This window comes from Juglans regia, chromosome 7 (assembly GCF_001411555.2).
Source record: "Juglans regia cultivar Chandler chromosome 7, Walnut 2.0, whole genome shotgun sequence".
In the NCBI taxonomy this organism is placed as follows: Eukaryota; Viridiplantae; Streptophyta; class Magnoliopsida; order Fagales; family Juglandaceae; genus Juglans; species Juglans regia.
The window spans coordinates 14,315,600-14,459,778 of NC_049907.1; the positions used below are offsets into that span (position 1 = coordinate 14,315,600).

At 37.0% G+C, this 144,179-nt stretch overlaps 4 protein-coding genes across 7 annotated transcripts in view; 3 read left to right on the plus strand and 1 right to left on the minus strand.

The window, feature by feature from the left end:
• The first annotated feature begins 19,854 nt into the window (after positions 1-19,854).
• LOC108990782 (KH domain-containing protein HEN4) lies at positions 19,855-31,679 on the plus strand. 4 transcript variants are annotated; one of them, XM_018964863.2, is made up of 8 exons: positions 19,855-20,598; positions 26,285-26,719; positions 27,466-27,717; positions 30,147-30,321; positions 30,421-30,536; positions 30,646-30,719; positions 31,074-31,188; positions 31,291-31,615. In XM_018964863.2, the coding sequence occupies exons 1-8, from the start codon at positions 19,915-19,917 to the stop codon at positions 31,432-31,434; spliced, it is 1,995 nt and encodes a 664-aa protein (XP_018820408.1). In that variant the 5' UTR covers positions 19,855-19,914; the 3' UTR covers positions 31,435-31,615. The 4 variants fall into 4 exon arrangements, with proteins under 4 accessions (XP_018820408.1, XP_018820406.1, XP_018820407.1 ...); XM_018964861.2 differs by having other exon boundaries at positions 19,856-20,598; positions 30,147-30,536; positions 31,291-31,613; XM_018964862.2 differs by having other exon boundaries at positions 19,857-20,598; positions 30,147-30,536; positions 31,077-31,188; positions 31,291-31,679.
• Positions 31,680-52,581: 20,902 nt separating this feature from the next.
• LOC108990779 (mannosyl-oligosaccharide 1,2-alpha-mannosidase MNS1) lies at positions 52,582-85,413 on the plus strand. Its single transcript, XM_018964858.2, has 14 exons — positions 52,582-52,936; positions 67,888-67,935; positions 68,317-68,484; positions 74,274-74,386; positions 74,471-74,536; positions 74,664-74,835; positions 75,280-75,369; positions 75,757-75,881; positions 76,019-76,084; positions 76,667-76,775; positions 76,878-76,976; positions 81,646-81,726; positions 81,806-81,976; positions 84,841-85,413. The coding sequence occupies exons 1-14, from the start codon at positions 52,778-52,780 to the stop codon at positions 85,078-85,080; spliced, it is 1,707 nt and encodes a 568-aa protein (XP_018820403.1). The 5' UTR covers positions 52,582-52,777; the 3' UTR covers positions 85,081-85,413.
• Positions 85,414-99,482: 14,069 nt separating this feature from the next.
• On the plus strand, positions 99,483-112,227 carry LOC109019892 (kelch repeat-containing protein At3g27220-like). Its single transcript, XM_019002269.2, has 7 exons — positions 99,483-99,834; positions 100,038-100,226; positions 103,744-103,973; positions 106,161-106,331; positions 108,338-108,443; positions 109,608-109,814; positions 111,827-112,227. The coding sequence occupies exons 1-7, from the start codon at positions 99,607-99,609 to the stop codon at positions 111,995-111,997; spliced, it is 1,302 nt and encodes a 433-aa protein (XP_018857814.2). The 5' UTR covers positions 99,483-99,606; the 3' UTR covers positions 111,998-112,227.
• Positions 112,228-129,094: 16,867 nt separating this feature from the next.
• Positions 129,095-144,179, minus strand: part of LOC108983665 (F-box/kelch-repeat protein At1g51550) — a 17,778-nt gene continuing 2,693 nt past the window's right edge. Inside the window, exon 2 of the mRNA XM_018955377.2 lies at positions 129,095-130,360. Coding sequence (XP_018810922.1) covers positions 129,390-130,360 — 971 coding nt within the window. The 3' untranslated portion in view covers positions 129,095-129,389. The remainder of the gene's footprint in view (positions 130,361-144,179) is intronic.

Genomic DNA, 144,179 nt, shown 5'->3' on the forward strand with positions numbered 1-144,179 from the left:
ATGTTGAGAGCATGTGTGTTGGACTTTAAAGGTTCATAGGATAGCCACGTCTGCCCATCAAATTTGCCTATAACAATAGTTACCAAATGACTATTCAGATGGCCCTCTCTGAGGTGTTATACGGAAGGAAATGTAGATTGTCATTGTGTTGGGATGAAGTGGGGTAGGATAAAGTGATTAGGCCAGATATCATATAAGAGATGAGAGAACAAGTTAGGCTCATACGGAAAAGGATGGCCACACTCAAAGTAGTCAGGAGAGCTATGCAGATGTAAGGAGAATGGAATTAACCTTTGAGAAATATGACTGGTGTATCTCGAGGTATCACCCATGAAATGATTAAAGAGATTTTGGCTGAGAGGAAAATTAAGACAAAAATATATTGGACCATACCAAGTATTGGAGAAGGTAGGCCCAGTAGCGTATAGAGTGGCACTACCAAAGGAGTATGAAGGAATTCACAACATGTTTAACGTTTCCTCGTTAATGAAGAGTTTCAAGAACCAGCAACTTCGAATGATTACCCCAAATCGAGTTCCACTACAACCGAATCTCACCTATGAAGAGAGACCAATACGAATCGTAGATTGGAAGGAGTAGAGATTATGATCTAAAATCATACCATTGGTAAAGGTGCAACGGGTAGATGCGGGGAATGAGGAGTTTACTTGGAAAAGTGACCGAGTCATGCAAGAGCAGTTCCCATATTTATTCAAGCCACAATAAGTGAGTTATAATGCACCTAGCAAGCGTAGTTAGGACAAATCTAAGGTTGGAGTGCAACAATAAATGATCCTTCAACTGTCTTTTAGATTACAACACTTAGAACTCTCAAACTACAACCATGGTATGAGAGAAGAAGACAACATGAAGGGCAGCTATACTACCTGAAATAATTCGTTGATTCATGGAAGAACGACACGAAGCGACTAGGTTAGAAGTAAAACACTGACAAGCAGATAAGGAATGCTATCGAGATGAAGAAAGTTCTCAGAGGGCTAGAGCCCCAGTAACGAAGATGTTGGGTCACAACGTCTCAACCATAGCATCACATGGGAAGAAACGAATGGCCTCAGAGTGTGATGAGTAAGAAAAGGACCAGGATGGGATACACCAAAGTCTTATGTTGTCGAATCTAGCAAAGGAGCTAGAATACGAGAGAGCGGTGTCGACGAGTGCACCAAAAGCAGCCAACGGAGGAGGTAAGATGAGGAAGTTCTTATCCCAATAGTGGATATTGAAGGTTCATTGACGGATCAAGGCAAGGGAAGGCATGTGCTTCCAGAGGTGTAAAAAAAAAACTTAATAAGACCCCACCTCGTGAACATCCCTTGGAATGTCATATCAAGTGATGGTCCTCACCAAATTTCAAGGACAAAATTCCTATTAAGGATGGGAGAATGTGAGGACCGTGACAATGTAAGAGGACTGACCACCTTTTGAGGGCAAATGGAAGGTGAAATAGAGGGCATTTCCTTAGTAAGTGGAGGGCAAAGATGATTTCCCTTCATTTGTTTGGTGAAAAATGAGGAGACAAGGTCTATAAAGTGCAGCTAGTCCAAAGAAAGGATGAGCAGCACCACGTAGAAAGCTTGGAAGACACATCTCAACATAGGGTGTAACAAATGACTTTTCACCCTATGTCAAGCAAGCAAGCATGAAGGCAATAAAAGTTGGTGCAGAAGGCGAGAAGGAGAAGTTAAAGAGGCTTGTAGTTCTAGCGAAGGGTGAGGTATGAGCCTAAGGTGAGAAATGGTCAAGGACAAGACCCATGTGAATGTACGAGTTTGCCAGGATAACATGAGAATACTTATAAGGCATAAGTATTGTACGTAGAAACCCACTCCACCTAAGAGGTCACATTAGGAGTGAGTCTACAGGAAGGATTATGGTCTTGCAGGCTATATCGTCTAAATTCAGAGGTATGGTTCAACGCCACGTGAGAGGCCTATACTTGGGGAAGAAATGCAAATTGGATGTAAGGCAAGACGCAGGAACAGACATACCTTGTCCTGTCAATCTGCAGAGGTACGGTCAAGACTAAAGGGCTCATATTTATAAGGACCTTAGAATGATACTTGACGATCCTGCCCTATAAATGACTTAAGGAAAAAGTCAAAATCTCACTTTTGAGATCGGAGAATTCAAAAAAAGCAAGCGACTTCAAGAGAGTGATGGGTAAAGCATCGTTAGTGCCACCATAGTATTTTATATAACGTGAGGTAGGTTAGTGTGAGGATCGCACCAGCGAAAGAGGATAGACAACCTTCCATAGTCAAAGGGAAGGCAAAAAAGAAAGCCTTTCCTTGGCAAGTGGAAGGCAAATATGATACTCCCCTATTAGTTTGGTGAAAAATGAGGAGAAGTGGACGATTGACACCACATAGAAATCTTGGCAGACATATCTCAGCACAGGGTGTAACAAAAGGCTTTTTATCCTATGCTGAGTGAACAAATGCAAAGACGATAAAGGCTGGTGCAGAAAGTGAAAAGGAGGAGCTAAAGAGGCTAGTAGCTTGGACAGAGGGTGAGTTATGAACCTAAGAGGAGCAACGATTAAGGACAAGACTAATGTGGATGTACAAGCTTTCCAAGAAAAAACATAAATGCTCAGAGGGGAGCATCGTCATACGTAGAAACCCTTACTACATCTGAGAGGTCACATCTGGAAAGCCCATACTTGGAAAAGGATTGCGGATTGGATGCAAGACAAGCCGCAGAAATGTGCATACCTTGTTTTGTCAATCTAGCTCTGTCATCCTGCAGTGGGATATGAGAGGCTAAAGGGCTTCTATTCGGGCACATAAGAAGTCAAAAGTGCATCAGAAGGACACGTACGATGATATTGCCCTCAAAATGACTTAAGATAAAAGCCAAAATCTTACTTTTAAGATCATAAAGTGTTGGATTTTCTTTGGAGCCACTTATTCTGATGCAGTCTTAATGACCATTCACTTACACATGCACTTTATTGTGAACATTGCATGCCTGATCTCGATCTAAATCTTGGGTGTTGCCGATCGGCTTGCACCCACAGCACCATGAATCCTCTCTAAGTCCTTTACTGAGGAATTGGGTGCCACAACTCAGTATCAGAGCGCCTGTTTATACGATACAATAAGCAACAGGTCCACTATGGTGATAGAGTTGCCTTTCTATTTAAATAAGATACTTAGGAGTATAAGTTTGCAAAACGAATTATGCCATTAGTCTCGAATGAATATTTAGGATTTTACGGTATAATAAAAAAATTTGAAATTTCCAGATGAATAATGAATGAGAGTTCCTCTATATTTAATTAAGACACTTAGGATTTGAACTTTGCGAAATGAGTTGCACCACTAAACTTGTAGGAATATTTAAGATTTTATGGTATAATAAAAAGTTTCAAAATTTTTCGGGTGAAAAGTAACACCCATGAGACTGCCATGTGGCAATCGATTTAACCAGTTGTCAAATCGCCAAGTATAATGTCCAAATATACTTATAATCCCTATGATTAATTTTTGATTGGACACATGACACAATCCTAGCCACTCATGTGAAGTGTTCGAATACTTGTCACATGAAAGACAAAAGTGAAGGAGATGAAGGGCAAATCAAGCCATCTGATCATGCCATATATGCCAAACACTATTACATCCAACCAAAATACTATTTGGTCAACCAAAAGAGTGTTTCAACTCTAATGAAACTCTAAATTTTATAGAGTCAATTGAAACCCTAAATCCAATGTGATGACCGAAACCTTAAACTCGAGTTCCAAACCCTAAACTGGCTGATTTTGATTAAGTGTTTAATCACTTGGTTAAATCACTTCCACATGCTATTAACCACTCAAGTACACACTCATACACTCTCATATACTCTCTTACATCTTGATAATTACATTGGATCAAGAAAAGTTTGAGCTCGACTTAACCCTAGCTGAAACCCTAAATGAAACCCCATTGAAACCCCAAAATGAGCCCACTTGGTTAAGCCCATCTCTTGCCCACCAAAATTACCACCTAGCTCAAACTTCTTGAGCAAGCTTCTTCCTCCTCCTAAGGCCAAGTTATGATTGACATGCCACCCAATGGCTAGCCTCAAATAGTGACTTGATGGCAATCAAAGAAAGGCTACAACACTAGCCCATCCACTCAGCCAGACTGCAGCTGGCTAGCGAGTGTGTAGCCCATTTTTCTACCACTTTTCAACTGCCACTCTCATGTCAATCTCTCTCCTATATTACACAACCCTTGCATTTCACTCCACCCATAGACACTTTTCCCTCACTTCTCTAGAGCCAACTGAGAGAGAGTTGAGAGGCAGTTTCTCGATAGCTTCATGTTTGCACCATTCTAGCTATTTGTGAGTATTTTCTAAGGTTCAATCTTCTTGTATTTTATTCTATTTTGAGTCTAGTTTATGTGAGTATATATTGGAAAGTGTTTCATGGAATCTTGATAGGTGAAAGTTAAGTATGATGATGCAAAAGTGGCAGTGGTGACAGTCTTGATGTTTGTGTGAAAATTTAAAATTTTTGTGAAAGGTTTGGTGAAATAATGGGTAGATCTTGCTATGGTGAAGTTTTAACATGTTTATATACAAGTTAGGTATGTATTCAAAGCATGTTTGTATTTTTTTGAAAGCGTTTTGCATGATTTCAAATCGATAGAAATTGTATGGCTCAAAACAGTTTCTGTTTTGGAATAGTTTGTGATTTTGGTTCTAGGAACTAGATTTAATGGATTTGGCGTTCATATATGTTGTTCTTAAGGCTTTAATATATGTGTTAACGTTTTATTCTTGAAGAGTTATTGTTTAGATATTTGAAGAAATGTTGTTATACATGCAAGAGTTTGCTTAAAACTCAATCCAAAGGCTCTTGGTTATGCTATATATTTTTTATGAAAATTTTGCCATGTCATGCAAGATTAATGCTTAGATAACTTTAAAGTGAGGTATATGGTTTTATTATTTGAAGATGTATTGCATGAAAATCAAGGATTTAGTGATTTTGTTTCAAGTCCAAAGCATGATATACTCGAGTTTAGTGTTTAAGTGCAAGCCAATTGTTTTATGAAGAGTTTTGTGATTTTTGGTTGGCTAGTCAAGCATGATAGCGCCTAGGTTTGAATGATGAACATGTTAGGAGAGTATTTATGGATTTTTGGAGTTCTTGAAGTTGATTTGAAAAGTGTTAGATCAAGAACACCAAGGGTTATTATTGTTTTACCTAAACTTGGTATTTTGTCATTTTTCTTGATGTAGTGAGTTTGAGTTTTCATAAAATGTGTAAATCGGTATCTTAGCATAATTTTAGAATTAAGGATGTGATTTTTTAGAGTTGATAAATTCGATTTATGCATGTTAGTATGTTAGAAGTTCAAGTTGCATCAAAAATCAAGTTTTTGGCCTATAAGTGAATCGGCCCAAGCATGTTTCTCATAGTTGTATTTTGTTTTAAATCTTTTTGAGTTGATATTTGGATTTTAGATAGATTTTGTTAATTTTTGAAATTTTTATGCAAAATCCTTATTTTAGGGGTAAAATTATAATTTTCCACAAGTAGATGGTAACTTTACAGTTTTAGCCATAAGTTAGAAAGTTTTATGTTTATAAGAAATTAATTAGATATCCTAAACTTAGCAAATATCTCATTTTAGTTCATGCACTTTTACACTGGCTTTTACTTTACGCATTAACGTTGTAAATTAGCTACTAAGTTACTCTCGGTATTATTAAGTATGTGTGGTTGAAAGAAATCATTTTCATGTTTATTATACTTATTATAAATTGTTATAATATATAATGGCATGTCATTTATTACAGTACATGTTTAGCTACTACATATCATTAAATGCCATGTCATCTATTACACGTTTATATTGTTACATGTCATGCCATGTCACATGCATTGATTATGTCACGAAATATTTTCAAGTCATTTAGAGTCTTTTATTTTTATCATGACTCCAAATTCTAGTATGGGGAGTATCCTAGTATATCTCTTTTGTCTACGTTGGACTGTTTAAACTAGATGTGAGATCTCTTGAGTTGACAAAATATCGTTAACAGGCTTCGAATGAGACATTAATAACTGGTTGCTGGAGTGAAGTCAAGTACCCAAAGTCGATAGTGCCAACTACACGTTTAACAATTTTTTTATCAATTTAATTATTATGATATATTCATAGCTGGCGTAGATGCCTGTGATATGATGCGGTATCGGCAGGAGCACACGATTATAAGGAAGTCGAGGAGCATCTACAATTTCACGTTAATCAATCATGAATATGTTATCATGGTTCTATGTTCATGTCAAGTCATGATCATATTTATCAAGTCAGAATCATGTCATGCTATTTGCCAAGTCATGTCACGCACAAGTCCATGTCATGATGCATACATGTCACTTTACTGTCATGCATGCATATGTATGCTATTGGTAGCTTAGTAGCTCACTTGTTGAGATTTGTAAAAGTCTCACTTGATAGTCCTAACTACCATTCCCCTCGGAATGATAGACGATATGTATGGACTTGAAGAATCCGCACCCAACCAACTTGACGAGGTTAAATAGATGACCGAGAGACGATGATGAGCTAATTGTGTCGATGCTCCATTTCTTGGATGTGATTGTAGATATTATAGCCGAGTTGTACAAGCAGCTTAGCGATTTAATTCAATAGTTTGTTATCATGTCTGTATTTATGGAGTGCTTTCTCCATACTTGTTTTGATACAGATTGGCTGGAACTATGTTATGACTTATGGGATATGTAAATTATGAAGTATGATTATGTTTTCAGATATAGTGAATTCTGGTACATTGTGTATTACTAAAAAATAAATGTTATCCGTTATGAATATTGCATATTGTTATATGCATACTAAGTGTACTGTATCTTTAAATATCATGAACAGAGGTATGTGACATTGTGTTGTATGTCCTGATACTTCAAGTTCCGTCGAATCCCAAACGGAATCTGAAGGCTTCACAGAGAACATCGAAGAACCCCTGCCTCGTAAGTATCCTTTATTATGTCATATAGAAGAGTGAGGACCAAATTCATCATAAGGAGAGGGGGACGTGAGGATCGCGCCAGCAAAAGAGGACAAACCACTTTCCGAGGGCAAATGGAAGGCGAAGAATAGAGCATTTTCTTGACAAGTGAGAGGTAAAGATGATCTTCCCTCATTGGTTTGGGGAAGACCAATGAGAAGTGGTCTTCAGAGTGCAGCTAGTCTAACAAAAGGGTGAGTAGCACTATATAGAAAGCCTAGCAGACACATCTCAGCATAGGGCGTAACGAAGAACTTTTCATCCTATATCGAGCAAGCAAATATGAAGGCAAGAAAGACTGGTGCAGAAGGCAAGAAAGATGAGCTAAAGAGGTTGGTAGCTTGGACGGAGAGCGAGGTATGAGCCTAAGGTGAACAACAATCAAAGACAAGACACATGCAGATGTACGAGCTTTCTAGGATAATACAAAAATGCTCATATGGTAGCATTCATGTGCGTACCCACACTCCATCTAAATGGTCACATATGGAGTGGATCTTAGGAAAAAGGGTTATGGCTCTACAATCCATATCCCTTGAACACATAGGCATGGTATAGCTCCATGTGGAAGGCCCATATTTGGGAAAGGCTACAAATTGGATGTAAGGCAAGCTACAAAAATGTGTATGCCTTGTCTTTTTGGTCTATCTATGTCATCCTGCAAAGGGATGGTTGAGGCTAAAGGGCTCCTATTTGGGTACATAAGAAGTTAGAAGTGCGTTAGAAGGACATCTGACGATACCGCCCTCTAAATGGCTTAAGGTAAAAGCCAAAATCTCACTTTTGAGTTCATAAAGTGTTAAATTTTCTTTGGAGCCACTTATTCTGCTATGGTTTTAACGACCATTCACTAACACAAGTACTTCCGTATGAACATTACACGTATGATCTCGATCTAAATCTTGAGTGTTGCTAATTGGCTGTCACCCTTGGCACCACAAATATTTGTTAGGTTCTTTATCGAGGAATAAGGTGCCACAACTTGGTATTAGAGCGCGTATAGGCAGTCAGGACATTACGCCAAGGATTTCCCTTAAGCAATCCCAGTGCAGCGTCTTGGTTCTGGTGTAGGAAGGGGAGACCAAAGGCAAGCAATAAAAGCAAGAGTGTACGTCCTTACTCCGGGAGAAGTTGATGAGGACGCCCTAAAAACCAAGGAAGCAGGTGTCATGACAGGTATGAAACCCGACTTTAGTTAGTTAGTTAATGATTGTTCGGTCATTCCAGGATGAGTTAGAGTATCATAATACTGCGTGAGTGCCCTATTTGACTCGGGTGCATCCCAGTCATTTGTATCCATTATGTTTGCTAAGATGAGCGGTCTTCAGGCAGAATCGATGCAGTAGAAGGCTTCGGTAGCGTTACCTAACGCAAAAAAGATATTTTACACCAAAATGATTGCAGAGTGTCCTAAGGTGGGGAAGATGTGAGGATCACACTAGCGAAAGAAGACAAACCACATTTTAAGGGCAAAGGGAATGCGAAGATGAGAGCATTTTCTTGTAAGTAGAAGGTAAATATGGCATTCCCTCATTGTTTTTGTGAAAAATGAGTAGAAGTGGTTTGCAGAGTACAACTAGTCCAACAAAAAGGTGAGCAATACTACACAGAAAGTCTGGCAGGCACATCTAGTAGAGGGTGTAACGAAATACTTTTCATGTTGTACCGGGTGAGCAAACATGTAGGCAAGAAAGGCTAGTACAGAAGGCGAGAAAGAGGAGCTGAAGAGGATGGTAGCTCAAATGGCGGGTGAGCAACGATCCCATGCGGATGTACGAGCTTTTCAAGATAACATGGAAATGCTCAGAGAGTAGCATTGTCATATGCAGAAGCCCACACTCTATCTGAAAGGTCACATCTGGAATAGGTCTGCATGGAAAGGCTATGACTCTAGAGGCCATATATTTTGAACCCAGAGGTATGGTTTAACTTCACGTGTAAGGCGCATGCTTGGAAAGGGACTACAGATTGGACGCAAGTCAAGCCGTAGAAACGTGCATGCCTTGTCTTGTCGGTCTATCTCTATCATCTTGTAGAGGGATGACTGAAGCTAAAAAACTCTTATTCGAGCACATAAGAAGTCAAAAGGACATCGGACGACACCGCCCTATAAATGACTTAAGGTAAAATCCAAAATTTCACTTTTTGAGATCGTAAAGTATTTGATTTTCTTTAGAGCTAGAACCTTTAAAGAAAGCAAGTGACTTCCATATAGCGATGGAGAGAAGAGGAAGAGTAGTGCCAACGGTCTTGTAGTATTTTTCAAGTAGTTTAGCTTCTAAGAAAATATTGAAAAATGTGGGGTAAATATTATGGGTATATCATTGGATTTGCATCGCATATTCTGTAACCTTTCCCATTTCTAATCATGATTGAATAATATTTTCTTTCATTAGGTTGACATATTTGATTTGTGATTTTAAGATCTTGACGTTTGAATGGCTTAGATTTGTGATGTAGTGGTTTCGAGTGTGGGTGTGTTTGAGTCTTACCATGTGTCAATCATCATGAACAGGTAGACGTTTTCCCAAACCATTCCTATGATACATTGCCACTAATTTTATATAGAAAAGAGAATGCCTCGTGATGAATAGAGTGGAATGTGTTTTAATTGACCTCACTTGATAGACGGGAAGGAGAATACCTCGTGTGTATCATGTGTGGTGTCTTCGAGTTGGTTGGCTAGGCTGATGTGTTCCTCGTGCAACATGTATATATCTGTGTGAGATTGGATAATTTGTAACATCTTTACGTGAGATTGGTTGATTTGAAATATCTTTGTGCAAGATTGGTTCATTTGAAATATCTCTGTACGAGATTGAATTATTTGAGAATGTATGTGTAAGAGTGGATGATTTGAAACATCTCTATGTGAAATTGGATGATTTGAAATATCTTTGTGTGAGATTTTATGTGATGAGATTCTATATGATGCAATATGACGAGCTTTATGTACACTTGAGTTTTGCACAAAGGATAATTTCTCGCCATACTTATATACCTATGTTTTACCATAACTATAAATGCTTATGTTTTGCTTAGAAGGTGATTCCTCGTCGTGCATAATACATGTGTTAGCAGTTTCTTTTATATGAAATTGCACATTACTTCATCAGATACAGTATCTCTTATTAGCAGTCTTGTCATAAATATTCTACCTAATTATAGTTTCATTTGCTGGAATCGTAGACTTTGATGCAAATGTAGGCCTAGGAGAGGTACCCGAAGAAGAAGGATTAAGTCTGCCTAAGCAATAGATACGAATGGAGGTGTAAGTTGAAACCGAAAAATCGAAAAATCGGTCTGGACCGGTTTTACCGGTTTTGAACCTGTCTGGTCCGAGACCAGTTCTTAGAATGTGAAAACCGGTCGATTCCAGTCCGATTCCGGTTTTAGGATTTTTCGGACAGGACCGGACCGGTTGATAAAAAATATATATATATAAATAATATTTATATTATTGTATATATAAGTTTTATACAAAATATTATATATATTAATATATATAAGTTTTATATATTATGTATAATTATAATTTTTTATGTGAAAGTTTTATATATAATTATATATATTTATATATGAAATAATTTCTTATTATAATTTATAAATTATTACATAAAATGTTAATACTAAATCACTAAAAGTTTATAACTAATACTAATATTAAATATATAGTTTATAACTAATACTAATATATAACTTATAATAAAAGTATAAAACAATATTTTTAAATTAGTTTTTTTTTTTTATAAACAAATTTATAATGACAAATTGTGAAATTTACATTTTAAAAAAATCGAAAAATCGGACTGAACCGGACCGGAAACCGGTAAAATCGGAAGTACCGGTTTAGGAGGGTAACTGGTGCGTAATCGGTTTTGAAAAATACAAAACCGGTACATACCGGTTCGGTCCTAGATTTTGTCCAAAACTGGACCGGACCGGACCGATTACATCCCTAGATACGAAGGCATGTCTCCGTTATTAGTAACTATATTGTTTCTTTGGAGTTGAATTACTTAGTCCGGCGACCACTCATGTTCGGTTCGCCATATTTTGATGTAGGGAACAAACAAATAGTTATGTATATTATTTTGGGAAATGAAATGACATATGGATTCTTCGGTATTTATTGAAACCTTTAACTTACACGTGCACTTCATTGTGAACATTGCACGCCTGATCTAAATCTATACCAGGGGTATTGCCGATCGGCTGGCACCCTTGGTACCACGGATCATCGCCAGCTCTTTTACCGAGGAATGAGGTGCCCAATTAGCTTCTAAGACGGATCTAGGAATGTGGGGTGAATGTTGTGGTAATGTTAAGGTTTAACTTTACATATTATGTAACGTTTTATTTTCTTCTCATGAAAATAATATACATCTTCTTCATTATGTTTTTGGATTATCTTTACTCTATGATTTGAGACAATGAGTTTGACTACTTGAATTGGTGGTGATAGTGATTTTTGGGTACGTGAGTCTTATCGTATGCCATCATCATGGGTGGGTTGAGGAGTCTCCGCACCATTTCTATGACATATTGCCACGAGTTTCATACGGGAGGTAAGGGTCCATGTGATGATCGAGATGTTTCTAGTCTTCAACATACAAAAAACCCCATACCTCCAAGACATCAAATTAGGAGTTTTGCTCAAGCTTTAAGGGGTTAGTTTGGTATGTTTCTATACCTCTAGATTTATATATATATATATATATATATATATATATTAATTTGTAGTTTTATCATGGACTATAGATGAATATAGATGTGATTAAATGTTGAAAATTTTGATATTTTGTTAGTGAGTTTCAGTTTTGATATATAAAATTAGGGTTAAATTATTTTTTTTATTAGTGTTTATATGTTGATGTTAGGATGATATTTGAAGTGTTTCGAGTTGAATTGACGAAGAATTGAAGTTGACGTTTTGAAGAGAGTTTAGGGTTTTAGTTAGGGCTTGATTTTGTGGTTTTGAGTTTTTAGTTATTAAATCAACTCATTAAGTGGCTAATAAAATAGGACTCAAGGTTATTTGTGTAGATTAATTTAATTTGGGGTTCAAATGCAATTATAGAAAATCTAGAGTTTAGTTTAGGGTTTTGAAAGAAAATTTATAAAACTTTAAAAAGGTGATTGATATATTAATTTTGATCTAAAATGAATTGTGACTTGTGAGGATTTTAGGAAAAATTAAAATATAAGAAAATCTAAGTGAGATAATAAAATTTATTATTTAGGGTAAAGTAAATTTTTATAGTATATTTAGGTGTTAAATTGGGTTTTTAATGAAAATGTGTTTAGGAATGAGTGAAATTATTAAACAAGTTATTTGGGTGAAAAATGGCAAAATTAGAGGTTAAAATTAGTAAGTTTTAACAAAGTTTAGGAACTAAATTGAAATTAATAAAAACAATAGGGGAAGGTGTGATCAAGATAAGAAAAACACTTGCATGGTGTGAAGGTGCCATAGCATGTGGCTTAAAGTAAAAGTACAAAAAGGGAAGTGGAAATGAAAGAGATAATGTTTATGATAGTAAAGTATTGTGATAAAAGGAAAATGTTATACTTTGAAAGAAAATGTGTGACACCCCCAGACCCTTACTTAAGATTTGGTGGAGAAGGCCGTGATGTTGGGATACACATCATATGGTGACACCCATATCGTTTCTATGAAGTATTATGTGATTGTATGCTCAGCATACGTGAAAAAGAAATAACCGCATTAGAAAGATTTAGGATACATGTTATATATAGAAATATTAGTACCAGAGAAATACATTAATTCACCAAAATATCCATAAGTCACATCATTACCCCACTTAGGAAATTACAAACCATAATATGTTCCACACCCAACTTAAAATAAATATCACAAAACTACATATCAATCAATATCTCGAATGGGGATGACCCCCATACTACTCATTGGACTGCATTGGTTTATCTTGCTTGTAACCATCCTCATTTCCTACAATTGCATCAAAGCCTATTGTTTTGAGAAGCAGAATCATAGTAGGACTACCATGATGAGATTTCGAGGAAATTTCAGTAAGTTGTAGATTGTGACAAAACTCAGAATACAGGTAAATGACAATGAATATGAAAACATAAACTTAAAAGTAATTAAGAGGAAATTCATATGTAGAGGTGCTACCCGCACCCCGCCCCCCACCTCGCACCATGCGAGGGGGAGGGTTTCCAGCCCCGCCCCCACTCCCTGCCCCACTATGGAAGGGTTGGGTTGAAATCGCACCCCGCTCAACGCAATGACCCATTGGGTCTATAAATTTTTTTTGGGTCTAAAGTTTTTTTTAGACCCAAATTATAATATAATTTAAATTATAAATTAAAATTTATACATTAAAAAAGAATAAAAATTCATTATAGTTTTATTTTGGATTGCTTTGGCCTCCTAGGCCAACCTTGATATAGGAGGAGGCCAATGTAATACAATAGTCATACTTAAGTAATGTGGGATTTATACAGGTTGGCCTTTTGTATGACTGTTGTATGACTATTGCTTAAGTATGACTATTGTATTACCTTATCCTCCTATATAAAGATTGACCTAGGAGGCCAAAACAATTCATTAACTTGAATTCAACTTTAAGTTTTTAACAAATTGTAAATATCTATATACAATATATTTATATAAATATTAAAAATATTAGTTTTTATATTAAACAAGGGAGGGGTGAGGAGCAGGGGGTGGGATGGGGCGTGGCCCCGCTGGGGTCAGCCCGCCCCCCGCCCTCGTTAGGGATCTCCCATGTAGGGATCTCCCCCGTTGCCCACCCCTAATATGTACCAAGGTGAAAGCCTCCAAGTAATTAAAGTATAAATATTTCATATAAAAGATATCGAGCATCTAATGCCCGAATCATCACATAAGAATTTAATCTAAGGATAACAGGCCCTTACAACAACATGAACGCCCTCTTATCAAACCATCTCCCGATTATTAACAAGTACACCACGGTCTTCTCTTAGAATGACCATACACATACCTTGGCTCCCTTCGCCACTCCGCAAGTAATGACTACATGTATGACTTCTTAAGAGTGACGCCTGGCTTCGCACCCCATCCTTGCCCATGGTGATCTAAGGACTGCTTCAGTTCTAGGGAAGGAATCCCTTCATGTGGATAAATGCTAGTGGGAAGAAGGTAGTTAGGCGAGCAATGTTCAACCAAAAATGATGTAAGGTGAGTAGCACGTCGTGGTGAGCAAGACTAATACGAGAAGCACAAAGAGAACTAGGTGAGTGCCACCTTGGGCAAGCAACGAACAAGGCTATTAAAGAGATATATGGTCTACACTAGGTGAGCAAAGGACGTGCTAACGATACGTAAGGCGAGCATTTAGAAATGGACAACATAGTACAGAGTTGTGGATGCTCCAAGCTCAGATGGTAGTATGTGATATACCGAGTCTCATATTGCAATGATGAAATCTCAACAAAAGCACACATGAGAAAAGAGGATTATAGACCTGCAGGCCATACGTCTGACTATGGACGTAAGGCCTAGCGCCACGTGGGTGATTGTTTTAAGAAGGGAGATTGTGCACCTATTTTCGAGGCAAACTGCAAGGGCATGTGTATTTTGTCCCATCAATCCACTCGGTCTCTAGCATTATTCAGTCCAGCATACACTTGGACGACCTAGATTTACAACCACTCTTTTAGCTAATCAGAGGTCCGGTATGTAACACCGCATGTATATAATAAATTTCGACAACAATCAATACCATACCATTGATTTTCCTCAAGCCCAAGTAATACCCCATGCCCCTTAGGGCTCCTAATTATCCATAATTAAGCTTCTAACTTGAATTAAGAACATTCATTAACTTACACATGATTAGTGAGCTTTAAACCATGTTTTGAGCTTAATTTTCTTCTTAATCTTTTTAGCCATTTTGATATGAAATTTACTTGTTTTATTATTCAGTTGCATCATTATTAGCTCATATTAGAATCCTAGATAAATCTCCACACATGTCATTAATGTAATGACATGTCAAAACCCTAAACCCACACTAATCGGCACACATATATACTCTGGTGTGCCTTGGACTAAATAGCCCCTAGTTCAAGCTTTTTGTGCCTTTTTCTCAAGGTCATTATTTTCTTTTAATACCTCAAAATACCCATTTCAATGCAAACTTAGTGGTGGACAAAATTGGTTCCAAGAACCAAACCAAAAACAGAAAAACCAACTACACCTAGACACTAGTTGGATGGAAACCGAATGCTTTACAATTTGGTTTGATTTTTTGCTCTCAATGACCCACACCCTCACGCCACCTCTATCACCATCCAATCCCCAAGAGACTCTCAGATTCATTATGGAAAAATAACACAAAACCGAGGGCATCAAACCACCACCACCAACACTAGGCAACACCCTTATATTCACCTCTTCCCTTTGAGCTGCTACTTCATCATCACTAGGCAGCCAATCCACCACCTTCCATCACTTGGAAAATCCTTCCAAGAGTGACTCATGACCTGCATAAATCAGCCATGAAGAGAGGACAAGAGGGTGAGTCAAGAAATGATCAAAACTGTCTAGAATTTTAGCCTTGAACTCGACGGCTACTATGTTTGATGTCATAAACTATTTTCATTTTTTTCCTTCTAATGATGCGCCATGGTAGCACCTGCACCCGCTCCTTGCATGGCAGCACCTGAAAGTGAAGAAAATCATTTGATTTGAGGCACTATCACCAGCACAAGGTGATGCAACCAAGCTGGAATTCAAACCTCCTTCTCCACCGCCCACTTCTTCCAATCACCATGGACCAAGGCCAACGTCCCTTCCCCCATAGCCTCTTATAAATACCTCCATCAACCCCAAATTTCCTTCATGCCACTTCTCCAAGCCTCCTCTTGAGCATTGAGAGCCTTCTTCCTTTAGTAAGTCTAGAGTGAATCCGAAATGTGTGTTCTTGGGAATTCTTGTGTTGGGAGCTTTAGAGGGCCACGAAAATTGTACGTTTTCTAGCCCTAGATCTTTGTTTTCATGTTATGTTTTGCTTTTAATTGTTGAAGCGATTTTTGGTTGAGTTTAGAAAATGTTACCATGCTTAAATCAAAACTAAGTCTATTAAAGTTGGATTAAGTGTTTAAATTGTTTTAAGTGAGAATTTTAACTATGACATGTCTTAACATATTTTGATATGATTTATTAATATCTTAGAATGATCATTGAAGGTTTGATTTTGAGATTAGAAGCATGTCATGATAAGTTTTAATTCTATTTTGAATTGATCATCAAAGCATGCATAGGTTTTGATTAAGTTTGTAATTAAGGCATGAAGTCTTGATTTTATTACCTTGACTGGAATAAAATGCATTTAGAAAAAACCTTGTGATTGAGATAAGAATGAAAATACATGATTTGGATGAATTTTGAAGCATGCCTTTGTGATTTAGGCTAGAAGCATCATGCTTGATTAATTGATGATTAATGAAGATTAACGCTTTTATCCATGACTAAGTATTGGGATGAACCTGTTCACCTAAGATTAAGCTTTTAACATGTCATTAAGGATTATAATAATTATTTTCAGTTAAAGAAATTGAATATGCATACATCCATAAGGGTCAATAATTGAAAGTACGCTTAGGTATCAATTAGAGTGCATGCCAAGGGTTGAGTGCATTTGGACTAGTTTCACTTTTATTTTTGGGATTCTAAGAGCATAGATGATTTTAGTGCATATAATATATGAGGTTTGTGAATTTTGGTAGAATAGAATTCGTTTGCAAATAGTGAAAAATTAGGGCTTTAGTGACAATTTTGAAAAGTTTAGGGGTATTTTTGTAAATATCCATTTTTGAAACCATTTGATTATGAGCATCTTCCTTAAGTAGTTAATACCCTAACTCAGCATAACTTTGATTACAGCTGCTACGATTAACGCACATAGAAAATTTGTAAGTTGACATCTAACTTACACATTGATAAGTTATTTATGATTTATTGATAAATGTCACATTCATGTTATAATTGTCATTTTGAGCATGAAACATCATGTTATATGATACATTGAATACATGACCACTCACCTACATGACATATGAAATTTTCACCATTTTAGCATATTGCATATAAATGTCATTTTCACATGCCCATAGGCTAGAAAGCAGAATTATCCTAGTGGAACTTTTCTGTCTACTCCAGAGTGAGTAAAAATGGAGTGATAACCCCTGAGTTGATGAAAAATAATCAACGGGTTTCGAATGAGTTCTTTTTAAAGAACTTCAGAGTGAAGTCAAATGTTATGACACCTAACACTGATGGATGTATATGTTATGATGTTATGCTGATGTCATGTTATGTTACCAATGCATTGAGAAAGAGTTTGCAGACAATGTAGTTTCAACATGAGTTATACTACGGTCACCAGCAGGTACTCACAATACATATGGGGAACTGTAACTTTACCATACCTTATGATGTTAACGATATGATTAAATTTGACTTGCTATAAATGATGAAACGTTATGATGAAATGTTATATTTTTGGTAGTTAAAGTGAAAAATTGTTCTCTGTAAGAAAATGTGTCTCAGTTTTTCTGAAAATGTCGAAGAATTTTGATGGGAGACATATACTGATTTTTCTGCATTGCACGCATTTCATATTTATCATTCATCATGCATAATTTATCTTTGTGTATATTGGTTGTCTAACTTACTGAGATTTTAAGTAAATATCACCCCTTGTGAACCCACTATCATTCAATTCTAAATGATAGAAGTTGTGTCAAGACTCGACGAGGATGGACTAGATGGATTAATGGATCCAATTAACTAAAGAAGAGTTGGATCCGACAAAAGATTAGACCTCATCTTGATGTTTATAGCCCTAACCCTTCGTGCATTAGAACGCATGAAATAGTTGATTTAGCCATGAAGACTTATTATTAAGAATAATTGTACTAAGATTACACTACCTTATGATTTGAACTTATGATGGTTATGAATGAAATTGAGATGTTTTAGTTTATTCTGGCATAAGTACTTCTTAGTCACCTATTTTTCGCTATGATTATTACATACTGTTAGATGCATTTATAGGATGCATTGCATATTAACTGTCATGAACGAGAGTATGTAATTTTGTATTACATGTCTCGATTCTCTAAGTCTCCATTCCATCCTAAGCAGAGGTTGGAGGCGTCACAATGATAGCCCTGTCCATAAATAGTCTAGTTTAGAGTTTGATTTTTAGGAATTATGGATAAAGCCGAATCTGTGTTTGAAGGTTGATGAGGTAGAGTTGGGGGGCAATCATGATGAGAATGATTTGGTTATGAAGGAACTCCCTAATCTTTGATCAGAAGTTTAAGGACTTGAGGAGAGTGTTTGTAGCTACAAAACAAGGAATGGATGACTTCATTGCAGCACAATACCTACAACAAAAAAAAGCCCTTCAAGAAATACTGATAGATGCTTGATTAAATGGAAAGCAAGCTGGGATGCTGCACTAGATGTGTAGGCTAAGAAAGTGGGGATATGTGTTGCAATCATAGATCCGGGAGGGGACATTTTAGACTACTTATGTTCAAACATTGATTTTATTATGAAGCCTGTTATAGCTGAGGCTCTTGCTTTGACAAGAGCAATGGTTCTATGCCTAGAATTGGGACTGTCAAGTGTGATCCTCGAGGGTGATTCTAATATGGTAGTCAAGGTTACTAATAACAAAGAGGAGATTTGGGTAGATTATGGGAACCTGGTTGAGGATACAAGAAAATTGCTATTTGGTAATTCAAATTACATTGTAAATTCTACTTACAAAGAAGCTAACAACATAGCTTATATACTTGCTAAATTAGATCTTATTTTTTCTAAAGAAAAATTGTGGATAAAGGATGGACCTATACAAATATTGAGTTCTGTTTTGAGTGAAAAATATTGTAATGGCTGAGGCCTTATTTAGTTACACAGATGAGATGAGATGAGATGAAATGAGATGATATAAGAAATTTGTGAATAATAGTGAGATAATTGTGAATAGTAATAAAATGGTTTGGGTTAAGATTTTAATAGAATTTTGGGAAATGAGAGAGAAAAAGTTGAATAAAAAAATTATAAAGTTAAAAGAGGGCTAGAATGGAATTTTTGTTTTGAAATTTGAAAATGTTGAATTATTTTTGTGTTTTGTTTAGAAGTTTAGAAAAATTGTAATGATTAGATAATGATTAAATGAAAAAGCTGAAAATTTAAAAATTTAAAATTGAAAAATATGTATATTTGATGATGTTTGGATATTGAAATAAAATAAGATAGAATAGGATGAAATGATTTTAAAAATTTATGAAATCAAACCAGACCTGAATTTGTTGATATTCAATAAAGATACTATTATTTGCTTAAAAAAGAATAAGAATAAAAATAGGAAGGAGAGCTGAATATCACACTTGTGACTTTATAGTAATTTTCCTAAATTAAAAATTGAAATCTAGGTATTAAATAGTGCTTGTAATGATTAGATAATGATTAAATAAAAAAATTTAAAATTTAAAAATTTGAAATCGAAAAATATTTGTATTTGATGATTTTTAGATATTGAAATAAAGTGAGATAGAATAAAATGAAATAATTTTAAAAATTTATAAAATCAAACAATTTGTTGATATTCAATAAAGAACTATTCTTTCCTTAAAAAAGATTTAAAAAAAAAAAAAATAGGAAGGGGAGCTGAATCTCACACTCGTGACTTTACAGTAATTTTCCCAAATTAAAAATCGAAATCTAGGTATTGAATAGTGCTTGACCCTTTTCGGAAAAAGACACATGTATATTGACTCCTCCACGCCTATTTTCTAGTGCAGGGTAGTCTGTACATGGAGGCTCTCTGGAATGACACATACGTTCCTCTTAACAGCAGTTGTCACTCACTCGCTCAAATGGACGATTCCTCCGTCATTCCCAAGAGTTCGTCGGACCCCACCACCAGCCTCACCATGGAGCCCGCCGCCAAGCGCCGCCACCTAACAAGTGAAACCAGTCTCTTCCGCGTCCTCTGCCCTACCACCAAAGCCGCATCTCTCACCGGTCTCATCCGCCACCTCCAAACCCTCACTGGCACCAAGATCCACATCAACTCATTTTCCAGCTCTTCCGTCGAAGACGAGTGCGTCATCCACATCATCTCCAACTCCAACAACCACAAAGATAGGGTTGGCACCGCCACTTGCGAGGAGGAGGAGGAGAACAAGGAGGATGAGGAGGACAACGAGGGTTGCTCGCCAGCTCAGCAGGCGCTGCTGAGAATTTTCGACAGGATGGTGAGGGTGTCTGGTGATGAAAAGGAGAAATTGAAGGAGAGTGATCGGGAGTGGGATGGGTTGAATAGTGGTGACGTATTTAGTTGTAGGTTGCTGGCGGCGAGTAGTCAGGTAGGTTGCGTGCTAGGTAGGGGAGGCAAGATTGTGGAGAAGATACGACACGAGAGTGGGGCCCAAGTTAGGGTTTTATCCAAGGATCATCTTCCGCCCTGTGCGTCCGCGGGTGACGAGTTGATTCTGGTAACGTCAATGTTAATTGCTTAACTCTTGCGCCTGCTACTGTGGTTTATTTTTGAGTAATGCAATTTGCATCTGCCTATCATTTTAAATACTGGAAAGGTTTTCTTTGCAATGCTAGTTTTTTACTACAATATAACTAGACTAGCCTCAGCGTTAGCACGACTTCTAGTATTAACAATATAAGATTGGTTGTCCGTGTATATGTATGTACTCTACAATCGCAGTTACTGCATCTTGAATACTTTATTGAAGCCAATGCTCTTTGTAGTGAATGGCATTTCGTCCCCCTTATAAAAAAGGCTGGAGGTCGAGGGCACCAGTTCAATGACCAGCGCATCAGTTGCAATTATGATCAACAAGAAGATTTTAACCAAAAATATGCAATTGAACATTGGTCTTCATGTGAGGGACTAATCAATTATTATTATGTTTTACTTATAAAAAAATGTGAGGGATTTGAAGTGCAACTTATGGCTTTGCTCATGACTGCTGAAGCAGGCCATTCATGGGATATTAGGGTTCTGATTTGAAGGATATTGACAAGGGTGTTTGAATTAATTTTTTGTTTTTGTGATACTATAATGTAGATATTATTTGCTTGCAGGAGACTTGGCTGGTTTGGTTACGCAAAACCAACCTATCTCATCTCATATATAATCATTACAACTTTTTCAAACCGCCACACAAAATATAATAAATAATTCAACTTTTTCAAATCCAAAAATAAAAATAATATTATAACAATATTTTATTCAACTTTCAACAAAACATCTCATCTTATCTCATTTAAACTGCGTAACCAAACGAGGCCTAAGTTGGATGTTGTTTCTAAAAGATGTTTTCAAAGGTTATGTGGCTGTCAACAATTTGATTGGTGTAACTTAGCCTTTAGAGGGGCTTCTGGTAGAATGTTTCATATGTGGATCTTATGGTGGTGTATAAAGTGGAGTATGTGGGGGAATATACAATGGCTTATTCTTTTATGAATGGTGAAGATGGTTTTTATTGGTGTTTGCTAGAGTTCACAGGTGGTCTAATTGTAATCACAAAAGAATATTACTATGGGAGGAGTTGGTTGGTTTGGGTAGTTGGTGGAATGTACTGTGAGTAACTTATGTGTTTCCCCAGTGAGAGATTGGGTGATGCTCACCTGTGTCTTGTCCTAGAGACTTTCTTTGATTTTATTTTTGAGCAAGGGCTTTTGGGTATTCCCTTAGTTGGTGGAGCTCTTACATGGTCTAGCAATTGGGACTGGGGATCTTGGTCGAGAATCAATAGATTTCTAGTTTCCCTAGATTGGGAGGCTCATTATCCAAATTTGAGTAAACAAAGGTTTGTCCAACATTGCTAGGATTATTTCTCCCTTCTTTTGGGTTTCGGCGACATTCATGATGGTGGAAGATATTTCAAGTTTGAGAATGTGGCTAGGAATGGAAGGTTTAATTGACAATATTAGAAATTGGTTGTGATGCCCCCCGACCCCGCTTGGGATTGGACGGAGATTGAAGCATTGAGACATGTAACTCAAGGTCACACACCCCTCATTCATGACAGTTAACATGCAATGCACCTAGTATGTTTCTAGTAGTATGTAATAATCGCAGCGGAAGAAATTCATTTCTAAATAAAGTTTGAGCAATTTAATATGGTACCAAATAAAACATCTATATCTCCCAAAATACTTGTTCAAAGATCTCCCAAATACAAAATGAGGGTTTTAAACCACAACCCTTGTGATTTCAAAATCCAAGTATAAAAAAAAAAAAAAAAAAAAATCATATTATTCCTTAACATAAATTGAAAAATGTCCTATTTTCCTTTGTCCTTTTTCAGAATCTTCTGCAAGTCCTCAAAAGCATTAGTACTAATGAAATTCTTAGCAGACTTGAGCCGCTCCACTAGCTTTGGTTCTGCAGAAAGCTTAGGGCTCTGTGGGGCTTCCTTAGTTTTCAAGAGTTCCTCTCGCTTGCGCTTACCCATTGCTTTCTACCAAGCCTGTCACAACTTCTACTATTCTGGGGAGGAATGGTAGTGAAAACTACCATGGTGAGATTTCAAGAAATCTCACCAAGTTAAACATGCATAAGGTAAGCCATGAGTATACATGTACTTTGAACAAAACGTATTTTCGTCCCATATGCAAACTTTTTCGAAAATCATTGACCTTGTAACCATGTATCAATGTAACAAAGTAACCATGTAACAAAATATCATCTTTTCGTTTCTTATAACCACTTAACAAACTTATTCCATATAACAATATGGGTGGACACCTCACGACTACCTGTAGGAATCTTGGGCTTCCTGCTAGTTTCCGCATCAAATTGCCAGCCCTCTTGATTGGGTATGAGTACGTCTGAGTCCATATGATACGGTAGTTCGCAATTTGCCTTCACTTTACTTTACAATGTGTTGCACCCACTAGCATCAGGTGCGGCTGCTTCCCTCCGAAATTCTTTAAAAAGAATCCATTCAAAGTTCGTTGACTGTACTTTGTCAATTCAGGGGTTACCACTCCAATTTAAGCACTCCAGAGTGGACAGAGAAGTTCCACTAAGATATTCTCTCATTTTAGCATTGGGGTTGTGACAAAATCATTTCTTTTAATTCACAACCCGAAAACATGTGACGTGACCATGCAACTTTCATGCAACAATGCCATGTACTTATGTCATATACAAAGAGTGCATCACATGCATGGCTTGAAAGAATTAGAACATAAAACATATACTTGTGTACAACATGTGAGAGTTCAACAAAGCATATACCATTTTTCAAAACTCCAAACATGTCATTTGAACCAACCATTTAACAAGCAACATTTGAACATGGCATGCACGTATAGGATATGAATAAATCATGGCATGTAACAAGTAGCAATTCAATAATCCGATTTGAGTAACTAAAATGTAGAGTTTACACGTAAACATAAATACATAATCCAAGAGTGAGTAAGAGGCTAACTTACAAATTTTCCAAAGATTTTCTAATAAGCAAGAACTACTTATAAAAAAAAAAGTGTATTCAAACTATTAGATTCTGGATAACAAACATCAATCCAAAAATGTGTGTCGTAGATTAGGGTTTATGCTCTTAACCCTAATTGGCTATATGCTCTTCTTGTGACTTGTATAACTCATATAAACATGGTTTGAGGAACACAAGTTTGTGTGTAAGACAAGTGTGGTTTCACTTGACAAACCCCTAATGGCCGAAAATGAATGCCACTCTAGATTAAGCTTTTTACAACAATGACTAAGTAGAACTTTACACGAAACCCTAGTAAGGGCGAAACATCTCTTGCCCCTACAAAGACCACTTCCTTTTTTCCATTTTGCCATTGATGATTTGGGTCCCTTTAGAGAAAACCCCAGACAACCTATACTTAAGGAACTTAAGGAAAAACAATGCATGGTTGCCAAATGGCATGAAGTGGGCATGTGGTTCTTGCCATACCTAAAATCCTTCTTGTTCTCTTTCATCAAAGATTCTTCTAGAAGCTATCATGAGTGGTGTGTAGCTCTTCCCCAAACCGATCCCCCTCTTCATCTTCTTCATCATTACTCATTCTAGAAACTTTTAACCCTATGCATCTGTGATAAGTGGCCATGTGAAAGTTGGCTTCCATGGGGTTGGGCGTGTACTCTAGTAAACCGAAACCTAAGTCTTTTCTTCTTCATGTATCTTCTTCTGGAAGTCTTCTTGCATGTTTGCCAAGTGGCACTTCCTCCTTGTGAACCGAATCTCCCATCCTTACAGATCAAATGATTACATCTTAGGGAAACTCAAGGGTCTTCTAACGAAAGGGCGCCTCTCACTCATTCCCAAACCCTAGTTTGGGCTTCCAAAACCCTATGGGGCCGAAAATTAGCTAGGTGTTGGACCTATCCTTGGCCTTGAGCGCCTATTGCACCAACACAAAACATAGTCTAAGTCAATTCTCACACTCTAAGCCTTCTCAAACCATTGGGCTTAAGTCCATCTAGATTAAAGTAGAAAATGAAAGTAAGGACCTAGCTTCGACCAGGTTGTCACATGTTGTCATATTTCCAATTGCAAGGACCCGCAAGTTACATATTGGCCCGAACTTAAGGCCATAAAAGGAGATCTAACACAATGGAACAAACCAATTTGCAGGAATGTTGAATAGGTAGTCTTTAATGGATGAGTTTCAAGCTATTAATAGATTCCAAATATGTATATTTGTAGGTTCGTTGGTGTTCTAACAATGTCCAAGAGTTTCATGGGGGTGGATTATTAAAGAATATAAAGGTTGGAGGAAGTATTCTATTATATTAGATTTCAGGTGGGAGAGGAATCCATGATTAGATTTGGGTATGGTGGTGTGATAATATGGCCCTCAAGGAAGTTTTTCAGATGTCAGTGTTTCTTGTGCCATGCTTTAGTGGCAGACAATTTGAATGTTGTTAGTGTTTTTGCTAATTACCTTTATTGGAGTGGCTCAAGATTAGGAGGTGGGTGCTTTTATTTAATTTTTTAACGATTTGTATTCCACTAGATTTAGACGAGGGACAAAGAGATTGTTTGAACCCTGTCCAAAATACGGATGTTCAGTGCTCGTTTCCTGTATAATATCTTTGTTCTTCATGATAATAATTCATTTCCTTGGAAGAGTATTTGACGGAAAAGGTACCCTTGAGAGTTGCACCCTTTTATTGGATAGCCGTCTAATGATGATCCTCATTGTAGATAATTTAAGGAGGAGGCACATTGTTGTGTTTGATTCGTGTTGCATGTGTGAGAGGAGTGGGAGTATGTGGATCATCTTTTGCTTCATTGTGAGATTGCGAGTGCACTATGGAGTGACTTCTTCAATTGGGTTGGATTGCCTTGGGTCATGCCCAAAAGAATTGTGGCTCTTTTTTATTTGTGGAGAGGATTAGGTGGCAGCCTGCAAAATCAAAGTATTGTGGAAGATGGTTTCTACTTGCCTGAGTTAGTGGATTTGGAATGGAAGGAAGGATAGAATCTTTCAGAACTGCAGGTGGACTCGGGAGGAGCACAAATTGATTTTTATTATTTTTTTTTTTAATTTTTACATTGGGCTGCTTTCATTGGTTTTAATGGACTAAATTTGCGTGATTGTCTTGTATTGTTTTTCCTCACAGATAGGTTATACTTCCCTAGCATGTGGGTTGCGCCATTTGCACTTTTTAATAAATATTTCATACTTATATATAAAAAAGAATATGCAAGGTAACGAATTAAATCCTTCAGTGTGGATTGCTATAGTTAATTTATTGTTTTTGAGATTTGCTTACCAAGTGCTATTAATACAAGTGTGGGCAAGACCTTATTATTTTCTTATATATGTAACTTATTCCCTTCCCAGCTTTTTGTCACTTTCAAAGAAAGAAAGGAAACAGATATAATTTCCATTTTTCAATCCGAGTGTACTGAACAAGGTGCCCTTTTTAATTTAGAAAGCTACCAATAGAGTTTGTAGCCTTGCCTTCATACACCATCGAACCTTTATCACTGATGTTGATATACTTATGTGCTTCTTTAAAATGCAATATATCTTGCAATAATACTCAAGTTGTTTTTCTTTTAACTGTGTTAATCTTTTGTGTTCTCTTTACTTCTTAAAAAAAAATCTTTTGTGTTCTCTCATTTTTTTTGTGTGTATGTTGCACTTCCAATGTTTTATTATGATGATATGCAGATATCAGGAAACTTCTCAGCTGTAAAGAAAGCACTCCTGTCTGTTTCTAGCTGTCTTCAGGATAACCCTAGGGTTGACACAACCAACTCTGGTTCTACTAAACCTTCACTGGGTGTGCTATACGGAACTTCCCTGCTACCACATGTTGACCCTTTTCCTCAGCGGGGTTTTTCATCTAGCCTTCGTGCTGGAGATTATCATTTGAGGGGTTATTATTCATTTTCGGGACCTGAAAATACTGGTGCTGGTAACAGAATGTTTCTTGAAGAAGAGGTGATATTTAAATTGTTATGCCAACTTGAGAAAGTTGGTAGTCTAATTGGGAAAGGTGGCTGTATAATAAGGGCTTTGCAAAGTGAAACTGGTGCATCTATCAAGATCGCTGATGCTGCTTGTGATTCGGATGAACGGGTTGTTGTGATATCAGCACGAGAGGCATGAGAACTCAAACGTCTTTGAATTGTAATTCTTTTACTATTTTTTGGAGAGATATATAGTTTTTTTGAATATGATGTGGGAGTTCTCTGGTTTAGATTACTCATGCAATAAATGTGGGTTTATCACATCTTCTTTATAATGTCATATGTTCCGTGAATCAGGATATACGAACAGTAGACCCTTTCTAGCAAAGCACACTTGTACAAAGTTAGATCAGGGTCATTGACCATTAAATCTATTTCTCAATAAAAGTTCTTTAAAAACATTATGGAATTTGGAGAAACAGTTATCTATTCATAGTGGTAGTGGTACCTATTAGGTGCAATAATGCTTTTTGGGGCAGATATAAGAAGCCTAAGGAGAGATATATGCCCTTTTCATTGTGGCCGGTTGTGGAACTATTTAAGTGGTATGGATGTATAATCAATTTGACCACCTAGATCCCGTGAATAAAGTTCAAATGATAACAACTACTATCTTAACTAGTTGGCTTTAATGACCCACTAACTTCTTTTCTGGATCTCAAATGGGAGTAAAATTTAGATCCACACAACCGTGTTAGCAGAAGCCAATGGTCCTTGGACCGAGTGGCATCTTTGCTTGTTGTATTTACAAAACTAAGAAAGATAATGACCTGGAATATTCATCATTGACATTTGGAGTGATGATGTAGAATTTTCTTTATAGAATTTTATAGGGATTGAATTCTTTTGTTTTCTCAAATGATATTTTTTTACTTGCAGAATTCTGAGCAGAAACATTCTCCAGCACAGGAAGCTGTTATTCAAGTGCATTGTAGAATTGCACAAATTGGATTTGAACCTGGTGCTGCTGTTGTTGCTAGGCTTCTTGTACATTCGCAGCAGATAGGTTGTTTACTGGGGAAAGGAGGTTTCATTATCAATGAAATGAGAAGAGCTACTGGTGCTAGTATACGTATTTTTCCAAAGGAACAGGTTCCAAAGTGTGGTTATCCAAATGATGAAGTTGTACAGGTAATATATTCTTTCCAGCATGAGTGTACTACTGCACATGCAAGCTATTCGTTCTTTCATTCATTGAGTCATAAATGTCATGCTTATTCATCCTGAAATATCTGCTTTAGGATCTCTCTTGAACAAGATGGGAGCATTGGAACCAAAATTAACGATTCGTGACATTTTTCACATACTTTGTTACTGGTGACTAGTTGCAAACAAAAAAAAAAAATTGTGTGGCGTGTATACCTTTTATTATAAAACATATGAGGTGCAATATGTTCCCTTTCTAAAGACTCAATAAGCTGGCAAATGATGGATAGGCATATTATGATTTTCTCAATGCTCTTCACATGTACTTTGATAAAGAGCCCAAAGCTTATAAAAAGAATGGCCCAAAGCTAGTAGCTGCTTGATTTTTGAGCCGGTTGTTTGGTTGACTTTTAGGTGAGTTAAAAATCATCCAGCCTGTATTTAAACATTGCCTGCCTGTTCTTGTTATAGATGATAGCAAAATTTAAGTCTACTAATTTGATACTGATTGGAAATTTGGTTCGGCGTGAAGAAAAAACTTTGGTTTGGTGCAGTTTAAGCTGTTTATACCATCTCACATTTGTTTTTAATTGGTAAACAAATTTTTATTGATAAAAAGAGTAGGCATAAACCCAAGTATACGGGACATATACAAGAGCAATGCATAGGCGTGCTACTTTAGACATACAAGGAATTCATGAAATGTCATGCCATGGAAATCAATTACAATCGCCCAATGAAGTAAAGTATTGAAAAAAAAAAAATTCTAAGCTCATCCATCGATCGCTCTTGGTCTTCAAAGCTTCTTGCATTCCGCTCCCTCCAAATGCACCAACATAAACATATTGGTATCATCTTTCATATGGATGCAATTTGAGAGTTGCCTCAAATACCTCTCCAAGAAACTAGAAGGTCACATACCCTTTTTGGCATCACCCAAGCTAACCCCAATCGAGGAAAGACTTCATTTCACAAGGTCATGACAATCTCACAATGTAGTAATAGGTGGTTAACGGACTCTCTGCTCTTCTTGCACATATAGCAGCAGTCCATAACTATAATATGACGTTTCCTCAAGTTGTCCATAGTGAGTATCTTTCCCGAAGAAGCCGTCCATACAAAAAATGTTGCCTTTAGAGGTGCATTTGTCTTCCAGATACTCTTCCATGGGAACGGATCTGTGTTGTGCATGGTCATGGTTTGGTAGAAAGAGCGGGCCGTGAATATTCCCTTCTTAGAGGGGCACCAATAGATCTTGTCTTCATCTCCCCCCGACAAACGAGTGGAGTACACAAGGTCAAAGAACGCTGAAAAGTCATCCATTTTCCAGTCTAGTGCATCTCTAAGGAAAGTAATATTCCATTGGGGAAGGCCATTGGAGATGATAAATAAATCCGCAATCGATGCTTCTTTCCTTCTTGCTAAGCCATAAACTTGTGGAAAAACTTTCTTGAGTGCCCGATTGCCGCACCATACATCATGCTAAAATTTTCCTTCAATCCGTTTCCAACATTGAAGCGAGTATGTGTTGCATATGTCCCACCCTCTTCTTATATGTTTCCATAGCCCCACTCCATGAGGCCCACTCACCTCATTAGAACACCATCCTCCCCATGATTTCCCTTGCTTCAAAGCAATGACGGTTTGCCACAAGGCCTCCCGTTCATGGTGATATCTCCATAACCATTTGCCAAGAAAGCTTTGTTAAAAGATTTCAAATTCCGAATTCCTAAACCTCCTCCTTTGATGGGAGAGCAAATTGTGGCCCATTTCACCAAGTGGAATTTAAACTCATCATTTATCCCTCCCCATCTCACTTTTTATTGCAACCAGTTGTGTTTTATGCTTGGTAAACAATCAATTTGCCACTGTCTGTTCCTTTGGCTCTTATGATGCTTTGTTTTTTGTGTATGTATTCTCTGTGTAACTTTGTGATGGACCAATTTCTTGCTAACCTCTGTTTTCTTTTTGCACATTCGGTGCAATATTTCCCAAAGTTTCGCAGATAAAAAAGAAACATTTTTGTCTGGATATCCATTGCAAAATCCTTATCAAACTTGTCCTCACACAATCTCTTCTTTATTATCATGCCAAAAGACACTAGTAAATATGGAAGTGATAATTTCTCATATTGCTGCGAGTGCCATATTCTTTGAATAAATCTTCAGCCAGGTATCACACTTCTTTAAGTTATGCCAGATGAGATGATTGGAAGCCATGTGCATCCTTTAATCTCATAAATAATGTCAAGAATCATTATGGTTCATGTGTGTGAGTTTTAGCCTTAAACAGAATGAAACAATTGGGGTGGAAAAACTTATGTCTTCCTATTTACCATATTTATTATTTAAACTTCGAATTGAATGTCAGCTTCTATCTCTCTAAGACAAAATAGGCTCCATGCTTTTTGGCAGGTTATTGGAAGCTTTCAATCTGTACAAGATGCTTTGTTTCACATAACAAGCAGGCTTCGTGAAACCATATTACCAATGAATCCGCTTTCTCCAAATTTTGGTGCCCCGCCTTACTTGCCTCGTTTTCCAGAGATGCCTCCTTTTTTCAGGCCAAGACATAACCCAGCTTCCCCACGTAACTATCCTTCTCCAGTGGGACATTCTCATGGACATGACCGTTCTGCCTTTCCTTCCCAGCCCCCTGATTACCCATCTTCATTTTCACATGGTACAGATCGCAGTGGTCCGTCTAACATGGACCGAGTTCCCTATCCTTGTGGGAGTGAGAGACCAGGACATTGTTCTACTCTTGACAGACCATCTTCTTCTCCAAGAACCTGGAATCCTCAGGTTGGTCGTCGCTTGTTCTTTCAAAAGTTTAATGCTTCAACCTTATGGCTGATCTGAGGTAATTTATTCTTCCTCATTTTTTGTTTTTCTATCACTTTGTCCCTTTCAGACCGTTAGCAGTGGGAATCATAGAGGAACTTCTGATGTTTTTGGCTTGGCTTCAAAAAATGGGCCACTTAGAAGGTACCTCATACACATCTTCTGCCGTTTTACTTTCCCACCTCTACTTTCACGACTAAATGCCTAGGTTCATCAATTGGAGTCAACCTGCCATGGCATGATCTAACGCTGATAAGATTGCTATTCTGTTCCACCTTTCTTTGCATTCTTTTTCATATGGGGAAGTAATTACGATTGAATAAGGTTAACAAGCACTCTTGATTTGTGGGAAACTGGAGCACATAATTTTATGCAGTTTAATTTTATAAGAAGTTTCATGTAGGTTGAGATAACATAAAAACAGAAGGTACAGAGAAGAGATTTCATTATTCGAGTTGAAAATGTACAGTAATTTTTGTTTGAAAACAATATTTTAAGCAGCGGAAGTCAAGCTCCTATTGCAACCAGCACAAATATTGAGATCACAATTCCTGAAACATGTTTGGGCCATGTTCGTGGAGAGAACAACAGTCACCTGACCCAGATCCAGCAGGTGGGTCGTTAAGAGCTCTGCATTTAGTTTAATTTTAATGTTTCTGACTATAGTTCTAGTTAGATTTTGATACGCTTATTGACACTAGCAATTTCATCTCAGTCCTCAGGTGCAAAGGTATTGATTAATGACCTAAAACCTGGGGCTACAGAAGGTGTAGTTCTAGTATCTGGGACACCAAAACAAACGCATGCTGCTCAGAGCCTTATCCAAGCTTTCATTTTTTGTGGACAGACACCACCATGACGACACCTGCTGATAACTGGCAGTTCTTGGAAGTCTGTACATGCTCTTCCTCCTCTTTTCTTCCCTGCAATAACTGTAAATATTATATTCAATAAGTCGTAAACATGATGCTCAGGTATAACTAAAATTATTAAAAAAAATTATATTAAATTAACTTATCATACATTGAATTATTTATAAATTGAATAGAACTTTTAAAAGAGCATTGATGTTAGCACTCTAATCTTCAAAAAATTGGTTGACCTTGATCTTCTCTTCTCTTATCTTACTTTTTTTTTTTCCCTATGTTTAGTAATGAGAAAAATCACAAATTGGTTAAGTGAATAAATGAGTGCCAAAAGTAACCTTGATATTTTGTGTGTCATATAACATTAAGAATGCATTGGTTACAAATTTAGAAGGGAGTTGAGAAAGCAAAAAGACACGTTAGGAAAGTTAAAAGGCTACCAATTTTAAGCTTATTAATGTACCTCGTGATAGTTGATATGGGCCCTACCACCTATATCAATTTTTTATTTTATCTCATCATTATAATTTTTTAAAATTCTCATATAAAATAAAATAAATAATTTAACTTTTTTAAATCTTAAAATAAAAATAATATTAAAAAAATATATTTTAATAATATTTTATTTAACTTTTAACTTTTATTTTAATTCATTCCATTTTATTTGTGATAACAAACGAGTTTTCAATGCATGTTGTTCCTCACAGAGTATGACATTAGCAGGTGTAACGATAATATGTAGATGAGTTTTTTATCGGTATTATTTATTTTCAGTAAATTTTTTTGACTGAATGACTATTATTTATGGATTCATTTGAAGCACATAAAGGAAGAGTATTAGCACATAATAACATAGTTTGGTATTTATCACGTTATTTATGAAGTAAAGCTCCATGCTTTGAAAATATATTGTATGGGTTTTGTTGAATCCTTTTATTTTGTAAATAAAATCAAGATCTTTTGTTAACGATGATCTGATCAAGACGGGCAAAATAAATTGTAGTGTTACTTGCCGTTGGTTTTTTTGGATGCGTAGATACTTTTTCTGGGGGGCTAGATGTTGAGCAAAAACAAAACATACAGGTTCTTACAATGAACCAAAGCTTTATGAAGGCAAAATGTGAATTGGGGGTTGTTGCCAAAAAACAAACACAAATTTTTCGGGAGAACCAAAATTTTATCAAGGCAATTCGTAGTGAGGGACTAACTAGATATCAAACTGTATCCGTTGTAGGCGAGAGGAAATGACTAATTTGGGATTTTGGAGCTTAACTTTGCTTTAATTGGTTGAACTTGAGGTGGCAAAGCTCAAAGTCAATAGAATATGACACTAAAGATGGACATGAGCAAAGCATAAGATAGATTAAAGTGAGAGTTTTTTGAAAAGGTCATGGTAAGGATGGGCTTTAACAAGATTTATCAATGGTAAATCCACTTTTTTTTATCAATGGTAATCCACAACCAATCTTTTCACCAACAAGAGGAATTAGACAAGCGGATCCTTTATCACCCTATCTATTGATTCTATGTTCAGAGGCTCTTAGTCAAATGCTCAACAAAGCTAAGAAGGAAAAGATGATAATAGGTCTTCCACTAGCCAGAGGTAAATTGCATATAAGTCATCTGTTCTTTGCAGATGACTGTATACTTTTTTGCCAAGCTATTGACTTACAATGGACTAGGATGATAGAACTTGACTTTGAAATGGCATCAGGACAGTGGTTGAATAAAGAGAAATCTACCTATTCTTCAGTAAAAACACACAAATTGCCACAAGAGAAAGAATAACTAGAAATGCAAACATCAGAGTTACTACCTCATATGAAAATTATCTTGGATTTCCTTCTTTAATAGGTAGATCAAGAATAGAAGAATTCAAAGGAATCCTTGACAAGGTCAGTAGCAAGATGAACAATTGAAAGGTAAAATTTCTATCACAGGCAGGAAGAGAAGTTTTATTAAAACCAGTTATATAGGCTATTCTCACCTACTCGATGGGTGTCTTTAAAATGCCAAAACGTTTGTTGATGCAATTAAACAAAATGATGAGAGGCTACTGGTGGGGGCAAGCAAATCAAGAAAGAAAGATCAATTGGTTGAGTTGGTCTCGAATGGGGCAGTCCAAGAGCAAAAGAGGGTTAGGATTCAGAGAATTTGATTTTAACAATGCTTTGCTTGCAAAGTAAGGATAGAGGCTAATAACCAATCCTAACTCTCTAGCAGATTTCTAGTAGCAACAGTTTTGCAGATAAAGTATTTCCCAAAATCAGATTTCTTAAATGCCAAGTTGGGAAACAACCCCTCGTACATATGGAGAAGCATCTTATCAGCAAGACCACTACTCCAAGAAGGACTTATCTGGCATATAGGCAATGGAAAGACAGTTAACATATAGTCAGACCCGTGGCTACATCAACCTGTGTTGTACAAGCCTCAAAGTGGAGACAAATTATTTGGAATTGATGCTAAAGTGGAAAGACTCTTAATAGCTGATACAAAAAGGTGGAATATTTCTTTAATCCAATCAATATTCAATAAGGAGGAAGCTAATCTCATTGTTCAAATCCCTATTAGCCAATGCAACCAACCAGACAAGATAATTTGGAGAGGCAAAGCAGACGATAATTTTATAGTTAGAAGTGCCTACCATATACAAATGGAGAGTATGAAAAGAACAATGGGCCAACAATCTAACATTACTAATCTTTCAGAAGAATGGACTAGAATTTGGAAGATTGACATCCCTCCAGCAGCAAAAAAATTCCTATGGAGAGCTTGTAAGAACATACTGCCCACTAAACAAAATCTATGTAAGAGGAAAGTATTGGATGATCCTACCTGCCCTATGTTTTTAATGGAACCAGAAAGCATATAACATATACTGTGGGAGTGTGTCTCAACAAATGATGTTCTCAGCTTATGCACCAGGAAAATACATAAAAGCAAGAGCTCAGTCAAGAGTATCATAGAACTTATGCAACATAGGTTCAAGAAATTAATAAGGATGAAATGCTGAAGCTAACTTTAATATTCTGGACCTTATGGTGGAGAATAAATCAACTTGTTTTCAAGAACATTTACATCGATCCAAATTCTGTAATCAAAAGAGCAAGACATTTGTAAGAAGAGATCTCGCCAAAACAAACAAGAGAAGCTACTCAAATTTCACCTGTTAACCAAAAAAGAATAATGTGGGAATGTCCACCTCAAGGTTTCTATAGAATCAATTGGGATGTGTCAGTTGATAAGAATGGTTGTAAAATTGGAATTGGTGTTACTGTCAGAGATGAACATGACAGTTTTTTGGCTACCTTGAAAGAGACACAAGATTCAATTCCAAAACCTTTGCTAGCAGAGGCCATAGCAGCACGTTGAGCAGCAAAATTTGGTTTGGAACTTGGTATGTACATAGTAATTTTGGAAGAAGACTCCCAAACAGTTGTCAAAGAGGTGCAGTAGATGAAACAATAACAGGGCTACTATGTCGTGATAATTTCAGATCTAAAAGAAACATTCGCTCAATATGATGAGTGGAAACTCTATCATATAAATCTTGTGGGTAATTCAGTTGCTCATGAACTAGGAAAGGCTGCATTATATGTAACTGATTACATAGTTAAGTTGGAGGAAAATCCAAACTGTTTTCAATCCTTGTATTGATCATGTTATCAATGAATGAGGTTATTTAAAAAACAAAGAAAGGCCAAAATGGCCGATCACAAAGATCTTCCTCTTGGAAGCCCAGAGAAATTAAAAACAAAATAAACTGCATTTTTGAGTTTCATTTAGATTAATTATTTCATGCACTTCCAGTCAACTTCTAGCCATTTATTTCTTCTTTATTAGCTGTCCCATACACTTCAAAACTTTTTGGTTTCAAGGTTATTAAAAGTTATTAAAACTATTGGATAGCTGTGAGGATCACACTAGCATAAGACGACATGAGGCCATCTTCCGAGGGCAAAGGAAAGATGAAGAAGAGAGTCTTTCCTTGACAAGCGGTAAAGATTATTTTTCCTCATTGGTTTGGTGAAATGAGGAGGCAAGGTTTGCAACATTTAGCTAGCACAAAGAAAGGACGAGTGGCACCACGTAGAAAGCCTAATAGACACATTTCAGTTCAAAGAAAGGACGAGTGATAAATGACTTTTCACCCTGTGCTGAACGAGCAAGCACAAAGATGAGAAAAATCGGTATATAAGGCGAGAAAGAGGAATTGGAGAGACTGGTAGGTCAGGCAAATGGTGAGTTACGAGTCTAAGGTAAGCAATGGTTAAAGACAAGACCCATGCAGATGTACAAGTTTTATGGGATAACATGAAAATGCTTAGAAGGCAGCAATATCGTACATAGAAGCCCACACTCTGCCTGAGAGGTCACATTAAGAGTGAGTCTGTAGAAAGGATTACGGTCTTGCAGACCATATCGTCTGGTCCTAGAGGTATGATCTGGCACCATGTGGGAGACCCGTACTTGGGGAAGAACTGCGAATTGGACGCGAGGCAAGTTACATGAACGGGTCCCTTTAGAATGTCTCAGTCATCATGCAGAGGGACGATTGAAACTAAAGGACTCATATTCAAGTACATTAGAAGTCAGAAGAATGTCAAAAGGATACCTGACGATCCTAGCCTACAAATGACTTAAGGGTGCTAGTGGACTGGGCTGTGAGCCCAGCAGGCACAGGCCTGCTCTACAGCTAGGCGCCCAAGAGGGTGCGGCCCACTGACTGTCCAAGATCAATGGCATAAGTTTTTTTTTACAAAAATACTTAGGTGGTGTATCGAACCCAAGACCTCACACACAAGAGTTATAAGCTCAACCATTGGGTTAGAACTTATTGTTAGTGTGTTTGTTATTTTTATTTATTAAATCAACATGTCATTGTGGTACATGAATATTTTTTCCTAAAATATATTTTTTGCATATGCTTATTAAATATATGCATGCCATGATATTATGAGATAATTCTTGTCACATTTGTTAGGCATATTATTTTATGTTATAAATTGCCCATATTATTATTCTTTGTGAATAATCAATAATTGTTTGGGCAAAATGTGATGAATTTTTTGTACATGTATTATGTTCACGTGTCAAAGTTTGAGTTTATTTTATCACTTGTATTGTTAGACTATTTTTAAGAATTAGACTTCAGCTTTTTTTAGAATGTGATAAACTAGAGGATTAAGTAGTCCGAGTTTGATTAGTCCATGCTTATGATTGGTTCATATTGATTTCTTTAATCTGGGAAGAAATTATTTTTACATGTGATTGACTCGGTAGATTACTTATCCTAGTGGGAGTATGGTTGAAATTGATTTGGAATTAATCTCCTATACGATATAAATTTGCGCAAAAATTAAGTTAGAAATTAATAATTAGGCATTGAGGCGCAAGAGATGATTAGGAAGCTTGGTGAATTTTTGATCTTGCGACTTGTATTAATTATTTTTGTTCTGGCTTAGATTAACGCAGCAAATTTCTTAGATGTGTGTGTAATTAGATGCACTTAGTTTAATAACTTTGAGATAACCGATAAGAAAGCCTAGAGATTATTTATGCGACTTAATCGTCATATTAATCTCCTCCATGAGCAATAGTTGGAAACGAATAAAGACTATTATGTCTATCAGATAGTCTTAAACTATCTGAAAGGTCTAGAGTAAAATTGGAAGTGCGCGTGGGATGCATGCACTCCAATTTTTATAGAAACTGATGGGATCAACTGTCAAATAAGAGCTAAACCACTATTTTACTTTTGAGAATCTTGTGGGTAATAACAAAAGTTGCGCATTGTTTTTGTAGCGCAAAGATTAAATTGCGGCTATATTTGAGGTTGAGTATTATAATCTTGAAATAACTTAAATTAACTTACAAATAAGCACATACTCTTTCTACTTGCTAGTATGTCTGAAAAGTAAAAACATTAAAATTTGAGTGTGCAAGAGTGTTGAGGACATTCTTGATTGACACATTCATTTTTTAAAAGTTTTATCAGTACACCTTTATGTGGTAGTAGCATTGATGATCTTGCTCAAGTTTTATTTGCCTCCTTTAGTGAGAAAAAATAGGTTCTTACAAATATTTAAACTTTGGAGCACCCATTGAGAATAATACCAAGCACCTTAGAGGTTTGCATGGTAACTGTGGCAAAAGTCTGAATAATTAGGTAAGACTTAATTAAGCATAAAAATCTTGTTCGTGGTTGCACTGATGCAATATAGGTTTTAGGCTAAGATAATTTCTCTCAAATTTTTTTCTTTTTCTCTCCTAGAGTGGATTGGAGAAAACGAGAAATATCTAGTAAGTGAGAAATCTGGATATATCGCTAATTAGTAGCTAAAACGTCGCATATTGCATTTGTTGCACAAAAGGATGTTTTTATTAGCACTTTTAATGCACTATTAAAGAAATCTATACCTAATTTGATTTAAGACTCATTAAAAATAATGGTGTTAGTGAGAATTCTTAGAGATTTAAGAGTTTGATGGTCACTCATTAACTCGTGATATTATTTTTCGAGTGGAGAGATGATATGCTAAAAATGTGTCGTGGAGGCATAGGATGTTGGGTGTGAAGCTTGAGAAATTTAAGTTTTTCTCGCTAATGAGATCCCTCTCCTTTATTTAGAAGAATTAAAGAGAAAAGACAATATAGACATGTTCTATGTGAAAACTCCTATACATACACACTAAGGATATGAAATAATAAAAATATTGTTCATCATATAAATGCGATTCAAAATTTTTTTAGGAAAATATTTATGGCACAAAGCAATTGTTACATCATACTTGAGTTGATGTAATATGGGGTTATGGCCTTAATTATGATTTGTCGCCCTTAGATCGAGTACATTCGTCTCTGAGAAAGGTTGAGTGATTATTTTGTGCAAACGTGAATTCTATTAAAAGTCGAGAAGATCTAAGCTTGATCATTTTTTTGTTGAGTCAAGAAAATTACTCGTATTTTCAGCGAGGGTGAGAAATTGTAGATTTTTGTAACTCTTATTTTTTGGAAAGAACATTTCAATACGTTTCATTCCTCATGACCTTAACTTTAATATTTTAAAATTTGTTTTATAAAAGATCACCGAAAATAGTGGGAGTAATTCAACAACTAGTGTGAGTATACTTTTGAGTGATGGTGTACTACTAGTGATAGTGACTCCAAAAATTCATAGAATATAAGGATCCTCATAAATAACGCGGTAACTTTATGTCAATATTCTCTTGTCGTTTAGAGACTATAAGAGAATATTTATAATATGGCTCCGCTAAAGGTATTAAATTCATATAGTAGGAATCTCAATATAAAATTTTAGATTTGCTTCACTTATATGATCCAACTAGGAGTTGTTGATTTAATTGACAGAGGCAAAATGGAGTTGATAAATGTATAGATCAATCTCTTAGTATTAATTGAGTTGCATTTAAATAACCATTGATCGCATATTTATTAGAACTTTTATTGAGGGAGTTAAATAACTGATTCTCATAGGAGAATTTGATGATTAGTTTTTGTGATGTTTAGGCATGAAGTGCTTTGAGTGCATGATTGTTGCTAGTACTATTTTGGTACAAAAAGTGAAAGAATGTTGCGGATGTTATTTACATGCGGCCTAAACAAACCATCTATTAAAAGATGCCCAATATACCTAGTCATTTTTTTTTATTAACGACCTATTGAATAGAATGTGTTCTTTGAACAATGTTAACAATCTTAGAAGAGTGTCATCTTAAGAGATATTGTGAACTAATTATCTTAGATAATTAATTGTTGCCTAATAAGAGGAGTGGTGCGCGGAGCTTGAAATTAAAGTGAAGTACTTCTCGCCCGAACATCCTCAGGCCAACGGACAGGCCGAGGCAACCAACAAAACTCTCTTTTCTACCCTCAAGAAGAAAATTGGGGCACACAAAGGAGCCTGAGCCAAAGAGCTCCCAAGTGTGCTTTGGGCGTATCGGACCACCGTCCAGACCCCTATCGAGGAGACACCCTTCAACCTTACCTATGGCAGCGAAGTAGTAATTCTCGTAGAAGTTGAACTCCCTACTTTCCGTGTCCTTCCGCGTCCAGCATTTCAACACAGGCTCTAATGACGGAAGATTAGCCGAGAACTTAGACATCCTGAAAGAAAGGAGAGAAGAAGCAGCGGTCCGGACGACGAATAACAAGCGAAAAGTGGAGTAATACTTCAACAGATGGGTCAACCCGCACTCTTTCAAGGTGGGCGACCTGGCACTACGGCAAACTGGAGTACCTACTCCAAAAGAGGGAAAGCTGGGACCATGTTGGGAAGGCCCATACGTGGTAATGGTGAGCAACCGACCTGGTTCCTATCACTTTAAAGACAACCAGGGGCATGAGCTACCCCACCCATGGAACGCCAAACACTTAAAATAAGTTTTATGTAGAAATACGTTGTGATGCTTTGTACGAACAACCATGAATGAATGAGAATGCTCGGATGTTCATCTCAAACCTCATGTTGCTTCTCATTTGAATAGTATATATGTAAACAAAAATGACTCGTTACGGGGTAAGGGCCTAAGTCTCCAAACTGGGTCCCGATGCCCCGTCCAATAAAGACGAGTCCACGCACTTGCAAGAAGACGAACTCTTTGACTCACTGTGGGATAAGGTCCCAAGTCTTCGAACTGAGTCCCTACCCAGTCTAATAAAGACGAGTCCACGCACTCGCAAGAAGATGAGCCCCTTGATTCTCTGTTGGGTAAGGGCCCATGTCTCCGAGCTGGGTTCCGACCCCCAGTCCAATAAAGACGAGTCCACGTACTCGTAAGAAGCTGAGCCCCTTGACTCACTGCGGGGTAGAGGCCCAAGTCTCTGAACTGGGTCTCAACCCCCCGTCCAATAAAGACGAGTCCACGCACTCACAAGAAGACAAGCCCCTTGACTCTCTACGGGGTAAGGTCCCAAATCTCGGAACTGGGTCCCGACCCCCCGTCCAAGAAAGACAAGTCCACGCACTTGCAAGAAGACGAGCCCTTTGACTCGCTGTGGGGTAAGGTCTCGTGCCTCGAGATGTGGCCCTGATCCCCCACCAGAAATGCATAAAAAGAAAGAGATGAAAGAAAGAAAAAGGAAGACAAAGAAACGCAACGGGAACCATAAACAAGCTTTCATTCAATTCATTGAAGCATACAAATTACAAGGTGCTGTGCACAAAAAGAAAAGGGTGGATAGGGGTCCCAAGCCTATCATTGGGACGAAGGAGTCGGAGGGGCGCTTGGAGGGAAGGGAGGATACCTAGGCTTTCCAAAATTTTTGACGAAAGCCTGCTCCTTAGGACCGGGAGGTAGGGACGCTAAAGACAAGGTATGCAAGCCCAGCTCGGAATGTAGCAACAGGTGTTATTGCATCCTATTGAGGCCATCACTATAGCTGTATGACCAAGCCGCATCCAGAATGGCATTGGCATTCGCGATCCGGGATCGGATCTCCTTGAAAAACTTGGCAATGTCACCCAAGTGAGACTTCAAGTTGGCGATCTCCATGTTGCGGGACATGAGGTTGAGGTTCTTTTGGATCCCCGAGTGCGCGAGCTCACCAATACGTACCTTCACCAACCGTAGTTGTTCCCTTATGCTTTGAGCCTCGTGAGAGTGCCTGAAGTTCCCAAATAACAGTCTCGAGCGTTGCCCAACTGCTAAGACCCAACCCTGGTGGGATTCTTCCATCTCCCTTCGGATGGACTCCGTCTCCTCCTGAGACTTGAGACTTCCGCAATTCCTCCCGGACCGACTCCAACTGCTCACGAGCGGCACTCAACTCTACTTCCCTAGCGATCAAGCTCTGCTCGGAAGCAATGTGAGCCTCTTCGAGCCGCTTCCTTTCCGACGTTAAACGGAAAAGGTCCTGGTCAACATTGCACCAAACGCATTTGAGCTTCTTCTTCTTCTCTTTTTGCCTCGCGGCAACTGTTTCCGAATCCTGGTTTATCTCCTTCACGAGCACCACCTCCTTGATCAGCTCCTTCCGCTTAGTCTTCAGGTCCTTTATCCTCTGAGTTGCCTACTTTAACTTAAAGTACCCAAAGCGCCCTAAGGAACCGAGCTCCCGGTTGGTCTCCTCCAACTCTCCCAATTCGTCCCCTATCATAGTGGCTAATTGGTCTGCTGCCTATAAAACCAAAAGGTGTAAAAAAAAAGGGAGGGGGGGGGGTTTGTCAATGATGATGTGAGTAATGAACAAGAAAGAAACAAGGCTAGAAAAGATGAGCATACCTAGGCAAACAGGGGTCTCAACATCCGGCCTATGCACTTGGAAGCATTGGCCTGAGCTTTGTCCAGAGCTGAGGTTAGGGGCTGTGTATGCTCCGCCCCGAAAGAGGATGAGGGATCTGCAACCACCAGCTGCCAAGAAAAGTTGGGGAGGGATCCCCAGGTCTGGTCACATGGCCCGGGCGCAACGGGAGTTAAAGCCGCGAAATCGTTGTCGTCACTCAGGTCAATAACAGGGGGAGGATCATCAGCCCTGCCCCAAGCTGCATCTCTTCACCTCTTGCACTCCTTTCTTCTTCATCTTGAAAGGTGTATCCACTCAGCCCCCCTTTGAGCTCACAACCCCGTAAAGGTTGGGCTCTGCCTCCAGCGGCCCGGGTTCTAAAGTCAAGTAGCCCTCATCGCCCATTGTATCCTCGTGAGCATTTCTCTGAGTAGAGGCTTTGGAAGGGCTCGGCACAGGGGTCGTCTCGCTATCCCCAAAACTGGAGGCTTGGGAAGAGCTCTAATCTTCCTCTTCAGACCCGGAGCCCGGGGACATCTCGCCTACCTCACCCTCAGTTTCTCTTTGAGTTAGGTCTCGAGAAGATGGCTGCTCAGCATCCCGAAGCCTACCTGGCAAACCTCCCGATGGAAACTTGGCGCAGTCTCCTCTTGAAGAGTATTCTCAAAGGAGGTGAAGGTTGTGAACAAGCTAGGCTCATGAGAATAAGGGTGCACTGAAGAGGCGAAAAACGTCGCCTGAAGATCGCAAGCTTCCAATTCTTCTGCAAAAGGAAGCAACGGTCGGGTCTTGGAAGGATTCGGCAGGTCAAGAATTGGTTGAAGCAAAAGGGCCGACAGCAGGTCTAGAACCACTAGGGAATGATGTTGTTGTCCCCCATGACGAGGGAACTGGAATCTCCGCACGAACGAGCTCTTGGCCGTGAGGTGATCGAGGGCGGCTTCCGGACTACCCGACCCGACCACAAGAAGGGATAAGCCCTCGGCGTCACCCCTCAGCGGGGGTGAATCATGGCTCACCCTCGGTTGCTTGGCCTGATTGCTAGAAGGACGCGCGAGGCATTTTCTGCGAGAGGGGCGGGTCTCGGAGGGAGGGACGCTACCCAGGAAATTTCTTCCGATGGCATACAAACGGTTGGGTGAAGTCAAGTAGTCACAAATATTTTCATCGGAAAGGATATTTCTTCCAATGGCGTACAAACGGTTTAGTGAAGTCAAATAGTCACGAATATTTTCATCGGAAAGGATCACGTCAGTCTTTGACTCTTCTCGATGGGCTATGTAACACCCCGCTTAATTAATCCTTGATTAACCCTTAAGTACTCTAGATTAGGCTTTTAATTATAGGTTAATCACTTTCATTAAGGTTGATAGTGGGATTAACATTAATGTTGATACTTAGTGTTAATGAGCTAATGATTAGAGAGGCAACCCCATTAGTAATTTTCGTGAGGCTTTTTCGGACCCCAAGTATATTCATGGGCGTAGCCCAAGAAAACCTTGAACCAATCTCTTAGGAAATCAATGCTAGTTTTGGCCAAAGTATAGGAAGGTATAAGGCCTTTGGTATAAATTGGACCCTTGGCCCTTTTCAAGCCCTTATGACCCAAAGCCATGTTTAACTCATTTCACCATTCAAAGATCAAATGTCCAGTATACCATACCATTGGTTTTCTTAAGCCCAAATCACACTCAAAGTACTCAAATTGAGTTTTGAAAATTGGCTAAGGCCATTAACCATCAGACTTGAGGTTGATGCACTTTAAGCCATGCTTTGAAGCTTAATCATGCTTAATCTTTTCTTAAACTTTTTAATTCAAATTTTCTTGACTTAATACTCCCTTAAACCATGATTAAACCATGTTAATACCCTAGCTAATCCATCACACATGTCATTAAGAAAAATGACATAAGAAGACCAAATCATGCTTCAATCGGTTTTGTGCATTACCCTTTGTAAATCTTGGACTGTTTTGCCCTTGGGCCCAACATTTTTGTGGTTTGTCCTCAAGGGTAATATGGTCCTTAAAAACCTCATGAGACCCTCCCAAACTCATTTTGAGTTTTGGACGAAATTGGTTACATTAATCAACTCAAATAACCGAACCGGGTGCACCTAGGTCTAGTTTGTGTAGGAACCATTTGGATTGAATTTGAACTAGCCTCTTGCCATGGTTTGCACCACCACCCCACGCCACCTCCTTTCCACCCAATACCAAGAAGTCCCATGACCATTATGAAGGATTTTGACTCATTTTGGCTGTCCAAAAAATCCAAAACCAAATTGATTTTCTGCCACCACAAAACCACCTCCATCCACCTATTTTCAAGGGTGGTTTGAGAGATCTTTTTCCACCCAAATAATGCCCCACGACCTGGAGTCATCTACAGGACCCTTGCAGCTACTATAGAGAGGAAATGATGGTGGTTTAGGACACTATTTCATTATGCACAAGTCACCTAAGCTCATGCAAGTAAATCTGGAAAATTTTCTAGATTTGAGCACCTCCCACTTCACCTAATCACCAAGCACCTAAGCCAACATCCCTCACCCATTGGCCACCTATAAATACTTCACTCCCCTTCTTATTTCACTCACACCACAACTCCAAGCATCCTCTTGAGCCTTGAGAGTATTTCCCCCTCTTAGAGATTAAAAGAGTGCAAACCGAGTGAATTTTGGTGAGTTCTTGAGTGTTCTTGTGTAAGACAGTCTAGATAGCTTGGAAGACTACAAAATTTTATAAGTTTTCTTCCTTTGATCTTACCTAGCATGTCAAGCTTTGTTTCCAAGTGTTGGTGCGAAATTTGGTTGAGTTTTGAGAAGGTTATGATGCTTAATGCAAAACTGGGTCAATTAAAAAAAGGTTTGAATGATTGAATGTTTTTAATTGAAAATTTAGCTATGACATGTCCTAAGCATGATTTGATATGATCTAACATTGTCCTAACATGATTATGGAATGTTAAATTTGTGATTAGAAGCATGCCATGATAGATTTTAAATTTATCTTGTTTTGATTATCAAGCATGAATCGGTTTTAAGCATATTGATAATTAAAGATTTCTTAGTTTTGATTAAGTGTTGGGATGAACTTGATTACTCAAGGATTATACTTCATAATGTCCCTAAAGATGTTAGTGATTATTAATGATTAAAGAAAATCTCATATGCATGCATTCATAGGGATCAATTGTTGAAAATACACATAGGCATCAACTAGGATGTTAAATCTATCTTGTTTTGATTATCAAGCATGAATCGGTTTTAAGCATATTGATAATTAAAGATTTCTTAGTTTTGATTAAGTATTGGGATGAACTTGATCACTCAATGATTATACTTCATAATGTCCCTAAAGATGTTAGTGATTATTAATGATTAAAAAAAATCTCATATGCATGCATTCATAGAGATCAATAGTTGAAAATACACATAAGCATCAACTAGGATGCATACCACGGGTTGGGACTAATTGAACAAGTTCTACTTTGAATTTTGAAAATCCAAGGGCATAGATGGTTTTATAATTTCAAAAATATGAAATCCATGAAATTTAATTAAATTTGGAGTTCGTTTTTATTAGTGAAAATTTAGGGTCTAAATGGTAATTTTTGAAAGTCTAAGGGAATTTTGTAAATACCCAAATTTTGAAGTCTTTGATTTTGAACCTATCCATAAGAGTATTAATCATAACTTAGTATACACACAATTTACGAAACTATGACACTGATTTCAAATTTTTCCAGGAGTTTGTAAGTTAACCTCTAACTTACACCTTAATAAATTTCTTATGAATTAATGATAAATGTTCATTTATTCTTCAATTATCATTTTGGGCATAATTTATCATGTTGTATGACACATTGAGTGCATACTTATATAAAATATGACATTTTCACCATTTTTGCATATTAGATTTATAAAAGTCATTTTTTTATATGAAATTTACTACATTTGCACATGTCATGAGAAATATATTTTTTTAAAGTATAGCATGAAAATCATTTTGTCTCGACCCCAAAGGTTAGGATGGGGAAATATCCTGGTAGAACTCCTCTGTTTACTCTAGAGTGTTTAATAATGGAGTGGTAACCTCTGGGTTGACGAAGAACAGTCAACAGGCTTCGGATGAGTTATTTTAAAAGAACGCCAGAACGTTTTCAATATGTTATGACACATAACGCTGGTGGGTGTACACATTATACTTTTTATGATGTTATGTTATTTATCAATGCATTGAGAATGAGTCCATAGACAACGTAGTCTCAACATAAGTTATACTATGGTTACCGGCAGGTACTCACAGTGCATATGGGGAACTATGATATTGCCACACATTATGTTATTAATTAAGATAATGATGTAAGTCTATGATGATAAAAGTTTATGATGAAATTTTTATGAAAAAACTATGTCTTTTAGAAAATAATGATGAAATTACTTACTGAGTAAAAATCCGTGTCTCCATATTTTTAAGAGATGTTGAGGAATCTGGGTGGGAGACATGCATACTGATTTTTTGCATCTCATGCATTGCATATTTATCATTTTTCATGATTGATTTATCTTTGTGTCAGTTAGTTTTTTAACTTACTGAGATTTCGAGTAAATCTCACCCTTTTATGGGACCACTATCATTACACTCAAAATGATAGAAGTTGTGTCAGGGATCGACCAAGACGAGATTGATGGAGAACTGGATTTACATGATTGAGGAGGAGCCGGATCTGGAGAGGAAGTTGGACTTAATTTTGATGTTCATAACCCAAGTCCTTTATGCTTTAGATCGCATAAAGAGAATGATATGACTTTGAATATAAGTCTATGCTATTTTAATATTTTGAACATGATGATTATCTAATGAAGTTAAGATGTTTTAGTTATTCTGGCATATTTTTCACCTTAACATTTTATTTCCTTTGCAATTATTGCATACTACTAGCTGTATACTATGATGCATTCCATATTAACTGTCATGAACCGGGGTATGTAACCTTGTATTGCATGTCCCAATGCTCTAAGACTTCGTTCCATCCCAAGTGAGGATTGGGGGCATCACAAGCTCACACCTAGGCCGTGACCAACTCATTTCGAGCCTTTTCTCTCCAGTTGAGGGTAAGCTCTAGACTCTTAGTTGACGGAGGATACCCCTAACACGCCTGAATGAGGAACTCTTTGTGGGCCGCTTCCCCTTCGAAATATTCCAATTCCTTGCCAGACACGAAGAAGAACTTGCGGGACCATTCATTTATGCTCGAGTGTCACTGCTCGAGCGAAGCTATCTTCGGGCATGGAAACTGACAATGTTACCCGATTGGTAGACAAGCTGATAGGCATAAAAGAACTCCCCGTGGTGTCAGGTCTAGGCACTCTCTAGGGGTCTTGCTTAGTACCGTCCGATAGATGATACAACTGGAGATCAGGAGGTGCCACGCGTTAGGATGAAGTTGCGATGGGGCCAATCCAAGATAATTCAAAACTTCCCGAATTGGGTGGCAGAACGAGAGGCGAAGACCATTGGAAACATTAATTGGAAGAGAGCCACCCTCGTTGCGGTGCCGTCAGGGTTCACCACATACTCGCTTTGAGGCACCTTTAGAACCATTGAAAGGGGAATCCTGTACTTGGAGTGAAATGCCCTAAGGTCAATGCCGGTGACAGAGGAAACCCAGCGTTTCCCCTCGAAGTGCGGAGGAGCAACATCGACGGGAGCCATCATAACAATAGTAAGAAGCTTGAAAGTGGCGAATGAAGAAAGGGGAAGAAAGGAGAGCACGACGGTTGAAGGAGGAACTATCAAACAGGAGAAATGGAGAAAAAAAGAGTGGCTAAGAAACGGAAAAAAGAGAGTAGTCCAAGAGAAAATGGAGAAGGAAGAAACAATTGAGACAGTAAGGAGCTGTCGGGGAAGAAGAAACGAAGGAGGAAGAAGAGAAGAAGGGGGGAAGTGCCTTAAATAGGGGGGAGCTATAAGAGGAAGGCTCAGGGAGCGAAGCGACGCTGAGGGGAGTGACGATAGTAAGCACCATGAGGCACCAACAGCCGAAACGACGGCATGCGTAGCAATCGTCGAGACAGAAGAGTGGGTGGCACGTACCAATAAGATACCAGAGCATAGAGAGGAACATCTAACATGTCCCATTGATCTTCGAGAAACGGGACAACTGCAGGAAACGAGGAGATGAATTTATTAAGCAAGCGAGAGGTCTCGGGAAGTCTAATCTGCAGGAACTAAATCGGCAGAAACTGAAGGGAAGGCCTTGAGAAACCTGAAGCAACGGGGACCGAACAGGTAGAGCTGTAATGGAGGAGTTTTGAATTCCCACCTCGTGACCGTGATAGGAATTCGTGGGATACTGTGAGGGAAGACCCATCCCGGAAGGACCCTAGCCCAGGAAGGCCAAACCATGGAAGTTGGGCCGAAAGAAGGAAGCTAGAGGTCCCGGGCCCTGAAATCGAATACCGAGTGCGCGGCCCACCTAGAGAAGTCCGAGTCCAAAGAGGCCAAGATGTGGAACTTCAAGCCTAATAGAGGAAGTTGAAGACTCGGGGCGAGAGGATCGACCAAAGGCGTTGAGAAGAACGTCCCGAGGCGAGGCAAATTGCCAAACCCTATTACAAAGCACAAGGCAGGATGCCCAATTGCATGCGGACGACAACTCGTGCCCTGTCAATAGACCCAAGGCATGCCACAATCAATGCGTGTGTCAGAGGATCCGACACCCAATGGCACGCCCACGTACGAAGGACAAATGCCCACAATCTGACACATTGGCATGGCAGGGAGGTGGCGGCATGATAGACCTATCACGGCTGACACGTCACTATCTCCCGCTAGGTCATGGACTAAACACTGGGGTGACAAGAAAATGAGTGGTGGCAGGTCTGACGCCTGACACACCACGATCTCTCTCAACGGCGGAACCCTTCCACAGCACACACAATCAGATAACTCTTACTCTTATTCTGCATTTTCTGTGCTTTTAGCTTTCTCCATAGAACTTCCCACTAACTTAGGCATCATAATGATCCTGGAAGTCATCGGAGCCTCTTTTCCCTCTTAGTTGTAGGCGACGTGGAGTTTGGCCCTTGCGGAATTGCTCGGGCTGCGAAACACGACATCAATAATTATGTTTTAATTTACAAATGAAAATATTATCTTTACATTTGAAAAAAAAAATTATTATTTCTCTTTCACATTATTTGAAAAAACAAATAACAATTATTTTCGTATTATTTTGTATAATAATTCATAAAAATAAATAATAGTCATTAGACTAATATAATCTCCTTTGAAAAAATGCAATTATTGTTTTTGAGTTCTAGTTTATACATCACTTTATGGTTACCTTTTTAATATCACATCCGTTGTTTTATATTCTATGCAATGAATTTGTTAAATTATTATTTAAAAAATCATATTATTTTTATCATTTAAAAAAAATATATTGGTAAGATATATTTTTATTTTCTAGATTGACATTGCAATTCAAAATTAAAAAAATCCCCTATTATATTTATACTTAAAAACAAAAATATTAGCATTAAATTTAAAGAATAATATTGTTATTACTACATGACATCGTTTAAAAAAAGAACTATTATCTTTATATTATTTCTTATAACAATAATTAATCAAGGTAAATACTAAATAATACTTTTAAACTAATATTTTTTCATTTGATTATTATTTTTCAGATTTCAAATTAATAATATATTTTTACATTTTATTATTCCAATAACAATTATTTTGATTGAGTTTTATGAACAATGAAAAAATAATATTGTTTATTTGATTTTATTTCTCCTATATATGAAAACTAATATTATTATTTTGTACATAAATAATTGTTCTTATAAAAAATGGAGCAATGTATCCCTCATTATGGTTCAAACATTGAGAAGTGTTAGGTCTATATAAAAATATTACATAAGAAAATTTATTTATACACTTATATGACTTAATATAATAAGCCATATATCTACTTTATAATAAAAAAACATTACAATTCAATGGATCATATTAAACTACATAAATGTATAAATTTTCTTGCTAAAGATTTCTGTATAGATCAAGCGTTCTCTATAATGAGTTTTAAACATTTGCTTTGCTTTATATGTGTTCTATGATTTTACCTATCTTGTTTTGTCCCTTTTTTTTTTTAAGTATAATTGAATTGTTTTGTCCAATTATGACTATCTTTTTACTATATAAAAAAGCAACAATACTTAAGATTTAAGCCTTACAAGTAGGCTTTATTTAGTGTGTATATATATAATTATATATCTTTATATATATAAAGTGGCTATCAAACAAAAAATTTTATTTTAACAATTTTTATTATTTTTCCATTAAAAGTTAACACCGTTTGTCCTACTAAAAATGCCTGAAGCCAATAATATTATATTAATGATGACTACAAGCTTGTTTTGTTTTGATACCCGGCCCCATGCATTAATTGAGATTTTAGGGATCAGTACGTAGTCATGTAAATATTATTTCCAATCTATTATTATTATTATTATATGCCCAACAAGCCCTTAATATCAATTTTTAATATTGATCTGCATAAACATTAACAGTTTTATATACTTAATTAATAATGATCAAATTATGAAGAAAATAATAATAATAAAAGAACTATATATCATGTATATATTGTCAATATTTATACGTTTAAGAACTATATATCATGTATATATTGTCAATATTTATACGTTGTATGTGCAATATTTGATTTGTTTATTATTTTGCTTAAATTTAGATTTTTTTTAATATTGATTTTTTTGTCTTTCTTTAATCTTGTATTTTCTTTTTTAGAGAAAGAAGCTATTGACTTTTTCATTTTTTTTTTATTTAAATCATTATGTCAAATACACTCTAGAGCTAATGCATCCGGGGCCGTTCCTTAATATATATAATAATATATATACATATATAGTTTTAGCACATAGACTATGCAATATGGGTTTATGAGAGTTAAGATGAGATTAAATGAAATTTAAAAGTTAAACAAAATATTGTGAAAATATTATTTTTATTTTAAATTTGAAAAAATTGAATTGTTTATTATATTTTGTATGAAAATTTGAAAAATTATAATAATTATATAAAATGAGATTAGATGATGAGTTTTTCGAGTGAGATGAGATGAGATGAGATTTGTTTAGATGAGTTGAATAAAATATTATTTTTAATATTATTATTGTTTTATAATTTAAAAAAGTTGAATTATTTTTTATATTTTATGTGAAAATTTAGAAAAATTATAATAATTATATGAGATGAGATTAGATGAGGAGTTTTTCGAGTGAGATGAGATGATATGAGATTTGTTTAGATGAGTTGAATAAAATATTATTTTTAATATTATTATTGTTTTAGAATTTTAAAAAGTTGAATTATTTTTTATATTTTATGTGGAAAATTTAGAAAAATTATAATGATAATATGAGATGAGACGAGATCGTTGATCTATCCAAACAAACCTTTGGGACCTTAGATGAGACACAATATTCTTATCTTATCTTATTTCATCTTATACCATCTTATTTTTAAACATAATTTAAATATAGAATTTTTAAACTAATCATTATAATGTTTTCAAACTAATTATTATAATTTATTTTTAAACTTTTAAATAAAAAATAAAAAATAATTCTAACTTTTTTAAATTTTCAAATAAAAATAATATTTTAAAATTATATTCTTATAATATTTTTTATTTATTTTCTTTTTTATATTTTTTAAAATTCAAAAAATAATCGATTCAAATTATTGACAGAAATTATTTTATCACTATTCTTCAAATTTCATTTCATCTGACTCCTAAATCAGCGTGAGTTGAACCTCCTCTCTTGTGGTTGGATTAGATGGCAGTCCTGCATACGTGCCCAATCATCATCCTACACCAAATCGTACTTCATTCATACTTTGACCAGCGCTTACGATTCTTTTGTTTTTACAGAGAAGATAATATGGGATAAATTAAGATTAAAATTAAAAAATTAAAAAAAATATTATTAGAATATATTTTTTAATATTATTTTTTATTTTAAAATTTAAAAATTTAAAAAATTAAATTATTTATTTTATTTTATATTAAAAATTAAAAAAATTATAATAATATATTTTTAAAAAAGAAACGATGCGTCAGAAACCATAGTTTACTTTCTCAAAAGAAAAATCAGAGTCTACTGTGTGTATATACCTTAAAATCCCCAACTTTCCTTTCTTCTTTTTCTTTTTTTTGACGCGCTCTCTCAACCAACCTATTCAGTCTCTTCTCCGGTCAATCCTTACGTTAGATCTAGGGGTGTCAAATCGTGTTAACGGGTCGTGTTCGTGTCGTGTCAAGACATGTATATTATACTATATAAGTCAACCCTAACCCGACCCGTTAAGCTTATCGTGTCAAAATCTCAAACCCTAACACTACCCAATAACATAACGGGTCGTGTCGTGTCAACCCGTTTTGACCTATTTATGTAAATGGATTGAAACAAACCCAAAATTAACCTCCTTAATCTAGTTAAGTTTAGCATATAATTTTATATAAATGTTAAAATCACAATATCTATACAAAATATAAAACTAACTACAAGTCCAAAATTACAATCTAAACAATAAAAATATCTAAATTAAAATCTCAACAATTTTATTTTTTAGGTATAAGGGTATAATTGTAATTTTAACTTTCTTAACGGGTCATAACAGGTTATAACGGGTTATAACGGGTTGACCCGTTATCAACCCGTTAAGCTATCGTGTCTTAACGGGTCAACCCGTTTTGACCCGAACCCGTTAAGAGTAAACCCTAACCCGCTTTTATCGTGTCGTGTTCGTGTTGGGTTAATGGGTCGTGTGACATATTGACACCCCTAGTTAGATCAAATGATACTTACGTTTACAATTATATTTTCTCTCTCTGCGAGATCTTAGATCGGCCGATTCGTATAATACAAATCCATGGATTAGAATACGTATTCTTTGTTCCTGACTTCGATGTTTTGGTTCTGCATCTGAAAATTAAAGAGATCCAAAATCAGAAACAAAAAGAACGGAAAAGGAAAGCAAAAAGATAAATGGCAAGGAGTAGCAGATCGTCGTCTTCGAGCAGATGGAGGCATTGTCACCCTTCTTATTACCTTAAGAGACCTCAGCGCTTGGCTCTTCTCTTCATCGCATTCGTTTGCGGAACTCTTGTGGTTTGGGATCGTCAGACCTTGCTCAGGGAACACGAGGTAATTAGAAGGAAGAATGAAAAATATACCCGTATAATTTTGTATTCTTGCTGAATTAATAGGTATATTCTCCAGTTGCTTGCCGGTGGAATTCGAGGAAACGAAAAATGAATCTGGGGGTTTATATTTTCTAGGACCCGAGAGTACAGCTAGTATTTGGCTCAATTTAAGTGTTTTCTCCTTTCTCTCTTGGAAATGAAACAAACACGAAATGTAAGATTCAAACTTTATTATCTAGTCATTTAGTTTTGCTTGCTTGTGAATTGGGTTCTGGTCCTTCTGGATGTGGATATGGTTTGTTCCTGAGAAGTTAAAATGTTTTTCTTTCGGAAATTCTTTTTTTTTCGGAAGGTACTTATTTTTTAGAGGGTTTTTTTTTTCTCTTTAGATAGTTTTACAATTGAAGACGCCATAACAGAGGATTTTTAGGGTTAAGATTATGTGAAAATTTTGTTTCAGACCAGAGGTCTCCTGTTTCACTACGTCTGGAAACCCAGTCTATGGAGGCATTGGCATGGTGCACCGCCAATGAGCCATTCTTGGCGTTACCATCCGCCCCTCACCTCTAGTACGATAAATCCTCAACAGTCATGGCCGAGTGAGAAAACATTTTCATTCTAAGCTTACATTCAACCCTTCACCATCTTTCCTTTCCTTACAAATAATAATTCTATACATATATATCATGGCATAGCGAAAGCGCACCTACAATTCCATTTACACATGCTTCTATAATAAAGGGTGCGTTAAACATGGGCTACCAAGGAACATGCTCTACATGATGTAATCATTAGTAAAACATGTACATATAATATAGCTTGGAAAAGAAAACATTACAAAACTAATGAAAATTGTGTGGCCATAGTTACATAACATAACGATAAGGGCATATGATCATAACTACTTACCTCTTAGCCTTATGAAATAATTAGCATATCAACAAACACCTACTTAATCATACATTAGACCATATCAATCTCTACTTAAACTTTCATCTTTTAACCTAAGGAATACCTATAGAAAAAATCTTTTAAACTAAGGAATATATTTTGTTAATGCATGTTTGTAGGGTATCCCTAGTGCTGTTTTTCCTTAATAAAAGTGTCTAACAATCCTTGTAAACTCAATCTATCGATGGGGACTTTGTGTATAGTGGGGTATCTTTTTTTATGATATTATCTGGATTTTTTTTGTTTGCATACATCATCATTAAAAATGTATGCTTCACTTCAATCAGAAGTGCCATTGTGCTTTGTGTATAGGCTTTAGACAACGTTTGTGCTTAAGTGCGCCTAGTGCCTTTACCAACACCGATTGGGAATTGGTGGATCATCTTTTACTCCACCGTGAGGCAGCTAGCACGTTATGGAAAATTGTTTTTACTCTTTTTTGGTTAATATGGGTGATGACTGGAAAGGTTGCTAGACTTTTATAAGTGTTGGAAATGTTTGCTAGTCAAAACACCATTATGAACTCCACTGCGAGGTAGCTAGCACGTTATGCCAAGTTGTTTATAGTCTTTTGGGCTAATATGCGTGATGCTTGGAAAGGATGGTAGATTTTTTTCAGTGTTGGAAATGGCGGTTTGATAGTCATCACAGTGAACTTCCTATTTTACCTTTAACAAAGTTGGGTGTGACAAGAAGAGATCAAGAAAACCCTGGAACTTACAGACCACTAGAGAGACATGGGTGAAATATTAGAGAAGTAGTCTAGTGCATAGCCTTAAGGTGTAACCCTCCATGTCTTATAGAATCCTAGAAAAACTAGGGATCCTTGTCGTATAATAATTCCTCTTGACCAATCAGATCTGCCACCCCTAATTTATAACATTCTGATCTCTAAGTTTTTGGTTATTTGCATATTAGACATTGGACTTTCATTATTTGTAACTAGTCCCTATACTTTTTGATATTTACATTTGATCCCAATTCATATACCTCATTTTCTTCTTATTTCTTATCCATTTCTAGGTTTATTTTTATTTAACACAGAAAGAAAGCATAAAAATACAAGAGGGCCGAAACCCTTAAACATCTCCTAATTCTCATTTTAGTTCAGTTCTTTTTCCTCTAATTCTTAATTTCATTCCATCATAATCTTAACCATAATTCTACACTTGCAACCCCTTTCTAATACTTCTAATTCCTTTCATTAATTCACTCCAATTAACACTTCATTATGACTAATTAGTTAAACATCTCAACAATAACACAATTTGATTCTCATCAGTGTTCATAACCTTAATAGCTGAATCTATGTTAGCTTCCATTACTAGTTCTTTGTTTGATCTATTAAATTAAACACTTAACACCTTTTAATCATGTCCCTAAGGCTTGAACCGAAGTCCCTTTTCCTCGATTACAACATTTGATCACAACAACTTAAGCCAATGTTGAAGATTGATTAATCTAATTTCAAATAAAATAAAATCCAATCGCTACTTTGTATAATCATCAATATCATCATATCATGCACTCGAAATTGAACTTAATTACATCTCTTCTCCATCAAATTGCCACACATAATACAAATTACATAAATTGTATCATAAACACTTCAAACATGCTTAACCCGAGACTAGTCTTGCATTGTCCTAGAATATATGCGTCATGTTCATCAATTAATTCAAACATCCAACTATTGAAGCATTAAACCAACATAAGAAGGTTTGGAGGTTTCAAAGTTAGAACACTTCTCTTTGATGGGGCTTAACACTAATCACTTGGATTATGACTAGTATAGGGCCTTTTATGTTGGATTATTGAAGAAGGTTTGAGAAGCTCCTAGGTGAAAGATTTCGACCAGCAAGAGTGTCTAAGGGCTGGAACTTATCAGCTCACATTAATAAGAGGGTTCTAAGGTGGAGGCGGAAAGGGTAGCATGTGGTGGAAGGGTTCAACATGAGGTGCCTTGCTGGTTCTTGACTTGTGTGTGACCTAGCTTGAGCTTGGTGGGGTCTTGGCTGAAGGGTGCCCTTGGAAGACCATGGGGAAGGTTGTATGTCATGCTTTCTCTTGGTTGACACTTGTGAGTGCACATTGGTCAAGTGACATGCCATTTGGTGCCATGCCATCAATTTTTTTTAATGAATTCTAAATATTTTAACTAAGACTACTTCACTTTCCTTTTTGTCCAATTTGATTCCTATGTCTCAAAAACTTTTTGAAAGTTTTTTGTCATGTGACTTTTCCTATGGTTTGAAATTAGCTTATGTGATTTTGTTTCCGTTTTCTCTCGGTCATCACACCTAGTGCTCTTAAAACATAAAAGAAACCAAGTGAGTCCAAGACTCAATAACTAACATATCATACGATTAACATAATTTAATGAAGGTTTTACTTTTGGAACACATGCACCCAAATGTACGTTACGTAAAGAACAATGAACATATCATCAAATAACAATGAACATATCATCAAATACATGGCATATTTGAATAATTAATAACAACCAATGTATCAAATATCCAACACATAGTAAAAAATGATTAATAACCCGTAGGGGTTGGCTCAAGTGGGTAAAGGCCTTGGGTTTGGGGGTATGCTCTCCTCAGGTCTAAGGTTCAAATCCCCTTGTGTGCAAACAATCTCTAGGGGTCATCGGATTGTGGGACTTTCCCCTTGAATTACCCGAGGTGCATTTGCTGGAAACTCCTTGCCAAGGGCCTGTGCACTCCCGAGATTAGTTGGGACACTGTTCCTGGACATCCGGTGCCAAAAAAAAAAATGATTAACTACACAACATATATGCAATACCCCATCCCTCAAGGGTTATAAAAGCTAGAGGAACTTAATGCTACTAACCTTATCATTTCAAATTAGTGCCAAGTATAAAAAGATCCTATTATACATATATGCAATACCCCATCCCTCAAGGGTTATAAAAGCTAGAGGAACTTAATGCTACTAACCTTATCATTTCAAATTAGCGCCAGGTATAAAAAGATCCCATTATAAAAGTCATAAAATCAGAGTACATCATTAAAATAAAAACATCTAAAAATAGTTCTTAGTAGCACTTATTTCTTTTTTGATCGGTGTTAGTAGCACTTATTAAAAGGGTAAAAGTCGTGTTACAAGCACACCATATTGGAAATAAAGCAAATAAAAATCTCAACTCATCAGGCCTTATGGCTCGTTCGGATACTAAGAATATCTGTAAATAGTAGTGAAATAATTTGTGAATAATAGTGAATAGTTTGTGAATAGTAGTGAATAGTTTGAGAATGTCTGAGAATAGTTGTGTTCCCAAACAGACCCTTATTGTCATCTCCCCTAGGCAGTATCCTGTCCTGCAACATCCTCATAGTAATCCCCACCTGGGTTAGGCATACATAAAAAAAAAAGGGTTGAATACTCAGTAAGGACTACATCATACAGTAAACATAATATCAATCTAGATTTAGTCAAGCATTAATAGTCTAAATTATCATCATCATCAAATCATACATAACATTAAACCTCGAAGAAAAGAATACATTCCTTAATTCCATATCCTTAATACTTATATAAAAAAAATCTATATCCTTAATAGTCGTTACACACTATTAACTCCCGTGTGTTAGAGTTAGGGCTTGCTTGGAAATAGATCTCATCCTAGAATTCTCATATCATATCATCTCATCCCATCTCATTCTCAAACATAATTCAAATACAAAATTTTCAAACTAATCATTACAACTTTTTCAAACTAATCATTACAACTTTCCCAAAATTTCAAAAAAAAAAAAAAAAAAAAAATCAACATTTTCAACTTCCCAAACAAAAATAATATTATAAAACTATATTTTAACAATATTTTAACTTTATAATATTTTTTATTCAAAATTTTCTCTCATTTCTCAAAATCCAAAAAATAGTCAACTCAAACTATCTTACTATTATTTACAAAATTCTCATCTCATCTCACTCCTCTAACAAGTCATTAGCGGCCCTTGTGGTCTTGGCTCTATTCGGGGCTAGTGGGTTAAAACTTAGCCCTCCTCATGAATGAGCATCACTAGGTGCACCGCTAGTGTAGCATTCTGGCATTGCAATCCACCCCTTACTCCTCATGGTACTGCTTCACTGTCATGGCCAGATCATTTTATCTCAACAATCACATGCAGTCATTCCTTTCATTTCTTTTCTTTTCCTTTGGCCTTAACTTACCTTATCGTTAACTCATTTAAAATATATAGTCCTACTATGTACTAATTAGTCACATAATCAATCATGCAATTTCACAATCACATACATCACGTTAATAGTATTAAAGGTTGATGAATAGGAGTTGCCAATAAGGTGCATAGATATACATATGCTTTTGTTATGATGTACCTTACTATACAATTATAAAAATGATGACCTTTCTTAGTTTAAGTAAAATGACACAAAAGCATTATCATAATCACTTACATCAATCCTTGTGCAAAATAAGTTAAAAGCATGAGTCACAAAGTGTCAAATGGAACCTTGAAAAACTCGTATGGTTGGATGGGCATCCCTTCATACTAAACAAACATGAAATATGCATCATGCAACTAGGCGTAAAGAGGCTAACCATGTGTCTAAAACCCTTTCAATTTCCCCTAGCTAGAGGCACAACCTTTAAACCTAATTCCTTATGATCACACTCTTCTTTTTGTTCAAGCATGAAATCATATCACATGGCCTCAAAGACATCATCAATCAATCTTGTTTGACTTAGAATCATCTACATAAAATAATAAACCTTAGTACACCAGATTTTAACTCTTCCAATCCTAATACACGAAACTTAAAGTGGGTCCAACCCTTAGACACAACACCTCCATAATGCTCATTTACAACTCATTGAATTCATGCATAACCTAATTAAAGCTCTTAACCTTCAATCCGAAACCCTACTCACACTTACACCTAAATTAACCGACACTAAGGATTATAATCATATTACCACCATGCTTTTGAACCATCAAATGGCCTACACATAAGGGTTGCACGCACTTCACCATCAATTCCCTCATGCACATATCAGTTTGCCCTAAGCAATGCATAACCTATTCTACTCAAATTACTCGTTGACCCATTGTCTAGACATGATCTGAGGTAATTTTAATGACAAGAAGTGATGCAAGAGAAGTTCTCATCGAGAGTGTAGGGGTGTTGTTAGGGACCCTGGTCAAGTCCCTAAACACTATGTCCTCCTTGCCTAGGATTTCCTTGTGATAACCGAGAGTCCGTTCCTCTCTTGCTTGGTTCAAGAACAAAGGTTGCCAAAGTGGCAATTTTGGTAGGGTGAGATTAGGTGTTTGGGCTTGGCTTGGCGTGTGAGAATGCAATGGGTGATGGAGGCACACTGCAATAGAGGAATGTAGGGTTGGATGGTGGAAGATGGAATTAGGGTTGCCGAACTCTCTTGGGAAAATTAGGGTTGGCGCCAATGTGCATGGAGGCTAGGGTTTCGGATGGCTAAGGCAACTAGGGTTGCCGAAAATGGTGTGGTGAAGGGATTATGGAAAGATTCGTAAGGGATAGAAATCTTGGAGGATTTGGTGGAGCTAGTTGGGATAGTTAAAGTTGACTTGAGTGATTTATGGGAGTTGAATTAGGGTGGACAAGATCCCTAAAAGTAAAGTGTTTCCTTTTGGAGGATGGAGGGTTTTGGCTAGGGCAACTTGTGATGGAAGAAGGGCAATTAGGGGATGCCAAATATGGGAGTAAGGATATGGCTAGGGTTTTGTGGGAGTGGCGGCAAGACTATTTATGGAAGTTGGATTAGGGCAAACACTTTAGTTGGGCGGCACCAAGTGTTGCATGGATCAAATGAGGCAATTGATGGTTTCGGCAATGAACAATGGATGAACACAATGTATTCTCAAGAACAACTCAAGAATAATTCAAGAACACTTCATGCAAATATTAAGATCAATGTAGAGAAAATAGAGAACAAGACAAAGAGCCCATATTCACACTTATTCACGAATTGCAAAGTGTGATTCTCTCCTTAGGGATTCACGAATTGCACCCCAAAGAGCCCAAGTGCTAAGCACCGAAAGAGTTGATCTCAAGAACAAAGTTGTCCCAAAAGGAATTTGTCAAAAGATGTAAAAGAAAAGACTAAGGGTCCTATTTATAAGAGTTGCAACTTGGAAACCCCCAATAGGTCCTTTGCAAATAAATAATAATTAAATAAAATAAAAAGAAATAAGATAATGCCATGGACCTATCTTGGTCGTGACATGCATGGCCCATGGTGGGCTAGAATGGTGCATGGTGGTCTTCGGGTTAGACTATGGCTATGTGGCACAACATGGCTTGTTGATAGTCATGGCATAGTGCCATGCACTGGCTTGCTGATAAGGCCTGGTGCCATGCAAGGCCTAATGATGATGAACCATGTGTGCGTGCTGCATGGCCTAGGTTGGTGGCCTGGGCGCTGGATTGCAAGGCATGGGCTGGAGCCATGCGTTGGATGGCATGCCTGGTGGGCATGCCACTGGCCTGCTCCGCAAGGCACGGGCTAGAGCCATGCGTTGGATGACATGTCGTGAGGCATGCTACTAGCCTCGCTGGTGTGCGGCGTGGGGGGCATGCGCAGGAGGGTGCGCGCGCAGGGGCTTGCGCGCAGGCTCATGCTCATGGGGCTGCGCAATGCTGCGCGCATGAGCGTGCGCGGGGGCTTGGGCGTGTGCGGGGTCATGCGCAGGGGTAGGGCACGTGGTCACTAACCTCGCTGGCCTGCATGTTGGGCGCCCCGTGCGTGTCAACGCGCGGGCCAAGGCATGCGTGTAGGCTAGCCGTGGTGTTGTCCTCGCCTTCCAAGGGCCATGTCGAGGCTTGTCCTGAGGCCACTTTCCTAGGGGTTTTAACAGGTGTGCTACACCAAAGGTTGCAATCGAGTGGTATAAGTAATTTTTGGTTGGCAATAATGCAACTTGAGGTGTGGCAGCTCCAACCAGTTCTTGGTGGGTTTTTTTTTGGGGAATGGGCAGTGTACAATGTGGCAGACTGTGATGGCTGGACATGTGGAAGTGCACGACAGGGAGGCAGGCAGGCTATGGCAGAAACCCTAGGGTTGCTCAAAAGTGTATGTGCATGCATGCCTCTTCCGTGCGGTTCATATGTACATATATATAGGTGGTGGTCTGTTCAGGTCCTAGGGTTATGGTTCATGTGTCTTTCTCATACGGATGGGTCATGGTTTGGACTTACTTCCATGGGTCTTGGTCCTAGTTCCGCAAACATACATGACTAGGCTTGACCCATGGGTCCTAGGTTACTATCCTAGCACAATTTCATCCTCAATTAATCCTAAACCCTTTTAGGGCTTAGTCCTCAAACTTTTCATTTTAACCTCAATAAAATAGTTTTCTCTCCAAGGAGAGTATTCACTTGCTTTCTCTCTTTTAAAAGTTTTCTCTCTGTACACTTTCTTACTGATGATGAGTCTCGGTGTTTAATAACGTGATCATCATGGTTTTCACAAGACAAATTCTTATAGAAACTAAGGTATTCGAATTGTCAAGGAAGGTAGACGATTAATTAGCTTAATAGAGAGAAGTTGGAAGGTTACAAAAGTATTGATCTTGGAGATGTCCACAATGAATTGGTTCATTAGAGCCGTTGAGGAATGCTTGACTGGAGATAAGGAGTTTTTTGCAACCTCACGAGATGGTAATACATTGTGCAGAGATGTTCCAATGCTCAAGGTTGATATATGGCATTGGTGGAATATGGCCGTGGTGGTAGAAGAAACTTTGTTTTCATACCTGAGGAAATGGAGGGGAAAGGGTGGAAAAAATGGCGATGGCACTGAGGGAAGCTTACAGTAGTTGGGAAAATGGGAGAAGGTTGGTTTGTTAAGGTCTTAAAATCTAACCTAGAAAGCGCTGATGAATATTTTGCCTAAGTCCTATGCAGAGATGGTCAGGTCATCAGGGCTTGTTGTTGGCAACGATGATAAGGAGGTATATGCTTAGGGAAATGCAACAGCTTTGGTATCAAGGGTGAGGGGCAATTTTGGGTTTTCAAAGGTAAAGGAGGTAGCCGTTGTGGAGGAAGAACTAAGACGTGTGCCGTTGGTGCTCTAAGGAAGTGAGAGGGAGGTATGGTGTGGGTTTATGGAAGTACATAAGGAAGGGATGTTCAGGTTTTGTAAATCAAATACGCTTTGTAGCTGGTAAGGGCACCTATTTCAGATTTTGGCGGGACATGTGGTGTGGAGATTATGCATTGGAAAGGGTTTTTCCGGCCTTATATCGTATTGCAGTTAACGGGGAAGCTTCAGTGGCGGATGTGCGTGTATACTCTCATGGTGTGCAGCAATGGAATGTTCTTTTTATTAGGGATTTCTATGATTGAGAACTACCTATAGTTTCAGAATTTTTCAGCTTATTATACTCAATGGAGTTTCCCACATAGCGAGATAGTATGAAGTGGCGGCTTAATAACCACAAGATATGCACAGTGAAGGCGTATTACAGCATCTTAACAACACAACTTGGTAGTATTCAGTTTCCTTGGAAGAGTATCTGGAGGTCCTGTGTGCCTTCGAAAGTAGTTTTTTTTGTATGGAGTGCTGCTCTTGGGAAGATATTGACCACAGAAAATTTGAGAAAGAGAGGTTGTGTAGTGTTGGAATGGTGTTACATGCGCAAAAAGAATAAAGAATCTGTGGACCATCTATTATTACACTGTGAGTTAACAAGGGTGTTGTGGGATGAACTATTTCTAAGAGTTGATGTTGCTTGGGTTATGCCTATGAGGGTTGTGGATTTATTGGGTTGTTGGCCAAACATGCATGCAAGGCAGTCATCAAGTGGTAGCAGTATGGAAGATGATTCCGTTGTGTATTATGTGGTGTATTTGGACGGAAAGGAATGCACGTTGCTTTGAAGATAAGGAACGCTCAATGACCGAGTTGAAGAATTTTTTTTTCCATACTCTAATGTGCTGGTTTTCCACTTTTGTATTACATGGGGATAATGTGCAGGAATTCTTTTCTCTATTTTACCGTCTTTAGAATGTAGTTAGGAGTTCTTATGTATACTTCCTGTGTACAAGGAATATGGCCTCGTTTGTATTTACAGCCCATCTCAACTCATTTTATTACTATTCACTACTATTCAGCAACTTTAACTCACAAATCTCATTACTATTCACAACTCATCTCAACTCATCTTCGAATCCAAACGACACCTATGTCTATTTCGTTCATATATATAATATTTTTCTTTTACTGATAAAAAAAAAAGAAATGCAACAGCTTTGGTACCAAGGGTGAGAGGCAATTTTGGGTTTTCAAAGGTAAAGGAGGTAGCCGTTGTGGAGGAAGGACTAAGACGTGTGCCGTCTGTTCAAGCCTGCAGAACTAACATCGAAATGGGAAGACTCCTTGACCGAGAGAGGACACTCGATGAGGTCTGACGAGCTTTCTTCTTTTAAGCAAAAGCTGGTACAGTTGAGAAATTCGGTCAATATTATGATCCAAAGGGTGGATAAAGCCATGGGCTTGGGCTTGGGTTTAAGCCCCTCACCTTTAGGCTTGGACAAAAGTGGGCCGCACCATAGGCGCTAGACTTGGGCCGAGAAAGGTAAAGCCCTAGCCCAGCCTAAGCACTGGCAGGCTAAACAACCCATGCTTCACGTAATGGACTCGATGTCTGATATTGGCAAAGATATGCCATCTTCTTCCAACCATCGGCCGACAACCACACAGAACCCATTGCTGGGGGGCAAGCGGCCTTGTGGGTGGAACCCTAGGTGATGGGTTGCTGGTGTTGAGGCTGCTGATGGAGTTAGAAACTGAGAATAGTTCTTTGGCAATTGAGGAGGGGAAAAAGGAGTCGGTGATCACACAGACTCTGTCGCTGGGAATAGGCGATCTGGTGGGTGTGCTTTTGGTCGACGACTTGTTAGGGTTGACGCCGTCGATGGAGGTAGAAGCCGAGAATGATTGTTGGGCAATGGAACAGAGCTTGAAGGAGCCGACAAACACACATAACTCATTGCTGAGAGGAAATGACCTGGTGGGTGGGCCTCTAGTTGTTGGTTTGCAAGCGACGATGTGCCGATGGAGGTAGAAGCTAAGAATGCTCATTGTGGCTATGAGAGGGGGTCTCGGGCTGAGAAAGACTGGCGACATTGTTTGTCATAACGGGAAGTCCTATTGTTGATCTATCTACATTGGAACCTCGCCAAGTCAAAATTAGTTCCTAGTGTTTTTGAGCTATGCCAATATTCTAGGGTGCAAAGTCTCCACTTTTCCAGTGAAGTATCTCGGTCTTCCCTTGGGTGATTCTTTTAAGTTGCATTCTATTTGGGATGGGGTGTTAGAAAATATGGGGCGGAAATTGGCAAGTTGGAAGAGGATTTAGTTTTCCAAAGGTGGTAAGAGTTACGTTGATAAAAAGTACTCTATCCAACTTGCGTACTTACTTTTTATCTCTATTTCCAATACCATGCAAGGTGGCCTACCAACTAGAGAAGTTGCAACCAGATTTCCTATTCTTTTTTTTTTTTTTTGGGGGGGGGGATAGATGAAGAATTCAAGTTTTACTTGGTGAATTGGGCTATGGTTTGTACCCCAAAGCGCGAAGGTGGGCTGGGAATTCGGAACTTGCTGGTTTTCAATAAAGTTTTATTAGGTAAATGGTTATGGAGATACCACAATGAAAGGGGAGTGTTATCATAGATTTAAAATATGGTGGATTGTGGGAAGGATGGTGCTTGAATGAGGTAAGTGGACCACATGGGGTGGGGCTTTGGAAAAACATAAGAAGAGGTTGGACCAACTTTCATCGATATACACACTTTGCAGTTGGGGATGGTTCCAAAACAAAATTCTGGAATGACCTTTGGTGTGGAGACCGAATTCTTAAGGAAGCCTACCCAACTTTATACGGCATTGCACGATGACAGGAGGTTGCTATTGATACGATGATGTGGTCATTGTCCAAGAAGGGACGATTTATTGTACAATCGTACTATAAGTCTCTAATGAAACATTCTACAATAGGGTTCCCATGGAAGAACATTTGGAAGACTGAGGCCCCTCTAAAAGCTTCTTTTTTGTATGAAGAACTTCACTAGGGAAGATTCTCAACTTAGATAATCTAAGGAAACGCCAGCTCATTGTGTTGGATTGGTGTTATATGTGCAAGAAAAGTGGGGAGTCTGTGGATCACCTATTATTGCATTGTGACGTGGCTATGAGTTTGTGGAATGATATCTTTGCTAGAGCGGGGCTCCTTTGGGTGATGCCAAGAAGAGTTGTTGAAGTTTTGCTTTCGGGGTAATTCTCAAATTGCAACTATGTGGAAGATGATTTCAATCTGTCTATGGTGGTGCATATGGATCGAGAGGAATGGTCGTAACTTTGAGGATCGTGAACGGACAATGGATGAGCTTAGAACTTTTTTTCCAAACTATATTCCATTGGTTGATTGTAATAGACTTTAACAGCATGAACGTACATGATTTCCTTGTATCTTTAAACACCCATGCATAGGTGTTGCTCTTGTATATAGACCATGTACTTGGCTTCACCTTTTTTTTTTAATAAAATTCGTATTTACTGATAAAAAAAACTTTTGAAGCCTAATAAATATCCATACCCGAGCCAAACTTCCTAAAATTAAAGAAAAATTATATTTATTAGCCGAGATGGATAACACATCTAGTAAAGTGCTTATATGACATAATTTAATTTGGAATACAACTCAAAATTAAAACCCCTCACATGACATGATTGTTAATGGCTAACCAATTACCTAGCATAAAATAATAACCTAAGGTCACACATGAAATAATAGCAATCATAATAATAATAAATAATCATATTAATAATAGTTCCTCAATTATATCGGGGGTTACAATATTCACGATAACTATGAATGAATAAACAAACAACATTTTCATTGCATAAGTCATTAAATTTGTCTTTCTCGTGCTTTATGGCCAACAAACATTAACTCTCATCTATAAGGTTGTGCACTGGTCCCATGACATGTGGCCAAAGGGGTGAACTACTTTCACACTCTTCAAAACTATAGTCATTTCTTTCTTGCCAAATACTCCACAAGCAAGAGGGGATAATCCAATCAATCCCAAAAAGGCTGAAAGCCATAATGTCTTTCCCAACATGCCAGAAGATCCACAACTCAAGCATGCATTACCCAATCAAACCCAAATAGGCCAAAAGCCATATTCCCTTTGGCGCTAACGACCTTGCAATGCAACAAAAGGGTGATCCACAAAGTCCTCGTTTTTCTTACACATACAACACCGGTTAATCACAGTGATACCCCGCATCCTCTATTACCTTGGGTAAGAATCTTCCTTAAAGTCATTGTCCAAGTGAAGTTTACTTGGAGAATCTAAAAGTGGATGTCAACCAATTCATAAAATTGGATATAAAACTGACACTTTTGTCATTTTTGGTAAGTGACAAAGGTACCCAATGGATTTTGATTTCACGAATTTACCCTCTACCCTATTCTTTATATGTGGAGGAAGTAGCCTTTAGATTACAAATCATTGATAAGATCAGGAAGTGCATTCAGTTTGATGTTTTAGATCGAGACCTTGTTGTAGGATCATTAGAAATTCAATGCACTCGACTACGTGCCTTCTGTTTTCTGTTCTTCTATTCAAGATTTCCTAGCACTTTTCCCTTTTCCTTGTTAGTTGAATCTCTTATATACTTGAATACTGGGGTAACACTTGTTTTTGCCTTAAGAAAATATTCATCTTTCTAATAAAAAAACAAGTTTATCAAGGACAGTCAATCTAAAACATTAAAGGTGTTTTAAATAACAAGAGGCAGGGCCAAATCTGGGGGTCGAGAGGGATTCCAGTTCATTTAAGTTCACATTTGGGACATAACACTCTTTTTCAATACTCTTTCTTTATACAACTTCTATAGATTTTAATGGGCTAAAGTTTTCATGATTTTCATTCCCTATCAAAGCAAGAAGTTTTTCATGATTTTCGTGTATGTTTTTCACTTTCTAGATAGATGTTTTTCTTGTATACATTCTGGGTACTTGGATTACCCCTTTTGCATTTTAGATAAATTTTTTATTACTTTTGAAAGAAATACCCATGGAATTTAAGGATGTTTAGGTATGAAAAAGCATGAATGTGGAAGGAACATCACTCTCTGACCCTCAAAGCTTAACTTGTTCATTAAGTTTTGATAGCTTACATGAAGGCCTTTATATAGGTTATTGCAAATCCTATACCAAGAAAGAAGAATTACTAAACCAAATGGAAACTACTAGAGTAACATTTAAAAAAAAAGTCTAAAACTTTAAGGACTCTATTTAACTAAAACTGGCTATGCATGGTCACGAGTGGAAAGATGGTACTGGGCAGATTTACTTATAAAAAAAAAGATGGTACTGGGCAGATAGCTTTGATTCCAAATTGACATATGGGTGCACCTGCAGATGGAATGATTATTCATCTCACATACTGGGTTGTGGTTCAGGCAAAAGACTTAGAGATATCATTGTCAGTGGGGGTTATCCGACTTGCATTTTGGTAGTCAATTAAAATTGCTGCAATGCTGGAGTCATATTAAAGAGAGAAGAAAAGTAAAAGATCGCACTGAGGGCTAGAAACTAACCTTAAACATCATACTTAAGGTCAGAATTGCATCATAAAGTTTCCAAAGAAAGCTATTTGCTGCTGAATAATTTCGTAAATCTTATCTTTCCTAACATATTGCAAGTTTACCTTGATGTACATCGGTTCTCGGTGCTCATGGTTCTATATAAATGTTAAACTTCATAAATTGAAAAGTTTTGTTAAACAGTTAAAGTTTCGAATAATGCTTTCACACTATGTGGATTATGTAAACATGTATGTTTTCTTCAATGCGAGTTTCGTATAAGAAGTTTAATTATAGTGCAGATTTTTAGTGGAGAAAAATTTCTTTTCTTGCCTGTTTGTAACAAACTTCAAACTTTTGCTGATTCTCAGGTGGAAGTTTCCAAGTTATATGAAGAAGTAACCCGTTTGCAGAACTTGGTAAGAGATCTATAATGCTTATCCTATTGTATTGTATATATATTTTTTTTCATCTATATCATCATTTTCTTTTTCTTTCTGAAAGGGGATTTTTTTTTTTTTTTGGTGAGGTTGAATTGGGATGCTCTCTCATCAATCCTATCATAGTAATACCCAAGGTTTAGGTTGATAGCTTGAACTGAACTATCTTTTTTTTCTTTTTTTTTTCCCTTCAATTTGTCTATTGTTCTGTCCATGGTTTTCTAATTTTAAATTTGGTTACATACTTGTGGCTAAATGCAGTGCAGAAAAGTAAAATAGTGTGTGGTATCTCTTAGTCCATGGCAATTTATATCGCTTTTAAGGTGCTAGAAATATGTGGACTAATTAGTTTATTTTCAGTTGGACGAGTCAAAGAATACGGGTGACGATGCAACTAGTGAGCTCTCCAAGAATGGTGTTGTTCCAGATGATCCAATTGACATCCAACGAAGAGAGAAAGTAAAAGAAGCAATGCTTCATGCATGGAGTTCATACGAGAAATACGCTTGGGGTCAAGATGAACTTCAGGTACTCTAATGCTTTTTTAGTATTCTATCTATTCGGTCCATAAATGTTTTCATTTAGTTTTAGATTTTACATTCAATGACGTTCTTGCAGCGTAACTTGGGTCTTGAGACTCTTGTGCTGCTTATGTATCTTATGCTTGTTTTAGATTTCCTAGCAAAGCCTTTACTTATCTTTAGTTGCTTCAAAATTGTCGGTTGGCAATATAGTTGAGAGACTTGTTGAAATTGTACTTTGAATAACATTTGTAATAAAATAAAAATTTACATGATACCTATTGGCGCGTAGTACAATTCCGCATCTAAATAATACACAGCAACTGAAATTCGTTGAAGTATTAGTCAACTATTTATAAAGAAATTGAGCATAATTAAAGAAAATTGTGCTAAATTCAATCCATAGGGCTCAGGTATGACATTTTTGGGTCGTAGCTCAGTTGTTGATCATAGATTGTTAAGGGAGGAGTCTGCAAGATTGTTGAGTTCGTGGGATGAGCCTTGTTGTACTTGGGGTGGGGGGGGGATTACAATTTCCTAGAGACTGATCGGAAAAGACAAGTTTTTCTGGCAGAGCATACTAAATAGCTTGCCATTTGCTCCTCAGTTTTTGATCAGTAAATAAAATTTTATTGATCCTCACTACAATCCCGTGTGCAATAAAGATTTGGGTTGTGCTCTACTAGAGAAACTAAGTGCAAGGGAGCCCTAAGCCCTAAGCCCATGAGCCCCATGAGCCCTAAGTGCGTGGTGACGCATACTACCAATGGCTCCGTTGGCTGTGCTGTCGACATAGAAAGAGTCACCGACAGCGACTCTGCTGGGAGTACTCTGGCATCAAGATCTGTTTGTCCCGTGAGCCCTAAGCCCTAAGTGCACTGTGTCGCAGCCCAAACACCTGACGACCCAAGTGGTAGTGTCGTCGACACAGTAAGAGTTGACGTCGTCCGATGACTCTTTTGGGAGTACTCTGGCATCGAGATCTTCTCCGGTGACAGGATCTATCTCTCGTCGGGCCTTTCGTGGAGGTAAATCACAGATCTGGGAGTTCAGATTTGCAGTATCTCTCTCGTTGCCGGGAGTTCAGATCTGCAATGCTCTATCTCTCTGCTCGTCGAGGCAACAAAGAGGAATGGAGCTTGGGAGCCTCTGCATTTGAAACTGAAGGTCTGATTGAGATGGGTTAGATTGTGCGCTTTTTGGTGGAATCGAAGGCTTTTGAGCTTTCACTAGAAACATGGGGGTCCTTAATAAATATTGTGGAGAAGAGCAAAAGGGTTTGGAGGTATGTAGTTATGGGTCGTGGTAGTATAGGGTGGCTGGTGGCTATGGTGGAAGCAGTGTTACAGGCAAGAGAAACTTGGAATTCACAAAACACTTGAAGGTAACAAAGCCTTCATGGCTCAACGAGGCTCCAATGTACGTGGTAGATGCCTGACTGTTACCGAATATGGTGGAGGAAGGCGGAGTGATCTAGTCATTCCGGAAGGGTATGGAAGGATAGGTTGGAGAAATGTTTTGTCAAGTTATGTAGAGCTGCTGCTGCGTTTTTATCCATTCTTGATGATGGGTCACGGCGGGAAAGCCAGGAGAAGATATCTGGTCATCAGAACATTAATTTGGAGGTGAAAGAAACAGACCCAAGCACAACTGCAATGGCGAGACGATCATATGCAGCAACTCTGAAGATGGGTCATACTTTGGCTTCTCAATTTGATTCTAGGGGCAAGAAGGGGAACTATGAAAGCGGCCTAGAGACTATACAGACCACGCAAGGTCAGAACCAACAGAAGTAGTTTGACTATGGCAATATGGTTGAAAGAGAGATGCTCAGTACATTAAAGGAGATGAAAAACGAACTTGTCGAATTGGAGGCAGCGGTTGCTTTTTTATCTACAAAAATAGACTTGCTTTCAGCTAATGGTAACAAGGTTGTAAGGCCCAATAAGAGAGAATCCACGATAGGCTCGAATTCGTTAAAATCAGATAAAAGAAAATAGAAAGTCAGGTTTGGTCCAATCCCTATAACCAGATCCAGAAGAGTGTAGAGGGTCAAAAGGAAAATAGGGTCATTTGAAGTGGGTTCTATGTCGGGTATCGGCATAGCGATAGCCGAAATGGAATGCCCTCCACCATGTGTCAGCGTTCTCCTTGAAGAAACAATGTCACCCTCACCAAAGCTAAGTGTAACGCTGAGGCTTGAGAGAGATGTAGAGTCTGTCGAAGTGGCACAGAATGGATGGTCAGGGGATGACGCATCTCCAGTTCTCGCCTAAGAAACGATAACACCCACATTGGAGGTGGAAATTTGTGGGTTTGCCGCCAACCCATAAGCTCCAATGGTGACCATGGCCTCACCACTCATCACACAGAGAACCAATTTGTTGGTATCTTTTTAGGCATCTTGTGACAATAACAAGGGTGCTGTTGAGGAGGAAATTTTGGGCTTGTCGTTGGTGCCTTGCGAGGAGGAATGTTTAGGGCCTGGTGTACAGTTGGGAGTCAAGTCTAGGGACGATGTTGTCCCCTTGATATCACTTCCTCTGTTAGCTGGTTCATCATCGGATTGGGTTCTGCAAAAGGTTAACAAAAGATAGTAGTGTGGGGATTACATGTGGAGGATTTGACGACCAATTCACAACACTACTCACTACTATTGAGGCGAGTCACTTGAAACGAAATCAAGATTTAAGAAGAGCAGAGAGTTAAAGCGTTTTACTCGAGCAATCAACTATGATACTAAAGCAGGTAGTTTAAGTCAAGGGAGGACTAGAGGGAGGGCATGAAGCCTTCCTCCGTTCTTGTAGGAAAGGGGTGCAATATTAGTTTCGAGTTTAGTATGTAGAATGTAGCTTCTAAGGGAGTTTTGGGTGATGTCTTAGTTTTGTGGAAACAGGGGGTTGGGGTAGTTAGGCTTGGGTTGGTTTGGTAGATGAGATGAGATCATTTCATCTCATATAATCATTACAATTTTCTCAAACTCTCATACAAAATATAATAAACAATTCAATTTTTTTCAAATTTCAAAACAAAAATTATATTAAAAAATTTTATTCTAACAAAATTTTATTTAACTTTCAACTTTTATCTTATCTCATCTGTGTAACCAAACGAGATTTTACAGTTGCTTTGCTGTGGGAGGAGCGTTTTGTCCCAATTGGGCTTGGTGTATATTGGATGGACTTACTGGTCATTAGGGGTCCTCTTTATGGGCTAGGTGTTCTCTCTTGTAAACACCCAGTGTACTTGGTTACACCTATTGATATTAATAAATTTTTACTTATAAAAACAAAAAAAAAGATTATGCAAAAGTAGTGGTGTAAAAGAAAACTGGAAACGGGTTGAACCGATTGAAACGGTGGGTTCGGTTTGGTACCGGTTTTCATATTTTGAAAACTAGTTTGAACGAATTCGGACTGGACAAATATATATTTTTAATTTTTTATATTATATATAAAATATTTTTATATATTATATATATTATATGCTAAGGTCCTAATTAATATAATATAAAATTTTAATCTTATTATTCATGTTTATTAATCTTATAAAATTTTAATATAACATTTGATAGGTTTGGTGTATTTTGGGTAAGTTTTCATGGGCTTTTGGGTCATTATGGGCTTTCTTTTTGGGCTAAGTGTTTTTCTTGTATACGTCCAGTGTACTTGGTTACTTCTATTGATGTATATATATAATATTATTATTTATAAAAAAAAAAAAAACATTTGATATAACATTTTTAATCTTATAACATAAAATTAATATAACATGAAATTTTAATCATTTATATTTGCATTCCTTCATAGTATTGGATGCATAAATAGGGCTACCAAAGAACAAGTTGTACGCTATCATTTTTTTGCTCGGTAAGTTGTACGCTATCATAATACTACACAAATAACATCTCAGGTTTTAGCAAAAGCGTTACTTATCAAAAAAGGTTTTAGCTAAAACATTACAGGAGGACTTCATTAGGCTTAATGACAGGGAATTCATGAGTTTTAGAAAGAAGCTCTCACCCAAAATCAGGTTAGAACTTGGGCAGTGAATAGAAACTTTTGATCTTGGTTTTTTATGCTATTGATGCTGGTAGGGAGTGGATAGCAGTACTTAGTACGAGTGGCAGTAATTGTCACTTGAATGGTGTGGAAGAAAACTGGACAATTTGATGTTGTTCTTACCTAAAGTGGCAGCAACAAGGAGAGACATAGGGAAGGTTGCATCTTCATCTCCCTCAATCTGGACAACGAATAACAAAGGGGTTTAAAGTGAGAAACCCGAAAGACTAGGGGAAGGACTGGATTTTCTGAGGCTGGTACTTACCTTGAGTTGCAGCAAGGCTTGGGGAATTTCTCCATCACTTCCTTCAATTGTTTGGTGAAGAACAATTCAAGGGGCTATAGAGTGGGTGACACAGCAGGGTATGGGTGTAGTATTCCTGGCAGTGTGGGTGGAAAATTCTGGGTTTTTCCTTAATGCAGGGGTGATATCGGGGGTTGTAGTGCTGATAACTTTTTCTGGCAGCCTTTTTGAGAGAGGAGAGCGGCAGATAGGGCTTCTTTTCTTTGTTTTTAAATTTTAATTTTATGAAAGAATTCCTCTTCAGTTCTAGGAAATTCCATGGGTATTCTTGAGGTAAGGCTGAGAGAGGTGGCGATATAGATAGGGGGATTTGCTGTCTTAATTTCCTTTGCATGCCCAAACAGAATCGGGTTCCAAATATGCTGGGGTGTCATTTGGGTTCCTTTAGCTGGGGAGCACTTTCCTAGAGTTTTCTAGGTAGTTTTTTGTCGTCCTAAAATGAGTTAAAGAATTCCTAATAATAGTGTAGGGATTCTGGTAGACTGCCAAAATGGTGTAATCACATGGTTTTGACCTCTAGAGGTGGCTGTCACAGCCAATTTCCTGGAATTTTCCAGTGCCCTTCCTGCCCTTAAACTTGAGAAACTTTCCTGATATAGTCTATGGATTCTGTGGGCTTTTTCATAAATTTTCATCTTTGTTGTCCATTTTCTCTTCTGTACCTCCTGGGAACTAGTGAGGCTGAAAATCAATTTAACTTCTTTGTTTTTCTAGAATAAATCATCTCAGACAAACAAACAACTCATATCAACTATAACACATAACAATAGGTCTTAAATAAATCTATAGACACAAACATGATGAATATTTTGTGTAGTATGTGAATGATATAATGATATTGTATATAATTTACTTGTCATCATGCCATATGTATATGCTACAGGAGTTTATTTTCCTTTCTACTTTTAAAATAAGCATATTTCTCAATTTGTTGTTTTGATTAAACAATTATATTTGAACATTTACAAATCACGTGATGATGTTGTTGAAAATATTTGAGCTCAGAGAAGTTTTTGGTTTAGCATCTTAAGCGTATTAGGGTGGAAAAGAAATGCCAACAGTCAGAGGGAGGCAGAAAGGATGTATTTATGAAACATGATCACGGTCAAAGTGCTAGGTGCATTTTCACTTGATTCTTAGCATAATATAGGTGGCAAGTAGACAGATAAGTCAAAATAAGATTCAAAATCAAACACAGCCTGGCATCCAACTGAAATCAGCATCTTATGTGAGTCTATTATTTGGTTCTTATCTAATCAGTCAGTCGTCATAGCATTCCTAATACACCATTTTTACTTGAAATTCTATATTGAGGGCATTTGTAAATCTATTCCTCAACAATCTAATGGAGCATCAAGGTCTTTCTTGGATGTTATTATACTTGTTGCACACAAAATTAAAAAGTAATACCCATTCTCATTTTGTTACCAGCCACAATCAATGAATGGTGTGAATAGCTTCGGTGGTCTTGGAGCAACTCTAGTAGACTCACTTGATACATTATATATCATGGGTCTTGATGAGCAGTTCCAGAAAGCTAGAGAGTAAGTTTAACTTTTAATTTTGCTTTCATTCTTGTGGGCCTTAATTTACATTCTTAGTTTAACATTCCCCATTTCTCTTGGCAGGTGGGTTGCGAATTCATTGGATTTTAACAAGAATCATGAGGCCAGCGTTTTTGAGACAACCATCAGGTTGTGATATATGTAGTATGATTTAAGTCGTCATTTTCCCTGTTAACAAGAACTCTTATGGGCTATGACTTAGGTGAGAGCCAGCTTACTGCATCTGCTGAATCATGTCTTTTTCCTGAAATTCCAGAGTTGTAGGTGGACTTCTTAGTGCATATGATCTTTCAAGCGACCAAGTTTTCCTCAATAAGGCTAGAGACATTGCAGATAGATTGCTTCCTGCTTGGGATACACCTTCTGGGATCCCTTATAACATAATTAACTTGGCACATGGAACAGTGCACAACCCTGGATGGACTGGAGTAAGTTATTAATTTTCTCTACTCAATAGTTCATTGTCACCATATACTCGGGGTAAGGGGGTATCATGATTTGGTGCTTGAATATGGCTGTGAGGCCATATTATTCTAAGCTAATTCTGTTTCAAAATCTCACTTTGTGGTCCCTTGTGAACCTATCTATTTACATTGGATCAAGATGTTGTAGTTAGCGATAGGAAATGCTTTGAGTCTATTGCTTTTTCCCTGTATTTAAGTATTATTTTATTTTATTTTTTCACTGCCAATATACACCATTATGATGGCCTTAGACTCCTTTTACAAGTTACAGTTATCTTCAATGGTGTTTCTAGGGTATGCTTCTGTCTTTTTGTAGATCACACTGACATATTTTGTCAAATGTTCAATTGTATCAAAAATACATTCAATAGTATGCATTAATTGGATTCATATTTTTCTTGTTCCTAGGGTGAAAGCATCCTGGCAGATTCTGGCACAGAGCAGCTGGAATTTATTGCTCTATCTCAGAGGACAGGAGACCTTAAGTATCAGCAGAAGGTATTTGATTATGATTGTATGTACAATATTCTTGGGAGTGAGCTACAGGCATACGATGGAACATGGTGTTTATTGTTTCATCGGACTTTTGCTTAAGCAGTTAAGGGTGAGGTAGGGGCTCGTCCCCATCTTACTAAACTGAAGATATTGTTCTTTGTTCAGTTTATATTCGAATTGCATGTTCTTAAGTAATGCTGGATGAAATATACCAACCATTGACCCCCTTTATCTGCATAGAGTTTGACTTTTGTGACTAGGAATATTCAATCATGGTACTATTCTAGGGGTTGCACACTCCCAAAATGATTTTCACATATTGTTGAAGGACCATTTTTAGATGTTGCTGTGCTGGCCTTGAACTGAATGGCTTGCATATTCTTCTTGCAGGTGGAGAATGTTATAACACAGCTTAATAAAACTTTTCCTGCTGATGGTTTACTTCCTATCTATATTAATCCTCACAGCGGAACTGCATCATACTCACCTATAACCTTTGGAGCCATGGGTGACAGGTATTCACAATATTTATGAAGTTCTATTGTGTTTAATTCTGATGGTTTCATTTTTTTACGTAGTCTAGGTCCCCTAAACTATAACCTGAGATTTATTACTTAATTGGGTTTATGTTTAACAAAAAATTTGCTTGCAGCTTTTATGAATACTTACTCAAAGTCTGGATACAGGGGAATAGAACTTCAGCTGTCAAGCTTTATAGGTAGGAAGCCTCTGCCAGTTTAATCTATATCTATATTAGGCTGCATTTTAATCATGCCCCCACTAATTACCTTCCTTTCGTTGTTGATTCAAAGGCTGCGAAAATTCTATTTCCTTGTAAAGATTTCCCATGCAACCAAAATACTAATACTAGTGGAGAGAAACAGTCAATTTTTAATTGGATTCAGGGAAAATTAACCTTGGTTTGCCTATCTGGCATTCCTTTATTTTATATGGTTTGTAACTTCTATGTCCCTGTATTTGTTTTTCTTGTTTAGACTAAACTGGATATCCATTTTAAAATACTGGTATATACTTATAAAAAAAAAAAAAGAGTAATGCTAGATACAAGCCCCAAATAGACAAGCTCCATACAAGCTTTTTGTAAAAAAATGGGTCCCACTAATAACGAATAGTTTTTTTTTTTTCACTTTTTAAGGTGGGGTTCACTTTTTTACAAGGGCTTGCATAGGGCTGGTCTATTTGGTGCTTGTACAAATCATTTCTCTAAAAAAAATGCTTGAGTATTTTTTTTTCTTTAAATTTCATCCTTATATCAATACTTGTGGACTCTTGGAAACAGAGAAATGTGGGAGAAATCAATGAAAGGACTGTTAAGCTTAGTTAGGAGAACTACACCATCATCTTTTGCATATATTTGTGAGAAGCATGGCGATTCTTTGTCAGACAAGGTAAATTATCAGGAACAGTATGAGTGTCATCACTTTAATAAATTATTATCTGATGTTTAAGCGTTTTAAGTGCTTTTTTTTCTTTATATAATTTATATGCAGATGGATGAATTAGCCTGCTTTGCTCCAGGAATGCTGGCTTTAGGATCATCTGGTTATGGTCCTGATGACTCTAAAAAAATTCTATCACTTGCAGAAGAGGTATCTTAATTCATCGTTACATTTTTCTCATTGTGACTTGTGATTGATTATGGCTTGTATTTGCCAAAACTGAACATCAATTAGGGCATGGTTTATTACTTTTGGGATGAACCATTGCCAAAACTGAACATCAATTAGGGCATGGTCTATAGGAAATGAATTAGAATGACTAAAAAATAAGATACTTTTTTTTTTTTTGTGTTGCAGTTTTATATCCTTAGGTGCAGCTAATAAAACCGTGCCATACCCACAATTGCTTGGGCTAAGGAGTACTTATATGTTCTCCTTTACTCTTGAGTCTCAGTGCATCGGTGATTTTGTCAGTCTCTTTCCTGAAACTTTCCTACCATTGACCTCTGTTCTCTCTTCTCAGCTCTATCCACCATTTATTCTCTCTTTACCTCCCAATTGTCACTGAAATGGTTGGAGTCTGTTACGAAGGTATTTCAATCACCATCCCCAACACACAGCCAAGCTGATTGTTAGCCAGTGTACAGCAATCACATTTGTCCAATCTAACTACTACCCTCCATTTGCTAACTCCATGTCCAGTTAACACACATATGACTAGGTGTGTAATCGGTCTGGTTCGGTTGGTCCAAATGGCTATTTTTGGACTGGACCGAAACTTTTGGTCCACCCCGAGACTGACCGGTGGGTACCTCTAGACCGGACCAGACCGTTATATATCGGTCCAGTTGGTCCATTCATGTTGGGCTTGTGCAAAATGGGCTGTTTTTTGTTAAACGCCAAACTTAACAAAATCAGATAAAAAACAAATTAGGTTGTGTTTATTTTGGCCCAACTACAATACGAGCCCAAAAAAATTCCTGTTTTGAAATGGTATATAATATATCAACTATTTAACTTTATTTGCCCATTTTGTTTCTTGAAAATATCCCAGAGCAAAATTAGGAAAAAATAGCAATTAACATATTAGGGACTTATTCTTAAGAAATGTTTTAAAAAGACATTTAAACCATATTTTGTTTAATTAAAAAAATGTGCAACATCACCATTTATCCATCCATGAAGGTTAGCAATCATCATAATAAAATTAAAAACAAAGAAATTTAAGAAAAAATGCAATATCCAAACAAAGATATAGAGTATGTATCATTAATTAATAGTTAATAGTAGATTTAACATTTTATATGGTCAATGGTCATAGGTTAGATGAAAATTACATAATTAAGTTATACAACTATTATATAAAATACTATATAAAAATTATATATTTAGTTCAGTCCGTCCGGCTGGGTTTGGGGAAAAAATCCTACCCCGCGAAAACCAAAAATCTGGAATTATTGGCACCAAGACCTACCGGCAAGGTTATTGATCTAGTCTGAACCGGTCGAAACCATCTAGTCTGGTCCAGTTTTTCAGTCCAGATCTATCACCTTGCAACCCTGTGTGACCTAACATAAATGTTCTTGTTATAAATGCTTGCTGGACTTGTAGCTAACAGTAAATGGTATTACTGCCTTGACCACCACCCAGGCCACACAAGACATATCAGAAAGACACGTGCATAACAAGGGGCTTCCAATGAAGGGTGCACATACATACTATTTTTCATAAAGACATGTCATATGCCGTACTACATGCTCCCCTCAAGTCTAAGATTCAAATCTCCTTGGGTGCAAACAATCTCTAGGGACCATCGGACTGGAGGATTTTCTCCTTAAATTTCCTGAGGTGCACTTGCGGGAAACTCTTTGGTGAGGGCCTATGCACCCCCAGGATTAGTTGGGATGTTGTTCCTGGACACTTGGTGCCAATAAAAAAAAAAATTATCGTACTAATTACATAAAAGTGTGCATGCTACTTACCTCGTAGCGTTAATCCAATATTTATGGGGCACAACCGATTACCTATAAAATAAGCGTATCGTCGCATAAATTACTATTAAAATATGTGTAGTCTAATTAAAAATTCGATATACCTAATAACCTCTATTTCCGTAAAAGTAACATCCTCATAACCCTAAAATATTACGATGCTCGAATATCTAATTTCTCTCGATCTTATTGTCAAGCATATCATCATAAAATAATAAACCCTAAAACATCATTCTGCAATATCTACATTAAAACCTACTTATAAAAAAAAAAAATATCTACATTAAAACCTAGTGTTTGTAACCCAACTTCGATTTCCTGACATCCCATCATACAATTACCCCCAAAATAGTCTATCCTTCCATGGCCCCGAAATAACGTTAACCCGCAACGTTTATAATTCCATGTTTAACCTATGACCCCTTTATTCTTGCACCACCCATACATACCATAATTGAAGCACATGTTCCTTACTAAGATTATTAATTGAAGTCCAATTTATTAAACTTATTACGACTTAGGTGTAGCATGATCCCATAATCTACATGTTGCTCGTAAGCACCCACTTCACAAAGCCTTTTTGCGCTCTAGCCCATGACACACTAAACATGAGCTTAACGAAGATACATGAGAGAGAGAGAGAGAGAGAGAGAGAGAGAGAGAGAGAGATCACACGGCCAGAGAGAGTTTACATAGAGAGTGACTGAGATAGGGAGAGAGCTTACACAGGTGGAGAGAGAGAAGGTTCATGGCTGGGCGTTGTCCTGGGTGGTGCAGGGAACTCACAGCTTTGGAGCAGGGACGGTGTTAAATGTGAAACCGAAGGCTGAACAAGGTAGGTGGCTTCCTTCCATGTAGACCTGTGTACGCCACGTGCGGCTGAGGGAGCTATTATCGTGAGGCTTGGGCAGAGTTGTGTGGCTTAACCGACACCCTTTGTGGAGGCTAGACGACTGAGCAAGATGGTTTTAACTAGTGCAGCGTCCATGCAGTTGCAATGATGTCCGATGTCCCTTGGCAGTGGTTGGACATGTGGTTTTTTGGCTTCCCAATTTTACTCTGTTTTGGGTGTTTAAAACAGAGGAGGATCGTATTTGAGCTGGGGCCATGTGTTGCGGTTTCCGTTTCACATTGGGTGAAGGTGGTGCCTTGGTAAGGTGGCTGGTGCAGGAGATGGTGGTTGTTCCTTGGCCATGGCTTCACAATTGCGTAGAGGTGTGCGGCAACAGTTTAGCATCATATATTGGTTTCGGCATATGCGGCTGGAGTTAAACGGACGGTCGCTGAGGTAAGTGGTGCTTCCGTGTGATATCACATATGATAAGGATAAGAGTAGGTGGTATATGGGATTCCACATTGTTTGGAAAGGAGAAGTTCTTGCTCTTTATAAGGTTCTAATGAGACTCCAATTGTATCATTGACTAGTCCTTTTGGAATATAGGTCATATGGTTTGAGCCTTTCATTGGGGCGTTACAAATGATATCAGAGCCTATCCCAACCAGAAATGTGGGACTTGAGCCGTGCTACCTACAACAAGAATGCTCGACTAGGATGTCGGGAATTTAAAGTGGGTAGATTGTGATATCACATATGATAAGGATAAGGGTAAGTGGTGTATGAGATCGCACATTGCTTGGAAATGAGAAGTTCTTGCTCTTTGTAAGGTTCCAATGAGGGCTCCAATTGTATCATTGACTAGTCCTTTTGGAGTATAGGCCATATGGTTTGAGCCTTCCATTGGGGCGTTACATTCCATGTATGCCTTCATGCCAAGTGCTTCTTCGGCTAGGCCTCACGGCAATGCATATTTCAGACTCTCTACGCCACGCATGATGGTCTGTTTCTTGGCTTGGGCTTTGGGCGTCAGTTGGTGGTTGTAGGGGGGTGGTTTAGGGCGGTTCACAGGGAAGGAGTTGCAAAAGGGCTTGGTGGAGGAACATGGGACTGCTTCACCGTGAGGTCTTTCATGGCGGAACGTGGGTGGTGCAAATGTGGCGCTACACGGATCCTCCTTCAACCGGTCTTGGTGGCAGCGGCAAGTGGATGTTGTTGCTGCAATGGGTTGCTTCACAGTTTGGAGGTGGAGCTGGGAAGTGCTGAAGGGGATGAGATGAAGGGAACTTGGAGCTGCGGCACCCTAGTTTCATAATGAGTTTTTTTATAAGTGATTTGTTTTTCAGTAGTTATAGAACAATGAAAGATATGATTCTATTTTACACTCAACTCAAGCTCTTGGCCCAGGGATAGAATTTCATTAAACAATTATGTGCTATCAGTTTTCATTCCATAAGCTTTTATGCTACTTTTGACTCCTCCCCCCCCCAAACAAAAAAAAGATCGCATCTTTCAGCTGATCTGTTTATATGAAAAACAGGACTCTACTCAATATTAATGCAAAGCCCCATTTATTGTTCTTTATCTTATGCACAATATATCTATCTTTATGAAGTATTGATCAATTTTGCAAACACTTCACATATCTAAAGCTCTCTATAATTGTGTGTGTTTGTGTGTGAGAGAGAGAGAGAGAGAGAGGATGCCTTGGTGGAACTAAGGTTGATGGACCCATATGTAGAAAACTTGTTAGCCATTTTTGCTTTCTATTACCTTTGCATTCTTTAATCAGTGACCAACAATCTAAAGCTCTCTGCTTTTGGAGATTTGATGACTGTAGATTGGCTCGTGTAGATTTAAAGGGTCAAAAGATCAGTTTTTTGGGGAGGGGGAGGGAGGAGAGGTGGTTGTATGTCCTTGCACTCGGTCATTTCTCGTACAGCTATAACTCTTTAGGCGATTGAACTGGATTCTGTTATGTCTTCTTTTGCAGTTGGCTTGGACTTGCTACAATTTCTATCAGTCAACACCAACCAAATTGGCGGGAGAGAATTATTTCTTTCATCCGGGGGGGGTGAGTTACCTTAATCATTTGACATACATTATTCCAATTTTCTAATTTCCTGCAATATTTCCATAAATGTCTCTTTTAGGACATGAGCGTGGGTACATCATGGAACATTTTGAGACCTGAGACAATCGAATCACTCTTTTACCTCTGGCGTTTGACTGGGAACAAGACATACCAAGAGTGGGGTTGGAATATATTTCTAGCATTTGAGAAGAATTCCCGTGTAGAGTCTGGATATGTTGGACTAAAAGATGTAAGAACTCCTAAAATCCATATCTAAACATATGCATCTGTGCTCAGGTTTTCATATGCATGTATTTCAGATTCTCTCTCTTGAAAGCTCAGAAGTATTATATTGGATGTGCTTTTGTTATAAATGTGGATCTTAGTTAACTAAGGATTGCTTGGACTAGTGCATAAAGCATCTTTACTGTGCTTCTGTATGTTTAAAAAAATATGGTGCTATCCCCTTCTTTAATTGTGATTTTGCTTACCAGCCCACATGAAAGTGAAAAACAATTGAAAATAGATCCAGTGCTTGCAGTCCATGATAGCGGATTAACATTGATATAGACTAGGTTGAATCGTTTAATCATATTGTGTGATGCAAAAGTTGATCTGTGAGTTGGGCAACTTAAACCATTTAGTTTATTCCTATGTTGATTTTCATTCCTGACTATTTGGGACTAATGGAGATTACTCAAAGTTTAGTGGATCACATTGGCTAACTCTTATACCACAGTTGAGTGATGCAAGGGCATGGGAATAGCTGACCTTCGTTCTCACCTTTGTTTGTGTATTCTATCAGAAATAAAAAAGAAATGATCTTAGGTCTAAAACAAAACCATGAATTCTCTATTCCCTCTAATCTTTATGCTTAGGTTCTTCATTTCTCTGTGGAATTCCTCATTGGATCAGCTCCGATAATCTGCTGGAAATTCTTTACAACATCCAATATGTTGATTGACTGCATCAGAGTTGGTAACAAACTAAATTTTATTGTGATTCCGTCGTTGTTTGTTTTAGATGAGGATGTGGGGAAAGAGGAAAACAGGCCCAACTACTTTTTGTGTGATGTTCCAGATCTCCAGTAACAGCATTATGGGCAGCCTGAGAGGAGTTACCCTAAACCCTCCCTCTCTTTTCTTTTGGCATTTTCAATCTAGTGAAAATAATTTTTATAAATTTGATGTGGAAAAGAATAAATTAAGAATTTTGGATCATACAAAGGAAAAGACATAAGAAAGTGAGAAAGAAGAGAAGGACAAGAGAAACATACAATGCTTTAATAAGTTGATCAATCTTTCCCCAACTTTTAACATGAGCAAAGAGGGTCAGTGCTCCTCTACCTTTACAAAACCCATGAGAATAAGTCAAGAAGAGAACCCATATGCAGTCTCTGTTTCTCTTTTGAGCCAAACAATCTGCGGCATCTTTTATCTCTGGTCTTGGATCACCTACTAACTACTGTGCTGCGACAAGGATTGGAACCTGCTCCGCGTTTGGACCTGGAACCATACGAATGGAGGGGAGGGGTATAGGTGTCGATCATGTGGTTGGGGTGCATTCGGGGTATTCATATAGAGCTACTGCCTATGCAACTGAGTCACCCGAGGATGATAAGTTATGGATCTACTGTGTATGGGAAGGCAGCCACATCCCCTTTTGTGTGCCAGAATGTCACCTTGAGGATGATAAGAAGACTGGTCTTCAAGATGTAACTCCATTCCATGGATGATTGTTTCTTCTTGATTGGAGGAGATATTAGTGAGAGCTCTTGATTCAAGTATGAGTCCCTGTGATTAGTTGGGCCTTTGTTCTTGGACTCCCTGTGTCAATCAAAACGAAAAAAAAAAAAAAGTATGAGCGATGTGAAGGCTGAGGTTACTGAATTTTTCAGTGATATGCTTGCTGAAGGTAACTTTTCAGTTTTGTAAAACAACAAACTTGCCTTCCAAGAACTTTACAATGATCAGAGCTTTCTAAATATAACTTTATAGACATAAAGTTTAATAGTTTACAAAAGATATTGGGGGTATTGCATTCCCCATTTCATAATAACAAAAGATGACACAGGGCATATGAACAGCTTCATTAGGGAAAATCCTCACCATAGATAATCTAAGGAAATGCCGTATTCTAATAATGGATTGGTGATGTATATGCAAATCGAGCAGGGAGACAGTAGATCATTTACTCCATGGTAAGGTTGCCTTGACCCTATGGAATGACTTGTTTGCCTGAGTGATTTACTTGCAAATTGAAGAAGCTAGCGTGGTAATCCACAAGTTGCAGCAATTTGGAGGATGGTTCCCATTTGTCTTTGGTGGTGTCTTTGGAGGAAGAGGAATGATAAGTGTTTTGAAGATCGAGAACAGTCAGTGGCCGAGCTTAGAAGTTTTTTTTAACAATTTACTATATTGTTCGGTTGCAATAGATTTCAATGGGCTGAATACCCATGAATTCCTTGCATCTCTTAGTAATCATGCTTGGTTGTTGCTTTTGTATATGTCCGTGTATGTCCGTGTACTTGGACTATGCCTTTTACCATTGGTAAAATTCTTATTTACTGAGAAAAAAAATCATACTGGCCAAATGGCATGGTGCCTTTCTTTTCTTTGTACTCCATTTTCTGGTCACAGTTCGCTGCCATTTTTTATTTCTCATACTCAACATTGCCTAAATAAAGTTTACTGCAATGATGTTATAAAAGATGAACAATTTTGAAAGAGTTATGGTTGTTGGATCACTTTTTGTTATAGGAATCCTACCCACTTTCACTCCTTTTTTAACAGGTTGTTTGGTAATAGTTTTATCGGTTTTAAAGTTTTAGTTTGTAAACTTCTTAGTAGAATTAGTTCTTAATTTTTTTCATTTCGTTCAAAATTAGTTGATACATGTTTCCCATAAATGACTAAAATGCGACAATTGTATGGTTTACATAAAATGCATATAAATTAGATCCAACTCAATTTGAGCTAGCTTTTATCTGGGATTGGTTCAGAACTAATTTTTATGCATAGACATTACACATTAAACTGGTACCATGAGAAGTTGATCTCTTTTACTTCATAACTGTGTTTCTGTTCATTTTCTGGCTGCTGATTGCGTTCTCAGGTTAATACTGGTGTCAAGGACAATATGATGCAAAGCTTCTTTCTCGCAGAGACTCTCAAATATCTCTATCTTCTTTTCTCACCCCCATCAGTCATCTCATTAGATGAATGGGTTTTCAACACAGAAGCTCACCCTCTGAAAATCGTGACCCGAAATGAAGGGCAAAGTTTTGTAAAATCAGATGAGAAACATAAACCGATTGTTAGATTACGTGGCAGGAAAGAAGGTCGATCGGGCTGATTGGTAGGATTCACAACTCAAGGGTTCATGGTGTATTTCCTGAAATCAGATGTCAGATGTTTCTATTAGTAAATAAGGCAGCTCTGACTTCGGTAAGATTTACAGGTGCCCTTTTACAATGGAGTTGTAACATAGGAAATAGATCGTTGTCTACACTTAGTTTTATATATATATATATATATATATTTGTTACCTAAGGGGTTTTGTTTTTGCCCATAAAGCCTTTTTGATGGATAACCATTTGTAATTTTGAGAAGATCATTTTGTAACATCGCCTGATGGGCGAGATTAATTTAAGAATGATGAAGCTAAGAGTTCTTATCTTTTTCTCCAGATTCCTTGTTTTGTTACACAAGCCATAATATTCAGTTCTTTGAAAGTTATTTTTGGTTCCCTTTATAGGGCTTCTAGTTTTTTGTTTCAAGTAGATTGTTTAGATAAGCTTCTATATATTCTATGTTCTTATTTTTTTTATTTTTTTTATTTAGATAAGTTTTTATAGCCAGACCGGAACATGACCTGTGCACTTGGACGAAAAAACATTTTTAGCTCACTGACAAAGCTGTTGGGAAATAATCTTTTATCCTCGATATGAATTATTTTTATTTATCTCATAACGACTCCTTTAATCCATAACCCGCACAATGTGCGGGCATATTTTTTCTTAGTATTAAATTATTAAATCTAATCAAATGAAAAATAATGGTCTCAAATATGTGAATATTTATACCTTGAAGATCAAATGCAATTTTTTTTTTTTTTTTCAAATGTGAAGTTTGAAGAGCATAAAACTCTAAGGGTCCGTTTGGATACTTAGAATATCTTGGTATATATGTGAAATAGTTTGAGTTTAAATGTTTTATTGGATTTTGAAAAAGTGGAGAAAAAGTTGAATATAAATATTATAAAGTTAAAAAATTGTTTAAATTTAATTTTTAATATTATTTTTATTTTAAAATTTGAAAAAGTTGTACTGTTTTTTGTGTTTGTTTTGGAAATTTGGAAAAGTTGTAATGAATAGATGAGAAATTTGAAATTTAAAAATATTTTGTGTTTAAGTGATGTTTGGGAAAAAAATATCTAAAAATAGTTGAAAATACTTGGGAACATGATAGCAAAAATATTAGAACCAGTTAAGGAAATCCAAAGGATTTTAAATCAGAAGAAATGCAGTTGGAAAATGGAATGAAACAATGTTAAATGGTTCTTTTGGATAAAAGGTCGGTTTAGACCCTTTGCTTTTGAATTGGAAGATTTTGATTTACTTTGGGATTATTAGTACTTTGTTTTGGTACCATATTGAACCTTCGATTAAGTTTGAATTTTTCCGCTGTGAGTGTTACATACTACTAGAAGCATACTAAGTGTATTGCATGTTAACTGTTATGAACGATGGGAATGTGACCTTATGTTACGTGTCTGGACGTTTCAGTCTCCAATAAATACCAAGCGAGGTTTGGTGACATCACATTGGGATATGATTTTGTCATTAATTATAAGAAGGGAAAAGAGAACAAAATGGTGGGTGCTCTCTCTCACAAAGGGGAAAGGTGAATTTTCTGAGAGGTTATTAGCAATGATATCATTTTCCACTCCTGAGTGGGTGGAAGAACTTAAGGCACTATTAAGAATCGACATAAATGAGAAAAAATTATCACTAACTTGAGGAACAACAGTGCACCACCAAAGGGGTACCAATTACAATAGGGGTTGGTATTAAAAAAGTGAAGGATTGTGATTATGGCTGAATCATCCTTAACGAAAAAATACTTTAATGCATCCATGCTAATCCCTTAGCTGGACACTCTAGCTATTTGAAAACATACCAAAAGGCCAAAAGAGACTTTTACCAAGGGGAATGAAGAATGATATTAGAAGGATGGTTCGAGAGTGTGATATATTTCAGGCTATCAAATATGAAACTATCACACCCGTAGGGCTATTGTAGCCCTTGCCAATTCTCCAAAATGCTTGGACTGACATCTCTATGAATTTCATAGAGGGGTTACCCATGTCTCAAGGTTACAATGTGATTTTAGTGGTGGTAAATCGTTTTGCCAAGTTTGGTCATTTCATACCCCTCTCATATCCTTACATTGCTTCAGGTGTGGCTAACTTGTTTATAAACTATGTTTTCAAGTTACATGGATTTCTAAGGTCCAAAGGGTTGGACAGAGACTTGGTGTTCTTAAGCTCCATTTGGAAGGATTTTTTTAATTTACAAGGATCTACCCTCAACCACAATTCTGCCTATCAACCACAATCTGATGGTCAAACAGAAGCCCTAAACAAATGCCTAGAGGGCTATTTGAGGTGTTATGCATGAAAGAAACCACACAAATAGGCCCAATGGTTGCTTTTCATAATGGTGGTACAACACCTCGTACCATACATCAACAAAACTAACCCCATTGGAAGTTTTATATGGTTATCCTCCACCCCAACTTATATCCTATGTACCTAGAACATCAGTTAATGAAGCAGTAGATCAAACACTTCGCAATTGGGAATAGATCCTAAGCTTGCTAAAGGAAAGTCTAGAGGCTTTAAGAAACCGAATGAAAGTCTATGCTGATAAGAGAAGAATCGAAAGGAAGTTTGAGATAGGTGAATGGGTCTACCTGCATTTGCAACGTTACCTACAGAAGTCTCTAACAACACGCTACAATTTTAAGCCCTCTTCGCGTTTTTACAGACCATTTTAGGTGGCACAGAAGATTGGTGAGCTGGCCTACCATTTGCACTTCCGATTACTTCTAATATTCACCCCACCTTCCATGTATATCCTGCCTTAAGAAGAATATTGGAGCACAAAGCAGCCAATAGTGACACTTCGTCCCATCGATTCCCACTAGGAGATCCAGCTTGAACCAGAGGTCATAGAGGACCCTGTTTGAAATGCCATGGGATCGAGCTATTACTAAGGTTTTGGTCAAATGGTTAGGAACTACAGGCAAAGATAACAATTGGGAGAACCTTTGGAGACTTGAGCAACTTTACCTATACCTTGTGGGCAAGGTGTTGTAAATGGGAGGGATGTTGTCAGGAACCCTAATTGAAGAGGAACTCGAGCTGAAGAGGAAACACGAGAACAAGTGGGAATTGAAGAAGAAGAAGAAGTCAGAGGAATGTTTAGTTTAAGTGAATAACTAGAAACGGTACCATTTTAGGATGTATTGAAACGTTACGTTTTGGTTAAACAAAACGTTGTCTATTGTGAGCGTATGCTTGTTTTAGTTGTCAAGTTAGTATTTTTTCTACTATGTTATGCAAGCCGTGGGGGAAAATCTGTTAGGGAGGTCAATAGGGATTAAAGGGAAAGAAATGGAAGAAAGTTAATCTTTGATCTTGAAGATTCTGGAATGTACCTAAAGGTCAGATTGCCTTGAACATTCCACTATCATTTACGTTCAATGAATAATATTTTTCTCATTTTGATTCTAGCTTTGTAGTGTTTCTTTATCTTGCTTGTTATATTCTGTGAGAGCTTAACATATAATCACGAAATTTCAAGTCTGCAGTCATAGAGATTCCATTGTGCAAAGCAAAATTGACACCCATCAGTCAAGTCACATGGATACCAATATTTCCCCCCAAAATACAATCTAACCCATCACTCAAGGGAGAATGTAATGTAACCATTAAACACAAATCCCTGTTTATAAACAATCAATTCTTCTATATACAATTGGGTTATGCAGCCAGTACGCAGTCGGGATGCCACGTCAGATTAAAAAAAAAAAGAAGAAGAAGAAGATAGAAGCGGAATAGGAAAAGAAGCCCGCCAAAAATCGAAAGAAGAATTGAAGAAACAGAGCTCGGTCTTTGTCTTCCCGCTCGTGCTGCGTCTGGGTCTTGCGTGTAATGGTTCGTCAGCTACGTGTGTAAATGTTGAGAGAAGAATTGAAGAAAAAATAGAGCTCGGCATCGTTTGGGTCTTCGTGTTCTTGCTCGTACGGGGTCTATTTCTTTCGGTTGCGTGTAATGGTTTCTCAGTCATCGGCTTCATGTGTAATGGTTGCCCAGTCATCGTCTTCCTTCTCATTTGATCTGGGGAATTGCTACCAACATTGCTTCCAAGTCTTCGTGTTCACTGTGGGTCTTCATTTTCGTGAGTATTTTCTGTGGGTCTTCTTCGTGGGTCTCCATTCGTAATTTTTTTTTCTTTTTTCTTTTCTCAATGTACATTTCGTCAACTAAAACAATGAATTTGAGGGACCAAATAAGAATGATGCCTCATATGAAATGATAATCATATGGATGTTACCTAATAATTATCAGAGTTGACTTGCATTAAGTGAGCTCCATATGTTTTCTTTTATTTTAATACAGTGAATTATTATGTGTTTGTTGGAGCCTCTAAAATTTTTTAAAGTATTGAATTTTACCTAGTTAAAAGAAATGAAACATTTTCAATTGCCAAGTTAGAAATTTTACTTTATCAGAAAAGGCTAGAAATTTTATTTGCTATGGAAGGCTTTTTCAGGAATCCACTCCTGCTATCCCTTATTTTGGGCATTCCTGTAATCTGATGCAAGCATCTTAATGTTCAAGTTCCATTAAGTTTTGTCAACCTTTGAAGGGAAGTATGCAGTCTTTTGGTTGAAGTTTCAAGTAGGCAGGATGACTATAAGTTATTTCTTTACGTGTCACCTATGTCAATCAAAGAAAAAGAAGAAAGAAGGTCATGTTGGTTCATTTGTACAAAAACCAATATTAAGTACTAATTTGATGCTATGGATGCATAGGTTTTCCTCAAATTTGTAAACTGCAAGCAATTGTTCAAGCCTATCCAACCTCGTCTTTTGTGGTCATAGAGTTTTGCTTTATTGTAATATATATGGGTCCTACTTGAGGATCCTTGTCCTGTACCTTCGGTTTATACCAGCTTTTAAACCATGGAAGATTGACAAAGACTTGTACTTTTATTTAAGCTAGTATCTGATTTCTGTAAGTAGTAATGTTTGTTTGTACGTTGACAATGGATACTTTGTAAATATTCTTTTGTTGCATTAAAGGGTTTGGTATAAGACCGAAATGTTATCTGTTGCCTTCCTACAAGAGTCTATAAGCACTTGAAAGGATACCATTTCCAGAGTTCTGAAACTTTTACACAGTTTGAAGATTAGTTAGTATGCATAATGACAGAAGTTTTTGAACTGATTTATTTAGTGGTGAATTGTTTTGGTACTTATAATGATAGTTCTCGTTATTGTATTTTTTTGTGTTCTCATATAAAGACCACCTCTGCAACAGTTTTTGAACTGATTTATTCAGTGGTGAATTATTTTGGTACTAATGAGTAGACATTTTCTTTTGCAGTAATTGAATCTTTAAAAGAAAATTATCAATTTTTATTTTAACCTTCCCCAAGATTTCCTTGCTCCTATAAAAATGGTTGTACAATTTTTTCCTATGCAATTTGTCAACATAGGAAAAGGGGAAGAAAACCCATCTCCTACAACACCATCTAGCTCAAATCCCCAAATTGCAATATGTTATATGATTTTTAACATTTGTTAGTATACATCAACCTCGTACTTGATAATATTAATCATTATTACATTTTTATGTTAGAACATCCCAACAACTACTCTAAACTTTACAAATTACATACATGGTTACTATGGACCAGTGCTTGCATGGTCACCGGCTTTTATGCCATATCCAGATGGCAACCAATATCCAAGCAACATTTAGATGGTGATGCAACTTAGTTCTTGTCTCTTTTTTATTTTTTGTTTTTTTTTTCATTTTTTGGACGTTTCTTTTCTTTTATTTTTAGCAGAATGCTTATCCATTTCAATATGGGATGGAACCTCCAACTCCTATAATGGCTACAAGCTCCAGAATGATCGAAAGATTTGGTAAAGAGGATACACCCGATCATCATTGGGAAACTGAAGCGCCATGTTCCACCTCTAGAGTTGATGAACAAAGTAAAGAGGATAGGCCAGATTTACGGGAAACCGACGATGGCACTCCTAGGACACCTCAGTTAGACCAAATGGATGGTGGTAATATGATTGGGGAGCCAAAATCAGGGATGAAGTTTAATTCTTTTGAGGAATTAATGAGCTATTATAAGCAACATGCTAAAAAATGCGGGTTTGGATCTATGACACAAAGGAGTGAGAGGGATGACGATGAGAGTGTCAGATATGTCATCCTTGGTTGTGCCCGTAGGGGAAAGGCTCGTAATAGGTCGATGAATGTCGCCAAACCATGTCCGACAGGAAATACTGATTATAAGGTAATGATTAATGCCTTAAAAGTTGAGGGAAAGATGCGGTTGACCACAGTTCATAATACCCACAATCACGGACTAAGTCCCCATAAATCATGCTTCTTCTGATGTAATTGCGAAGTTAGTGAGGCCGTAAAAAGAGTATTGGATACTAACGACCTAGCTGGTATCCGAATGAACAAGAGCTATGAACAAGAGTTTCGAATCTCTTGCTGTTGGCGTGGGTGGATTTGAGAACCTCTCATTTTTTAAAAATGATTGTCGCAATTATATCGATAAGGCAAGACATCTACGACTTAAAGCAGGTGGTGGTGGAGCGCTTTGAGACTATTTTTGTAGGATGTAGTACAAAAATCTCGGATTCTTTGCCTTAATGGATTTAGATGATGAAGGGAGGTTAAAAAATGTCTTTTGGGCAGATCCACGCAATAGGTCAGCTTATCAAGATTTTGGTGATGTGGTTACATTTGACACCACGTACCAGACAAATAGATACGAGATGCCCTTTGCACCCTGTAAACCATCATGGCCAGTTGATTATCTTGGGTGCATGGTTAATTTCCAGTGAGAACATAAGGACTTTTACATGGTTATTTCAGACTTGGTTATAATGTATGGATGGTATAGTACCGTCAGCTATTATTACTGATCAAGACAAAGCAATGAAAAAAGCAATTGCCATTGTATTTCCAAAAAGTTGACATAGATTTTGCCTATGGCATATACTAAAAAAAATTTCAAAGAAGCTTGGCTCTCATCGTGCTTACAAAAGTGGCCTGAAAAATCAGTTGATAAAATGTGTGTATGACACTCAAACTTTTGAGGGGTTTGAGAAGTCGTGGGAAGAGTTAATTATCACGTACACCTTGCAAGAGAATATCTGGTTGCAAAGTTTGTACAATGAGCACGAGCATTGGGTACTAGTATTCCTAAAAGAGTACTTTTTGGCTTGCATGAGTACAACACAGTGGAGCGAGAGTATGAATGCATTTTTTTACGAATATGTTCATGCGAAGACAAACTTGAAGGAGTTTGTCGACCAATTTGACAATGTCTTAAGAAAGAAAATTGAGAATGAAACCAACTCGGATTTCCACTCATTTAGCGTTACAATTTCATGCATATCTAGATCTCCAATCGAAAAGAGATTTCAAGAGTTGTACACGAATACAAAATTCGGAGAAGTTCAATAGTAAGTTATGAGTGTGCTCGATATGGATCCATCTCTAGTTAAGTTAGACAGGATGGCGTGAGGAAAACCTATCTGGTAGAAGATAAAATTCATGTTGAGGAGTTTACTAAACATGTTACATATTATGTAGATTTTAATGAGGAAGATTGCGATGCTAAGTGTTCATGTGAGTTATTTCAGATGAGGGGATACTGTGTAGGCATATCTTGGCCATATTCAAATGTAACGGGATAAAATCTTTGTTAGATAGATACATTTTAAATCGATGGAGAAAGGACATCAAACGGAGATATACGTTAATCCACAGTACCTATTGCACAGGGGATCAACGAGAAGATACTAACAGATATTCAACACTATTGAATATTTGTTATCAGAGATTCGTATGATTACTAATGCAGCATGTTCGAAAGAGCATACTAAGGATGCAACTAAAAAGTTATATGCTATGATTGAGTTATATAGTTCAAGTTCCCAAGAACCCCCATCTCTGACCCAAATTGGTTCCAATGTTCGTTATACGACACAGGACACAACTACAGTTGATAGTTCGCAGCAAGTACTCAGTCCATGAGTTGTGAGAGGAAAATGCAGACCCCCATCTTTGAAGAAAGCATCCAGGATGAAGTAGGATCTGCGGAAAGTTAAAGCGAAGACGAAGAAGGCATCTGTAAAGGGAAAATGTAAAGAGGTTCGATATTTTTAATAACAAGAATATTTTAAATATACATGTTTATTTGCCACGATTTATTTATGCAATATTGTGATGGCATGTTGTTTCTCAATGTTACTTGATTATTAGCGAGGTGGAGGATATATGCTAACCCGGGATACGTGTAAGAATTTATTTGGCCCATCAGAGATAGATCTTTCTAATGTTAGAAACTTGCAAGTATAAATATATTTGTTTTGAATTGTTGCCTTATTTTTCGGAGTAATTTCAAATACGTTAGACTTATTTTTGTTATATATTTGTTTATCGATCGCTAGACTGTTCTAGGCATCGCAGCTTTTGACATTAGTGGACCCCAAAATGTGGTTGAGAGTCAAGACAGTGTAATACTTCTAAACTTTTAATATTTTAATAGTAATATTGATGTAATATTAGATATGACTTCTCATTAAATATTCTTAATTTAGCGAGATGCAAGAGTATTGTCTGTGGAGGCAGATGGTGCTACTTAGAACATTGTTGAAAGCTTGGAAGAAGAAAACTTGTCAAGTAATAGTTTTTGTAATTATTATTGGAAGAAGAAAGATTGGTAGGACTATAATCCTAGTGATTGGTTTTGTAATTATTTTTGGAAGGAAAAAGCTTGAAGACCTAGTAGTTTGAGAACAAAATTAGTAAATTGTATTGATTGTAAAGTGCCCAACTATCCATTGTAGTTTTGAACCCGGTTACTTTGATTGTAGTATTCTATATTCTGTGAAGAGAGGCCACCATGTATGGACTTACCATTATGATATGTTTCAAATTTCAAATTCCGAATACTTAGATTGAATGTCGATATTCACAGTTTTTTCCCCAACAATTTACTATTAAATGTCAACATTTGTAAACTGCCAGTGGTCAAACTTCCTTCATTTGTTCAACATATAAAAAGGGTAGAATATCAACTTGAATTATATCAAATTGGAAAACCAAGTTTATACAAAACTTCCAGTGGTCAAACTTGAACCAACATATATTGGAAAATCAACATTTTACAAAACTGCCAGTGCTCAAACTTGAACCAACATACTTGGAAAACCAACATCTTACAAAACTGTCAGTGCTCAAACTTGAACCAAAAACGAACATATTACAAAACTGCCAATGCTCGAAATATATCAAATTGGAAAACCAACATATATCAAACAACTATTCTAAATAACTTTCAACATTTAAACTACATATTCAGACTAAGATGTCCCCATCAGTGAGCACAACAACATAAACCAACAACTGTAAAAACCCAAAACACCCGGAGTAGTGTGCGTGAACGCCTTATTTCAGCTTGTTGCTGAAGAAGCACCAACTCCTTCTTCAAAACTTCCTCATTTCTCGTGGATAGCACCATCTCTCTCTTTTTGATCTCATCTGCTCTCTTATGGAGCTCAATCTCCCTCTTTTCGATATCTTCGAGTATCTTCTCGATCTCTTTCTCCTTCAATAGCACTTCTTTTTTTCTTTCACGAAGATTCAGCTCTATGTATTGATTACCATCCACCCATTTGAAATACTTGCAGTATGGTAATCCCTAATCAAAACATAGGCAAAAAATGTTAGATGGCTTACAATATTATAGTTATTCAATTGTTATAAGTCACAATTTGTTTGCTGGATTTGGTGATGTGCAAACATGATAGTTTAATTTTTTGGCCATGTATGCAAATTAAGACGTGGACAGTTGACAAAAATCTTTTGTTCTTTTGATGTGGACAGTTGACAAAAACCTTTTGTTCTTTTCATGTCCTTTTCTAAACATTTAGTAATGTAACTTAAGACATAACATTCAAATGATAATGCAACACTACAAATCCATACACAGGTTAAAGAATGCAACTTGGACGTAACATTCAAATGAAAATGCAAGGTCAAATGATTAGGAATTACATTCAGGATCATGAGAACCCCCCTTCTAGGCATCAAGGAATTACACTACAAGAGATGCATACATCAAATGTTGATTGACAGAGAAGCTTTGTAATTGCAGTAATCAAACCATCCACTAATCAAACCATTCCGTTATCAAACCATTCAGTACTCAAACCATTCAATAATCCAACAATTCAGTAATTCCAAAGTGTAATCTGGAACCATCCAGTAATCTGAAACCATGCAGTAATTGCTAACCATTCAGTAAGAAAAGATACATTCACTAATTGCAAACCATCCAGTAATTGGAAACCATTAAGTAATTGCAAACCATTAAGTAATTGCAAACCATTCAGAGATTGCGAGTAATCTGAAACCATCCAGTCTGCTAACCATTCAGTAAAAAAAGATATATTCAGTAATTGCAAACCATTCACGAATTGCAAACCATTTAGAAAGCAAAAATTAACTACAAGAATTAAAAATAATTAAGGGTTTGAAGAAATGCTTGCCTTCTCCCAGGACAGGGGCGACTGATTACTAGTACCGTGGTGTGGAGAAATTTAGGGTTAGGGTTTCGGGATGAAGGAGAGGGGGCTATATTAGGGTTAGGGTTTCAGGATGAAGGGTAAGGTGATAGGTTAGGGTTACGGTTTTGGGATGAAGGGGAAGGTTCTAGGTTAAGCTTTGGGTTTCAGGAGGTTAGGGTTTTAGTATTTCGCATCTTCTAGGGGGAAAATGTAGGGTGAAGATGAAGGTGGGGCAACCCTTAAGCTGTCAAGAAGGCAGTGCTTGGTGGTGAGGCAGAGCAGCTTCATGGGAGGGAAGGTCTCGAAAGACGAAAGGAGGAGGGCTTCATGGTGAGGCAGAGTAGCAAATGGAGACGTAAAACAATAAATGGAGAGGCAGAGCAGCTTCGTGGAAGGGAAGATCTCGGATGCCCTTTGCGGAGGAGGAGAAATCAAAAGGAGGGGGAGAGTTTGTGGAGACGATGGGAGGTCTTCGTAGGAGGGAGGGGGAGGAAAGGTGGAGACGAAGGGAAGGTCTTCATGGGTATTGGTCTTGATACGAAGCGCACCGTTTTGCAGAAGACACAAAACGGTACGCTTCATTTTCCACATCAACAGCTGCTTCCCATGCTTACGCAGCCTAATTGCGTTTATCATTTTTTATAAAACAAATAGACACTTTTATAATAGAAGTACATAAGAAATAAATAAGAAGCGAACATTATTATTAGTTTTTGTTGATGCAATTTCCAGCAGTGTCTACAATACTTTCTAGTCATCCTGCAACTAGAGACAATCTCAAGAAATCCAGTTGGAGATACCTCCAATGATTAGTTAGAGAGAAGTTACGTTTTCTTAATCAAGTGAAATCACAACTCCAATACATACTTTAGGGTGCATTTATAAGGATTGAGGTGCCTTACATGGTGTGATTCTCTTCGAGAGCACATTTCTATAGTTGATGGTATCCTTCCGGAGAGAGAGTCTTACAAGGACTTATCTTATAAGCATAAATCTCGATCCAATATAGAATCCGTTGGTTGACATTTCTTGCTGATTTAATAGTTCCCTTAACCTTATTAGAGAGTCCTAAACAGTACGTTTCATTTAGCTTTATTATTTTATTGCCTTATATCTTGTGACTCTTTGTGGTCGTGCCATTGGTCACTCGTTATCAAAATTTTATATGCAATTACTTCTACGTATTCTTTGTACATTCCACTAATCTGCATCACTTTTTTTTAATATAAAATAATTATTTTAACTAATCACATCAATAAAATATATAAATAATATAAAAAAATAACTGTATATAACATAACTCTTTTCCCGCTCATTGCGTATATTAAATCCCCTTATTACTCGCCCATCATTCTTTCCTTGTCTGCAGATAGTATTTATGCCCAAACGATTTTGCAGATGAGTACTTATGCCCAACAATTTCAAAAGGAAAACACTATTCCTTCATATGATTTCTATCGAAATCTTTTATCGAAATTTATTTTATTTTATTTTTAGATTAAGTATGTTTTTAAATGAATATGTAATTTTTTTTCTTTTTAAAAAGTATCTATATAGTCACTCATTATTTTCAACAATCAAAGTCACTCATTATCAAGTGACGCGGAATTCAAAATCAGTTTCAACAATCAAAGTCAATCTTGCCTATTTATTTACTTAATGAAAATTGTCACTCATTATTTTTTATTACTTCAATTATTTAGTATTATAATAATAAAAATAATAATATTTAAAAAGACCATAAATCTAACTTTTTTTTTTAACTCTTATTGAATTCTTATTGAATTTAGTTTTTAGCTAATCCAATGAGAATGCTCTAAGATAAGCTTGTTTGACAATAGAGACAATCTTTAAAGTTAAAGACTATTTTCCAAATCAAAAAGAGTTTTATTCCCAAATTTCAATACCTTCGGTATTAATAAATAAATAAAATAAAATAACTAAAAAAATATACTTCAGCCACCACGGGGTGGTCGAGTTCATATGATTGTTTTTATAATTTAAATATTATCTCTCAATATTTCTCTAAAACCATCTTACAAACTTACTTTATAATAGGTTCATCACTTTTTTAAAGCTCAATAAAATTATAATTTTAAAAATATTTTACAATATTCATGAATATTACATTATTCACGAACCTATCTTAAATCCAAACAAGCTCTTAGGATCTGTTTGATAATATAACTATTCTAAAGTATTCTAATATATTTTTATATAATTCATTTCTAAATATCACTAACATATCAAACACTTTTAATTTCAAATATTAACTTTTTAATGTAATCATTACATAATCATTGTAATTTTTTTAAACACAAAAAATAATACTAATTTTTCAAATTTTAAAATAAAATAATATTCAAATAATATTATAATTTTATAATATTTTTATTCAATTTTTTTTCTCTTATTTCTCAAAATTTAATAAAACATTTTAACTAAAATTATTTTATTATTATTCACAAATATACTAAAATATTCTAATTATCTAAACTGGTCCTTTAACCTTAGTCTTGAAATTCAATTTTGCCAATGCAATAATTCAAAGTTAAAACTTTCTGGAATTTTAAACCAATATTCTGACCACCGACATTTTCTTCCCTTAATAAATAATTCAAAAATCATTAAAAAATCTACACATCCTTTCCTACGTGCACTCGGTTTTTTTTTTAGACAAGTTGCATGATATTAATAAAAGATGCATACATAAGGTTCTGAAAATTAGAAGTTAATAAAATACGTCATTGTTGGGAGGAGCCTTTCCACTATGAAATTACAGAAATGAAGGAAAAATTTAGATTAGAGGGATATTATCAAAGACTTGCATTATTGTTGCCCACTGCGTTAAGTTATGCGCGCATAGATTTTGTGATCGATAAATTTTTCTCACCTTTCATTCTTTGAATGAGTCAAGATGGTGTTTGATATCATTGATAACTGAGCACATGATCTATTCTTGGATGAGGGAGATATTTAAAATTGCTTGGATGGTGACTTTTGAATCCCCTTCTAAGATTATTCTTTCCAACTTCAACTTTTCAGCTTCTTTAATAGCCACTTAAGAGCATTGGTAATGGTATAGCCATTGCCAAGTCTAAAATTTAGCTAGAATCTTAATTTTTGGCTATAATATCAATTTTTGACTAGGTGAGTCCACATTGAACTAGCCATTATAAAGTTAAAATAATAATATAATAATAATAATATTATTATTATTATTTTTGCAAATACAATTTATATATTTTTTAGATCTTCATGCTTTGTAAAAATAATGTGTCTACTCTATCAATCAATAGAAATAATGTGCATGCTATGCATGTTTTACCATTCAAAGAGAGATGGAAGTGATTAAATAATTAAATATTACTTTCCATTGTGAATAATAGCTAGCCATATTTGGAGAGGACTTAAAATTTACTATTCATCAAGTCTTAAGCTTTGGACTATTGGCTAGTCCAATGTGGAGGCTTTTTCTCACATCTAACTAAAGTTTGAACTTGTATTGACATTTGACTAGTCCATCACCAATGCTCTAAGACTGCTGATGCTTCTTCTACATTTGAATTTACCTTGCTGATGAGGTCAGCTTTTGTAAACAATAATTCCCCATTTTCTCCCCAATAAAGAGATGAAAGGATAGATCCCTCATTTCTAGTGGCCACACAAATTATTATATTTTATATTATTTAATTATTATAATTTTTTTAAATTTTTATATAAAATAAAATAAATAATTTAATTTGTTAAATTTTAAAATAAAAAATAATATTTAATAATATTTTATTTAACATTTAATTTTAATTTACCAAACGAGACATTTAATTAATCAAAGAAGGAAAGAGCTATCTCACACTCGTAATTCATAAATTCCCTTCGATGACATCCGGTAATTTCATAAATTTAAAACCTTCAAAATCTGCGGAACATAAACTGCTCTGCTTCACTACATTTCTCTCCGCGTTGAAATGAGATAATGGTTAGGCCCTCGGGCTCGGGAAAGCACGGATCCACGAAGCTTGTGCTCATCTGCGTGGGGCTACTAGGATTTGCGCTTGTCGCCGATTTTCTCTGGGCCTCCTCTTCACACTTCGCTTCTTCTTTTTCCTCCTCCATCCCTTCCGATTGGGCTTCTTCTAATGATCGCTCGCAAAACACCCTAATTTTTCCCAGAAAGGATGAGCCGAAGGAACCCTCGAAATTGGTCGGCTTTGTGGATTCACAATTGTTCAATTTAGAGTTGCATATTAAACAGCATTTGTTTTTTGATTTTGGTCTTTATACTTGTGTTTTTCTAATTCAGGTTTATGACCTGGATTCTTGTTAATTAGGGAAGAAGAAAGTTTTAAATGCTGGGCTTTTTTAGTTTTTTATCAGAAGATTTGATGACCAATATGTTATTTGTAGGGAGTACCTGTTGTTAAGAGTAAGGATGCTGGCTCTGGGAGAGTCTTATCAGCAACTTTTGCTGATTTACCTGCACCCGGATTAAACTGGGAAAAGATGGCAGCTGCACCGGTGCCTCGTCTAGATGGGGCTGCAATACAGATTAAGAATCTTCTATATGTTTTTGCAGGATACGGCACAATTGACTCTGTGAGAATAGCTTCTTCCAGGCTAATTAGCTGTTTCTGTTACTTCAGTCTCTGTTTTTCTATGCGATCTGAATGGCCAGTTCCAAAAAATTTTAATGTCTAGCAAGTCAAGTTACTCAAGACTTTTTTCTCTGGAGATGGACCACTAGTCCATTTTGTTTAAGTCCTTTTCCAGTTAATGCCATTCAAGATCTTATTTTGTTTTGTTTTCTCTTGTTGTTCACACATGTATGTCACACATTCAGTAGGGTTAGGCCCCTTGTTACATTCTTTTATTAGTTTCTAGGTTTCTAGTAGCTTCTGAAAGTTTTTTTTTTTTTAAATGGTGGCATTATTTCTAGAATACATTATTGTAGTCTGTAAGCGTTATTCTTGGTTTTGCAAGTGTTCAAATACTAATATTGAATTAGTCAATGAGCTCTAGCTTAAATGGCATGGCTTCTTTCCATTATAACTATGTGGAAGGTAAGTTTATGGGTTGAGGGGAGGATTGGACGTGCAAATAACTTTCTGGTCAAAAGGGCACTAAGATTGAATTACATAAAGATACATCAAAATTAAAGGCAACAGTTGAATGCGATGTTGTAAATGATTGAATGTAGTATAGAGTTAACACATATTCTACCCTAGATATAACCATATGCTAGTGATTCAAGTTATGCTAGTAATTCAAGGTTGTCATCAAATACTGCTTGATGACTATGAGATTGATTGTGGATATGATTCGGCAAGGCCTTCCCCAACTACCTAGGGTTGGCATCAAGGTCTGCTATTCTTGGGGTAGCCTAGGCACTAACACTTTTGAAGAATCACGAGAGATCAATGTTAATGGGAAATCTGTTTGTTTATCGAAAGGTATACTTTTTTTTTTTCAATCAATATATTACACAATAAATTCCCAATACTTGAGTTTGTTCTGGTTGCCAATGAATGCTTAGACAATCAATTGAGGGAAGGTGTTCCTGGTGTTCTTTGTAAGCTTGATATGGAAAATGTATATGATTTTGTGAATTGGGATTTCCTTTTCTGTATGCTTGGGAGATTGTGGTTTTGTGGACAAATGGTGTTCGTGGATTAGACATTGCATTTCTACTGGTCGATGTTTAGTGTTAGTTAATGGAAATCCATATGGTTTTTTCCATAGTTATCATGGTTTGAGACAGGGGGACCCATTATCCCCTTTTCTCTTTGTTATTATCATGGAGGTGTTGGGTTGTATGGTGGAGGCTACTGTTGGGGGGGTGGGGGGGTTTCTTTCCAATTTTTCGGTGGGAAATGTGAATAATGGATCTATCACACTTTCTCACCTCATTTTTGCAGATGGTACTCTTATTTCTTGTGATGTGGATCGTGGGCAGATTCAAGCCTTAAGGGTTGTGTTATTATGTTTTGAAGTTGTCTCGAGCCTTAAGGTGAATTTGGGTAAGTCGGAGATGGTTTTGGTGGGGAGGTGCGGAATGTAAATTGTTTGGCGAGTTTTTTGGGCCATAAAGTTGCTTCTTTCAAGGCTAAGGCTACTTGAGGTGGTTGAGAAGATTGAGAAAAAGGTTGGCGGGGTTGTGCTTATCAAAAGGGGGCAGAATCACCTTTATTAAAAGTACACTTTCCAATATCCCAACTTGTTTTTTATCTTTATTTCCATTGCCTGCTAGGTTGGCAAACCGGATTGAGAAGTTATTTCGTGCATTTTTGTGGGGGTGAAATGGGAGAGGAGACTAAGGTTTCATTTGGATAGTGAGATGAGATGATATGGTTTTAGATGGAAGTTGGATAAAATATTGTTAGAATATTATTTTTTAATATTATTATTGTTTTGAGATTTGAAAAAATTGAATTGTTTATTATATTTTGTGTGAGAATTTGAAAAAATTGTAATGATGAGATGAGATGAAACCGTTTCTGTATCCAAACGGGAGCTTAAGCCTACGTTTGGGTAGTGAGATAATCTCAAATGATCTGTAAATATTAGTGAAAAAGTGGTGAAAAAGTAATGATAAAATATTAAATAATAGTGAATAATAGTGAAAAGTAGGTGAAAAGTAATGATAAAATATTGAATAGTGGTAGATCACTTCACTACCTAAACACAACCTAAATTCCATCTTGTTAGTTGGAATAGAGTTTGTACGCCTATTTCAAATGGAGGTATGAGGGAATTTGAAAATTTTCAACAAGGCTTTGATGGGGAAATGGTTATGGAGATATCAATTGGAAGGGGAGTCATTATGGAGTGAGGTTATTGATAAAAAATATAAGAGTGAATTTTTTTTTTTTTTGGGGGGGGAGGGTTGGGGTTCTAAGGAAGCTAGGGGTGCCTATGGTGTAAGTCTTTGGAAGTTTATTAGAAAGGGGTAGGAGAGCTTTGTTAAACTTGTTTACTTTGTTGTTGGAGAGAGTTCTAGGATCCATTTTTGGTTTGATGATTGGTGTGGTGATCGGGCCCTTAATAGGGCGTTCCCGGCTATTTTCCGTATGGCTTCTGATCGGCACGCATCTGTTTCTGATTTGTTAGTCCGTTCTAATGGATCCTTGCAGTGGGATGTTTGTTTTAATAGAGCTGTACAGGATTGGGAACTTGGTGATGTTTCAGACTTTTTCAGCTTCTTATATTCCCTGGGTATTGGGGGTAATGAGAGGGATAGAATGTTGTAGAAGCCTATTGGAAGTAAAAAGTTTTTGGTTCGGTCGAATTATAAGGTGTTGACTGTTCAGCACAGTCCTCCTTTTCCTTGGAAGTGTATTTGGAGGTCTCATGTGCCTTTCAAAATCGCTTTTTTTATATGGACAGCATCACTTGAGAACATTTTGACGATGGATAATTTGAGGCAGTGCGGCCTTATTGTTATGGAGTGATGTTTCATGTGTAAGAAGCATGGGGAATCTGTGGATCATTTACTTTTGCATTGCGAGGTGGCAAAGGCTTTGGTGGATGGAGTTTTTAGTAGAGTTGGGTTGGCTTGGTGATGCCTTTGAGAGTAGTTGATCTTCTTTCGTGTTGGAATGGGCTATATAGTTGCTCTCATGTGGGTGCTGTGTGGAAGATGGTTTCTTTGTCTTATGTGGTGCATTTGGTGGGAAAGGAATGAGTGGTGTTTTAATGATAAGGAGTGCACTTTGGAGGAAATTCGTAATTTTTTTGTGTACTCTTTATTGCAATGGTTTTCTGCTGATTAATGGAGGTTTAGTTCATGATTTTTTTTTTGTTGCTTTCTACTTCATAGAATGTACATAGGTGTTTTCTTTTGTATCCATCTTGTGTACATGGGCTTTGCCTATTTCATTAGATGAATAAAATTGTCTTTCTTACTTATATATATAAAAAAAAAATGTTACACAAACACCTAGTATTGGGTTTTGAACCCACAGCCATGGTTTCCGCCCCAGTTTTACAGGGGTGTGTCATTTGAACTGTAGCTTATTGTCAGAAGGTGATCTGCTTTTAATATGCAATATAGTTAAGCTAATAGAGCCATGGGACTGAATATTTCTCGTTATTGTTTATGCTGATTTTTGAATAGGTACATTCGCATGTTGATATATACAATTTTACCGACAATACATGGGGAGGAAGGTTTGATATGCCAAAACAGATGGCACACTCGCATTTAGGAATGGCAACAGATGGCAGATACATTTACGTAGTCTCAGGACAATATGGTCCGCAGTGCAGAGGGCCTACTGCCAGTACATTTGTACTTGATACCGAGACAAAGCAATGGAGGGACCTGCCCCCTTTACCAGTCCCTAGGTATTTTCCTTATTGACGACTTCATCAGAAGAGTTAGACTAGTGTTAAAGAACATTCATTTATTTGCATGTGAATGACTTGTTCTCTTTTCAATTTTTTTAATTTTACCTTTATGAGAAGTAGTATCTCTGTGCTAATCTTCACCTCTTTGAACTTTTTTTGTTCTTGTGCGCTGCGTGTGTATATATTTTCAAATCCAAACCTTATTGTTATTTATTTTATTTTCAATTTTAAAACCTTGAATTAAGCTTTCCATAGAGTATCGGATTGAGGGATTTTCCACTTGATTTACCCGAGGTGCACTTGTGGGAAACTCCTTGCCGAGGGCCTGTGCACCTCCGGGATTAGTCGAGACGCTGTTCCTAGACACCCGGTGCCAATAAAAAAAGCGCTACCCATAGTATCTAGGGAATTGATTTCTGGTATCATCTATATATGCATACCAATGCTAAAAACTGAATACGTACAATATGGTACTGTTGACTACCGTAAAATGAGATACTGTGGTGTCATATCTTGTCTTGTATTCCATGATAAGTCACTGTTTTAGCTCAGCAAATGAAAAGACAATAGACTTATTAAAATCTAAATTCTCCCGTTCACATAGTTAAAGTCCTAGAAAACATATAGTTTTTCTCAAGTTACTAGAAAACGTTATCTCATCTAGTATTTTACCCATGAAAAAATTTAAATATGTTTGAAAGGAATGGACTTGGATATGTGTGTATGAGTGTAGATGATCTGCCTTGAATACGCATCAGGTGTGAGCTATCTGTTTTTCGGTTTTTACAGAGAAAAAAGGTTTTAGATATCTGTCTTCACAATTGTTCATATCAGTAAGTTTGTGAGCAAAGCTTTTAGCTTTATGAAACTCATGTATGTCGTATGCTTTAAATAAATTCATAGTTCTCTCGTGGGCATTTTTTGACAATTCCTACTTTGACTATTGCTGCTATATGCACTTGCATATCTGCTATAATGGAAACTTATAGATGGATTGGGTACTCAAAGGTTCATCACTCACATGTATAGCTGATACCCCTAGCCAAACAGAGTTTTAGTGACTTGTTTGGTTGGCCATCAGATGCATAACTTGGAATTGGCTGATATCCTTTGCTAAGCAAAATTTTTGTATACAGTATCCCCTAAAAAAAGTTTGGCCATGGAAATTTCACTTTAATAAGTGAAATCTTAATGACACAGTTCTTAAACATATTTACATATCCTATAAAATATTAAATGTAGAAAGTCATTCAAATGATTAAAATATTTATGATATTAAGTTCTTAAAGGTGATTGATTATATTGTACAAGTCTATCTGTATAAGATATATTTCAACATAAATCGCTATCTCAAATGAAAGAAAATTAGCATTCAAATCAATTCTCCTCAAGAATCTATCCCAATTTTAAAGTATCTTTTACCCACATTTTTTTTATAAGTTACTGTATCCTTCCCAGACAGAATTAGAATCTACTGTTGCTGAATGCAAAACATCAATTATATTGTTTTAGTTTCTCCATCTTGGGATACGAGTTATGTGTTGAGCTACACGTCAGATTAGTCTGGATAACATTATATTTCTGTTTTACTTTATTTTTATGTCTATAAGTTCTATTATCCTCTAATTTCCAAGAGATGGTGTCTAGTGGACCTTCAGTAATGATGGTTTTGTCTATTGTACTGTAAGCTACTTTTTATTATTATTTTAAGTCAATGTTGATATTTTGAAGAATTTATATTTTGGATTTTTGTTACTTTTGATGCTGGAATAAATCCTTTACTAATGTCATTTTGCACTGTCTGGGCTAAAGGTTGCTGTTTTTGTTGAATTACTAGGATGCATCCATCAACACTAAATTTTGTTTCACTAGTCCATTTTTCATAATTTTTGTTGAACTGATTTCATTAGTGATCGCATATACTCAAAAGGATTTTTTATGGATTTGAACCAAAGTTATATCTTTCTGATAATTTCTATTATTAACTTGGCAGTTTTTGTGCACGGTCTGCTGGTTGCTACTAACTTGACTGTTCTGATTTATGTCACTGTGAACTAGCTTGCAAGTGTGGCAATATTGGAATTTTTTGGTGTTCAAGTACAAATAGTCTATTTAATTCATGCTATGTAATTTGTTTTTGGCATTTCACATTTCGATTGAAAGATTCCACATGGCAATTATCAGGTATGCACCAGCAACTCAACTTTGGAGAGGTAGACTTCATGTGATGGGTGGCAGCAAGGAGAACCGACACACGCCTGCATTAGAGCATTGGAGTATTGCTGTAAAGGATGGCGAAGCTTTAGAAAAAGAGTGGAGGACTGAAATATCCATTCCCCGTGGAGGACCTCATAGGTCTGTGGCTGTCTTATTTTTGAGAAAGTTATGAAATTAGTTGTTGCTGCCTGTTGGATTCTAATTATTAATTTTTTTTTTCACTTTAGGAAATAGGAAATGATATTTTCTGTTACAAGCTGAAAAAGGAAGAAAAAGTTGAGGGCAATAAAATTTCCATAGTGATTAAATAGTTTTAGCTTTACAATCCTAACATCATAAATTTAACAGAAGTTATTCATGTCTCGCATTTATAAAGTTAGGACTGTAAACACAAATTTATCTTGAACTACTGAGGGAAACTTCATCTTGGTGGTCATTATGATGATGACCGTCATTGTCATAATCATTAAAGTTTCTGGTGAATTAAATTTGTGCAAAAACTACTACATCTCCTTACTATTCTATAACATAAAAATTTTGAGGGCATCAAATTCTTCATAGCACTTGATATATTCCTAGGTTTATAATTGTAACATCATTAATCCACTAGAAGTTATTCTTGTCCGGCATTTATGTCCAGCCCTAGGGGTTTGCTCAAGTGGTAAAGACCTTGGGTTTGGGGGTATGCTCCCTCCCAGATCTAAGGTTCAAAATTAAAATCCCCTTGGGTACAAACAATCTCTAGGGGCCATTGGACTGAGGGATTTTCCCCTTGAATTATCCAAGGTGCACTTGTGGGAAACTCTTTGTTGAGGGGCTGTGCACCCCCGGGATTAGTCAAGATGTTGTTCTTGGATACCCGGTGCCAATAAAAAAAAAAAAAAAATTATGTCCAGCCATGAAGACCTTCCATCAGATTTATGAAGTTACAATTGTAAACATAGAAATTTATCAAGAACTTTTATAGCAAAGTTCATATGTGTGGTGATTATAGTGATGACCATCATTATCATTACAATTTCTAGTGAAATAAGTTCGTGGAAAGACTAGGCTGTCTCCTTAATTTTCTATAACAAAGATATCCTTGTAGCTGTCTTTTGTTAATGATGCTAAAATTTAGAGTAAAAATGTTCAATCCTTTCCACTGAAAGAACGAAATTGGAAGGTGTAGTTGTTTTTATGTGTTTCTATAGTATCTCTCGCCTGCTTCTCTTGGGAATGATTGCAGCCTTTTCGATCAGGAGTTATTTTTTCTATGTATGTTGTATTTAGAATGGTTAGTTTTAATCTCATACTTTTGAACATCAAGAACTTCTTCTGTTATCATATGTTGTGAAATTTCTTTGTTTCTCTTGCTCTTCTTCATCTATTTCTTAGCTGTGTAAGGTGGCAACCATGGCATTGCACAACTTTAGGGTTGTGGTATGATTTCTGTCAGTAAAACTTTTGCATTTTAGAATTCTGAGAATTGGTATCCTTTCATTTATGTTGCACAAAATGGTAAGATAAGTTCAAATCACTCTTTTCCTTTGATTGCAGCAAAGATTGTTTGTCGAGTTATTCCTTATCTTTTATATTGTTGTGATGAGTCTTTAGTTATGACCAATTGGCTCTGAATTAGCTGAGAGGAATATATTACAGAGGGTTTGTGGTGAGGGGAGTTTTCAATTTGCAGCTGAAAATATTAATGCAGAGTACACGTGTCTATTTTTTTTGTGTTTCAATTTATACCGAAAATACTATGCTTGCAAATATGTAGTAGTAAAAGTAACATGGTAGAGTTTTGTTCTCTGCTATTACATATTAACTGCAGATTTTTTCTGCTCATGAGTTAAAGGGCATGCTTATTCCTGCAATTAGTAATAACCTCAAATAATTGTGAAGTATTGTTCTTCACGATCTTTGTTATTTTAGAACATATTTCTCTGATAGGTTACTTCAGCAAATGCTAAAAATTATGGAAACAACAATGCATCATTAAAGGACGAAATTATGGAAAATAGTACTCATCTGCAAAGTACATGTTGCACGGGTCAAATATTTTTGAATTTTCTGTTGGTGTATATAAAATAAGCACTTCCAAATTAAGCCCCATCACACAAATTTCACTTGCATTCCATTATTTTATTGTCATATTTATGCAGGGCTTGTAGTGTGGTTGAAGATCGGCTTTATGTTTTTGGTGGTCAAGAGGGCGATTTTATGGCAAAACCTGGATCACCAATTTTCAAATGTTCCCGTAGGAACGAGGTAATCTGAATACTATGATATCTCTTAAGTAATTAATTGGATTGGCTATTACTGATAAAAAAAAAATTAATTGGATTGGCTATCAGTTATCTGTATCAACACATATAAGAGGATTTTTTTTTTTATTTTTTGATTTTTATATCACTGTAAAGCAAGGTTTAATAATTTTTTTTGAGTTAATGTTGTTTTTTCAATGTTTAGAACATTCAACTAGAGTGGTTGTTCATGAGTTAATTTTCTTATAATCTTCTTTAAAATAGTTGTAATGAAAATATGTTGATGGTTAAGGTTTTATCAGTTTTAGGGGACAGCAGCCCAACTCATTGTGAGAATTATTTATTTGTTTTTTTGTCTTTTTGCCAATTTTAATCTTAATTTCATAAGTCCTTAGGATTCTGTTAATGCTAATGTAGTGTTTTTTTTTTCTTTTTTTTCTTTTTTTTGCATTGTCATTCTAATTTCCTTTGCATTTGAATTTCCTTCAATTGCTGAAAATTTTCTTTATCTTTTTGGGGAAATGTTTCACTTACACATTAGTGAGGCTTGTTATAATAGCAATATTAGCTGCATCTTAGAGTTGGAGTTATCCATGTGCCAAATTTTTAAAGACACAAGGATACTTCCTATTATTTTTAACACGATCGGGTGTTCTTCTGAATTCTCTCATTTCTAGGTTAAAAGCATAAACCTACAGAGTTTCTGCTGAAGTAAGTCTATGACTATAAATTTATTGATTAGTTAAAACTTTTTAAGATTGCAGCAAAAGCTGAGAGTATGATTAAAACTTCATCAATATTCAGAGGATGACCATTGGTCTCAAATATGGACATGCTTTGATGAGCCAGTGGTGGCAGCCGTATCTGATGCACAATTGGAGTTTTATAGAGATTATATTATTATGATGACATGAGTCTCAAAATATGCACTTAAGCAAAATAAAACAAAAAGAAAAGCTCAATAATTGCAGTTGGAGTTGATGTTCTGTTGCTTCAGCACCGTTTTAATAGTTTTTGGATGTTTTTTAAGAACCTGTTCAAACTATTATTCTTGATGAAGTATCACATCATGTTTAGGTTGGTAATTTTTTCATCTTCCCCACCTTTTTCGGTCCCTTTATCCTGTAAGCTTGGCTTCTTTATGGCTTCATGTTATTTATTGCTTCAGGTGGTTTATGGTGATGTTTACATGCTAGATGATGAGATGAAATGGAAAGAGTTACCTCCAATGCCAAAGCCAGATTCCCATATTGAATTTGCTTGGGTTGTGGTTAACAATTCCATCGTTATCGTGGGGGGCACAACAGATAAGCACCCTGTTACCAAGAAAATGGTTTTAAATGGAGAAGTATTCCGGTTTAACTTGGACACACTGGTATTGAATTTTGATCCCTTACTCAAAGACATGATAATATATTTGTTCATATGTTTCAAGTATATGCATATGACGTTACTGAAAAACATGTTCAACATGTTACAGTTCTCATTGCCACAATTTGCATTTGAATATCCAAGCCTTTGATTTGTGGTTCCTATATGTGTATTTTTGAAGTGGCGTCACATGACCAGGCTGGTCTTTATTTGTTGATTAGAATCTTCTTTTCCTCTGATTAAGTTGTGCTTTTTTGAATCTCTAGTGGCCAACAAATATACATGTCTTGATGTTGCGATTCCCATATTATATTAAAATATTGTGGACTCTTGGGAACAATACATCTTGATAGATGCCTGATATTTTAGCTTATATCCCAAAAGAGAAATGATATTTACAATCCTCGAGTGTACAAGTCCCACGCACTTCTTTTGAAAAAAGTAGGTAAATCTGAGACCCACATGAAAAAATTATTTTTTTAATAGTGGACTCCACTTTTTTTCGAAGGGAGTGCGCGGGGCTAACACACCCTAGGTATTAGCATTACTCATCCCAAAATGGCTGGTGAAAAATAGAGCTACTTTTCGATTCTGCTAAACCCAGGATGCCAGAAGCTCGAGGATTATTTCTTTGAATGCTGGCTGGGTTGACCTTCTACTGTATGAGTAGGTTTTTGATTGTCATTATGTATTTTTAGACTGTTAGGAGTTCTCGTGGGGGTACCCTGATATATATTGCATTACTTTGTTAGTGTTCCTTTCTTACATTTTGGAGAGTTTTCCCACGTCTGGATTTCATCTATTTTTGGGAGACGGAATGTCCTTTAAACTTCCAATGACAAGACAATGCATGTTATATTTTGCCTTATCCATTTGAAGTCTAATGTCCATATTATCCTGAGAGCCTCAATGATCAAGCATATCTGTTTTCCGGGAAGTTCATGATAGCAGCCTCTGCAAGACTTGTTCACCTAATGTTTTCTTGGTATTAGCTATTTATGCAAGAAAGTTGTTTATTTTTTCACACATACGAACGAGTGTGTGTGTGTAATGTGTTATTTTTCGATTTTTGTATTGTTGATCACTTTGCTTTCATTCTATTTTCCAAACATAGTTATTACATATATAATTTCTTAAGCATCATATTTGTATCCTATTGAGTCACCTCTTCATTTAATTTTATTTTATTAACCTATCTCAACAACTCACATGCTAAAAATACATTTAACTGTTTTGTCTTTATTACCACAATACACTTGATTTAATGAAATTAAAATAATAATAAAAAACCTTTGAAGATTAAGGGTTTCCTACTACTTATGATTACTAATTCAATTATTCTATCATTTTAATAAATAAAAACGAGTATTTGTCTTACTATAACTATCGACTCTTCATTATTTACCCCTTTGGCTTCCTCACCTCTTAACTATTTTACTTTAATTATTCCCGCGCATTGTGCAGGTAGATGAGTAGTTCTTTTGTAATCCAACTGCTTTTGTTCTTTTTCGAATGAGTAATGCTACTCATCATCCTCTCATCATCTCATGATGTGACATTAGATGATTAGAGATTATTTATTATGTTTTACTTGTGAACCTATCATTTAATATCATATCATGAGATGATGAGAGAATGATGAAAAAAAAGATGATGAGTAGAACTTTTCTTTTCGAATTTGTATGATATAGAGAAGTTGCTTTAAGTTTAAATCCTTTAGATGGATGCATGAAATCATTCTGGTAGACATCTGTGTATATTGTCTTACTGGCTATTGGTTGACCTATCACTCTGCTGGTGTCTTAAGAGCTATTGTTCCAATTTGTCAAATCTGACGTTAAAATCACATACCCCATAATAACTCAGCTGCTGCCAAGCTATATCCTTGGATATTAATTACAAGTTGTTTTTCTTTACAGGGAATGTGTACACATATATTTCTTTTACTCCTGCGATTCAAAAGTGGTAATATTGCAAATTGTTATTTTTATCTGATTTTTAATTCTTAATTTACAGAAGTGGTCAGTAATCGGAAAACTTCCATACCGTGTGAAAACCACTCTAGTTGGATATTGGAATGGATGGTTGTACTTCACATCTGGACAGCGGGACAAAGGACCAGACGATCCATCACCTAAGAAGGTCATTGGAGACGTGTGGAGAACCAAATTGAAATTAAGCTTGTGATCAAATTCTTTATTTTGATTCTTTGCTGGGGTATTATCCTGCTGATTGATGTCTTGATATCTTGTCTTGTAACCTTATCATATGTGTTTTCTGTATTCTTTTCTTGGTGTAATTTCTTAGGCTTGGTCATTGAAATTCTTTCCCGTGTGAACATTGACATATAGAATGTTGTACGACTTTGAATGAAGAAATGTTTGATGAAGTTCATCATCCCCGGTTACATAACCTAAGGTTAATGACCATATCACCATTGCACAGTTAAAAGCATGATTTATGATTTCAATCCAAGACATCATATGCGCAGGATGTAACACGCCCCCGGCCTCGGCTTGGGATTTGGCAGAAGGCTGCGATGTCAGGATGTACACCACACGGGTTATACTGCTTTTGTTCAGTAAAACATTGTGTTCATGTGTCGACATACGTGTATAAATAGTTGTAGGGGAAAACATAAAATGCATATCTAAAAATATAAGTACTAGAGAACTACCCTAAATTCACCAAAATATCCGTAAGCTTACCATTGTAAAGTAAATATTACATACGATGATTGTTCATTACCCGAAATAAATGTCAAACTAGTTTCCTACATCTACATCAAAATTTCTAGTTTCGATGACCGAAATAGTAGTTTGACTATTAGGGTGAGATTTCGAGGAATTCTCTGTAAGTTATACTCAAGACAAAACTAATAATGGAGATGAAAGTAACCAAATAAACTCAAGGGAAGATAGAAAGAAAGATATACTTACCCCATGGTGGTAGCCTATGGGCAAATAAAGTATACATAATCATAGAAAAGTCACCGAATATCCAATACTCACAAACAATCACATAAGAAATTAATACGAGGATATGGACTCTTTTTAACACCATGAAAACCATGTTACCAATCTCTTTTTTCGTTTATTAACGTGTCTCGCCTTAAAATGGTTGTATACAAACCTTGTCTCCTTTCATCACACTACAGGTAATGATTGTGCATATGACTTCGTAACGAGTGACGCCTAGCTTTGCGCCCCGTCCTTGACAACGACATCCTCTAGCCTCCTCCAGTCGAGAGGCCACGACATCTAGCTGAGAGCGTTACCATCTCGTCTGAACCATTGTTGCTCGGCAACAACTGAGAGGAAGTCAAACGATTCTTAGACGCTCCCGAGTAATCAAAGAAGCTCCACCGAAATAATATCTCATCTCCACTTGAGATCGTGATTACTTACACAGCCACACACCCATCTTAAAAGTTGAAAGTAGACATTTTTAAAGAATAACATCACCTCTTTTAGGAGCTAGGGTCTCACATTCTCTTTGGAGAGAGAGAGAGAGAGTTTCTAGGTCTTTGAAGAATTCAGAGAGTGAGGTTAAAGCTATGAGATGCGATGCTTTTATACGGAGAAATTTGTCTCTCATGGTCTGCACAGTTCTTGACATAGGTTCGTTGGTGCAAACCTCCATTTTCAGGTGTACGTCGGATGGAAGGGTGACAGAGAAGGAAAGGATGTGCTCTGCATGTTTCAGGAATTCAGCGAAAGAGATGGGAAGCACAGTCTACTGCTTGTGAATGTCGCCCACATGGTGGAAAACTCCTGCGCATGGTCGGGCATATTCGAGTGTGATCTTCCTATCCCACGCGTGCTTCTTGTAGAAACATCATTGTTTAAGTCTGATCTCTCTATGAGGGCACCCGCTACCCTCTAAGCACTCCTGGATTTCTTCTAGTCACGTCTTACTTCCGAAATCTGCATCTTAGCACGAACTCTTAGGCGAGGAATGTATTTCGATATCTGCATTATGTTTTATCTCGCTTGTGATATACGATTCGAACTCCAGTTCGCTTAACCTTTTGCTCGCCACGATATATTTGCTCGCTTCCGTACTTGCTCGCCTTGTAAATCTCCCCTACCGACTCTACTCTTTGCTTGCATGGTGTTAATCTCATGTTCATGTTGGTCGTCTCACCTTTGCTTGTCTAAAGTGACGCTTTACCTGCCCAAGACTGTGCGTGTCTAAGGCTCTTCATTTCGAGGATTCTGCTCACCTCAACCTTCTGACATGCCTTCATTTGCGTCCAAGATAACAAATCTTTGTGAGTATTAACATTGTTATATGCATATGCAAGATCATATTTTTTGCATATCTATTTTGTCATTTAAACAAAACTTTCACATTGCTTATACATATTTGAGATAAAATAAAATACATACATTATTAATTTTTTACCTAAATACAATTTCATAGCATCCAGTACATATATTAATACAAATTCATGCATCTAAATTTAGCAATTCCATATATAATATAATACATCAAATTCTTATAAAAAAAAAACATCAAATTTATATATATACACCAAAAATGAATCCCATGTGCTCATAAACAACACATATTAACATGAAAATACAATACAAATTCATTACAATACAAATACAATACAAATTCATTACAATACAAATTTCTCCAACATCATTACAATACAATGCAAATTTATCAAGAAAGGGAGGAGAGAGAAAAAATGAATAAAATATATTTTGGAGAGTGAATAGTTGATTTCCAAATTTATATAGATCATGTTCATAGCTAGCTAAATATTTGGAGATGCATAAATCAATATAGAGTAATTTAGGCTCATATTATGCAAATATGACTTTGCATATAGAAATGCATAGACCAATGTGAATGCTTACCATGCTTGCCTGTTCGCAGAGCATTCTACATTCGAAAGATGCAGTCACATGATATGTAAATATAATTTTATCCCATTGAGCTTAGCAATATCTCTATCAAGCCAAAAAAGAAAAAAAAAAAACATAAAAGCACAAAATGGACGATATTTTCAGATTCTTATTGTCTACGTACCGAGTAGTAACCAAGAAAGTCGGATTAATAGTTATTTAAGTTTTCATTCATGAAATAGAATCTTGTCCATTTCACTTTGAATGATAGCATCAAGTTGTATAAAATAGGGTATTTTATTATTATTTCATGTTACAATAAATAAGTTTTATCCATTTTTCTTGAAAGAGTAATACTATTCATTTTAAATCTTTGTATTTTTAGTCACAGTACTTGTTGTGTAGTACATTTTAAATGGTTTCTATGTGTCAATTACTTAAATAAAAATAATTTAAAATGTGCCACATGATGGTAATTAAGTGCGATTGGAAATGAAAAAAATAAATAAAAAACAAATAGAGGAGAAGAATCCATACAAAAGACAAAATGTCACTTATTTTAAGAGTTTAAGTGACAACTTTCATAATTTAGTCACCATGTTGCAAAATGAGTGATAAAGTTTTGAACATTATTTATCTTTTTACTATTATTTTTGCCACTTATCACTTTCCCTATAAACCTAACTCGACACAGCTTGAATTTTATTACGTGGATTTTGTGTTAGTTGTATTGATACAAAAATCAATACAAATTTTATAAATTAAAAGTAATAATAAAAAATTATATTTAAATGATTTTTTAATTTTATAATAATTTTATTCAAAATTTTCACTTCCATATCCTAAAACCTAATAAAACATTTTACACAAACTATTTAATTATTATTCACAAAATTTTAAGATATCATAAGTATCCAAACATGCCCTTAATAAATCAGTCTTATGGTATGCGCCTTTGACCGCATATGAAAAGATGAATTTACCTGTAATTACTTATGAGCTTCCCTAGTAACTATATCGTTGCCTTTTGTTTTCCTTTATTATTATTTTTTTAAACTCTCTAGTATATCTATATGTTATGACTTTTAATGAGGGAGTCCACACTGAAAAGATCGCTTATAATAGATTGTTCATCTATGGTTCACGGGAGATCAACGTTGAAGACTTCCTTGGGGTTTTGAAGTTAAAAAATGCTATTTACAGTCGCATACGTAAACGACTGCTGACGTGAAAAAGTAAAAACGACACCGTTTTTACTTTTATTGATTTGTCCCATTTCCCCCCAGCCCTCCCTCATTCTCTCCAATTTCTCGAATCCTCTTCTGTGTTTCTCCTTCCTCGAAGACCCCTCTCCCCCTTTCTCTCTCCAGCGAACCCCTTCCTTCCTTCCTCTCTGTGTTTCGAAGACAGAGAAGCTATATTTCTCGCTGGGCATTTATGTTCTCTCCAGCGAAGCCCCTTCCTTCCTCTCTGTGTTTCGAAATGCAAAGCCCTTCCATTTTCCTTCATCTCGACTTCTCACCTCCCTCGAAGATGACCCAGTAGACCTAATCCGAAACCCTAACCCTAACCCTCATCTCGAAACCCTAACCCTAACCCTAACCCAGCCCATTTCCCTTCATCCTAAAACCCTAACCCTAAATCTAACCCGAACCCTAACTAGCCCCTTTCCCTCATCCCGAAACTCTAACCCTAACCCTAACCCTAACCCTAACCTAGCCCCTTTCCCTTCATCCCGAAACCCTAGAAAAAGGTGATCAAGGCCCAAGGAAGACACTCGCCCCTGTCCGGTCCAGGTAGAAGGCAAATACATTTCTTTTTGTATTATGCATTTTTTCCTTATTTTGTTATTTGCTTTTGTTTAACTTTTCAACTATTTTGGTTTGGAGTTTTTTTTGGTGATCATACTTGGACTAGTGAATGGGTTGTGCCATCCAGTATACGTGCATTGTATTCATTTTGAATGCTTGGATCATGATTGGACTAGTGAATGTGTTGGATTTGACAGTAAAAAAAATTTGGGTTTATGATTCTTATTTAATCTTCTGAAATGAAGGAGTAGTATGGTTAATTTAAAGAAAGAGGAATTACTAGGCTGAGGCATAATCTATATGACCAAATAAATCACAACAGAGATGACCCATCACTATTATAAATCAACTGCTCCAAAAAACAATAAAAATAAAATAATTTCTAAATGGCAACTTTGGAATTGTATGAATTCATGAACTTAATGTCTACATTAATTATTTCAAAAGGGTCCCCCTGCCAATCTAATAAGAAGACTCTTGCACAGAAAACTCCAATTACCTCAAGTCCCATACCCAACATATAATGAGTATCAAGTAAAGTGTCATGATCCTATAAATAAATAAATAAATAAAAAACAAAAAGTAATTGTAAGTTATTATTATTATTATTCTGAAAAAAAATTAATCTTTGGATGTGGGAAGCCTAATCCAGTTGCACTTAATTGGAATGATACCTTTTGATTGAATGGAGATATGATTACATGTTCGATTGCTTATTTGTTTCCCTCATATTTGTAATCTCATAAGAAAATGATCATTTTTTATTGCCCTCTGTTGACTTATTCATGAAAGATGGCCCACTAATACTTCAGAATTCTACACAAATTTTTTTTAATGTTTGAAATTCACTCATAAGATGGAATGTGTTAGTGAATTTTAATATCTGTTATATATCACTCCTTTTGCTCTTCATATCTCTACTCCAGTTATTACTATGAACTGATCACCAACACTGTTATTGTCCGAATTAGAAGCACAATCAAAGTAATTTATAATACCTTACTTGAGATTTTTTACAATTTCAACATATATAATGTCAAGGGGTAATCATTCTGTTGTGTTCTAAAAGAGTAAAAAAATTTGTTATTTATTCAATTGGCCAACCCCTAGGCCTAGTTACCTTCATTCAAAATTTTAACTGAATTGAAAGTGTACATTCTCATTTCTATGGGCAATCCTTGTTGTATATTCACTTACATCCTCACATGTTCAGCTATGGACTCATATTCTGGATTATCTGATACATGGTTCAAGTAGGTGGGGTCGTGTATCAGGGAATTGCTCCCCAGGGGTCAGTCCAAAGAGGCTTACCTTGGTGAGGTTCCACATGATAAAAAAAAAAAATACTTACCAATAATTTCTCTTTTGAGAGCCTTGTTTGGCTCACATATGTATGACTATTCTCAAACCCGTCCAGCTGCATGCTTGGCTGCCAAGGATGTTTATTTCTGGCCTGGATTAGGCGTTCTTAATCTTTGGAAGTTATTATTATTATTATTCTAAAAAAAATTAATTGTAATTCTGTTTTTGGAAAAAAACTACTACTTTGTTTATTCAACCCTGTGGATGATTTAAAAATTACTAAATGGAATTTCATCTCTGCTACTTTGCTAACATTTTTTGAATTTCAGTTTTCTATTGCTTCATTGACCATTTATTTCTGCTTCACTTTTGTAACTGATGAGTTACTGGGAACTCCTAGAGGATTGGTTTATGTGTGTCTTTTGATATATGTGCCTTTCCATTGTGATTCTGGTTGAGGTTAGAATGTCGTTGTCATCACTGTCTTCTTCATCCTTTGGCAAATGTACTTTGGCTCCTCCCTTGTGCTTCTGTGAGGTTCAAGCTATATTGAGATACTCAAATACTAAGGAAAATCCAGAACGACCCTTCTTAGGGTGTCCAAAGTACAACACAAAGGTAACTACAACCCAAATAATGTAACATGTTTAATAGATTCATTAATATTACGTAAATCTAATATTTTTTAAATTTTTATGCAAATATCAGGGATTACCATACTGTAAATATTTTAAGTGGGCTGATATAGAGCTACAAGAATATGCAAATGAACTGTTAAGGAAGGAGGAAGAGCTCGAGAAGAGACTCTTCAATGTCGAAATCCAAGTAACTGAGCTCTGTAAGATAGTAGATGAAATTAAGAAGAGAGAGATGGAGTTAGTACTTCTTGAAAGAGAATCTGTCCTAAGGCATTCACGCACGCTATCGTGGGTGTATTTTGATCTTTTTTTAGTTGTTTGTTGTTATTTATTGACAAGTTAGTGGTTTATGTTCTTATAATTAGTCTGAATTTGTACTTATGTGTGATGTAAGTCACTTAGTTATTAGTTATTAGATTTGTATAATTAGTCTGAATTTGTATTTATGTCTAATTGTATAAAGGCAAATACCAAGTAAGCTTTTTTTTAATGTTTGATCTTTAATGGTGACAAAACTAGTATACAAGGTATTAGGACCATTGGGAACTTTACAATTGGCTGAACAAGTTTTTATACTTGTTTTTATTTGGTTTGATATTAATGTTACTACTGGGAACCAAGGAAAAGTCACTCCTGTTACACGCATAGATGATTCTGATGAGTTACTGGGAACCAAGTTACACACACAGACAATAGAATCTGTTGGCTTAATGTCAATGCACTATCAATACCCGTGCACATGTAAAGTTGGTTGAACCTGTTGCCTTAATGTCAACACACTATCAGTAGTAATGCACCTGTTGCCTTAATGTCAACACGTAAAGTTACGAACCTGTTGGCGCACACGTATAGTTGGCTGAACCTGTTGCCTTAATGTCAACACACTATCAGTAGTAATGCACTTGTTGCCTTAATGTCAACACGTAAAGCTGCGAACCTGTTGGCGCACACGTATAGTTGGCTGAACCTGTTGCCTTAATGTCAACACACTATCAGTAGTAATGCACACGTAAAGCAGATTAACCTGTTGGCCTAATGGCAATGCACTTTCAGTACCCATAACACATAAATGAACCTGTTACACATTGACAATGCATTCTCAATACCCGTGCACACGTAAATGAACCTGTTGGCCTAATGGCAATGCATTATCACTACCAAAAATAATTACAACCGTAATAAATACATCTTCCAAAAATAATCCATTGGAAATAATGTCACTTTCCAAGCTTTCTCAATATAAACTAATTACAAAGTCTTCCTTTCTCTAAAATATATGCCTACATATTATCACTTTTCAAGCTTTGTGAATATAAAATAATTACAAAACAGGTCACTTGCCAAGCTTGCTTCCCACAAAGAAATATAACCACGAACTAACTTCTTACAAAAATAGTTACAAAACAAATCACTTCCATGGTTGCAAAAATTAAATTTCAACTTTCTTGCACCGGTTGTGATCCATCAGAACCCAAAGAGGTCCGGTTGTGCGCCATCCAATCCAAAAAAATTTGCTAGAATTAATATGCAGATATTACAATTAGTACACGCAAAATTTAATGATATTAATGTCATCTAAAATATTACAATTAGTAGATGCAAAGTTTAGGAATATAACACTTTCTTGGCTACCAAAAACTATTTCTTGGTTTTGAGTTCCACTACTGTCAAATACTGAGCTGTCTATAACAGGCTATTTATAAATAAGAAAATTTTTAGTAAATATTAAAGGCAGGACATATTGATCATAATACAAATATTGACCAATAATGATGGGGACAAAATCATTGTTTGGTTGATAAAACCTGAGACTATTTCTGATACATGCACTTGTCCAGGATTGATGATATTCACTTATGATGGCCCAAATAAATTCCTGCGTGTACCCACTACTGGTATATCTCCTTCTGGTGTATCTCCTTCTCGCTAATAACAAAGTAAGTAATAAATTTTTATTTCTTTGCGAATTAACATTATAAATCTAATACACATTGACACTTTTTTTTATTATTCTCTCAATGTTAAAACATTCACTTGTTTGCGTTTCCCTCTGACTTGTGCTTTCTTTTGTTTGGCTTTAACTTTTCGCATGTCTGTCTCTATCCTGTATGCTCGCCTCAGAGATGGGGGTCTTCCTTTCCCTCTAACAACAAGTGGACTCTTCACTTGTTGTGAACTACCAACTGTAGTTTTGTCCTCTGTCATCAAACCAGCATTCGAACTTGTTATGGGCAAATTTATTAAAATGTTGAAATTAAGTAGTTATAAGGAACTAAACCAGATTAACTTATTTTAAAATTCATCGCCTTCGAACTTGTTTGGGTCAAAGATAAGTTGCGTGTGTGCTTGCGATAACATTCAGTCATCTCCTGTATCCTCTTCTTTGCATCTTTGAATTGCTCATTAGAATCCACCGCATAAGTTATCATCCCATAACACATATTCAAAAGAATTGAATATCTATTACCATTTGGCCTCTGATCCCCTGCGTCATAGCTACTACGAATTAATGTGTATCTTCTCTTGATGTCCTTTCTCCATTGGTCTAGAATGTACCGGTCAGGCAATGATTTTATACCGTTAGACTTGAATACGGCCAAAATATGCCTACACAGTATCCCTTCTCTGTTACATCGAAAAAAGCGGGATTTTATTGGGTGAGGCCGTGATTATGTGTATTATGGACAATTGTTATTCGCATCTTTCCCTCAACTCTTAAGGCATTAATTCTTGCCTTAAAGTCCGTTTTTCCCGTCGGACATGGGTTGGCGACATTGTAACTCTTATTCTGGGCCTTCCCTCCCTGTGCACAACCAATGTGACATATCTGACACTTTGATCCTCTGACCTTTCACTTCTTTATGTCATCACCCTAAACCCGCATTTTTTAGCATACTGCTTATAATAGCTCAACAAATCTTCAAACGAATTGAACTCCATCCCTGATTTTGGCTCCTGAATGATATCATCACCATCCAATGATGGCACTACTTGTGGTGTACCGGTAGTGCCATCATCAGTTTCCCGTTCATCTGGTTTATTCAATATAATTTTTTCATCAACTCTAGTAGAAGAACACGGAGTTTTAGTTTCCAAACAATTGGGTCTATCTTCTTCACTAACTCTTGCGCTTGTTGCGGAGCTTGTAGCGATAATTGGCCTCGGAGGTCCCATCCCATATTGAAATGGGTAACCAATGTTTTGCTGAAAACAAAAAAATTAAAACATTTAAACTTCTTCAAAAATAATTAAGTTATAACTAAAAGACAATAACGAAGTTGAAAAACCACCTGAATGTTGTTTGGATTTTTGTTGCCATCTGGATATGGTAGGAAAGCTGGTGACCATACATGCATTGGTCCAAAGTAATCATGCATGTAATTTGGATAGTTTAGTAGACCAGTTTGAGGGATGTTCTAACATAAAAATAAAAATCATAATTAGGATGCTAAACATTGAGTTGCAATAAGTTTTTTAATTATGAAATGACACACTAAGTTTGACGGATTTGAGCTAGATGGTGTTAGCTGAGATGTGTGTTCTTCTCCATTTCCCATGCCCTGTTCAAGTTCTTCAATATCCAAGGTCAGTCTTTGATAAATTTTCAGGAAATTTGATTCAATCGACCACGAGTGAAGACTAATATTGTACATATCTTCCAAGAAAAAAAAACTGATCAAAATTTGACAAAAATTCAAATAAGATTTACAATGCCAAACGATTGATGCTAACCAACCCATGCAATATATTCAAAGGGGCAAGCATGACTTTTTTTAAAAGGACCACACTGATCAAACTTTACCAACATTAATCTTCAATATTTTTAATATTATTAGGTAATTAATTAATACAATTACTTGTTTTGTATGCGTAGGAAAATAAAAAGCTCATTTGGGAGCTGCTGTTTTGATGATCTACATATCTACAAACCGGAAAATTGATTTTTTCAGCCAACAAACTAGAAATAGATCATACAAACATTCAAACTTGTGGAACTGACTCGAAAAAAAAAAAAAAATACATGTGACTCGAAATATATTTTGAGCCAACAAACCATATATCTTCACTATTGTAGTTTAACTTGTTTTCCAAACTTGTCTTCTCTAACATGTGTGCAAATGTTAAAACAAATTGTAGATTGAAGCAAACATCCAAGATTGATGGTATCGTTTGGTGGCGATGGTATGGGGACAAGGCTGACCCACGAAGCTGACCCACACCAAGCCCACCAGATCGGCCTTCGGTTGACCCACCCAACGCAGTTCACACCCTAAATTGCACCCACACGAGAAGAGACTCGCGCAGCTCAGAAGCAATTTTTGTCTCAGAAGCTGGAAACAAAATGGTTTCTCTTTTTCGTATTCGTAATTTCGTATTCGTCCCTTTTTTTATTATTTATTTAAATTAATCTGCCACGTCAGCCGACTGCACATTGTCTGCATAAGAAGACTGTGCATAGAAGAACTGTTTGAAGTTAGGGTCATGGCTTTTGGTAAAAAGAATAATTTCAAATAGGATGTGGTGAGCAAAGGGGATTTACACCCTCCCGTGGTATTGTGACATATATGCATTCCGAGATTAGAAGAATAGAACCTCCCTCATGTAATTAGGTCTCATACAACCACCTCCCTTCACTCTCTCTTTCTCTCACTTTCTATGAAACTCTCATGCCCATCGCATGAAACAATCAACAACAAAGGACAACAAAAAAGGAAATACAAATCTTACAAGAAACAAAATCAACAACAAATCTTACAAGAAAAATGAAAAATTGAATTTTATAGGAAAATAGAGTTAATAATATCAAAACCCAAAGAAAATACAATAGATTTTCGAAATTACAGTCTAGGGCTCTGTTTGGTTCCCAGAAAATGAAGGAAAATTTTGCATCTTTCATTTTCATTGTTAAAAGAAAAATGAGAAATTGAGTTTTACAAGAAAAGAGAGTTAATCTTATCAAACCCCAAAAGTAATACAACATATCTTCGAAATTACAGTCTAGGCTTTATTTGATTCCTAGGAAAATGAAAGAAAAAAAATAAAAAAAAATTTGTTATCTTTCATTTTCATTGTTACAAGAAAAACGAGAAATTGAGTTTTATGGAAAAAAAAAAGAGTTAATTGTATCAAAACCCAAAGGTAATACCACAAATCTCTAAAATTACAGTCTAGGGATCTGTTTGGTTCCTAGGAAAATGAAGGAAAAAATCAAAAAAAAATTGTATCTTTCATTTTCATTGCCCAAACACAAACACAATGCTACTCTTAGCTAGACTTGAAACAACTTCACCCCTTACTCAAGCCGAGTGTTCACTATTCATTTTGTAAGCTAAAAACAGGAAAAAAAAAAGATTGGACATTGGGCGAGAGAGAAGGGGAGGGGGGGGGGGGGAGCGATTGTTGGGGGGGTTGTATGGGATCTGCTTACAAGAGGACGTGTCACAATGCCATTAGATGGTGTAAATCTCCTCTATTCACCGGATTCGGCCCCTAGCCTCTTTTTAATAAATTATAATTAATGGGCCTTCAAAATAAGATCCGATTCGACATCAACTCCAAAAAATATCATAGCACTAGTATTGGAGTGGGTATTGTTGCCTTTAGCTATATTTTTGCTAACACCACTTGATTTGGCTTTAAATTGGAATATGCATTTCGCATTGAAGATGTCTTTTATCTATAGTATTTAGGCATATTTGTTGTAACTGTAGGTTTAGGCAATTAATTAACAATTCTTATTTTCTCTCTCCACGTCTATGTGTTGTTTGTTGTAATATTTGATTTTTTTTTTTTTAGGGTTAACTCTTTGTAGTATTAAATAATTTGAATCAGATCACTTCATCACATTTTTCCTCCATCTTAATTAGCAGATGACACGTGTCATCCCGTGAGCCTGACACGTGACTCTTAGAATGTGCATAAACTACCGGAAGCTGAATTAGGTGACAATAAAGAACAAATATCCCTTGCCTAGGATCGACGATATGTTCGATCAACTACAAGGAGTGGAGGTGTTTTCTAAGATTGACCTAAGGTCGAGGTATTACGGATTAAGGAAAGTGATGTGCCTAAGACTGCTTTCAGAACGAGGTATGAGAATTATGAGTTTATGGTGATGCCTTTTAGACTGACCAATGCACCAGTAACGCTCATGGATGTTATAAAATGGGTGTAGGCCCTATTTGGATTCGTTCATGGTGGTCTTCATCGACGACATCTAGGTCTACTCAATGTGTTTGGGAGACATTTGAACCACCTACAACTAGTTATGGGGAAGCTGAGGGAGCTTAGTTGTTTACAAAACTAAGCAAGTGTGGGTTTTGACAGGAGCAAGTGAAGTTCCTCAGCCACGTAATTTCCAAGGATGGACTTGTAGTGGACCCTAGCCAGATCGAAGTTGTGGTAGATTGGCAGCATCCCGCGAATATCCATAAGATCAGAAGCGTTTTGAGACTCACCGATTATTATAGGAGATTCGTAGAAGGTTTCTCCAGAATCTTGGGTCCACTCACTGCCCTAATAAAGAAGAATGCCATTTTTGTTTGGACTTAGAGATGCGAACGAAGCTTTAAGGAATTGAAAAGGAGGATAACCATTGCCCTTGTGTTGGCCTTACCAGAGCCACATGCATCAAAGTATGGTTTCGTGTGCGTTTTGATGTAGGAAGGTCAAGTAGTGGCATATGCATCACGTGAGTTGGAGGATCACAAGAAGAACTACCCCACACAAGATCTAGAGCTAGCAACAATATTCTTCGCGTTGCAGATTTGGCGCCACTATCTGTATGGCAAAACCTGTGAGATCTACGTAGACCATAAAAATTTAAAGCACATTTTCAATCATAAGAATCTGAACATGAGGCAAAGGATGTGGTTAGAGATAATCAACGATTATCGGTTCGAGATTAAGTATCATCCATGAAAGGCCAACCTGGTCACCGATGCACTGTAAAAAATCTTGAGTGAAATGTGTAGTTGAGTCATTGGAGACAGATTCTCTCCTTAGTGGAATGAGGAGGTTGTTGCTAGAACGCTCTCATCAATAGGAGATCATAGCCTCAATACAAGAGGTAAGAGTGATAGACTTTGATGAGTTGAAGGCCCCAACGGAGAATATGCCTTTCAATCTCAGTTGGGATGGCACCCTACTATATAAGAATCGAAGAGTAATCCTTGTCAATCCAATGATCAAGGAGAAGATCCTCACCATGGTCTATGTCGCACAATACTCAGTACATCCCAGTAGTACGAAGATGTATTGGGATTTGAAGCAAGGTTTCTGGTGAGAAGGAATGAAGAGGGATATAACTTTGTTTATTGAGAGGTACCCTACCTGTCAGCCAGTGAAAGCAGAACATCAAAGGCCCGCTAGGCACCTACAACCCACCCTATTGATCCCCTAAATGGAAGTGGGATCACATAGCGATGAACTTTGTGGTCAGTTTGTCAAGGACTTCAAACGAAAAAATCTAATATGGGTGGATTGTGGACCGATTTACCAAGAGTACCCATTTTCTCCCTGTTACTAACATGGACCCCCTGGAAACATTGACCCAGTTGTATGTTAAGAAAATAGTTAGATTGCATGTGGTACCTAAGACCATTGTATCGGGTCAGGAGCCGAGGTTCACTTTTCATTTTTTAAAAAAGTTTACAAGCTGCAATGGGACAAGATTGAGGTTCAGTAGAGTAAATCACCCACAAACAGACAGTCAATCCGAGTGGACCATACAAACCATGGAAAGCATGTTGAGGGTGTGTGCTCTGGAGTTTAGGGGAAGTTGGGAGAATTATTTACCCCTTATCGAGTTTACCTACAATAATAGTTATCAGGCGACCATACCAATGGTGCCTTATGAGGCCCTTCATGGAAGAAAGTGTAAATCACCCCTACACTGGGATGAAGTCAGGGAAAGCAAACTGATTGGGTCATAGCTGATTCAAGAAATGAAGGATCAAGTCCAAATCATACAGGATAAGATGCTAGCAGCGCATAGTCAACAAAAGAGTCATGTCGACACATGAAGAAGAGACTTGGCATTCGAAGAAGGTGACTGGGTGTATATCAAAGTATCACCTATGAAGGGACTAAGTCATTTGAAGAAAAGAGGAAAGTTGAGCTCGAGATATGTAGGACCCTTAGAAGTGGTGGAAAGGATAGGCCTGTTGGCCTATAGGGTGGCACTACCAATTGAGTTTGGGGATGTGCACAATGTGTTCCACGTCTCCACCTTGAGGAAAATTTTCAAGCACCAGGAATTCTGGATTGTCAACCCCAAAGTTATCTAAACCCAACCCAATTTATTTTATGAAGAGACCTTGATGCAAATTTTGGATTGGAATGCGCAAAGGCTAAGGTCAAAGAAGATCCCCTTGGTGAAGGTATATAATGGGGAAGTTTAGAAGCTCAAGATGTCACTTGAGAATTGGAAGAAGATATGAGAGAGCAATACCCATATCTGTTTGAATTTTTACAATTAGACAATTGTGTGTAATAAATTTGGAACTTTATTATGATTTTTGATTGTTTGATTGATGGATGAACTTGTTTGTGATTGTTGGATCAACTTTGTTTCCCTATGGTGTGCATGTTTGAGCTCTCTTCATTGTACTAACATTCTTCAGGACTTCATTTAAGAGAAATGATATTTGCAATTGTGGAGTGCGCAAGCGCCGTGCAATCTTTTTGAAAAAAGTGAGTAAATACGAGACCTACATAAAAAAAAACTAATTTTTTAATAGTGGACTATGCACTTTTTCAAAATCATTGCACAATGCTTGCATACTCCATAATTGTATCTAGCATTACTTTACATTTAATCATGGTAAGAACTAGGCGAATTGCATGCAAGTCTATTCTGCCGCTAGAGGTAGTCAACCGCATGATTCAAGAGAGGCGTGAAAAAGCCAGGCAAAGAGAAAAGCAACGACATGATGAACAAGAGTGCTAGTGAATAGTGGCTCGGTTTGGAAGGCAATACAACGAGGTTCTGGACTACCGTGATGGGGTCATATTCACTCAACCAACCATGCCACAAGAAGAGAGGCTCACAACACAAGAGTGGGAGCTCCTAGGGGAAAATGAGATTAGATGCGTGCACGAAAGTAAGAGGGAGGTTGAATTGAGCAGTTGAGGCACGAGGATGGTGCATGATATGGAGGCATTGGTCACCATAATCATCAACAACTTCAGCTTAAAGGGAGAGAACACTGGTGGAGGGACCTCCAAACTTGCCAGAAGAGGCAAGGCTAGATCCAGAGGAGTTTGTAAACACCTACTTCAACTCTGATGATGAGCAGTTCCACTACTACCCACAGAGCACCATGTCCGAAGAGTAAGAGGTTCCCCTGCTATCATCCTCAGAGCCAGCAACCAGTGATGAGGATATCAACTGACGTAAAATCCTTCATAACCATATTTCGTATTGTTTATAGTAAGTGTTAGTATTGTCCAATCTTGAGGATGAAACTCTCTTTTAGGGGGGGAGATGTGAGAACCGTGTCTAACACTAGTAGGATGCACATTGCTTAGTGATGACTTAACCATATAATCCACTTGAGATCACGTACTTTAGGGAAGGATAAATCGGGTGAGCAAGGTTAAGAATGGGAAAGTCGAGGGTGAGCATAGCTTTGGGGCAAGCAAGTCACAGGCGAGCAAGTCATGGACGAGCAAAGGATGGGCGAGCAAGGTAGCAAGCCCACAAGTTAATGCAAGTCCAAGCTAGTGCTCAGAATGTTGAAGTCTACATATGAGCTAGTGCTCAGAATGCCTTAGTATAAGTCCAAGCTAGTGCTCGAAATGCCTTAATGAAAGTCCGAACAAGTGCTCAAGAAATGTACAAGGTACTTGCACAGATATGCTCGAGAATCCCCATTCAACCAAAACGACATCCTTTTGTGAGAAGCTCGTGCAAGTTAGAAACAATCACATACTTCACCACTTTCGCACTCCACTGCTAGGTGTCAGAAGCTATATTGACGCATGCCTTGCATTCACTGCGGCAGACAAAAAGGACCATAAGTTTGAACGAGACTAAATATTAGAATCATGGATTCTCTTCTTATGTTGATAATTAGAAATCTCATCGATCTCGAATTCAGAACAGTGATCCTCGAGGAGAACCTGTGCATCAAATCAAAGGAGTTCAACCAAAGAAAGAGGCAACTTCAGTCTTCAAATTAGAGTTGAGCTAAGAGACTGATGTACAGTAATGCACTGAGGCTGATTCAGACGAATACACCTTTGCAGTGGAACACGCCAGCAACTAGTACCGCATGCCAGAACTGTGGCAAACTTCATTTTGGAAAATGTTTGCTTGGAACCAATGCTTGTTTCAAGTGTGGGAAGGTGGGTCATATGACTCAAAAATTCAATTCCCATTAAATTTATCTTAAGGGAAAACTTTTGTATCTCAATATAGACATGGATCTCATTTTGAAGATCATTGTTCCCACGATGCTAAATATGGATTATCCTTGAGAAAATTACCCAATAGGATCTTCTCCTTGAATACCTCAAAATAACTTTCATGTCACACTTGAGTTGACTTGGTTGCAGGATTGCAAGATCAATGGAGCTCTTGCATGGATATTGCACGATTTTCATTGGGACAATTCTTTGTTAGACTTTTAGTATCTTTTAATACCATAATATTTTCAGCAGGTAATCAATTGAAATATGTACAATTATACATAAAGTCAAGACGTTTCTGAAGTAGTTCAAGGGGACAAGGGGCTACATTGTGCCAAAGGAAACATTAATCAGTAAAAACTCTTGCTTGTTCAGTGTACGTCTAACCTCGTATATATCATCCTCATCCTCTACTAGATTTCTACATAGACAGACAAATAACCATTTTTGTAGACAACATGAATTCAACAAAAACAGAGACAGACAACAGCTAATGAAGATAAGAGCTACAAGATATACAAGATTATCCTCCTAAACACCTATTATACCCTTTAAATTAGAGCTGCAGCACTAGTTCCACAAGAAAAAGCTCTCCATCAAACGTCAGCCCAGATGATCCAACAGGCCGAAGTAAGCCATCAATCATTCCACCAAACACATACAAATAACGCCCAGAAGGATCTGCACAAGCACGATGAAATGATCTACAGTTGGGTTTATAACCAATTGCCCGAAACCTTTTCCACATTTTTGCCAATAAACCCCTAGAGTTTAGTGTGGTTGGCTGCACATTAATGGATGGGATTGCACTAATATCTAACACCCAGAAGTCATCTTTTCTGTGTCTGTATGAATCTTCACCTCCATATATTAGCAATCGGCCTCCCAAAATCGGTGTAGCTGAGTGACCAACTCGTGGGAGGGAAACTCCTTCAGGTATATTTGGCAATTCGTATGGTATCTGTACCCATTTCAGACAACTCTCAGGCATATCCAAGATCCAAACATCATTCAGCACCTCATAGCCCAATCCTCTTCCTCCAAATAAAACTATCCTGGTTCCCCCAATGCAGGTCAATGTGTGTCCTGAACGAGCTGGAGGTGACGGATAAGTCAAAATCTCACGCCATACTCCATAGCAAAGATTTTCTGATAGTTCTAGAACCCATGTGTCGCCCAATCTGAGTCCATTCAATCCTATTCCTCCATGGATAAGCATCAACCTATCATCAATGGAACATGCAGCATGGGCGCCACGAGGAGCTGGTGCAACAGACTGAACATCTAGCGGCCTCCATGATAATGTAATATCCAAGGTCTCTTGGCATGTAACTTGTCCAACCCATATATCATTTTGACGGTCCCCATGGTCATTAATTCCTCCGAACAGAACCAGACAATCACCCATTACAACGCAAGTATGCCCAAATCTACCACTTGGAATGCCTGAATTAACCTTCTGCCATTGTAGCATCTTCTGAAAATCTTTACCAATATAGGACACCCATGTGTCATCAAGATGTCTTCCTAGAAGAAACATAAGTAAATATAAGAGGAAAAAAAAAAATGACATATTGCATCTAAAAAATATCAAGAGGCTATATAGTTCGGTCAGTCATTGAAGTTCTGCTGTATAATAATTGGGATTTGACGTAAGATAATCACAGACATCTACTCTAATACTCATCATTTTCTTGCCGGGACAAGAATATATATGAAATAAAACAGGGAAAAAATTATATCAATTCCATATTGAAGACTTTAGCTTGACAAAGAGAATTCCGCATGAAGATGACTAATTTAACAGAAAAATAAAAAAATAAAATGACAGAAGCCAACAATGCAGTTACTATGACCTTCAATTTCATTGCCGTTCACTACTTTTGACAGATGGAGATCAAAATAGAGAGGCTCATTTGGATAATTACAGCATTTAAATCACGAGCAAAAGGTTTTGAATAGAACCTGAAAATATATGCCAAAAATAACACAAATACAACTAATCGATTTGTACTGACCCTGTGGTTTGTTTATAGGTATGCACTCACCCTATGCTTTTATCATGGTTAAACAGTAAAGGTTATGGTAAAAGTAAAGTGCAGCTCCTTCCGTTGGCCTAAAAGACATAAGTTTCTTTAGATATGGCTATTCCACTGGCCGAACTACAAAAGTAAAGGAGCAAATCTTCCAGCATCTGATAGCCTGACATGCAGTTCCTTATATTTGTCAGGACTCAGGACACAGGTTAAACAATGATAACATAGACATCTTACACAGTGACAATTTCTTAGAGTGATGAATTTTGATAAAGCAATTACAGAAATCAGATAAACCCTCTACTTATGAAGAAGTAATTTCATACACCAGAAGACCTGAAATATAATATGTTAACAAAAAATGGTTGAATGTGAGTGGGGGTGGGGGCTTGGGGGGGTTGGGGGAGGGGAGGAAGGATGTGGAGGCATGGGAACCATACGTGAGGTGATGAACTTTTGGGCTTGAATGTTTTTCGGCCTCAGCTGGCTCAATTCATGCTTTCTCATTACAGGTACTAGAGTGATGGGGAAGAGAGAAGGTGCAAGTAGATCAATATAATTTTTCGCTTATAAAACTCATGCGTTATCAATAGGTCAACCCTCAACTATTTCTTATGTCTTCAACCTGTGTAGAGATGACTTTTAAGGAGAGTTAATTCACCTCATGTAAATTAGAATTATTAAAACAAACCTATAAACAAATTCTTTATGAGAGCATATGAACAATAATAGATTTGTAATGGAGTAAGCTTGTGTTCAAGAATTATTTCTCAATTTTTAAGTGACATGCCCAAAAAGATCAACATAGAACATCATGTTGATGTTAGGCAATTGGGTGAATGCATTGCCAAGAAAGAGAAGCTATTTGGTTTTACTATTCCATTCAGAAAAGGAAAAAAGAACTCGGGGAAGAATACACTATTTTTTTTCAAAAAATAAAGCCTAGACAATTTTATTAATACGAATGAAATAGGTAATACCCATGTACACATTAAGTATACAAAAAATAACACCTATATACATTCCAAGAAGAAGAAAATGACAACAGAAAATCATGAGCAAAAGCTCCATTAATCACTAAAGCAGAAAACCAAAGCAATAAAGAGTGCACAAAAAAGTTCCAAAGTTTCTCCAAAGAACGCTCCTTATCATTGAAACATCGTTCATTCCTTTCCATCCAAATACACCACATAATACACAAATGAACCATCTTCCAAACCGCATCCAATTGAGAGCAACCATGAAGCCCGTTCCAATACACAAGAAGATCGACCACTCTCAAAAGGCATCACTCAAGCCAAACCGGTTCTACAAAAAATTCCACCCCACAATGCCCTTACCAGCTCACAATGCAAAAGTAAACGATCCACAGATTCTTCATGCTTCTTACACATGAAACACCGATCAATAACAATAAGACCACGCTTCCTCAAATTGTCCATAACAATAAGAGAGGCGGTCCATATGAAAAAAACAAATTTGGAAGGCACGTGAGATCTCCAAATACACTTCCAAGGAAAATGAGGACTATTCTGAAATGTCAACAGCTTCTAATACGATTGAACTGTAAACTTTTTACTCCCCTTGGACTTCCACAACCTTTTATCCCCATCATTACCACCAAGCCTCAAAAGAGTATAAAAAACTGAAAAAATCTGAAACTTCATCAATTTCCTAGTCCTAAACAGCTCTAGTAAAACAAAGATTCCACCGAAAAAAGCCATTAGAACGAACTAGCAGATCAAATATAAATGCATACCGATTAGAAACCAGCAAACACCCTTTTGAGGGCTCAATCACCGCACCAAATATCAAACCAAAAGTGGATCCTAGATCCCTCTCCAACAGCATAACTAATGTGGCTAACAAAACTCTCCCAATCTTTTCTAATGAACTTCCAAAGACCCACACCATATGCCCCCCCTACCTCATTAGAACCCCCCCCCCCCCCCCAAAAAAAAAAAAAAAAAAATCCTTATTTAAGATTAATAATCTCCTTCCAAAGCGAGTCCCCTTCCGATTGATATCTCCATAATCATATCCCCAACAAAAGCTTCTTCTATTTTTTTTTTTTTTTTTTATAAGTACCCAACAAAAGCTTTATTAACAATCATCAAATTACAAACCCCCAAACCTCCATTCGAAATAGGAGAACAAACTTTATTCCAACTAACCAGATGGAATTTAGTTTCCTCTCCCATTCAACCCCATAAGAAAGCAAGAAATAAATTCTCAATCCAGTTGGCCACCCCTGAGGCAATGAAAATAAAGATAGAAAGTAAGTGGGAAGAATGGAAAGGGTACTCTAGAGTAAAGTAATTCTGCCAACTTTAGATAAATACAACCGCTTCCAACCAGCCAACATTTTCTTAATTTTCTCAACAACCCCATTCCAAATAGCATTAGCCTTAAAAGGCACCCTCCAACGGAAGGCCTAAATATTTCATAGATAAAGAATCAACTTTACAACCCAAAAAACTAGCCAAACTATTAATGTTGCACGCCACCCCCACCAGAACCATCTTAGACTTTCCAAGATTCAACTCAAGCCCCGAGACTGCTTCAAAACATAATAACACTGTTCTTAAGGCTTGAATTTGGCCACGATCCGTATCGCCGAAAATAAGTGTCATTTGCAAAAAAAAGATGAGAAAGATTGATAGACCCATTACTAGCATTACCTACTGAAAAGCCTAAAAGAACATCCCTCCAACACCTCCATGATAATGAAAAAAAGGAAAGGGGACAAGGGGTCCCCAAGTCTCAAACCACGAGAGCTATGGAAAAAACCAGCAGGGTTAATGTTAACCAACACCAAAAACTGGGCAGTAGAGACACAATGCCTAATTCATGAACGCCACCTCTCCCCAAAACCACCTCTCCCAAGCATGTAGAAAAGGAAATCTCAATTCACATGATCATACGCTTTTTCCATATCAAGCTTACAAAGAAGGCCATGAATACCCTCCCTCATTTGACTATCTAAAAATTCATTAGCAACAAACACAAAATCAAGGATTTGCCTCCCTCAAACAAAGGCATTTTGGGGCTTAGAGATAATTTGCTCCAAATCCATACTCATGATTAGCAAGTACCTTCGAAATTATCTTGTAAACAGGACTCACAAAACTAATAGGACGAAAATTCTTTAACTCTGAAGCCCCAAGTTTCTTAGGAATGAGAGCAATGAAAGTAGCATTGAGTGATTTTTCAAACTTTTTAAAAGAAAAGAACTCATGAAAAACCAGCATCACATCATCTTTAACAACACCCAACAAACTTGGAAAAAAGCCATTAAAAATCCATCATGACCAAGAGCTTTATCTTTAACCATCCCGCTAACCACCTAAAAAATCTCATATTCATCAAAAGGCATTTCCAACCAACTCGCACTATGAGGATCAAGAAAGTCAAAAGCCAAACCATCAAGATTAGGCCTCCAAGTAGCAGATTCGGTGAGAGGACCTTCATAATAATGCACAATATGATCCTGAATCTATGTTGGAGAAGAAATCACACAATTATCGGAATGAAGCATCTCAATAGCATTGCTACGTTGATGTGAGTTGGTCATTCTATGAAAAACTTTAGTGCATTTATCTTTCAACCAAAGAGCCCTTGGTTTTTGCTGCCAAGAAATCTTCTCTATCAACAACACCCTCTTAAGATCAACCACCACTGATTTTTTCCTCAACAAACCATCCTCAGAAGGAACCCCATTCTCCTCCCCAACCTCCAAGTCATGCAACTGCATAAGGGAATTTTCCTGGCTGTCAAGATTCCCAAAAACTTCTGCATTCCACTTCTTTAAATTGAACTTCAAGGCTTTGAGCTTACCAGCAAGAATAAAATTGGGAGTACCCGTGAATTGATAAGAAGACCACCAGCTCCTAACCTTATCAACAAAGCCATCAGCTCCTAATCTCATGTTTTCAAACTTAAAATACCTCTGACCCCCACGAATACCACCACAATCCAGCAAAATAGGGAAATGATCCGAACACATGAGAGTTTCGACACAGCTCTGGGCAATGAACTTCCAAGAATGAGAAACAAGAAATCTATCTAATCTCGACCAACCCCGACAGTTGGACCAAGTGGATACACTCCCCCACAAGGTGAAGATCCAAGAGATCTAAATCAAAGATAAACTCTGAAAAATCCTTCATCGCCGAAGAAATGTTAGATTCTCCCAATCGCTCACTCAGGAACTGAGTAATGTTGAAATCCCAGCTCATGCACCACGACACATCCCAAAGATAATACAAACCCGCCAATTCCTCCCACAAAAGTCACTTTTCCCTATCTGAATTTGGACCATAATGCCCACATAGGTCCATTCTCACCCATCCTCAACATTTTTAAAAGAACAAGCTATATAAAAATTCTCAATACACTCCTCCACTGACTCCACCACTCTAGTGTTCCACATCAAAATGACACCTCCTGAAACTCCCATAGACACCAGATAAGCCCAACCCACAAAAGAACACCCCCACAAACTATGAATTATACATTTATCAATAAAGCGCAACTTCGTTTCTTGTAGACAAACAATATTAACCTTCCAACTACACAGTAAGGACTTGATAAGAACATGCTTGTTTGGGTCATTAAGCTCCCTAATATTCCAAGAAAGAATCTTCGGTTTCATAAGAAAAATGAGACCCTCGCCCTTTCAATCTGTCCCGCCCACCACTCCTCACCTTAATGTCATAATTAATGCAGCATTTTAATCTTCTTAATTACCTTTCTTTCTTAGATGCTTGTTTCAAGGCCGGGGAATGTCCAGATTTGATAGCAATTAGAAGAGCCTTGAATTGCTCTTCAAAACCATCATCAGAGATCCCAACACTGGATTGAATGTCCTCAACTTGTTTTAGAACCCAATCTGAAATAGTGCTTGACGAGGAAGTGTACATAAAGGGATCAGATCAACCTCATTCCCTTCATAACAGTCCCCATTGCACAAGACCATTAGTAAATTCTAGGCATCCAAAACCCCCCTAGAAGGACAGCCTGTTGCAACATTTAGTATTTAACAACTCCTGTAAGAAAGCCCCCTTGTCCATCCCCCATTGCTGAAGGACTTCAACAAGAAATGCATACTCTTAACATATGGAATCGGAGGCAATAACAAGTTAGCTTCCTTCCCAACCACCGCCATCCATAAATCATTCCGTAGCAAAAACTCCCCTCCTTTGCTTTCCAGGGACAATTCCGGCTCCAACATGTCATTGGAGAGGTAGCTAGATGCCAGCGATGAAGTCTGTGCTGGCCAAGACGATGACGCAGCAACGATTGGTGCTGCAGTGGAGGATGAAGGGACCAAAATGCCCAAGATAGACCCAGTACATGTCTTAACCCTCTGGGATGCCCCCAACCTCGGCTTGGGATGGAACATAGACTTTGAGCATCGGGACATGCAACACAAAGTTACATACTCCTGTTCATAACAGTTAATATGCAATGGATCCTAATATGTAACTAGCGATATGCAATAATTGCAGTGGAAATAAGGGTTATAAAAATAATTGATGCCAGAATGAACTAAACGTGGGAGATAGAATCTCCATAAAACAGAATCTCCATATTCAAACTAACTCTCGCATTTGCTCTATAGAGCCATTGCTACGAAAGTTCAAATTAAGTCTAGCCTCTTTTCCAGATCAGGCTCTTCCTCAACCATCTGAAGCCAGCAGTTAATCTTGCTCGTCGTATGCTGGGCCTGACACAAGTTCTACCATTTCAGGAGGAATGGTAGTGGGTCCACAAGAGTGAGATTTACTCGAAATCTCAGTAAGTTAAAGAACCAACTTGAACAAAGATAAGATATGCATAACAAATGATAAATATGAGATGCATGCTATGCAGAAAAATCCGTATTTATCTCCCATCCAAGTTCCTCAACATTTTTAAGAAAAACTTTAATGCACATTCTTTTTCAGAGAATATTTTTCACTTCCTTATTTCAAAAACATGACATTTTGAAAGAGAACATTTCATACTTCATCATTTCGAAAACATAACATCTTTTCTTATCCTTAACATCATTAACATAACGTATGTTAGCAACACGGTTATCCATATGTTAGACCCAGTACATGTCTTAACCCTCTGGGATGCCCCCAACCTCGGCTTGGGATGGAACATAGACTTTGAGCATTGGGACATGCAACACAAAGTTACATACTCCTGTTCATAACAGTTAATATGCAATGCATCCTAATATGTAACTAGCGATATGCAATAATCGCAGTGGAAATAAGGGTTATAAAAATAATTGATGCCAGGATGAACTAAACGTGGGAGATAGAATCTCCATAAAACAGAATCTCCATATTCAAACTAACTCTCGCATTTGCTCTATAGAGCCATTGCTACGAAAGTTCAAATTAAGTCTAGCCTCTTTTCCAGATCAGGCTCTTCCTCAACCATCTGAAGCCAGCAGTTAATCTTGCTCGTCGTATGCTGGGCCTGACACAAGTTCTACCATTTCAGGAGGAATGGTAGTGGGTCCACAAGAGTGAGATTTACTCGAAATCTCAGTAAGTTAAAGAACCAACTTGAACAAAGATAAGATATGCATAACAAATGATAAATATGAGATGCATGCTATGCAGAAAAATCCGTATTTGTCTCCCATCCAAGTTCCTCAACATTTTTAAGAAAAACTTTAATGCACATTCTTTTTCAGAGAATATTTTTCACTTCCTCATTTCAAAAACATGACATTTTGAAAGAGAACATTTCATACTTCATCATTTCGAAAACATAACATCTTTTCTTATCCTTAACATCATTAACATAACGTATGTTAGCAACACGGTTATCCATATGCACCGTGGCCTGCCGGTGATCGTAGCACAACTCATTTTGACACTACAAAACATCATTCTAAATGTATTGGTATCATAGCATTTCATCATAACATATCATCATCATAACATTTCATCATAACGTACGCACCCACTAGCATTAGGTGCCATATGCGACTTCACTCATGCATTCTTTAAAAAGAATCCATTCGAAACCCATTGACGGTTCTTTGTCAACCCAGGGGTTACCACTCCATTTTTACTCACTCCAGAGTGGACATAGGAGTTCCACTAGGATAATTCCTCATCCTAGCCTTTGGGGTCGTGACAAAATTTATTTTCATGCAATGCTTGAAAAATATATTTCATAACATGTGCATATGTAGCAAGCTTTCATGTGAAAATGAAATTTATATGCAATATGCTAAAAATGGTGCAATTTCACATGTCATGTAAACAAGTAATCAAATACTCAATGTATCATATAACATTTCATGCTAAAATAACATTTATAATATGAATGTGGCGTTTATACAAGAATTATATATAAATTATCTAAGAGTAATTTAGAGGCTAACTTACAAACTTTCTGGGAGCTGAGAAAATTGGTGCTGCTGTAATAAGAGTTAGTCTAAGTTAGGAATTGCATAACTTAAGGAAGATATTCATAATCAAAAGGTTCAATCCATATTTAAGAAACTGCCCCTACAATTTTCCCAAAAATGCCACTAAGGCCCTAAACTTTCACTATTTGCAATTTAGCCCCAAAATTCACCAAATTTCACAGACTTCATATTTTCTATGTTCTACATATATGAACTTAGAAATTCAAAAATCATACAACTACTATGTAAAAACCATCCAACTCATGGCATTCAACTTGGTGACCATTTTGTGATTTCAAACCTATAGCTTCTATGCATGCATGTGTGATCAATTTCCATCAAATATAATCCATAAATCTGACTTTTAAATATTTTTATAACTTAGAAAAATTCCACGTGTTCATCCCAACACTTAGGCATTGAATAACACCAAATCATCCAAAAACCTCAAATCGTGTGTATGCATGATGTTTCTGGCTTCTCTTTGTCAATGTAAGTTTTAAAGCCTAAAGAAATCATGCATTTCAATGCCTAACATGATGATAATTGGTTCCTAAAGGTTCATAAGGCCATCCTTGATAAATAGGACATGATATGCCAAGATCATTCTCATAAAAGTACAAACCGAATGCTTTAGATGATCAACACAAGATATGAATTTATAAACCTATCATGACATGCTATTTTCCTCAAATTAAACCCTTAAATAAATCTCCCAAGACATTAGTAAAACATATAAGATCATATCAAGACATGTCATGGCTAAAATTTCATCCCAAAACAATTTATTCAATCAAAACTCCAAATCTGAACCGATATACAACACCTTGAGTAAAACCTTTTATAAATCAATCAAATCCTCATTCTCATACCATAAATCAAAGCCTAACATGTTAATCTAACACCCAACAAGAGATAAGGCAAGATTACTTACCAAAAGTCGTGGCCCTTGAGCTCTCAAAACTCAACTCACTCCAAGAACCTCAGTCAAGCTACTTGGTTTCTCACCTTTCTCACACTAAGAGTGTATAGCTCTCAAGAACACCAAGAGAATGCTTGAGGGAGTTGTGTGAGGAAGTGAGGAGTGAAGGGGGGTATTTATAGGACTCAATGGAGGGTGAGAGGCAAGGAGGGGCATTGGTATTGGTTGAAGGGAACTGTTGTGAGTGGTGGAGGTGGGAGGTGGAGTGTTGAGTGCATTTTTCAGATTTGTCATGGCTTGGTCAGCTGAATAGTGACCTAAATCTTCATGATTAAACCTTGGAAAGGAGGTAGAAGAAGGCCATAGGTGCAGTGGGCTGCATTGTGCAGAAAATAAAACAAAAAAAATCAAAAGAGAAATACACAATGGAGGCCAACGGTTTGGGTTCCAAGTTTTGTCCAGATTTTGATCACCTTTTGTCCTATCTCCTTGGTCTGAATTGTGGGAATTATGACCATCATTTGAAGGCTTTACAGGTGAGGAAGAGAGGCATGAGTGGATGCCAAGTGATCATGCTTGGGCAGAAAAAGAAAGGGACGAAATGGGTGATGGTTCAGCCAAGTGGTTTCAAGTGTGCCTCTCTTTGTTCCAATTGGTTGGGCTGCCTTGGGGAGGTAATTTTTCAAGCAAGCAGTTGATTGCTTTGAAGCACTTCCAAGAGACAAAAAGACAAGGGTGGTGGTGTGGGGAAGTGAGGTAAATAGGTGCAGAAATTCTTTGAAGAAGCAAGGTGCATCAGGTTTGAAATCAACTACACTTCCTAGGGAAGTAGTTGGGTTTTTGGCTTTTGTTTCTTGGAACTATTTCGCCCCTTGCTAGGTCTGATTCTAGGATGACATTATGAGGATCTAAGGGTTAGAAATCCTCTTGAAAATTGGTTGAAGGGGCGTGGGTTTGGGGCTGGTTTGTTGAAGGGTCACTTGGTTTGCTTCAAGTGAGCCGATTGGGGGTTTGGATGGCATTGACATGCCTTTGGTTCCAATTGACATGGGTAGAGTTAAGCCTAACCTTCTAGGGTTGTCTAAGAGTGATGCAAAACAATTATAAAATCCAAAAATTTCAGATCATACTTATGAAGAAAACTACGCAAAAATCATGATGCTTAGATTACTATTCATGTGTGAGATTATTAGTACTTCTTAACTCAAGTTAGAAGCTTAACCATGGTTGGGAGGAAACCCTAGGGGCGTGTGGTTCATCGTGGCTTTAAGGGAAACCAATGGTATGGTGTATGTGGGTCTCATTTGGAAGAATGAAATAAAAGACAAGGATTTGGGCTTCATGGATTGGCTTTGGTTGGGCCATTTGTGCAAGCCTTGGGTGTGGGCTTTGGAGTGGGCTATTTTATGGACCTTATGTCCAGATTTATAGGGCCTACCTTTGGCCTCAAAGGCCCACTAGGTTGGGTCCTAATCTTAGGTCTTGCTTAGATTGGACCAAAGGCCTTCACTCTTTACCAAGTTAGGCCCAATAGCCTTATGTCCATTACATTGGGCAAAATGCCTTGTGTCCTTTATGAAAGCCCTAGAGTTTTATATCTCCCAAGTTGGGCCCAAGGCTTTTAATGTCTATCCTTAGCCCATCCCATCTTAGTAAACTAGGGCCCTTACTAGACCACTCTTGGGCTTCTCTGAATCCATCCAATATTTAACCCATTTGCCTAGCCCATCAATATGCCATGTGTCATTCTTCTATTGGCCTCTTGGCATTTATCCTTAAAATTAATAAAGCGCTAAAAATTCTCCAAAATAATATTACTAAACCAATCAAGCTCCAAAATTTCCTTTTCCTCAATATCAATATTGCACTAGAATCTTCTCATAATTCTACTAAATCCAAAGTATACGGCCCTTTTTGCCAACTCAAGTATCCAAATATGTTCTTATTCTCGAATAGCCCAACTCCTAATTAACTAGGATTAAGGCTATTAAGGTCAAGGCTTAAGGAGCTTTTTAGGTGGGCTGTTACACCCTCCAACAAGTTGTGGGCTTTTAACCAAGCCCAGTCCGTTTTCCTTCTTTTTGCCCTTCATTACTTTGTCCAACTTTGAGCCCAAAAAGCTATCCAGCCCATCAACAACAGCAGCCTTCTGCTTACCAAATATGCTAGCCTCTAAATCCGCACAGCCCATAGACGAGCCTAGGCCCAATTCCACCCAACGTAACATGGATTCAACCTTCTCCTTCATGTCCAATAAAACACCCTGCATGGCCAACAACGAAAACCCTTCCATATCCCCTGTCAAGCCTCCCTTGGAAAACCAACCGCCATCCTTGGGGATATGAAATGATTGCAAATCCGGCTGCACCACCTCCCCACCGGCCACCCCAAAAGCATCCTGTTGACCCTTCGAGCTACCATGAGCCACACCAAATTTGGAGGCGAATTCTTCAAGACCTCCACAAAAGACCCATTTATTCCCAAAACAACATGGCCAAGAGGAAAAGCCCTCTGAGATGCTTTGTTCTTCACACGTGAAACAGAGGAAAGGGTAACAACCTCTCTAAGCATTGCTGCAAACTGCCTCCAACCCTCACCCTTCAATCCTTCCGGAGTAACGATGAAACCACGCCTTACCTCTTCCCCGTATACACAGACAACCAGCCATACTTGTTATGGCATAGCTAGGCCAACAAAACCTGATTCCCATTTGTTCGAGTCTTGTAAAACTCCGAAGAGCCAGCTGGCGCACCGCAAGCACCCACTACAGTGGCCAACCAGTCCACAGCAGAGACATCTACAGTGATGAACTTGGTGACCTTGCGACTTCTCTCTGTAATCTGCCACCACTGATCATTCTCACGTTGAAAAATAAAAAATCATAGAGTCGATTAGTAGTTTCCGACTCGAACCCATCATGAAAAAAAAAACAAGAACCAAAATATAGGTGGAAGAAGATTATGCTGGTCTCTGCTTCATTCTAACAAATTAAGCAAAGGCAAACAATGCCTTCAATAGTCCAGCAAATAAGTATGAAAACCAAAAAGAAAAGCCTAAGCCATATTTACATTTTTCTTGTGTCAGGCATTATTTGTGCAGTAGCTCAATGATCACAATATATTAGGTACCATAGTCCATAAAACATTACAGATGAGGAGGGTCTCTCTCTCACCGGGGATGGAGTTCTCTACTAGGTCAGAATGAACATGATGCTTATATATCTAAGTAGCTACTTCTGTATCTGCTGGCAATCCAATACATCCAGGTAAGAAAAAATTACAATGAGGTGTATTGTTAGTTTAGTTAAGACATAGTGATGACAGATGAATGGGATATGTGACAGGCTAGGTTTAGTTAGAAACAGAGAAAATAAGAACATCTAGAAGCAGGGTAAAGCCAAAGTTTGGCTGCCAAAGCACAAGATGGGTCATAGACTAGCAGAGCACACCAAACCTACAGAACCCAAGTAAGAAACACCAAGCTAGTGCTTTCGGATATTCTTATGTTGCTTTTATCACAAATTAAGATGACTACCCTTTCCATCTTAGGAATTAGTCAATGGAAACTCAGCTATTTCTAGTAACCCAAACATACGAAATTCCTTTCTTCTTCACCACTCTCTTCCTTCTACCTCATGAATACCTAAATATTTTGTGGTGTATGATGGTATTAGTTTTTGTTTTTTTTTTTCAATTGTGAAAGCCAATATAGCAACACATTAAACCATTCTATGAGGATGAAATAGGTACCGATGACATGATAGAGTTAATGGAACAACCCAAGGAAAGCTGAAGCAACATCTGGGCTTATAATTTAAAAGAAATAGCAAAGGTTACAGCTGGATCTTTTTATAATCATTATAAAGCCCAATTCCACCTAGTAAGGAACTGATGTGGAACTTGACACTCAATGCATCTTTATAACACTCGCTCACCTCTACCATACTTCTCACACTCAATGCGAGACTATTGGGTAGTTACAATTAACCTAACTCAACAGTGACAAGGTAAACATCAGCAACTAACATTTACACGATTTCAAGATCTTAACAAAAGATGGAGCACATGATAATCTGGAGCACATTATCTTTATTAAAATAAGGATGCCTCTATGGATTCAAAATAAACGGAATGAATTTTAACCAAAAAATCATCATAATATCTGCATATCCACAATGGCGAGTGAAATGTCCCCAGGTTCTAGTGGCATGATGGCAATTAAAAGAGTTGAAGTGTTTAAGATTGTTGTAGGCTTGCCAAAGTAATATAATCAAAATCATGGAAACCACAAGCCCGGGCATGCACGGGCAGGACAAATAGTTTCCAGAATTCTTCAGAATAAAATGTATTTTACCGTATATAGATGCGTAAAATGAAAGGCACATAGAAAATTCATCTTCATCATTTGAAACAACTCTAACGCCTCACTATTCCCATAATTAACCCTAAAAATTAGATAGTCACATAAAACAAACATGCCTGAGATAACTACATTCCCTAATCTAAACTCATCATGATTGTCTTGTTATGGTGAATCATGAATAAGCTAAATCTTTGCTCCTTGGCAGAGCAGAGCTTATATTTACCACAGGCATTAGGCCCATTCATATTACAATTCAGCATTTCTCAATAATTATTTTCATTGAATTCTTATCGACATTGTTTCACATTTGTAAACAAATGGTGGAAACTTAAGAGGAAAAAGAAGGTGGTCTTTTGTTTTTTTAACACCCGAAGTTGCATCGCTTGAGGAGAATAGCATTATCCTATTGTTGTAATTAGAAGCAGAGCTTGCAGTTTAACCAGCTAGTACTAGTTCAAAATGTATAAGATATAAGTAATGCTAGATATAGTCCCAGGGTGTGCAAGCCCTATGTACTCATTTTGAAAAAAAGTGAGGTCCACCGTTCAAAAATTATATCATGTGGCCCTAATTTACCCATTTTTTTCGAAAGGAGTGCCTAAG

Excerpts from the sequence above, each read along its gene's own strand:
- LOC108990779 (XM_018964858.2), top strand. The coding sequence starts at position 52,778 with ATGGCAAGGAGTAGCAGATCGTCGTCTTCGAGCAGATGGAGGCATTGT. Across the intron at positions 81,727-81,805 it reads ATTTCTTTCATCCGGGGGGG|GACATGAGCGTGGGTACATC; the intron begins GTGAGTTACCTT and ends TGTCTCTTTTAG. Across the intron at positions 81,977-84,840 it reads GATATGTTGGACTAAAAGAT|GTTAATACTGGTGTCAAGGA; the intron begins GTAAGAACTCCT and ends TTGCGTTCTCAG.
- LOC108990782 (XM_018964861.2), top strand. The coding sequence starts at position 19,915 with ATGGAGGCTCTCTGGAATGACACATACGTTCCTCTTAACAGCAGTTGT. Across the intron at positions 27,718-30,146 it reads CAAATGATGAAGTTGTACAG|GTTATTGGAAGCTTTCAATC; the intron begins GTAATATATTCT and ends GCTTTTTGGCAG. Across the intron at positions 30,720-31,073 it reads AAAAATGGGCCACTTAGAAG|CAGCGGAAGTCAAGCTCCTA; the intron begins GTACCTCATACA and ends CAATATTTTAAG.
- LOC109019892 (XM_019002269.2), top strand. The coding sequence starts at position 99,607 with ATGGTTAGGCCCTCGGGCTCGGGAAAGCACGGATCCACGAAGCTTGTG. Across the intron at positions 100,227-103,743 it reads GATACGGCACAATTGACTCT|GTACATTCGCATGTTGATAT; the intron begins GTGAGAATAGCT and ends ATTTTTGAATAG. Across the intron at positions 108,444-109,607 it reads AATGTTCCCGTAGGAACGAG|GTGGTTTATGGTGATGTTTA; the intron begins GTAATCTGAATA and ends TTATTGCTTCAG.